The sequence below is a fragment of the Hypanus sabinus genome, chromosome 1 (genome assembly GCF_030144855.1).
Source record: "Hypanus sabinus isolate sHypSab1 chromosome 1, sHypSab1.hap1, whole genome shotgun sequence".
Classification (NCBI taxonomy): Eukaryota; Metazoa; Chordata; class Chondrichthyes; order Myliobatiformes; family Dasyatidae; genus Hypanus; species Hypanus sabinus.
The window spans coordinates 43,559,065-43,703,243 of record NC_082706.1 but is presented as its reverse complement, the minus strand read 5'-3'; the positions used below and the strand labels follow the sequence as shown (position 1 = coordinate 43,703,243).

General features: G+C 46.0%; 2 protein-coding genes and 1 pseudogene across 2 annotated transcripts in view; all 3 read left to right on the top strand.

Moving 5' to 3' along the window:
* The window catches only part of LOC132393564 (complement C1q tumor necrosis factor-related protein 3-like), an 11,716-nt gene extending 11,322 nt beyond the window's left edge, over positions 1 to 394 (top strand). Inside the window, exon 3 of the mRNA XM_059969026.1 lies at positions 1 to 394. This exon is cut by the window's left edge and continues 102 nt beyond it. Within this exon, the coding sequence (XP_059825009.1) occupies positions 1 to 296 (296 nt within the window). The 3' untranslated portion in view covers positions 297 to 394.
* Positions 395 to 8,639: 8,245 nt separating this feature from the next.
* On the top strand, positions 8,640 to 33,975 carry fbl (fibrillarin). The gene is made up of 9 exons (XM_059968478.1): positions 8,640 to 8,797; positions 16,019 to 16,225; positions 18,157 to 18,246; positions 20,996 to 21,090; positions 24,749 to 24,919; positions 26,262 to 26,394; positions 29,411 to 29,523; positions 30,027 to 30,172; positions 33,251 to 33,975. Exons 1-9 carry the CDS (start codon positions 8,788 to 8,790, stop codon positions 33,276 to 33,278), a joined length of 993 nt encoding a protein of 330 aa, XP_059824461.1. The 5' UTR covers positions 8,640 to 8,787; the 3' UTR covers positions 33,279 to 33,975.
* Positions 33,976 to 83,738: 49,763 nt separating this feature from the next.
* On the top strand, positions 83,739 to 143,302 carry LOC132393356 (dual specificity tyrosine-phosphorylation-regulated kinase 1B-like; annotated as a pseudogene).
* The last annotated feature ends 877 nt before the right edge of the window (positions 143,303 to 144,179 follow it).

Below are 144,179 nucleotides of genomic sequence, written 5' to 3'. Positions count from 1 at the left end.
GTTATGATCCCACCTTTGGCATCTTCACAGCCCCCGTGGCGGGGGTCTACTCCTTCACCTTCTCGCTGCTGGGGAGGCGGGTCACAGTGGAGTCGCTCGTACAGCTCATGAAGAACGGGGTGATCCAGAGATACATCCAGAGCCGGCTGGGGCGGTCACAGCAGCAGACCTCCTCGGGCAGCACCACAATGTGGCTTGGAGCAGGGGACACGGTGTGGGTGGAGCTCGCCCGGGGCATTGCCTGGAGTGAGCTGGACTCCCTCAGCTTCCAGGCATTCCTCCTGCAGAGGACCTGAGGCCCCCTTCCTCCTGGCTCAGGGTGGACATGGAGGAAAGTGTGTCAGGAATCATTGTGGAGTTGTGATATTATGGGTAGCATAACTGAGGATGAACTAAAAAGAGAACCAGTCTTCAGGAAACAAACCCTATATAAAATTAAACTTCCATCTGACACTTCACTGCTCGTAAGACTGATCACTGGGTGTGGGACGTTCTGTTCCATTGAAACTACACAATGCAAAAGACAATAAAGGTTCTGCAGATGTAGGAAAATTTGAGCAATGCATTCAAGATGCAGGAGGAACTCAGCAGGTTGGGCTGTTATCTGTGGAAGGGAATAAACAGTCGATGTTTCGCAATGAGACACTTCATCAGGACTGGAAAGGGAGGGGGAAGAAGCCAGAATAAAAAGGTGCGGAGGGTCCTTTACCTTTCCCACCTCTCTCCTCTCAACTGCTTACTTCATCCCCTCACCCCCACCCACCTTTCTCCTCACCTGGTCTCACCACTCACCTGCCAACTTGAACTCCTTCCCGTCCCCTTGCCTTCTTATTCTGGCTTTTACCCCCCCCTCCCACTTCCTTCCCAGTCCTGATGAAGCACCTTTGTCTGAAACACGCACTGTTTATTAACCCCCGTAGAAGATGTCTGAAAACAGATCAATGTTCCTGTTATTAGATTAAAGATCTATTCCTGCCAATTAATTCATAATTCCACATCAGTGGAGAGGAATAAATAGTCAACATCAGGACAGGAAATGTAGGGAGTGGAGACTCCCTCTCACTGTGATCTCCGACTTGCACTGCTCCACCTCATTCTGGCCTCTGCCCCCAACCCTTTCCAGTCCCAGAGAATCTCAGTCTATCATCTACCCACCGAGTGCCTCCAGCATCTTGTCTTTGCAGTGTCTGCAGGATCTCCCGTGAACGCACGGCCCAGGACAGATCTCTTTAGCCTCAGACAAGGGGAAAATCTGCAGATGCTGGAAATCCGAGCAACATACACAAAATGCCAGAGGAACTCAGCAGGCCAGGCGGCGTCTATGGGAAAGAGTACAGTCAATGTTTTGGGCTGATACATAGAACAAAACAGCACAGTACAGGCCCTTTGGCCCACAATGTTGTGACGACCCTTAAACCCTGCCTCCCATATAACCCCCCATCTTAAATTCCTCCATATACCAGTCTAGTAGTCTCTTAAACTTCACTAGTGTATCTGCCTCCACCATTGACTCAGGCAGTGCACTCCACGCACCAACCACTCTCTGAGTAAAAAACCTTCCTCTAATATCCCCCTTGAACTTCCCTCCCCTTACCTTAAAGCCATGTCCTCTTGTACTGAGCAGTGGTGCCCTGGGGAAGAGGCGCTGGCTGTCCACTCTATCTATTCCTCTTCATCAGTTCCTCCAGCGCTTTGTGCGTGTTGCTTGTCACTTAACCTTCTGGTTAGTTGTACACTCAAGGAACCACCCTCCAACACTGGAACAACAGGGCTGTGTTTTGGGCCTCTAGATTTTCTACCGAGCGACTTTCGGAACAGAACCAGTACTGAATATTATCAGAATCAGGTTTATTATCACCGGCACGTGTCGTGAAATTTCTTAACTCAGTAGCAGCAGCTCAATGCAATACATAATATAGAAAAAAAAACAAAATAATAAATAAATAAATAGATTGCTGTATGTGTATTTTGAATATATTAAAATCATGCAATAAGACAGAAATAATATATATTAGAAAAGTGAGGTAGTGTTCCCAGCTTCAATGTCCATTTAGGAGTTGGATGGCAGAGGGGAAGAAGCTGTTCCTGAATCGCTGAGTGTGTGCCTTCAGGCTTCTGTATCTCCTCCCTGATGGTAACAGTGAGAAAAGGGCATACCCTGGGTGTTGGAGATCCTTAATAATGGACGCTGCCTTTCTGAGACACTGCTCCCTGAAGATGTCCTGGATATGACTACATTTACAACCCTCTGCAGCTTCTTTCAGTCCTGAGTAGTAGCCCCTCCCCCCCCATACCAGACAGTGATGCAGCCTGTCAGAATGCTCTCCGTGGATTTTGAGTGTATTTGTTGATATACCAAATGTCTTCAAACTCCGAATGAAGTATAGCCGCTGTTTTGCCTTCTTTATAACTACATCGATATGTTGGGACCAGGTTAGATCCTCAGAGATCTTGATACCCAAGAACTTGAAGCTGCTCACTCTCTCCACTTCTGATCCCTCTGTAAGGATTGGTTTGTGTACCTTTGTCTTACCCTTCCTGAAGTCCACAATCAGCTCTTTCATCTTACTGACGTTGAGGGCCAGGTTGTTGCTGCGGCACCACTCCACTAGTTGGTATATCTCACTCCTGTACACCCATTCGTCACCACCTGAGATTCTACCAACAATGGTTGTATCGTCAGCAAATTCACAGATGGTATTTGAGCTATGGCTAGAAAGGAGTAGACTAGAAAGTGGCTAGAAAGTGGGTATAGAAAGGAGTAGAGCAGTGGCCTAAGCACACACCACTGAGGTTGCCGGTGTTGAGCGTCAGCGAGGAGGAAATATCATCGCCAACCCGCACAGACTGTGGTCTTCTGGTTAGGAAATCAAGGATCCAATGGCAGAGGGAGGTATAGAGGCCCAGGTTTTGTAACTTCTCAATCAGGATTGTGGGAACAATGGTATTAATGCTGAGCTATAGTCAATGAACCTAGGTGTTTGTGACGTCCAGGTGGTCTAAAGCCGTGTGGAGAGCCATTGAGATTGCATCTGCCATTGATCTATTGTGGCAACAGGCAGCTTACAATGGGTCCAGGTCCTTGCTGAGGCAGGAGTTCAATCTAATCATAACCAACCTCTCAAATCATTTCATCACTTAAAAGCATGCTCTCTAGTATTTGACATTTTTACCCTGTGGACTATTAAGATCAAGGAGTAACGTTATTCCCCATATACATTTACATGTACAGTATTAGGAAATTGCTGTGGTGTGTTGATGGGATATACATAAAAAACTAACAACGTTCAAGAATTATAACAAATGCAGAACTGTAAAATAAATTAGAGATTGAAGTATGGATATGGAATAAAATGTGCATAAATATAGAAATATCAGCATGCAGTTACAATGTAAAGTACGTTATAAAATTAGGTTTAAAGTGCAGTGACTGATGTTCTAGATGGACAGGGGTGGGGATGGGCAAATAGAATGATTGCTCAGATTAACTGCCTGGGGGGGGAAGAAATGTTTAACATGGTGTGAAGTATTTGTTTTAATAGCCCTATAGCACTTCCCAGAATGGAGCTTTTCAGGGTGGGTAGTGTCTGCAATTATTTTCCTGCCTGCTCCTTTGTCCCGCACACGTACGAGACCTGCAGTGATGGGAGACTGTAACCAATGACCTTTCCCACTGACCTGACAGTCACTGCGGTTTTCGTACACCGCAAGAGGATGCTGCACCAAACCAGACGGTGATGGCTGGTGTTTGTGCCTCACATGATATAAACTTCTATCAGATCTCCCCTCAGTCTCCACTGCTCCAGAGAAAGTTAGTCCAACCTCTCCCAATCCAGGCAGCATCCTAGAGAACCTCTTCTGCACCTTCTCCAAAGCCTCGCCACCTTTCCTGTAATGGGGGTGACCAGAACTGTGCACAATACTCCATCTATATTAGGTGTGGAGGTAGGTGGTGTGGTTAGTAAGGTTGTGATGGAGGGCGAGGAGGGTTTTCTAAGGTTACAGCAGGACCTGGATCCGCTGGGGAACTGGGCCGAGGAATGGCAGGTGGAGTTTAACTTGGATGAGTGTGAGTTGTACTTTTGGAGGTTAAACCAGGGCAGGACCTGTGTGGCCCTGGGAATGTTTGAGAACAGAGAGACCTTGTGATATAAGTACAGTTCCCTGAATGCGGTGACACTGGCAGACTGCGCGGGTGGGGGGTTGAAGAAGGCATTTGCCATGCCTGTTTTCATCGATCAGGGCACTTGTACGGAGTTGGCACGCTATGTTACAGCTGTACAAGACATTAGGGAGACCACACTTAGAGTATTGTATGTAGCTATAGGAAGGGTGTCATTAAGGTGAAGCGGGTGCAGAAAAGATTCATGGAGCCTAAAGGGTTTCAATTATAAGGAGAGGCTGGACAGGTGAGGACTGTTTTCCCTGGAGTGAAGGAAGCTGAGGGGTGACCTAATAAAGGTTTATGAAACCTGATGACCTTAAGGGTATGATAAAGTGGGTCCAATTATAACTTTTAGCAAACACTCGGACAGGCCTAACACAGGCAAATGGGACCAGCTTAGGTAGGAATCTAGGTTGGCATGGATGAGTTAGTCAGAAGGGCTGGTTTCTGTGCTGGGTGACACAGCAAATACCACTCTCCCTCCCCTCCTTCCCTGTTAAGTGCCCTCGCCTCTATACTTCTCACAACTTTGGTAAAAAGCAGCCAGCATTAACAAAGACCCAACCCACCCTCCCCCCACAGATGTTCTCCTTTCTCTCCTCACCCATCAGGCAGAAGCTACAAGAGCTGGATAGCACGTACTACCAGGCTCAAGGGCAGCTTCTACCTTGCAGTGAAAAGAATAGTGAATGGGCCCTTAGCGCGATAAGACAGAGTCTTGACTTCACAATTGACCTCATTATCAACCTACATTGTACTTTCTCTGCAACTCTAACCCTTTATTCTGCATTTCCCTTTGTTCTTCCTCATGGATGTGATGCAATGAGCTGTACAGGAGGTATGCAAAGCATCTGACAATAATAAACAACCTTAACAAGGTAGAGAATTCTGAAGACCTTTGAGCCTGAGGGAAAAGATTGCTCACGCCTGCTTTTTGAGTCTGGGCACCTGTTCTCAGCAAGTCAGTGAAAGTACAGCTGCTGGAATCTGGAATAGAGACAAAAAAAATTGCTGGGAGAGCTCAGCCAGTCAGGACTTGGATTTGGATGAGCAGTCGACATGGATATGTCTGTCCATGGCCGCCTCTACTGTCAAAATGAATCCAAACTCACGTTGGAGGAACAACATAAATACCGGCTGGGTATCCTACAACCTGATTGCATTAACATTGACTTCTCTAACTTCCGTTAATGCCCCTCCTCCCCTTCTTACCCCATCCCTGACATATTTAGTTGTTTGCCTGTTCTCCATCTCCCTCTGGTGCTTCCCCCCCCCCTTTCTTTCTCCCGAGGCCTCCCGTCCCATGATCCTTTCCCTTCTCCAGCTCTGTATCACTTTCGCCAATCACCTTTCCAGCTCTTAGCTTCATCCCACCCCCTCCAGTCTTCTCCTATCATTTCACATTTCCCCCTCCCTCACTTCTTTCAAATCTCTTACTATCTTTCCCTTCAGTTAGTCCTGACGAACGGTCTCGGGCCGAACGTCGACAGTGCTTCTCCATATCGATGCTGCCTGGCCTGCTGTGTTCCACCAGCATTTTGTGTGTGTTGTTAGTCGACTCCTCAGTTCTTTTTTCTCCAGCCCTGTCAAACAGTCTCAGCCCAAAACGCCAACGGTACTCTTCTCTGTAGGCGCTGCCTGGCCTGCTGAGTTTCTCCTGTGTGCTGCTTGGAACTGGGTTACTTTTGTCACATGCACCAAGATGCAGTGAAAATCTTGCATTTGCATGCTGTGCATTGAGGTAGAACCTTAACAGAATGCAGAATAAAGTGTAACAGCTACAGAGAAAGTGCAGAGCAGGAAGGTGAAGATGAGACGCCTGGATGGTGGACTTTAAGGGCGTTGCACCAGTGTCCTCACTTCCTCAGGAGGTTCGGCTTGTCACCAAACACTCTAGCAAGCTCCTGCAGATGTTCCTGTTGCAAGCGTCCAGCCTGGTTCCATCACGGCTGGATGTGGCAGTTGTAATGTGCAGGGAAGTAAGAAGCTGCGGGGCAAAGTGAGAAGTGGGCTCGGCCCAGCATCAGTAGTATCTACAGGAGGTGCTGCAGAGACCCCCACCATCTGGGCCTGGCCACCTTCTCACTGCTTCCAGCAGCCAGTGGGCACAGAAGCCTGAAGTCCCACACCACCAGTTTGGGAACAGCTATTTCCCTTCATCGTTTTGGTTCTTCAACCAACCGGCACACCCCTAATCACAAACAAGAGAAGAATCTGCAGATGCCGCAAGTCCGTCCAAAACACACAGAGAAGATGCTGGAGAAACTCAGCAGGCCAGGCAGCGTCTATGGAAAAGAGTACGGTGGATATTCCCGGCCGAGACCCTCCTGCAGGAAGGGTTCTGCTGAAGGAACTCAGCCCAAAATGTCAACCGTACTCTTTTCAATAGACGCTGCCTGGCCTGCTGAGTTTCTCCAGCATCTTCTCTGTGTGTTTCAATCCTAATCACAACAGTTTAGCAACAGCACGACCAGTTTGGGTCAGCACATGAATGCATTCGTCAGAACCTCACTATTTTGCTCTCTTTATGCATATTTATTTATACTACTCATTGTAATCTATAATAATATTATGTATATTATCCAGGGCGGTGTGCTCAGCCCACTGCTGTTCACTCTGCTGACCACGACTGTGCTGCAACACACAGCTCGAACCACATCATCAAGTTCGCCGATGACACGACCATCAGCAAGAACGATGAGTCAGCTTACAGAGAGGAGGTGCAGCGGCTAACGGACTGGTGCAGAGCCAACAACCCGTCTCTAAATGTGAACAAAACAAAAGAGATGGTTGTTGACTTCAGGAGAGCACGGAGCGACCACTCCCCACTGAACATCGACGGTTCCTCGGTAGAGATCGTTAAGAGCACCAAATTTCTTGGTGTTCACCTGGCGGAGAATCTCACCTGGTCCCTCAACACCAGCTCCATAGCAAGGAAAGCCCAGCAGCATCTCTACTTTCTGTGAAGACTGAGGAAAGTCCATCTCCCACCCTCCATCCTCATCACATTCTACAGGGGTTGTATTGAGAACATCCTGAGCAGCTGCATCACTGCCTGGTTCGGAAATTGCACCACCTTGGATCGCAAGACCCTGCAGCGGATAGTGAGGTCAGCTGAGAAGATCATCGGGGGTCTCTCTTTCCACCATTACAGACATTTACACTACATGCTGCATCCGCAAAGCAAACAGCATTGTGGAGGACCCCACGCACCCCTCATACAATCTCTTCTCCCTCCTGCCGTCTGGGAAAAGGCTCCGAAGCATTTGGGGTCTCACGACCAGACTATGTAACAGTCCAAGCCATCAGACTCCTCAATACCCAGAGTCTGGACTGACACCAACTTACTGCCCTCTACCGTGCCTATTGTCTTGTTTATTATTTATTGTAAAGCCTGCACTGTTTTGTGCACTTTATGCAGTCCTGGGTAGGCCTGTAGTCTAGTGTAGTTTTTTGTGTTGTTTTACGTAGTTCAGTGTAGTTTTTGTGTTGTTTCATGTAGCACCATGGTCCTGAAAAACGTGGTCTCGTTTTTACTGTGTTAAAAGCAGTTATGGTCAAAATGACAATAAAAAGTGACTTGACTTGAAAACACAATTTTACTGATTAATTCAAGGTGATACCATTGTATTTCTATGCTATATTGTCTGTCCTGTTGTACATACTATTTATTTCAAATGACTATAAATTACACATTGCACATTTAGAGGGAGACGTAAGGTAAAGATTTTTACTCCTCATGTATGTGAAGGATGTAAGAAATAAAGTCAATTCAATTCAAATTTCATGAAGCAATAATGAACCTGATTCTGATTTCTCCTACAACGGACCCTCTTCTTGATCAGTCCTGATGAAGGGTCTCGGCCCAAAACGCTGAATGCTGGTTTCCACAATGCTGCTTGGCCTGCTGAGTTCCTCCAGCTTGTTTGTACATGTTGCTTTTTTTTTGTTCTGTGCTTTTCCTTTTACCAAGTGTGTATGATTTCTGTTTAATTTATGTTTATCTTGTGAATATAGTGTCCTGAATCCATGTTCCTGTGATTTTCATAGCACAGCGCATACATGGACTTAGTGCGTCTGACTGTAAATTTGTAAATGGGTCTGTGATAGAATCTGCCAGAATGCTCTCCACCCTGTAACTCTCAGTGACACCTCAGTAACTCTCCTAACTGTTTGTACTGCCTGTAGATTTTGCAAAGTCATGCCTCGCAATACCTCATCGCACCTGTCCAGCGAGAAGGCGGAGGGCAGGTGCGTTTTGTGCCGCTGGTGCAATCCCTCCTCCTGTCCGAAAAGGAGGACGGTGGCGCTGTTCCGCTTCTCCCGTCCAATGAGGAGGATGGCGGCGCTGCGCCGAAGTCGTGCAGTACCTCCTCCAATCCAGTTGGGAGGATGGTAGCGCTGCTACTCGCCTCCCGGCCTGCAAGGGTGAGTCAACGGCAGGAGACCTCCAGTTACCCCTCCCGGCGGCGGGCGGCGCTGTGGCCGGAGGTCCCGGAATCCAGAGGCGCAAGTGGCCGGCCGCGTGTCGGGGTGCATTGGCGGCAGCGGGAGGTTCGGTTCGGAGGGGAAGTCAGACGTCTAACAGTGCGGACAGAGCAAGAGGCGGTATCGACAGTGCTATGAAGCCGGGTGAGGAACTTGAAGGGGGCGAGTGGGTGAAGAGGCTGCCTTCGCAACTCAATTCCCCAGGTTCAGGCTGGCTCTAGGCCGCTTGTCCCAGGAAGGTGCGGAGGGAGTTTGTCTGACCCCGAAAGTGTGTGGTGGGGTGGTGTAGACAGAGAGAGGTTCATTCCGTGCCTGACCCTCGGACTGTGTGATGGGACGGTGTGGAGGGAGATTCACTCTGTGTCTGACCCCGGGAGTGTGTGATGGGACAGTGTGGAGGGAGCTTCACTCTGTGTCTGACCCCGGGAGTGTGTGATGGGACCGTGTGGAGGGAAATTCACTCTGTGTCTGACCCCGGGAGTGTGTGATGGGAGGGTGTGGAGGGAGCTTCACTCTGTGTCTGACCCCGGGAGTGTGTGATGGGACAGTGTGGAGGGAACTTCACTCTGTGTCTGACCCCGGGAGTGTGTGATGGGACAGTGTGGAGGGAACTTCACTCTGTGTCTGACCCCGGGAGTGTGTGATGGGACAGTGTGGAGGGAGATTCACTCTGTGTCTGACCCCGGGAGTGTGTGATGGGACAGTGTGGAGGGAGCTTCACTCTCTGTCTGACCCCGGGAGTGTGTGATGGGACAGTGTGGAGGGAGCTTCGCTCTGTGTCTGACCCCAGGAGTGTGTGATGGGACGGTGTGGAGGGAGTTTCACTCTGTGTCTGACCCCGGGAGTGTGTGATGGGACGGTGAGGAGGGAGCTTCACTCTGTGTCTGACCCCGGGAGTGTGTGATGGGACGGTGTGGAGGGAGATTCACTCTGTGTCTGACCCCGGGAGTGTGTGATGGGACGGTGTGGAGGGAGATTCACTCTGTGTCTGACCCCGGGAGTGTGTGATGGGACAGTGTGGAGGGAGATTCACTCTGTGTCTGACCCCGGGAGTGTGTGATGGGACAGTGTGGAGTTAGCTTCACTCTGTGTCTGACCCCGGGAGTGTGTGAGGGGACGGTGTGGAGGAAGCTTCACTCTGTGTCTGACCCCGGGAGTGTGTGATGGGACAGTGTGGAGGGAGATTCACTCTGTGTCTGACCCCGGGAGTGTGTGATGGGACGGTGTGGAGGGAGATTCACTCTGTGTCTGACCCCGGGAGTGTGTGATGGGACAGTGTGGAGGGAGATTCACTCTGTGTCTGACCCCGGGAGTGTGTGATGGGACAGTGTGGAGTTAGCTTCACTCTGTGTCTGACCCCGGGAGTGTGTGAGGGGACGGTGTGGAGGAAGCTTCACTCTGTGTCTGACCCCGGGAGTGTGTGATGGGACAGTGTGGAGGGAGCTTCACTCTCTGTCTGACCCCGGGAGTGTGTGATGGGACAGTGTGGAGGGAGCTTCACTCTGTGTCTGACCCCAGGAGTGTGTGATGGGACAGTGTGGAGGGAGCTTCACTCTGTGTCTGACCCCGGGAGTGTGTGATGGGACGGTGTGGAGGGAGTTTCACTCTGTGTCTGACCCCGGGAGTGTGTGATGGGACGGTGTGGAGGGAGCTTCACTCTGTGTCTGACCCCGGGAGTGTGTGATGGGACGGTGAGGAGGGAGCTTCACTCTGTGTCTGACCCCGGGAGTGTGTGATGGGACAGTGTGGAGGGAGATTCACTGTGTCTGACCCCAGGAGTGTGTGATGGGATGGTGTGGAGGGAGCTTCTCTCTGTGTCTGACCCCGGGAGTGTGTGATGGGACAGTGTGGAGGGAGATTCACTCTGTGTCTGACCCCGGGAGTGTGTGATGGGACAGTGTGGAGTTAGCTTCACTCTGTGTCTGACCCCGGGAGTGTGTGAGGGGACGGTGTGGAGGAAGCTTCACTCTGTGTCTGACCCCGGGAGTGTGTGATGGGACAGTGTGGAGGGAGCTTCACTCTCTGTCTGACCCCGGGAGTGTGTGATGGGACAGTGTGGAGGGAGCTTCGCTCTGTGTCTGACCCCAGGAGTGTGTGATGGGACAGTGTGGAGGGAGCTTCACTCTGTGTCTGACCCTGGGAGTGTGTGATGGGACGGTGTGGAGGGAGTTTCACTCTGTGTCTGACCCCGGGAGTGTGTGATGGGACGGTGTGGAGGGAGCTTCACTCTGTGTCTGACCCCGGGAGTGTGTGATGGGACGGTGAGGAGGGAGCTTCACTCTGTGTCTGACCCCGGGAGTGTGTGATGGGACGGTGTGGAGGGAGATTCACTGTGTCTGACCCCAGGAGTGTGTGATGGGATGGTGTGGAGGGAGCTTCACTCTGTGTCTGACCCCGGGAGTGTGTGATGGGACAGTGTGGAGGGAGCTTCACTGTGTCTGACCCTGGGAGTGTGTGATGGGACGGTGTGGAGGGAGCTTCACTGTGTCTGACCCCGGGAGTGTGTGATGGGACAGTGTGGAGGGAGATTCACTCTGTGTCTGACCCCAGGAGTGTGTGATGGGATGGAGTGGAGGGAGCTTCACTCTGTGTCTGACCCCGGGAGTGTGTGATGGGACAGTGTGGAGGGAGCTTCACTGTGTCTGTCCCTGGGAGTGTGTGATGGGACGGTGTGGAGGGAGCTTCACTCTGTGTCTGACCCCGGGAGTGTGTGATGGGACAGTGTGGAGGGAGCTTCACTGTGTCTGTCCCTGGGAGTGTGTGATGGGACGGTGTGGAGGGAGCTTCTCTCTGTGTCTGACCCCGGGAGTGTGTGATGGGACAGTGTGGAGGGAGATTCACTCTGTGTCTGACCCCGGGAGTGTGTGATGGGACAGTGTGGAGGGAGATTCACTCTGTGTCTGACCCCAGGAGTGTGTGATGGGATGGTGTGGAGGGAGCTTCACTCTGTGTCTGACCCCGGGAGTGTGTGATGGGATGGTGTGGAGGGAGCTTCACTCTGTGTCTGACCCCGGGAGTGTGTGATGGGACAGTGTGGAGGGAGCTTCACTGTGTCTGACCCTGGGAGTGCAATTTAGTTCAGTGTCTGACCTGGGGGAATCCGTGATAGGAATGGTGTAGACTAGAGGAAGCTTCACTGTGTGGAGCCCCCTCCTGTTTGTGTCTGACTGTGTGATGGGATGGTGCAGAAGGGCTGTGGGTGGAATTAAGTCATTCCCTGCCCACTTTGGCAAGGGTTGGAGAGGTTTCCCAAGGGTCATAATAATTGAGAGAGATTACAGATGCTGAGACTTTGAACAAACAGCTGGGGAAACTCAGCAGGTTGAGCAACACCTGTGAGAGGGAAGGAATTGACGTTCTGGGTTGAGACCCCACTTCAAGATGGCTGCCGGTTTCTTGAGCCTGTCGTCCTGGTATTGTCCCCACCCCTCGTTCAGAGACCAGGACCCTCAGTTTCTCAGGCAGCTGAAGCATGCTCCCTAGAGGAGTGCGTGATGGCTCAGTTTCTGTATTCGCTGGAGCTTAGAAGAATGATGGAGGATTTTAACGAAGCCTGTAGAATATTGAGAGGCTGAGGTAGAGTGGATGTGGAGAAGATATTTCCCGTACTGTGGGAGTCTGGCACTAGAGGGCACAGCCTCAGTATAGAGGGAATAGATGAGGAAGAATTTCTTTAGCCAGAGGGTGGTGAATCTGTTGAATTCATTGCTTCAGATGACTGTGGAGGCCAAGTCTTTGGGTGTATTTAAAGTGGCGGTTAATTGGTTCTTGATTAGTCAGGGTGTCAAAGGTTATGGGGAGAAGGCAGGAGAATGGGGTTGAGAGGGGTAATAGATCAGCCATGATGGAATGGTGGAGCGGACTTGATGGGCTGAGTGGAGGTTCTGGTCTTATGGTATACATCGTGCTTTTGTTGTAGGATGCGACAGTAGAGGAACAAGCTGTTGTGCCTCTCATGTCTACACGTGCTCACGTTAATCCCACCTACATCCGTATGGGTCACACAAGTCCTCGCGGGAGACAAGTGCCTGACCTGTGGATGGTGCTGCACATGGGGAGGAGCATTGCATTGTGAAGAGAGCTTGTGGCACATTGGCCTTCATTGGGCACACCAGCAAGGCGGTTAATTTAATGCTTTACAGTGCCACCTGTAAGATCAAGGTTGAGTTCTCATAGCTACAGGAAAGATGTAAATAAGATTGAAAGATTGCAGAGAATTTAAAAGAATGTTGCCCAGCTGATTTGTAATGAAAAGGTTGAACAGGTTGGGACTTTTACTTCCTGGAGCATAGATGAATGAGTGGAGATCATACAGAGTTATAGAAAATTACGAGGGTTGTAGGTAGGAGAGGGTAAATACAAGCAGGCGTGAGGTTGGGTGAGAATAGAACTAGAAATCATGGGTTAAGGGTGCAAGGTAAAATACTTCAGGGGAGTCTGAGGGTGTTGTGAGGGTAGAACAGATTGCCAGTGGAAGTGGTGGATGAGAGTTCAATGGTACTGTTTAAGAGAAGTTTCTATGGGCACATGGGTGAGGGCTGTATCCTCGGTGCAAGTAGATAGAACTAAGTAGAAGACCAAGCTGGCACAGACTAGGTGGGCTGAAGGGCCTGTCTGCTGTAGTGCTCCTTGACTCCATTACCTGCAGGATGGGTTTACGGGCTGCAGATATCTTCTGCCAGCTGTGAGAGGGGCATTTTGCTGTCAGCATTGGGCAGAAGATATAAAAATGTGAAAGCAGGTACCACCAGGCTCAAGGACCGCTTCTGCCCCACTGTTACAGCACTCTTGAACGCTCCCTAATGCAATAAGATGGACTCTTAACCTCACAATCTACCTCACCGTGATCTTGTACCTCATGTTCTGTATTTTTCTCTGCAGGCGATACAAAATGCAGAATAAAGTGTTATTGTTTTACCTTTTATCATCTTTATTCACTAATGTCCCGCTGCCCTCAGTGACCACCCTGAGTTCCCAGTAACAGACCATTTCAACTCCCTTCCCCATGACCTAACCTGGAACAAGATGGACTTTCGACCTTGTTATGAACTCGTACCTTATTGTCTGCCTGAATTGCACATTCTCTAGCTGTTCCGCTTTATTCTGCATTCTGTTAATTTTTTTCCCTTGTTCTACCTCAATGTACTGTGTAATGATCTAATCCGTATGAACAGTGGGCAAGACAAGCTTTTCACTGTATCTTGATTAATAAACTAATCCAATTCCCCCTTGACTCATAGCGGTCGAAACCTGGCTGGAGATGAGGTGATGCTCACTCCTTCGCTCCCCCCATGCCCGCCAACTCTCCTCTCACCCTAGTTTCCTGTGACTCTTTCCCGCGTACAGTTCTCCATTCCTACCTTTGAGGCAGTTCAGGTGGGGAGCAGTTGTTCGGGGACGTGACCCTCAGGGGCTGCCTGTGTTTCGTAAGGCCCCCCTCTTGAGTCTTTCAAGAGGACATACCTGGCAGTTGTTAAACTGGAGCGTACCGCAGAGAAGCACAGTGCAGGGGGTACTCGGCAGGTCAGCAAGCATCTTGGGAGAAAGAGCAATGAAAAGGGCCCCTTGCCTCAAACACTTCATGAGACCTGGCTGGTCCCAATTTCCTGCATTCAGCCCATATCCCTTCAAACCCTCCCCTCCATGTACCTATTCTTAAATGATACTGTTGTACCTGCCTCAAACACGTCCTCGGACAGCTTGTTCCGTATACGGAGCACTCTCCGTGTAAAGAAGTTACTCCTCGGGTCTCTTTTAAATCTCACTCACCCTAAACCTGTTATCTGTTACAAGATTCCCCTATCCTGGGGGAAAGACTTTTACCATCCCGTTTATTTGCACCCCTCACTGTCTTATAAACCTCTATAAGGTCACCCCTCAGCCTCCTTCACTCCAGGGAAAACAGTCCCAACCTGTCCAGTCTCTCCTTGTAACTCAAGCCCTCCAGTGCTGGTGACATGCTCATGAACCTTTCCTGTTCCCTCTCCGGTTTAAGGACAACATTCCGATAGCTGGGCAGCCAGGACTGCACAAAAAGTACTCCCAGTGTGGTCTCACCAATGTCTTGAGTTGTATCAAAGGGTAGCACTTGACAAGGGGTGAGGGAGAGGAAGAGAGGGGGAAGTAAGGCAAGAGGAGGGAAGGAAAGGGAGAGGCTTACAGATGGGAGGGAGTGGAAAGTGACTGGGAGTGGGGGGAGGGAAGGCAATGGGAATGACCCCCAAACTTAGTTTTTGTCTCCCTACCCTGGGTAAAAGACTCTCTGTATGAGAATCACATTTATTGCCACTGACATCTGTCATGAAATTTGTTGTTTTGTGTCAGTAGTACAGTGCAGGACATAGGAGAGTCGACATAAGTGCAAAAAAAAAGCAGCACATTTACAAGGAGTGCTACCACAAGAAAGCAGCATCCACCATCCAGGCCACGTTCCCTTCTCACAGCTGGCATCGGGAAGAGGGTACAGGAGCCTTGGGTCCCATGCCAACAGGTCCAGGAACAGTTATTTGCCCTGAAACAGTGTGGATAACTTCACTCACCTCAATGCTGAACTGATTCCACTTCCTCTGGACTCACAGTCAAGGACCCAACAACTTGTGTTCTCAGCGTTATTTATTTATTTATTTATTGTTATTTGTGGTTTTTTTGTCGTTGCACAGTTTGTCTTTTATTGTTTGTCAGTCTTTGTGTTTAGTTTTTAATTGATGTCACTGTATTTATTTGTCCTGCCATGAATGCCTGCAAGAAAATGAATTTCAGGGTATGTTGACTTACACATAATTTGATAATAAATTTGAACTTTAAATACTTGTAGAAGGGTGATAGTAAGGTAGTGTTCGTGGACTGTTTAGAGGGGCAGAGGGGAAGGAGCTGTTTCAGAAGCATTGGATTTAATGGTCGATATCTCATAAGGCCCCACCCATCTTCTACATAAAGGAATAAAGACCAAGTTTGGCCGACCTCTCCCTATAAGGGAGTCCTGGCAATGTCCTTGTCAATCTCCGATGAGATCTTCCCAGTTGAACTAGCTGTCTGCTGTGAAGGGGGACAGCAGAACTGAGCACGGCTCTCCTGAGTGCCCCCTCGTCGACGGGTGAAGACCCCATCTCGTGTTAAACATCCATCAATGAAACCTGAAATGGTGTCTTTTGTTTTTCTCCCTGCCCAGCATTTCCCGCTCCCCTGCTCTGTGATTTTGCTGTTGCCCGGGCTGTTCCGTGCACGAAGCTTCCGCCCTGTTTCAGGCACTGCGACGTGAGAGAGTTTGGGATATCCCGTGCTGAGGAGCGTTAGCGGGATTTCCAGGAGCCTTTTTTTTTAAACTCACCCACTCTTTCCCCCACCTGTTGTGTTCTGTTCTTTCAGGATTTTCACCGCGGGGAGGAAGGGGCGGTTTTGGTGGCCGTGGCGGTTTCGGAGACCGCGGTGGCCGGGGCGGTTTCGGAGACCGTGGTGGCCGTGGCGGTTTTGGAGACCGCGGTGGCCGGGGCGGTTTCGGCGGGAGAGGTGGATTCGGTGACCGGGGAGGGAGAGGAGGAGGACGAGGTGGATTTGGAGACCGAGGAGGTCGAGGTAGGTGTCATCCGTAATCAAGTTTTCCTTCTGCCCTCTCACTTTACCCTTTCTCTCTGCTGTATTTCCAATGCTTGGTTGAATTCTTTGTGAGTGAGCTACTGCCCAACAGCCCCAGTACCTGCTGGTCTGTGCTGGGAGTGTGGGTGGTAGTGTCTCTGTGTCACAATATTCCAGTGAACCTGGTTCAATTCTGACCTCCAGCTTGTATGAAATTTACGTGTTCTCTCTCGGCTGCATGGGACCAATCTCCCCCACCCTTCCCTGTGCTCTTGTTTCCTCCCGCATCCCAAAAATAACCTTGCAGGGTTGGTGGGTTAATCATTCAGTATTCTGCAGCTTCTTGCGCTCCTGCGTATTTAAATTGCCCTACCAGACCGTGATGTAACCAGTCAGGAGATTTCAACAGGACATCTGTGCAAGCTTGTTACCGTGTTCGGTAACAAGCCGAACCTCTTTAACCTCCTGAGAGGGCAAAGATGCTTGCACACCTTCCTTGTGATTGCATCTCTCTACTGGTCCCAGGAAGGTCAACTGAGATGTTAACGCCTTAGAATTGAAAGCTACCAACTCTCACACCTTCCCCCATCGAACCTACATGGAGAAAATTGCCTCTTTCCCTCCAACCCATTTCCCATGGAGATGCCTTGGTTACAGTGGGTTTTACTTAAGAAATAGGAGCAGGATTAGGCCATCTGGCTCATCGAGCCTGCTCCACCATTCAATAAGCTCGTGGCTGATCTGGCCATGGACTCATCTCCACCTATCTGCCTTTTCCCCATAACCCTTCATTCCCCTACTCTGCAAAAATCTTGTCTTAAATATATTTACTGAGGTAGCCTCCACTGCTTCATTGGGCACTCTCTGGGAAAAGCAGTTCCGCCTCATCTCCGTCCTAAATCCACTCCCCCGAATCTCGAGGCTATGTCCCCTAGTTATAGTCTCACCTACCAGTGGAAACAACTTTCCTGCCTCGAACTTATCTATTCCTTTTAATATGTTTCTATAATATCCCTTCTCGTTCCTCTGAATTCCAGCAAGTACAGTCCCAGGTGACTCAGTCTCTCCTCTTACTCAGGAATCAACCTGGTGAACTTCCTCTGCACCATCTCCAAAGCCAGTATATCCTTCCTCAAGTAAGGTGACCAGAACTGCACACAGTACTCCAGGTGCGGCCTCACCAGTACCCTGTACAGTTACAGCATGACCTCCCTGCTCTTGAATTCAATCCCTCTAGCAATGAAGGCCAACATCCCATTTGCCTTCGTGATAGCCTGCTGCATCTACAAAACAACTTTTTGTGATTCATGCAACAGCACTCCCAAGTCCCTCTGCACAGCAGCCTGCTGCAATTTTTTACCATTTAAATAATCTGTTCTTTTATTTTTCCATCCAATGTGGATGACCTTGCATTTATCAACACTGTACTCCCATCTGCCAGACCCTTGCGCAGTCACTTAACCTATCTCTATCTCTCTGCAGATTTTCCATATCTTCTGCACAGTTTGCTTTTCCTCTCAATGCAGTATCATCAGCAAGCTTAGATACACTACACTCAGTTCCCTCTTCTTGGTCGTTAATGTATATCGTGAACAGTTGTGGGCCCAGCACCGACCCCTGTGGCACACCACTCACCACTGATTGCCAACCAGCTTAAACCCACGTCCCCAACTCTCTGCTTCCTCTTCTATCATGCCTATACATCACCCCCAGCTCTATGCATCCTTATCTTATGGATAAGTCTTTTATGCGGCACCTTATCAAACGCCTTCTGGATATCCAAGTAAATAATGTCTGCCTGTTCCCCTCTATCCACTCTGCTCGTTATATCCTCAAAAGGTGGGAGGAGTTGAGAAGGAAGAGTGTGGGGCAAGGAATGGCTGTTGTGTACTGAGCACCCACCCAGCCCCGTTGTTTCTCCCTCTCAACAGGTGGTCGGGGGCGTGGGGGAGGTCGTGGAGGTCGAAGGGGCGGATTCCGCGGCGGATCGAAAGTGACAGTCGAGCCGCACAGGCATGAAGGTGAGTCGCACTGATTGGTCTCTGGGTAGGTGGATTTTTTTAATTATCGTCACGTGTACTGAGATAGAGTCAAAAGCTTGTCATGCACGTTGTTCATCCAGATCAAATCATTACACAGTGCATTGAGGTAGAACAAGGGTCAGGTTTTGGCAAATATAATGACGTAAGGCTTAAGAAAACAGTAACAACGCATGTATTTCACTCCAAAATCTGAATACAAAGTTTGCTAAAAGCCCTTTACGGAATTCCTTCATCACGTCAGACCAGCCTCTTAAAGTGAACCCCAACCTAATGGTGGTTGTGAATTCTGAATGTTTCCAACAATTACACTACACAGCCCCCCCCCCTCCCAAATTCACCTACACCAGCATTGAGTCTGTCACGACCATTTTGGGAATGTCCTTCGAGCAACAGGCACCTGTTGGGAGCCCATAATTAAATCAGCTTTGGAAAAAAATTAACTTTCTGGCTAAACATGCCGAAAAGTCCTGGATGTGGGGGACTGGGTAACAATCACATAGTTGGCAGCCACCATTGGACCATATGGAGGGGCAAAGCCTGGGGGCTATTGGACTGGTGTACAATGCCATCTTTCCACATTGGTAAACTCGGCCTTCACGGTTGCCAGCTTTCCTGGGTTCAGTCTACGTATGCAGGCATGGATTGATGGGCTAGTTGTAGAAATGTGGTGCTTGACCCCCATGTTTTGTGACTATATTGGAGAATGTGGGCTTGATGAGGGTTGGGAATTTGTCCAGCAGTCGATCACGTGGTGAATGCGCTCGACAGTCCTTGTGGGGAACTTACTGGGGGAGTAGGGTAATAGTCCAAAGTCCTTGAAGTCCACAAGTTGGCAGTTCTTAGGGTCTGCTAACAGTCCTTGGGCACACAGGAAGTCTGTACTGACCAGAGGTATAGCCACTTTGGGCTGGACAAAGCCGCGTGTTACATTACCCACTGAAACAGGGCGTTAACTGTCGTGTTCCGTAGGTCTGGATCCTGCTGCCCTTGGCGGCCTCCAGCGAGGTTTCATCACTCTTTGCCTTCTCAGTAGGCAGTGCTGGGAGCACGCTCAGTTGAGCACCAGCGTCTCAGAGAAGTGTCACCCTGAAAGGGTTCTATAATGAGCAGTAAACGATTCTGGCAGCTTGAACCCACGGTGTTCACAGACCTCTGATGTCCCAATGCGCTGTCAGTGTTGAAGTTGCAAGGCAGTCGGCACTTCCTAGCATTTGTACCAAAGTGAGCGTGGTTAAAAACACAAGCTTGGAGTTGCCTGTTTCGCAGCCATGGGTATCCCTAAGTTGGGGGCCTTGTTGTCTGGACTTTTGAGGTCGAGAAAGAGGGAGGAATGATGCACAACTGCCAAGTTAGATGTGGACTATCAGGCATTTGCTGCATGAAGAGCTGTTTAAAAATAAAACAAGGATTGTGATTTTCCAGGACAGACAGCATGTGGTCCATTAGCTCTGACGGCCTAGCACAGAGAGCAACTGTTTGGCATGCTGAGACTCTGTAAAAGGTGAGTTTTCAGCAGCCAGTATATATGGAGTTCAAGCGGGTTTTCTAGTATACTCTCACAGAAGTGGAGTTTCCGAGTAATGCTACCGCATAGTAGAATTTGGTGTTTCCTGATGAAGGGTCTCGGCCCGAAACGTTGGCAACTCTTTTCTCAGCAGGTCAGGATGCTGCCTGACCTGCTGAATTCTTCCAGTGTTGTGTATGTATTCTAGAATTTGGTGTTATTGGTGGTGATTTCTCACAGCATGGATTGGGCATCAGCTCGTACAAACCAAGCCATGGCAATTTGCTCCCAGATCTCCAGCTATTTAAAAGCGACTGCGTTGGCCGACATGTTCAAGAACTCTAAAATCATCCTAGAACATGGGGTCACCAAGGCAGATTTTCATAAATGAAACAATGTGATTCACAAATAAAACAACACATTTATTCCACTCCTGAACACAAAGACTGCTGAAAGTCCTTTATGTAATTACATCATCATGTCAGACCAGCTTTGAAGTGAACCCAGTGTCGGTGGTTGTAAATTCTGTTTGTTTCCACCAATTACATTACCCACAAGGTAAATCAATAACAGAATGCTAAATGAAGTTAATAGAGAAAGGGCAGTGCTTGTTTACCTATTACATTTTATTTTTTATTCTCAATTTTGTGTGGAAAACGTCAAATTCAGATGCCTCATGGCTTCATATGCGCGTAATGGAAACCAGACTCCCTTCCATAAACCCCATCTAGACTTCTCGTTGCCTCAGTAAAGGATTCAGCATAATCAAAGATCCTGCCCACCTTGATATTCTCTCTTCTCCCCATGCTTTTGGGCAGAAGATACAAAAGCCTGGAAATACGTACTACCAGGCTCAAGGACAGCTTCTACTGTGCTGTTATCAGAGTCAGTATCATGTTTATTATCACTGACGTTTGTCGTGAAACTTGTTCTGTAACAACTGTATAATACAATGCATTGAGAATTATTGGTTACGATACCTCAGTGTCCTGTGTAATAATCTGATCTGTATGATCAGTATGCAAGACAGACTTTTCACGGTGTATTGGTACATGTGACAATAATAAACCAATTCTATATCCTTTATTCGATAAGGGGACCAAATCTGTTTCCAATACTTCAGGCTGCCTCATCAACACCTTGCCTGATTGTACCAAGATTTACTTTCTTTTCAAACCCAACTCTTTCCAGAAGGGCACTGACTAACTGGCCCTCTCCTCTTAGGTGTCTTCATTTGCCGAGGGAAAGAGGACGCCCTCGTGACGAGGAACATGGTTCCTGGGGAGTCGGTGTACGGGGAGAAACGGATTGGTGTGGAGGTGAGTTGCCCTTTCCCACCCTGGCCCAGAGTGAGTGTTTTGGGCATGAGGCAGCTGCCAGGAAAATGAGTGGTAAAGGAACATTGGAGATGGGGTATGGAGAGAGAGAGAGAGAAGTGGAAGTTAATACTCCTTGGTGATACTCCAATGGGCAGATGAAGTGAAGAAATTCCACCTGGAATGTTGTGTTGCTTATCCAATAAAGTCAAAGCAACATCATGTTCACCTTCCTCTGCACCCTCTCCAGGCCTAGCGTTAGAATCTAGCCCCAGAAAGAAGATGTTACATTGAGTATATAGATTAGTTACAGAGTCATTGAGTACTGCAGCACAGAAACTGGCCCATTTGATCCTGCCAGCTTCCATCTTCCGCCGCAGTAACATAATGCTAAGCGAGAGTATTACAGCTCGGGGCATCAGAGTTCAGTTCTGGAGTAAGAAGTTTGTACATTCTTTCTGTAAGCACATGGGCTTTCTCTGGGTGCGCTGGTTTCCTTTGACAGTCCAAAGACATACTGGTTGGAAGGTTGATTGGTCATTGTAAATTGTCCTGTAATTAGGCTAGCGTTAAATAGGTGGGTTGCTGGGGGGTGTGGCTTGTTGGGCTGGAAGGGCTAAGTAAATAAGTAAACTCCGTGTACCTATCTGGTCTTAGTTTCAGTATTACAATTGCACCCACCACGGACCAAGTTCCGTGCTCAGGTCTGTTGTCCAATTTACATGGGTATAAATGCCGTGAAAATGAGGTGCTTGCAGGAGCAGTCCATCGCAGATGTGACACGTAAATCAACAAAAACTTAAATTGACATAAGTTATACATAATTACATGGCAATAGATGTAACGACATCTATAGATGCAGTACAAGTTGAGAAATACAGAAAGAGGTTCAGACCCAGGTGGTTTTTCAGGTCAGTTCAAGAACCTGATGGCAGTAGGAAGGAAGCTGTTATTGAATGTTGAGGTGCGAGTCTTCAGTACCTCCTCCCTGATGGTACTAACAGGAAGAGCTCGTGTCCTGGATGGTGATGAATCCCCTTTTAAGACACAACCTCTTGAAGATGTCATTGATGATGGGGAGGGTTGTGTCTGTGATGGAGCTGGCTGAGTCTCTGACCATCTATAGCCCTTTTAATCCTGTGCACTGGGACTTCCATATCAGGTAGTGATACAACCAATCAGAATGCTCCCCACTGTATATCTGTAGCAATTTGTAAGTCTTTGATTCCAAATCTCATTAAGCTTCAAAGAAAGTAGAACCATTGGTGCACTTTCTTCATGGTTGCATCAGGCCCAGGATAGGTCCTCTGAGCTGTTGATGGCCAGAGGCTTGAAACTGCTCATCCTTCACAGTCCTGGTCCTCTACCAGCGCATGTTCTGGCTGTTAGTGAGATTTACCAAGATGCTGCCTGGATTAGAAAGCATGTTTTAAGAGGATAGGTTAATCAAGCTAGAGCTTTACTCTTTGGAGAGGAGGAGGACGAACAGTGACTTGATATTCAAGATGATAAGAGCCATAGATAGTGGATATCCAGCACCCTTTGCCCTGTACAGAAATGGCTAATATGAGAGGGTATAATTTTAAGGTGGTTGGGAGAAAGTATGGGGAGGGTGGCAGAGTTTTTCTTTACAGGGTGGTGAATGTGTGGAATGTGCTGCCAGGAGTAATGGTGGAGGCAGATATATTAGTAATATTTAAAAGAGTCTTAACAAAGGAACCAACCAATTCCTGTCCACCACCTCCCTTCTCCATCTGGCAGGCTGGTCCTCACCTTCAACAATTTTTCTTTCCACTCCTCGCATTTTCTCCAGACTCAAGGGGTAGCCCTGGGTCCCAGCTATGCCTGCCTCGTCGCTGGCTATGTAGAATAGTCCTTGTTCAAAGCCTTACCTGGTAATGTTTCCCAACTCTTCCGCCACTGCCCTGGTGCTTCTTCATGCACCCGTGCTGAGCTTGTCAATTTCATCGACTTTGCCTGTAACTTCCACCCTGTCCTTAAATTCACCTGGTCCATTTCTGATACCTCCCTCCTCTTTCTTGATCTCTCTGTCTCCATCTCTGGAGACAAACTGTCAATCGGCATCTTTTGTAAACCTACTGATTCCCACATTTATCTTAACTATACCTCTTCCCACCCTTTCCCTTAGAATAATGCTACTCCCTTTTCTCAGTTCCTTCATCTCAGAATCATCTGTTCCCAGGATGCGGCTTTCCGTTCCAGGACATCTCTTCTCCTCCTTCAAAGAATGGGGTTTTCCTCCTCTACTGTTGATGCTGCCCTCACCAGCATCTCCTCCATTTCCCGAAAATCTGCACTCAGCTCATCTTTCCGCCATCTTAACAGGGGTAGAGTCTCTTGTCCTTGCCTACCACCCCAGCCAACACATCATGCTCTGCAACTTCTGTCATTCTCAAAGGGATACTAAGCATCTTTACCTCTTCCACCCCCCCCCCCCAGGTTTTCGGTGATTTCCTCGTACATTCATTCCTCCCCACCTCCCCACTATTCTCCCTCCCAGCACTTATCTCTCAATAAGTGCTACACCTGCCCATTCACTTCCTCCCTTGCCTGCATTCAGGGCCTCGAACACATTCCAGGTGAGGCAACATTTCACCTGTGAATCTACTTGGGTCGTCTGTTGTGTCCAGAGCTCCTGATACAACCTCCTCTACATTGGTGAGACCATCATTAATGGGGGGGCCATTTCGTTGAGCACATTTGCTCCATTCGCAAAAGTGGAGCTTCCCAGTGACCAAACATTTTAATTGTGGTTCCCATTCTTGTTCCGAAATGTCCGTCCTTTGCCTCCTCTTGTGCCAAGATAAGGCCACCCTCGGAGGAGCAACGCGTTATATTCCTTCTGGATAGCCTCCATACTGATGTCACGGATATCAATTTTTTTTCGCTCTCCTCCCCCCCCCCCCCCCTTATCTTTTATTCCCCACCCTGGCCTTTCACTGCTTCTCATCTACTTCCCCCTTGGTCCCCTTTTCCAGCCCTTTACCTTCCCAACAAGGTGGCTTCACCTATCACCTTCTAGCTAGTGTCTTTCCTCTTCCCCATCCCACAGTTTTATTCTGGCGTCTTTCCCTTTTTCAGTCCTGAGGAAGGGCCTTGGCCCAGAATATGAACTGTTTATTTCCATGGATGCTGCGTGATCTGAATTCCTCCAGCATTTTATATGTTGATGTAGAAATGATATTTTTTTAAAGGTTAGTACTAAGTTTTGAACAGGTTTTCTAAACTATTTCAAACTGTCTCATTTATACTTTTAGTAATGGTATAACAATGACTACTTGTAAATAAGCAATGGAACTCATCTTTTTTCTTTAAAAAAAATGTCCATAATTACACATTGTAGCTCATTGATTATTTTCTCTGCTCGAAATTACCATGGCTCACAAGTGAATATTACAGAAGATTATTGCCAATTGGAGCACATTCTCTAAAAAGGTTTGTCACCCTGATTGCAAGTTTCCAGAATCCGCAGGACGTACCTGAGGCCGTGATCCATAGCTTTTTGGGTGCACCGAAAATTGGGGATAGTGGATGTGAGTGGTGTTCCGAGGGTGCATGGAGCCAAGACGGCAGGAGGCTGGTGTGACAATGAACTGACTGCTCTTGATGTTCTTTCTCCCCCCCACCACCACCACACCAGGAGGCTGAGCAAAAGATCGAGTACAGGGCCTGGAACCCCTTCCGGTCGAAGCTGGCAGCTGCCATCCTTGGAGGTATCGACCAGATCCACATTAAGCCCAATGCCAAGGTGCTGTACCTGGGGGCGGCTTCTGGCACCACCGTCTCCCATGTGTCGGACATCGTGGGGCCGGTGAGTTTCACTGATAGTTACGATCCATCAGTTCATGGGGGTGCTGTGGGAGGTGTTTATTGGAAGCTGTGGTTGGGGTCCGTTGGGTGGCACGGTGGTTCAGTGGGTAGGGTCATTACCTCTCAACTCCAGAGAACTGAGTTCGATCCTGATCACTGTTCTGTGTGTGTGCGTGCATGCATGGGGTGGGAGAACTTTCCCCAGTGAGGATCAGTATGCTTGTGTGTGTTGTGCAGAGTTTGGAGTTTGTATTTTACCCCTATGACCCCTTGGGTTTCCCATGGGTGCTCCAGTTTACTCCCACAGCCCAAAATAATACATACCGGGTCACGGGTATATTGGCCACTGTGAATTGTCCCCTGTGTGTGTGTGGAATTGATGAGATTAAGATGGGACCGGTTTAAATAGGTGTCTGATGGCTGGCATGGGCTCCCTTGAACTGAAGGGCCTTTTTCCAGCCAACCCCAGTCCTAGATCTGGTTACAGGTGTGGGTAGTCTGGCTTCAGTACAGAATTGTGAATCAGCTCCAGGAAAGGGAATGTTGTGAGTTTGGGGACTATTGAGGCCTGTTTTATGAAGGACAGCCACCTACCTGGTACAAGAAGGGGTAGAAATGGGGGGCTGATCTAGCTTACATAGGCCAAAAGTGCTCAGAAACCCTGACATTTAACCATTTTTATTTCAAGCTATTTAATGCTTTACATTTGAGATGCTCAGTGTAGATACAGAGGTGTTCCCCTTTGGAGGGGCAACTGGAACTAGTGGGGAGCACAGCCCAAGATTAAAGGAGTTGTCCATAACTGGCAGAGGTGAGGATCATCTGAGGGCAATGGACCTATGAAGTTCTACGCCACCTCATCCCTTCCTTCTCTTTCTCCCCTCCCCCACCCCAGAAATTTACATCGGTTTACTGTCATGGTGAGATCAGAACTAGAGGCCAAAGGTTTAGGGTGAAAGGTGAAATATTTAAGGGGAATCTCGAAGGAGCTTCTTCACTCTGAATAGTGGGAGTGTGGAATTAGCTGCCAGCAGAAGTGGTGAATGTGGGTTCAAATTTAACTTTGTAATGGGATCTGTATGGAAGGCTAGGCACAAGGCAAGTACGGCATGGATTAGATGGGCTGAAGAGCCCATTTCTGAGTAGAGTGGTCCATAAGCAGTACAGCTCCAGTCATTGGGTGTGTGCCTGGCAGAGTGTCTTGTCTGTGTGGGTAAAGGAATGGGGGTGTGGGAGGATCTTACTGAATGACGGGGCACAGTGGTGATGGTGGGGAGTGTGGGAGGTGCTTGTTTACCCCCACCCCTCAGGTTATCCCTTCTGACTCTCCCGTTGCCTTGCAGGATGGCCTGGTCTATGCCGTTGAGTTCTCCCACCGCTCAGGCCGGGATCTCATCAATGTGGCCAAAAAGAGGACAAACATCATCCCCATCATTGAGGATGCCCGACACCCCCACAAGTACCGCATGCTCCTGGGTAAGCCTGCTTGGCCTGATGTGAGGGGGATGCCAGGGAGGACTCTGGCCCATGATCAGATAGTGGTTGTTCAGAAGTCAAGAATGAGGCAAAAAAAAACTTGGTTATGGCTGTATTATTAAGCATTACCTGAACGAAGAAAAGTCAAAAGGAATTTGTGGTCATCTCTTACTCAGAATGGTTAGAACCAAGATGTAACCTATGAAGCAGCTAGGTTCAAGTGGCATACCTGTTGCAAAAAAAACTGAGAGCCTTCTAGACAATATTATACTATTATTAGTAAACTCACTGAATTATCACATGTATATAGATAATTATATAAAAATTATAAGTATAGTGAAGTTAAACTACAAGAAAAGTAACCATTTTACACTCTAGTCCAACAACGTCCAAGTGTACTTTGTGACAGTGGAACTGGGAACCATTGATATAAGGAGGAGAGTTGGAGTCCGGTTGCAACCAGGAGAATCCTCCTCTCCTCTCCCCCTACCACCATCCCCTCCCTCGAAGGTGTAGCAGAGAGGAATGTGGAGGGATGAGGGAGATGAAAGGGGCAGAGATGGTCTTCCTCGGCCTCATCATGGTCTTTACTCGTTTTTTGTCTGCTTGTACTGCATTTTGTTATTGCTTTTCCCTTGTACAACCTTAAAACACTGATCTGGTGAAACGACCTGTATGGATGGTATGCAGAATTGAGTAACCAGGGACTATACTTGCTGGAATTCAGAAAAATGAAAGAGAATCTTGTACAAACATACAAAATAATGAAAGGGATAAGATAGAGGCAGGAACATTGTTTCTACTGGCATCTGAGACTAGCACTACGGGACAGGGCCTCAAGATTTGGAGGAATAGATTTAGGATGGAGATTAGAAGGAAGTGTTTTTCTCAGAGAGTGGTTAAGCTATGGAATTCTCTGCCTGGGGAAGCAGGGTTGAGGCTGCCTCATTCAAAATGTTTAAGACACAAATAAATTTTTGTATGGTACGAGAATTAAGGGTTATGTAGAAAAGGCAGGAAAGTGGAGTTGGAGTTCACACCAGATCTGCTGTGATCTTACTGAATGGTGGAGCAGGCTCAACCGACTCCTGCTCCTATTTCTTGTGTTTTAATGGTACAATATTTCTCAATGTACCTTGGTGAATGTAAGTTGATAGCTATATTATAAAAATTCATCAATATGAAAGAGACCCAGGTGGAAACTCAGACAGACAGAGACCAGCCCTTCAACCCACTGAGTATGTGCTGACCATCCAGATCTGTTTGTGCAGATTCTGTTTCATTCTCCCCAATTTCACATCAACACCCCTCCCCTCCCTGGGAAGAAGTAGAGTAGCCAAGGGAAACTCAGGGAGAACCCACATACATACGTGTGTGTGTACACACACACATTCTGCTATATTCCTGCATTGATCTGTATGAATAGTATGTCAGTAAGTTTTTCACTGTCTCAGTACATTTGACAGTATAAAACCAATTAACCAATGGTTGAGAAAATCCTGCAATTTGCAGCCTCAGTTTGGCAGCCCCAAACCCCTCAACCATCAAAGGTGACTTCAATACCCTGTCTGACATGACCCTCTTACCTCCAGACTGATCACTGCATACTTGTTAGCTGTGTGGAGGAACAAAGAATCTTGGGGGTCCACATTTGTACATCCCTCAAAATTGCTACGCAAGTTGATAAGGAGTATGGTGTGTTGGCCTTCATAAGTTAGATAAGGGGAATTGAATTCAAGAACCGCAAGGTAATATTGTAGCTCTGTAATACTGTGGTATGACCACACTAGGAATATTGTGTTCAGTTCTGGTCACCTCATATAAAAAGGATGTGGTAGCTTTGGAGGGGGTTTGAGAGTAACAGGTTGAGTACCGCTTATCTGAAATTCCAAAATCTAAAAAACTTCAAAATCTGAAATTTTTTTTTGACAGCGGATATGTCACAAATAGAAAATTCCACAAGGTGCTGGGAAACTTCCCAGACAATGGGCGGGTCTGCGCAGCTCTCATCATATATGTAATGAACAGAAGTTAATTTAAAATAGATAAATGCTGCATAAAACGAGAAATGAAGCTCTCAGTTGTTTATTGAAAGAGCCAGTTTGTCAGCGTCAGAGTGAACATATGTCACTTAGCGGTGTGCTGGTCATGAAACAAGCAAACGTCTATCATGACGAACTGAAATTAAAGATAATTGTGAATATTCAGGCTGGTTGCAGAAATTTAAGAAAAGGTACTGTATTAAATTTTAAAAGATTTTTGATAGTGTCTGCTGATGATGAAGCGGCAGAGAAATTCATTGATGAATTTGCCAAGATTGTTGCTGATGAAATCACGCTGAATGACTGCATCAGTACATAATGTGTAAAAAAAAACAAGTGTAAGAAAAATACTGCTTACCAATAGCTCAAAACTGAGTCAGAAATGATGGTGATCCCAAGCTATCTCATTATATATTCTAAAAGCAAACATTTCAGGCATTTCAGATGAGGGCTACTCAACCTCTACCAGGATTAGAAAGCAGGTCTTACGAGGATGGGTAGAGTGAGCTGGGGCTTTTCTCTTTGGAGTGAAGGAGGATGAGGGATAGAGGCATGTAAAATGTTAAGAGGCTCAGAAGGGGCAGCCAGTGTCCAATACCTGAAGAAATGCTTGTCAGGTGATTAGAGGGAAGTGTATGAGAGATGTCAGAGGTTAGGAATACACTGCCTGGGATTGTGATAGAGGCACATTCAAATTACTCTTAGATAGGCACATGGATGAAGAAAAATGGAGGGTTATGTGGGAGGGGAGGGTTAGATTGATCTTTCAGTTGGTTAAAAGAACAGCACAACATCCAGGGATGAAGGGCGCCTACAGTGCTAGACTGTTCCACGTTCTGTCTTAACGTTAGCCCAGCCTGGTGAACCTACTCCCCACTTGCCTACCGGGACCCTGCTTGGGCTGTGTCCATCTCCACAGATTATCCCGGATATCTTCAGGGCTTTTCATTAAAGTCTTCCTCTCTGTCCCCCAGGGATGGTGGATGTCATCTTTGCTGATGTCGCGCAGCCAGACCAGTGCAGGATTGTGGCCATCAATGCCCACCATTTCCTCAAAGTCGGTGGCCACTTTGTCATATCTATTAAGGTGAGATGGCGGGTGTAACAGAGGCCATGTGAGTTTCTAATATTGTTATGTGTTGGCGAAGTGGGGATGGGTTTGTCTCCTTCTACCCCTCTAGTTCCATCTTCTGAAGCTCCTGTCAGGTGTGTTTGTTTCATAGGAATGCTGCGATTGGGAGGGAATCTCTGTGAGCTGTGGGAGGGGTTTCGGTGGGTGGTGAGGACGGCTTTCGAACAAGGCTGTCCGCTCGAAGTCTGTGCTTACTGGGTGTTCCCCTTGAACCTGTAGCAGTGTTGAGCCGCAATCTTTTGCAAGACCACACTCCTTTGCCTCCATTCCTCACTGCCTTTGGTTAGATAATTTGCTGCTCTTTATTCTGTGGCTTTATGAGAACGCTGATCTAGGAATGCGTTCCTTCAGCACCGCCACGTCCAGTTTGGACTGCCCTTGGTGCTGGAGGGTTGTGTGCAAACAAGTGGTTGGCCCTGTTTCACTGTTGACCTCACTTCCTGTCCCTCTCTATTCAGGCAAACTGCATCGACTCGACAGCAGCGCCCGAGGCCGTGTTTGCGGCAGAGGTGAAGAAGATGCAGCAGGAGAACATGAAGCCACAGGAGCAGCTGACTTTGGAGCCCTATGAGCGGGACCATGCTGTAGTGGTTGGAGTCTACAGGTGGGGCAGTGTCACTATGCAGCAGTTTGATCACTCTGGGCACTACCTCCTGCTCTCTGACGCACGCTTCCCTCTTCTTGAACTGTCTTTCTCTGCTGCTGGAAATGAAGGCATGGTGATGCCATATTGAAGTTGATTTTGGTCCAGAGGAGGTTCATGAAAGTGGTCCCAGAAACGGCTGAAGTATGAGGAGTGTTCAGTGGCTCCAGGCCTGGAGTTTAGAAGAACTGTGTGTGTGGGGGGGAGGGGGGGTCCTCATTGAAACCTATTGAATATTGAAAGGCTGAAAGGCCTAGGTGGCGTGAAGATGGAGGGTATGTTTGCTATAGTGGGTGAGTCTGGGACCAGAGAGCACAGCATCTGTATAAAAGGATGCCCATGTAGAACAGAGACGTTCCTCTCTCCTGGCACTTAGCCTTGTAAGCGGAACAAGTGCTACGCCTGCCCTTACACTTCCTCCCTCACCACCATTCAGGGCCCCGAGTGTAACGAAACCCAATTTCCCTCGGGGTCAATAAAGTATGTCTGTCTGTCCCAGACAATCCTTCCAGGTGAGGCAACACTTCACCTGTGAGTCGGCTGGTGTGGTATACTGCGTCCGGTGCTCCCGGTGTGGCCTTTTATATATTGGTGAGACCCGACGCAGACTGGGAGACCATTTCACTGAACACCTATGCTCTGTCTGCCAGAGAAAGCAGGATCTCCCGGTGACCACACATTTTAATTCCACGTCCCACTCCCATTCTGATATGTCTATCCATGGCTGCCTGTACTGTCAAGATGAAGCCACACTCAGGTTGGAGGAACAACACCTTATATACTGGCTGGGTAGCCTCCAACTTGATGGCATGAACATTGACTTCTCTAACTTCCGTTAATGCCCCTCTCTCATTCTTACCCCATCCCTGATATATTTAGTTTTTTCCCCCCTCCTTGTTTTTCTCTCTTTCTGCCCATCACTCATTGCCTGTTCTCCATCTCCCTCTGGTGCTCCCCTCCCCCTTTCTTTCTCCCCAGGCCTCCCATACCATGATCCCTTTTGCCAATCACCTGTCTGGCTCTCAGCTTCACCCCACCCCCTCCAGTCTTCTCCTATCATTTCGCATTTTCTCCTCCCCCTTCCTACTTTCAAATCTCTTACTATCTTTCCTGACAAAGGGTCTCGGCCCGAAATGTCGACAGTGCTTCTCCTTATAGGTGCTGCCTGGCCTGCTGTGTTCCACCAGCATTTTGTGTGTGTTGCTAGAACAGAGGTGTTCTTGGTTTAGCCAGAGAATGATGGAATTACTTGTAACAGTTAGCAGTTGAGGCCAAGTTTATTTAAAACAGCGGTTGATAGATTCTTGATTAGGAAGAATGTTAAAGGTTACAAGGAGAAGGTAGAAGAATGGGGTTGAGGGGGGAAATATATCAACCAGACCTGATGGGCCATATAGCCTAATTCTGCCGCTTGTCTTATGGACATTATGTTCCTGCTTATCTACTTCCAACAGAAGGTTGAGGGTGATTTCATTGAAATCTTCCAGATGTTGAAGGCCTAGAAAAAATAGTTGTAGAAAGGATATTTCCCATGGTGTGGGAGTCTAGAACAAGAGAGTACAGCCTCAGGATAGAGGGATGTCCATTTAAAACGGATGCAGAGGAATTTCAGAGGGTGGTGAGTTAGTAGTATTTCTTACCACAGGCAGCTGTGGAAGCCAGGTCATTGGGTGTATTTAAGGCATTGGTTCTTGACTGGACATGGCATCAATGGTTATGGGGATAGACCGTGGAGTGGGGCTGAGGAGGGGGAGGAAAGGATCGGCTGTGATTGAATGGGCGGTGTAGACTTGATGGGCCAAATGGTCTGATTTTGCTTCTATTGCTTTATCTCTGATGTCTGTTATCTACTGTTGTCTATAATTAACCCACTGCCTCTCACAGCTACCTGGACTGTATCTCTTCTCAACTCTATTACTTGTAAAATCACTATCCCATTCTCTCAATTCATCTGCTCTTGGGATGAGGCTTTTCATTCCAGAATGAAGCAAATGTTGTCGTCCTTCAAAGAAAGGGGCTTCCCTTCCTCCACCATCAATGCTGCCCTCAACTGGATCTCTTCCATTTCGTTCATGTCTGCCCTCACCCCATTCTCCCACCACTCCACCAGAAATAAGGTTCCTCTTGTCCTCCTCTACCACCCCACCAACCTCCATGTCTGTAACTTCTGCCCTCTCCACAGGATCCCACCACCAAGCACATCTTCCCCGTCCCCTACTTACTGCTTTCTTCAGGGATTGCTCCCTACACAACTGCCTTGTCCATTCATCCCTTCCCACTGATCTTCCTCCTGGCACTTACCCTTGTAAGTAGAACAAGTGCTATGCCTGCCCTTCCTCACTACCATTTGGGACTCTAAACAGTCTTTCCAGGTGAGGGAACACTTCACCTGAGTCTGTTGGGGTCATTCGGTGCTCCCGGTGTGGCCTCCTGTGTATCGGTGAGACATCGATTGGGAGAACGCTTTGCTGAGTTTTCGCTCCATCTGCCAGAAAATCCCAGTGGCTACCCTTTTTAATTACACTTCCCATTCTGATATGTCCATCCATGTCCTCTTCTACTGTTGTGATAAAACCACACACAGGTTGGAGGAGCAGCACCTTATATTCAGTCTGGGTAGCCTCCAACCTGACGGCATGAACATTGATTTCTCAAACTTCCTGTAACATCCCCCACCTTTCCCTTTTTTCTCTCTCTCACCTTGTCTGTTGTACCTGCCCATTGCCTCCCTCTTGTGCTCCTCCTTTTGTCTTCTACCCTCTCCTATCAGACTCTCCCTTCTTCAGACTTGTATCTCTTTCACCAATCAACTTCCCAGTTCTTTACCCTCTCTCCCCCCCCCCCCCCCCCCAACCTTCTGACTCCTTATCTGTCGACTATACTCTTTTTCAGAAGTGCTGCCTGGCCTAATGAGCTCCTCCAGCATTTTGTGTGTGTTGACCAGATAGATTTGTGAGGTCAATAAGGGGCCATTCAGTTGTCTTATAACGACGGGGTGGAAATCATCCTTGAACCTAACGGTATGTGTTTCTTTCTTAGGCCACCCTTGAAGCAGAAGAAGCTTTAACAAGATTAGAACCTACAGACAAGCTGGACAACCATCTGATGATGTGTTCTCAGTCTTGAACTTGACTGAACAAAGCGTTCTTGGCCTGACTTTTAAGAGTGAAGAATAACTTGCCTTTTGCTTTTGTAAAAGAACTCTATTTCCAAATAACACTGCTCAGTCTTGGGCAGTGTTGGGGTTTCTGACATTGTTTGGTAGTGGGGTGGGGGAAATGAGAAGATTCAGGAAAAGAAAATGTATATAGATTTGAATTTTAAAATATTCTTCGGGGATGTTAGTTTTTCTTTCCTATTTCTGGAAGGAACAAGATCGTAGCTGAGGTTGATGGCTGTTTACTCCTGGGATTAGATTATGGAGTATAAATCCGCTGTAATGACTGAGCTGTTCTGGAGAAAAAGTCCAAAGATATTCCCAACCCTCTCCTCAGCTTAGAAACGGGCTACTCTCCTTGTTCTGAGAACCATACACACTCTGCTTAACCGGGAGGTATTTTTATATACATTTCATTCAGTGAAGCTTGGCATCCAATATCCTGTTTTGGCAGGATGGGGTCCTCCTTCCGGTAGGGTCCCGGGGAAGCACTAGGGAGCCCCTGCAGATTCTTTTCAGCAGCAAACATTTTGCAGGAAACAGTGTTATGTACTTGTATGCTAATGGATTTGCAAAGTTTTTATATTAAAAAGAGAAAGCAAACAGATTTGGCAAGTGTCTCATTTTGGAACCGAGAGCTGGGTCAAAAAATGAGCTGCTGGAGGAGCGCAGTATCTGCAGTCTCTTAAGTTCCTGTGTAATAGTCATGGGTTCCTTTGCATTGATGTGACTTGAGCAGGTTTAGGCCACTTGGACCCTCAGACCTGCTTGCCATTCAGTCAGATCGGGCCTGATCATACCTTTAGCCTTAACCTTTCATCTATCTCTGGAAACTATTCAGCTTCTACTGCTTTCTAAAGTCAGAGATACTGTGCAGCAAGAAGAGGCTTTTCGGCCTATCGTATGCACAGACTCTCCAACATTAATCCCATTTTTTATTCTCCACCACCCAGGGTTTACCCCTCAAGTTATAACATTAAGCCCCCAATTTACAGTGGCCGATCAAACCACTGATCCCGCACGTTAACCATATATAACCATATAACAATCACAGCACGGAAACAGGCCATCTCGGCCCTCCTAGTCCGTGCCGAATGCTTGCTGGGGAAGCGAGGCGAGGAGCCGTGATGGAACTGGCTGACCCTGTTCATTGCTCCCCACACCAGACCAGACGGCGATGCAACCAGTTAGCAGTCCACGGTGCGTGTGTAGAAACTGGCCAGAGTATTTGGCGACATATAACCACATAACAATCACAGCACGGAAACAGGCCATCTCGGTCCTTCTAGTCCGTGCCGAATGCTTACTCTCACCTAGTCCCACCTACCTGCACTCAGCCCACAACCCTCCACTCCTTTCCTGTCCATATACCTATCCAATTTTACCTTAAATGACACAACTGAACTGGCCTCTACTACTTCTACAGGAAGCGCATTCCACACAGCTATCACTCTGAGTAAAGAAATACCCCCTCGAGTTTCCCTTAAACTTCTGCCCCCTAACTCTCAAATCATGTCCTCTCGTTTGAATCTCCCCTACTCTCAATGGAAACAGCCTATTCACGTCAACTCTATCCCTCTCAAAATTTTAAATACCTCGATCAAATCCCCCTTCAACCTTCTACGCTCCAATGAATAGAGACCTAACTTGTTCAACCTTTCTCTGTAACTTAAGTGCTGAAACCCAGGTAACATCCTAGTAAATCGTCTCTGCACTCTAATTTATTGATATCTTTCCTATAATTTGGTGACCAGAACTGTACACAATATTCCAAATTTGGCCTTACCAATGCCTTGTACAATTTTAACATTACATCCCAATTTCTGTACTCAATGCTCTGATTTATAAAGGCCAGCGTTCCAAAAGCCTTCTTCACCACCCTATCTACATGAGACTCCACCTTCAGGGAACTATGCACTGTTATTCCTAGATCTCTCTGTTCCACTGCATTCCTCAATGCCCTACCATTTACCCTGTATGTTCTATTTGGATTATTCCTGCCAAAATGTAGAACCTCACACTTCTCAGCATTAAACTCCATCTGCCAACGTTCAGCCCATTCTTCTAACTGGCATAAATCTCCCTGCAAGCTTTGAAAACCCACCTCATTATCCACAACACCTCCTACCTTAGTATCGTCGGCATACTTACTAATCCAATTTACCACCCTATCATCCAGATCATTTATGTATATTACAAACAACATTGGGCCCAAAACAGATCCCTGAGATACCCCACTAGTCACCGGCCTCCATCCCAATAAACAATTATCCACCACTACTCTCTGGCATCTCCCATCTAGCCACTGTTGAATCCAGTTTATTACTCATGTGGAACTTTGTCAAAGGCCTTGCTGAAGTCCATATAGACTACATCCACTGCCTTACCCTCGTCAACATTCCTTGTAACTTCTTCAAAAAATTCAATAAGGTTTGTCAAACATGACCTTCCACGCACAAATCCATGCTGGCTACTCCTAATCAGATCCTGTCTATCCAGATAATTATAAATACTATCTCTAAGAATACTTTCGGTTAATTTACCCACCACTGATGTCAAACTGACAGGTCTATAATTGCTAGGCTTCCTTCTAGAACCCTTTTTAAACAATGGAACCACATGAGCAATACGCCAATCCTTCAGCACAATCCCTGTTTCTAATGACATCTGAAAGATCTCCGTCAGAGCTCCTGCTATCTCTACACAAACTTCCCTCAAGGTCCTGGGGAATATCCTGTCAGGACCTGGAGATTTATCCACTTTTAAATTTCTTAAAAGCGCCAGTACTTCCACCTCTTTAATTGTCATAGGTTCCATAACTTCCTTACTTGTTTCCCACACCTTACACAATTCAATATCCTTCTCCTTAGTGAATACCGAAGAGAAGAAATTGTTCAAAATCTCTCCCATCTCCCTCGGCTCCACACATAGCTGACCACCCTGATTCTCTAAGGGACCAATTTTATCCCTCACTATCCTCTTGCTTTTAATATAACTGTAGAAACCTTTCAGATTTACTTTCACCTTATTTGCCAAACCAATCTCATGTCTTCTTTTAGCTTTTCTAATCTCTTTCTTAAGATTCCTTTTACATTCTTTATATTCTTTGAGCAATTCCTTTACTCCATGCTGCCTATATCTATTGTAGACATCCCTCTTTTTCCGAACCAAGTTTCTAATATCCCTTGAAAACCATGGTGCTTTCAAACCTTTAACCTTTCCTTTCAACCTAACAGGAACATAAAGATTCTGTACCCTCATAATTTCACCCTTAAATGACCTCCATTTCTCTATTACATCCTTCCCATAAAACAACTTGACCCAATCCACTCTCTCTAAATGCCTTTGCATCTCCTCAAAGTTAGCCTTTCTCCAATCAAAAATCTCAACTCTAGGTCCAGTCCTGTCCTCCATATTTGTATTGAAGCTAATGCTATTGTGATCACTGGACCCGAAGTGCTCCCCAACACATACATCTGTCAGCTGACCTATCTCATTCCCTAACAGGAGATCTAACACTGCCCCAACTCTAGTCCATCACATTCTGTGTGATGCTGGAGGAAATAGGAGAGTGGGAAATGATCCCATGCATTCATAGGGAAAACATGCAAACTATGTACACTCACTCACTGGGTGGCGCTAATGGGTACACTGCACATTGATACCAGTGAAGCTCCTTTCTGAGACCTTTCAAATCTCTGTGCCATATATTTGCATTGTGGGTGCTGTTAGGGTACGGTTATGATATATAGCAAATGTTAATTTCAACCGCATCCAGTCTTCAGATTTGAATGTGGATTGCAGATTGAATTTAAAATGCCACTCAGAACGATGGACTTCTTGGAGCTGCAGACTGGGGTCAATTGCATACCAGGAAATGCCCATTCATGTGAGATGTCTGCATATGCATGTATGAAAGAAAATGATGATTAACATTCAATCTACAGAATGTGGAGTGAAGATTTGAGTGTTTGAAAATTATATTGAATGCATCAGTTTAATATCAATGTATACAGTACACAACCTGAAATTCTCACACTTCACAGACATCCATGAAACAGAAAAAAAAAACCCAAAGCTTCCCCCCATCATGCAAGTAATAGCAAAGCTTCCAAAGAGACCATTATCTGAAGTCAGTTCATCCCAACAACTTGGTATCTCAAACAGGCTCTGGCTAGTGAGGGAGAGAGAGGTCACTCCTGCAACAACCAAAAGCAGGAGGCCAGAAGCTTGCCATTTTGGTGTTAGGATCTGCTGTATTGCTTCTCAGTCCCGACTTGAGGACTAATGGGCTCTAACTCATCTAAAAAGAGAGAGCGAATCACTTGAGTGCAGGGGCCCTCTGACAACAGCACACACTGCTTGCTGTCTCAGTGCTTCAGTCAGTGACATTGGTGAGGAACTGGGTCGTCCAAGGGACCACACCTGGAGATATTGAAATGCCAGGCTGCATGGTGGGTCTGAAGGAGAGCCTGTAAGGAACAATAGTTTAAGCTGCCACTGCAGATCACAGACTCCAACCACCTTGAAAAGAAGAGACTTAAGAAAAGAAGAATAAGCTGTTTCATGGCCAAATAAAGAAGTTGCCCAGGTCTGTAAAAACTGGCGCCATCTTTCCTATCTCTTCCCACCAAATTAATTGTAACTCACGTTGAACATTGTCAGCTTGAAGTAAGTTATGTCATTGTAACTATTGAAAATGTATTTAGTTAGCATTGATCTTAAGGTATAAAAATGTGATTTACTTTAAGTTTGAGAGACTCTTGTTCCAAGAGTTTTCAACATTGATGGCTGCTTACGTGCTGAATAAAGACTTCTATATCACAAATTCAGTGTCTCCTGGTTATTTCATTCACAGCCTCAACATTTAGGGGCTCGTCTGGGATACATTTTTAACTCATTGTGTGGCCAGTGATCTCAGCAGTCCAAATGGGAGAGTTGGATATCTGTTGGGTTGGTAAAGATGGGATCACGCCATCATAAACACTGTGGAAAGCTCAACTGGTAGATATAAAAGTAGTGTATGTAACAGTCTTAAATGCAAAGGAATACAAAAGGCATTGAGTTCACACATACACAAGTGGCAGAATAGAATACATACTTAGCAGTTTGTAGTTTGTGTAAGTATGTACTGTTTATTTTTTTCTGTAACTTATATTTTTTTTAGTGTGGAGAGATACTTGAGGAAGAGGTTGTATCCATATTTATCGGTTGGGACAGCACCTTCTGAGGTCAGGTCGAGAGCCGTAATGACCTGAGCCAGCCCTTGACCTTGATTACAACCATCTGTAAGTGCTTCACCACCCCCACCCTGGGAAGAAGCAGAGCATTTTGTCAGAACTGCTCTTACTTGATGGTTGCATGCTGGAATGCAGAATTCTGGCACAATCTCAAAGAAAATAATGAAATTCAGCAGATACACCCAAAAATGTACATGAGTTAATAAAAGTGAATTGACTGAGGAATATGTGGGATAGTCTGGCCTAGAGGGTGCAGGATAGAACCCCAGCCCTGAAGAGAGATATCACTTATTTAAAGGAGTGATGCAGTTACTTGGGAGGTGAGAGTAAATGGGAAATGAGAATGACAGTGGTTGAGAGAGTTGATAAGCCTGCCATGGATTATGTGAATGTAAACAGTGAATGGGGTGTATTCATGGTTGGAGCTCAGGCCACCAGGAAGTTTTAGATTTAGGGGTAGTGGGATCAACCTACTCCGTGATAGTTTCATGGCCCAGTGAGGGAGACCAGAGGTGGGGGAAGAGCATCCGTAAAATAGCTGCTGTGACGTCACAGAGGACTTGCTTTGTTTGCCAGCAACCAGAGCACTTGGCAAGGGGCTGCTGGAATAGATGTGTCTGGGTAAAGGAGATGATTTGTAACAGATGTGGCCTCTCAATGTCTTGAGGAGGATGTGAGAATCAATCAAAGCAGGCAAAATCCACAGCAGTGCCTCCTCTTTCTGATTTGACTGCTGACCGGATTAGAAAGCTGGTGAGGGCAGCCTCTATTGCTGGCAGTGGTCATTCACTGCTGTACACAAGAGGTTTATTGGGGGGGTATGGCCATATGAAATGTTAGTGGACGTCAATAACTGATCTATCCTTGCCCAGGACTGGAGAGGCGACTTACATTACCAGTGCAGGAGATGAAACGATGACAGAGAGAAGTTGGCCCCAGGTACTTGAGATTGGTGTGCAGCTTTCTGTAGATTTTTGGGTCTGCCAAAACAATGACTTTATTTCTTACATCCTTCAAATACATGAGTAAAAATCTGTCTAAATGTGCGATCATAGTAATTAATAATAAATAGAACAGTAAAAGTTACATAGAAATGCACTCAAATCTATGTGAATTAAGCAGTCAGAAGCTGTCCCAGAGCCTGTTGGTCCTGGCCTTTATGCTGTGGAACCGTTTCCCTGATGGTAGCAGCTGGATTAGATTGTGGTAGGAATGTCTTGGGTCCCCAGTGATCCTTCGGGCTGTTTCTCACACCTGCCTTTGTAAATGTCCAGAATCATGGAAAGTTCACAACTACAGATGCACTGGGCTGTCTGCACCACTCTCTGCAGAATCCTGCAATTAAGGAAGGTACAGTCTCCATACCAAGCAGGGATTGCAGCCAGTCAGGGTGCTCTCAATTGTGCCCCTGTAGAAAGTATTTAGGATTTGAGGGTCTATACCAAACTTCCTCAACCGTCTGAGGTGAAAGAGTCACTGATGTGCTTTTTTCACCGCACAGCTGGTGTGTACAGACCACAGGAGGTCCTCAGTGATGTAGATGACAAGGAATTTAAAGCTGTTTACCCTCTCAATCCCAGATACATTGATGTCAATAGGGGTTAGCCCTTCTCCATTTCTCCTGTAATCCAGAACTAGCTCCTTTGTTTTTGTGACATTGTGGGAGAGATTGTTTTCTTGTCACCACTGTGTCAGAGAGATGACTTGTTCCCTGTAGACCGTCTCATTATTATTTTAGATTAGGCCAATCAATGTAATACCAGCAGCAAAATTAATTATTGGATTGGAGCTGTGGCTGGCGACACAATCAGAGAGTAAAGGAGGGGCATCTGTGTTGAGGGTCGGGGGATGGTGGTGAGGGAGCCCACTCTTACCATCTGCCAGCAATCTGACAGGAAGTCCAGGATCCAGCTGCACAAGGCAGGGTCAAGGCCGAGGTCTCTGAGCTTCCTGTCCAGCCTGGATGGACTTATGGGGTTGAGTGCTGAACTGTAGTCCAAGAACAACATTTTCACATAAGCATCCTTCTCTAGGTGTACAAGGTGGTATGTAGAGCAGTGGCTAGTGCATGGTCTGTCGATCAGTTGTGTCGGTAGGTGAATTGTAGGGGGTCCAGTGTGGGTGGTAGCAAGCTGCAGATGTAATCCTTGACCAGCCTCTCAAAGCATTTGCTTGTTATTGAGGTGCGTGACAGTTCGCCAGTCGTTTGGTCTTTGGTCTTTTTTGGTACGGGGACAATGGTAGATGTTCTGAAGCAGGAGGGCACTCTACACTGGGAGAGGGAGAGATTAAAAATGTCTGCAAACACACTTGCCGGTTGTGCTGCGCACATCCTGAGTATTTGACCTGGAATGCCGTCCAGTCCCGCAGCCTCTCAACTGTCTACTCTTTGGAAACATCTGTGTACCTCAGCCTCAGAGATGACCACATCGCAGGTTGTAGTTGTGGCTTTCCTCGGAGCAACATCAACGGAGCATAAAAGCTATTGAGCTCATCAGGGAGAGAGGCCACGATGTTGGCAGCACAGTACGTCTGGCTTTGAGGTCTGCGATGGTATGCAACCCTTTCCACAAGTCACGTGTGCCATTTGTTGTGAATCTTGACTCAATTTTGCCCCTTTGTGTTGCTTTTCGTGAGCTCCTAGGGCAGCATAAGTTCTGTGTTGCGCAGCAAATGCTGCCGTATTGATCCAGGGTTTCTGGTTTGCGAAGACCCTGACCAACTTCTGGGGGACAACATCATCGCCGCACTGCCAGATGAAGCACATGACTCCGTCCTGATCATGCAAGACATTCCAGTCGACATAATCAAAGCAGTCCTGCAGCATGGAGACCGATTGGTCGGACCAACAGTGGACGGTTTTAACTATGGCAGAAGCAGGATCGAAGATATTATCCTGTGGATAGAGACACTGTGTAAGGCAGGTGCCATCCTAGATTCAGGAAAAGGAGAAGGAACATGGACAAGACGGGCGGTGAACATGTGTGACCCACAGAGAGACAGCAGCCCCAAGCAGAGAGGCGAGACGGCAACGTGCGGGAATCATGTCAGGAGGTCCCAAGGGTCGTGGCCAAGCACAGACAGGAGCTGTTAGAAGTAGTGCAGCTGCCTGAGAGGGAGCAGTGATTAAAGGCTCACTAGAAAGTAGACAGTAAAGAGCAGACAGGAAACGACTGGGCAGACATCAGTATGGGGACGGCAGCAGAACAAGGAACAACAGAAATCACAAGCGTACAGTAAAAAAACTACAAATGCTAAGTTAGTAAGATTATATGGAGATGTGAAGGACCACTGTAACCAGGGTAACACATTGAGGTATTGAGCAAAACGGCGGCAACATACTGCTGACTAGAGAGAGCAAAAGGGAGAGAAGGTGGTATCCTACAGCCAGCTGGCAAGGGAATTGGTTGGAAAGACAAGTTTTGTTCCCAGGTGGGGCTCTGGGCGAATGTCACCCATGTTGGTGTACAGTCCCGGTGTGGCAGCCAGCAGAAACATTAGGCTCAGGTTAAAATGCATGAATTCGCCTTCTTGTCACCCTCACAGACTGAGCAAGAGATCCAGTGTACCCCGAACAGTGTCATTACAGAGACCCCAAGTGGGCTACACCAGTTCTGACCAGACCTGACAGAAGCAGACTCACAACACAAATGCTGAAGACAGAGAGAGCATGACTGCAAGCTATTAACAGTGTGTTGAAGTATAATGGTAACTGTACTCTGTCATGAAGGCTGGTCCCTCAAGGTAGATGATTAGTTTTAGAGATCAGAATAGAAAGATATTGTGGAAAACTTATGGGAAGGAATCGGAGTTACAGCAGAGACATCAGGTTCCACAACTTCAATGGCATGGCAGACTGGGAAAGAGAAGAAATTACACACAGCGTCTGAATGCAGTCACCCCAGACTGAATGGGAGGTTAATACAAATGAGCTGGGCCCTTTCAGTAGTTGGTCCAGTGAGCAAATGGACCGTCCAGGAAGGGGTGCCAACAGGATGAGGTCATTGCACCCAACCCCCCTACAACGAATGGGTCAGGTCATTCTGACAAACGTTTGTCATGGTATGGAGTTGTCTCAGAGTCTGATACATTTACCTTGCTGGTGCTCCTGACCAGACAGTAACCGTTGACAACGACTGCAGAGTTTTACCTGTCAGAGAATAAAATGGTGAACATAGAAGAATGTGATTAAACCACAATCAGTCAGCAGGGAAGGAGGCAGCGGCCATATGAATTACAGAGTTGCATTTTAAAGGCTGTTGGTCAAATTTCTGGAACAATCTCTGCTTAAGAGCATTATAGGTAGCTATTAAGGATGATAGCATAGATGTAGATGCACATAGGGATATGACAAGTAATTGGGGAAGGGGGTCCATAGAGCAGGGCATTTTTGGCTGCCTTATTTGATTAGATCCTCAAAGTTTGACCTTTCCTGGAGCAAATTTATTTTTGTCCGGGAGGGCTAAGAGGAGGGACTGTGGTATATAGCAAATACTAATTTCAACAACAGTCTTCAGATTTGAATGTAGACCGAAGATTGAATTTAAAGTACCATTTAGAACAATTGTCTTGGAGCAGCAGGCTGGAGTCAATTGCAAATCCATGAATGCCCATTGATTTGAGATATCTGCATATGCATGAATGGGAGACTATGGATTAACATTTAATCTAGGGTGGCTGGAGTGTTGGGTTAAAGACTGAGATGTTTGAAAATTATATGCAACTTAAATGAAGGACTGTCAACCCAAAGTATTGAAGTAAATGATGTCAGTATCACTATTGAAACTGTATTGAGCTACCATTGATCTTAATGGTATAAAAATTTGATGTACTTTGAGTTTAGGAGACTTCTTGTTCTAAGAGTGTCTCGACAACGATGGCTGCTTGAGTGCTGAATAAAGACTTCTATATCACCAGCTTCAGTATCTCCCGGTGATTTCGTTCACAGTCACAATAGGCGCAGGGGTTAAGGAAGATGTTGATGATATCCTTTCCTTCAGAGAAACAAGTGATTACTAGTGTTAACGTGTCGGGAGGTGGGGTTGCTGTTGGATAATTTTAATCCAAGGTTCTTTCGGAAGTCAAGAAAACTTGTTGCTTTGCATCTGTTTTATTAAGCTCTAATAGAGAAAAAAAGAGAAATGAAGTCGACAGTAGCAGGTGTCTACTATCAAACAGGGCAATAATAAGACTAAAGATGGAGATCTTATCTATACAGCTCTTTATATCATAGATAAGAACTATTCCATTCAAGAGTTAACCAATCAGATAGCTCCTATTCAAACAATGTGATAACGAGAAGTGTCCAGAATTATGTAAACAACTCTAAACACTAGGGGGTGCACTGAACAGGTGCATATACATAATGTGACCATGAGGAAACATACTAAGCAGGTACATGTATACAGGTAATTATGTAAAATACAAGTCAGCAATTATTAGTTAAATTCAAATATAATAACAATAAATCAGTCTAATTCACCATTCCTATTTTGTCAAGGGAATTTAAGAACAAAAAAAGTCTTTCTGAAAAACAGATTGATGGGTTTATATAGCATGGAAATGGCCCTTCTGCCCAACTTTTTCATGTTGATGAAAATGTCTACAGGTCATCAATGGGTCACAAATGCCCTGCTTGTGGATGCCTATGCTTATGAACAAGCTTCCATAATATTAAATTCAACAGCCTGACTTCCATGCATAAGTTTGTTCATAGGACAGGCAGAACTAGCTGTCACTTGGGAATTTTTCTTACTTTTCACCTTCTTTGAGTCACTGTCTTTTGAAGATGGCCTCGGTGGGAGGGAAGCCAGTGCCCATCCTGGAGCAGGCTGTGTGCTGTTGCTCAAGTCCTGCTGCTGTTCAACCTGCTGGTTCCTCCAGCAGACTGTATGGCCATTCTTTGGTGAACACTCAAACTACCGGATTGATCAATTAATGCAAAATAGTCTGTTATCTTGGCTGGAAAGTGTTTTCCCTTCTGACTCCAAAGTGGACATGTAGCCAATGGTGATGAAAGCAGAAGTAAATTCAGTGGAGGATGTCTTTAAGAAGAGATGCCTCTAGAAGGCAGCATTCACCACTCCGGACTTCATCATCGAGGACATTCCCTCTCATTACAGGTGCCTGAAGACCCACACTCAATGATTCAGGGACAGCTTCTTCCCCTCCACCATAAGATTTCTGAACCCGTGTACAATATATTTTGTCATTTAGAGTAATTTATTTTTATCTTTGCACTGTTGCAAAAGAACAAATTCACATCATAAGACAGTGATCTGAATGTGATTTGGAATGACACACACACACACACAAAATGCTGGAGAAACTCAGCTGGTGAGGCAACATCATGGAGGAAAATGAACAGTTGATGTTTCTGTCCAGACATCATTCCAGTAAACCTCTTCTGCACCATCTCCAAAGCCTCTACGTTCTTCCTTATGGGGAGACCACAACTGAATGCAGTACTCCACATGCAACCTAACCAGAGTTTTATAAATCTGCAACATAACTTCCCCCAGTTCTTGAACTCAGTGCCTCAACTGATAAAAGTAAGCATGCAGTCTACCTTTAACACCCTATTGGCCCAAACCCAAAAGCCTGGTATTAATATCTCCCAACATAGACTGTTCGAAATGCTTCATCTGGACCTCCAGTGCCAAATTTTAAGCCTTTTTCCAGCAGCAAACCTCACACTCCACCTTCTCTACCTGGCTGTTCACCATTTTGTCCGGAGGGCACAGGAAAATCAAAAACACCAACGTGGGGGGGGGGCAGTCAGAAAAGCCCCTAAAAACCAAAAATGATCAACTAAAAATCCATGCAACACTCACAAAGGGGCTTCCCTTCCTCCACTAATCAACTCTGCTCTCAAATGCATCTCTCCCATTTCCACTACATCTGCCCTCACCCCATCCACCCACCACCCCACTCGGGACAGGGTTCCCCTTGTCCTCACCTACCACCCCACAAGCCTCTTGGTCCAACTTATAATTCTCCGTAACTTCCGCCACCTCCATTGGGATCTCACTACCTCCCCTCCTTCTGCTTTCTGTAGGGATCACTCCCTACGCGAATCCCTTGTCCATTCGTCCCCCCCAACCCTTCCCACGGCTCTCCCTCCTGGCACTTACCCTTGTATGCAGAACAAGTGCTACACCTGCCCTTACACTTCCTCCCTCACCACCATTCAGGGCCCCAGACTGTCCTTCCAGGTGAGGCGACACTTCACCTGTGAGTCGGCTGGTGTGGTGTGTCACCTGCGTCCGGTGCTCCCGGTGTGGCCTTTTATATATTGGTGAGACCCAACACAGACTGGGAGACTGTTTTGCTGAACACCTACGCTCTGTCTGCCAGAGAAAGCAGGATCTCTCAGTGGCCACGCATTTTAATTCCACGTCTCATTCCCATTCTGATATGTCTATCCATGGCCTCCTCTACTGTCAAGAAGAAGCCACACTCAGGTTAGAGGAACAACACCTTATATACCGTCTGGGTAGCCTCCAACCTGATGGCATGAACATTGATTTCTCTAACTTACATTAATGCCCCTCTTCCCCTTCTTACCCCATCCCTGATTTATTTATTCATTCACCCCTTTTTCTCTCTCTCTGCCCATTTTTCTGCCTTTTCTCCATCTCCCTCTGGAGCTCCCCTCCCCTTTTCTTTCTCCCTAGGCCCCCCCATCTCACGATCCTTTCCCTTCTCCAGCTCTGTATCCCTTTCGCCAATCACCTTTCCAGCTCTTGGCTTCATCCCACTCCCTCCAGACTCTCCTATCATTTCACATTTCCCCCTCCCCCTCTTACTATCTTTTATTTCAGTTAGTCCTTACGAAGAGTCTCAGCCCGAAATGTCGACAGTGCTTCTTCCTGCTGCGTTACACCAGCATTGTGTGTGTTGCTTGAATTTCCAGCATCTGCAGATTTCCTTGTGTTTGGTAACTCAAAATCCATTATGGCTAATGCATTGCATCAAAATATGAGGAAAGACGAGGTAAATGTACCGCCCCCCCCCCCCCCAACACACACACACACCAAAAGGCATTTTGTATTCACCGCCCTAACCTCACTTCAAAGTTGTTCTGGCCATTTGTCTGACGAGCATATGGGAAATTCAAAAATTCCAATAAGGGGGAAGACAAATTCCCAAAACCAAAAAAAAAACAAACAAAAACCCAATTTAGCTATTCAGCTGCTGCATTGCATTGCGACTTGAGGAAACAGGTGAGATGAATGGATTTTTTTCCCCTCTTCAAAGGCCTTTTCTTCCCCCCACAATTCTGAGGGTAGTAGTCATTTTGTTGGGGAGGCACAGTTAATTCAAAAGCTCCAACAGGGAAGAAATAAAAACCAAGAAGGTAAAACCAAAATGTCCATCCCAGCTGCTGCATCGTCTAGAAAGAAGCAAGATGAATACACTTTCTCCTTTCACCCTTCAAGGTGGCGGTCGCCATTTTGTTGTGTGGGTACAGAAAATTAAAATGTTTCCACAGTGCTGGTGGAGGGATTAGAGCTTCAAAAACTCAAAGGTTGAACCGAAAACCCAACACAGCTGCTGCAATGCACAGAAATCTGAGGAAAGAGAAGAGAGGTGAATAAGAATTTGTCCCTTTTGAGGCTTCTTCACCCCACCCAACACTAATCCCCTCCAAAGGGGCAGTGGTCATTTTGGTGGGCACAGGGGATTCTAAAGTTCCAGCAGGGATGAAATAACCCTAAAAAAAACAAAAAGAGAACTGCAAACCAATCCAGCTGTTGCATTGTAATGAAATCTGAGGAGAAAAGCGAGGTGATGGATTTCTTTTACCTTTCGAAAGGCCTTCCCCTGCCCCCTAAAGGGGCGGCAGCCATTTTATTCTGCACGCGTGAAAAATTCAAAAGCTCCCAAGCTGGCAGTGGGGGGGGAGAGAAAGAGAAAGACTTTCAAAATTTAAAACGGTCTAACTGAAAACCCAACCCGACTGCAGGATTGTATTGAAACTTGAAGGGAGAGACGAGGGAAACTGATGTTATCTCCCTCCATGAGGCCTTCGCCCGCACTATTCCTCCCCCTCCCCGAAGGGACGGCGGCCATTTTGTCGGACACGCGGGAAATTTTGAATTAAAAAACGGTCGGAGCGTCCAAATTAAACACAAGAATCGACGATTACATTTGAGAGGATATTCGCAAAAAGGCACTGAAAGAATTAAAAACTGGTCGAGGTGGGGGTGGGGACTTTGCGGCTCGAGGGCGGGTTGCCGACCGCCGTTTAGTGGGCGGTGCGCGGCGGGAAGTTTGAATCGGCCTCAGTTCGGGGTTTTAAAATCCGGCGTCTCCTCCGCCTTTCTTTCCTTCGTTTGCAACTGCGCCACCCCCATACACCTCTGCCCGAAAGGAGAGAGGAGGGAGGGAGGGAGGAGGAGGAGGGGGGTCCGGTCGCCGATGGAGGGCGGAGAGAATCGGCGCCGCTCGCTACTCGAGCCCGAGCCCGGGCCCGGCGATTAAAGGCCCGGCCCCCCCTCCTCCATCCTCTCCCCGCAGCCGGAGGAGAATTTCTTTTCTAATCGGCGGAGAGAGGGGAAAAAGCAGCCGAAGGATCCGCGGAGACTGATCAACGAAAAAAGAGAGCGGCAGGGAAGAGACGGTGGACTACCCAAGACCGGGGCTTCAGGCCTATTTTTCCGGTCCCGGGCCGTCAGCTGAGGTGAGTTCCACTTCTGCCACCCTACCCTCTCCCGGGCTCCTTAATTGGGCCCTAACCTCTCCTTTCCCCTCCCCTCCCCTTCAACGTCTTAATGTACTCGAATCTCCGGCAATAACAAGCAGCCGTAACACGCACTTAACTAGCGAGACTAGCTGGTCACTAACCCGGGGGCTTAGTGTTTCAATCCTAACCCAGGAGCTGGCTGTTAACTATTGGAGATGGAATTCCTAAGCAGGTCCAAAAAAATAATTGGAATTCGGTAACCAATGACTAGATATGACTGATTTCTGCAGAGGTCAGAGTTAATGTGTTGTCAGTAACCAATTGCCAAGAATTAACTAGATCTGAATGATCACTGATGTCATGTGTTGTCATTGTCGGTAATAAGATCTAGAGAATTGCTCAGAGTTAATTGTGGCTGATCAAATCTGTTTTGACGTGTTGTTGCTGCCCAGGTATAAATTAATCATATCTCAGTGATCACCTTAGAGGTTAGAGTTAATACGATTTCAGTAGCCCAGTGTCAAACATTATCTGGATCTGACAGCTCAAAGGTAGTTCTGTTTTTGTTATGTTGTTGGTAATATGACCCTAAGAAGTAGTTTGAGTTAACCAACCAATTGGAAGCAGGACTAAATTAACTACATCTGACTAATCTATGTAGAGACCAGAGTTAATGTGTTGTCACTAATTAAGTGTCAAGTATTAACTAGTTCTGGATGATCATGAATTGTCGTGGCTTTAATATGTTGTTAGTAAAGAAGTAGTCAGAGTTAGGTAATTGAATTTGTTTTTTGTGTGTTGTTGCTAACTGGGTCTAAGTTAACCATGTTATCATTAACAAGATCTAAGGAACTGGAGCTGTGATTACAAATAGGCTATTTTGTTGTGTTGTCAGTAGTGAAGTGTAAACAATTCATTGTCTCTGACCAATTGCCAAATTGGATCTCTAACATTATGATATGACTAACCAGACCTAAGCAGTCAGTCAGTTGAACCTACCTAAATGATTGATTGGTGACTGTGTCAGCTAAATATCAGATCACATGGTTTGATCAATGATTGAACTTGGTTTTTCTAATGTGCCTAATACCTAATCAATGTTGTGAGCTAATACATGGTTAATAACAGGATCCAGCTTCTAATAAAGTGACACAACACACACTCAGCAGGCCAGGCAGTATTTATGGAAAAGAGTAAATAGTTGAAGTTTCAGGCTGAGACCCTTCATCAGTCTTGGCCTGAAGTGTTGACTATTTACTCTATTCAACAGATGGTGCCTTGCCTGCTGAATTCTTCCAGCATTTTGTGTGTGTTGCTTTAAAAAAAGTGAAGGGGTGATGGGTTTATAGTTATAATAGCCAGACCATTACTGTATAACTGTATGATGCATTTTGGAACTACACTGTGGAAGTTATAAATACAATTAATCAATTACAGTACTGTGAATATTTTAAAAATATGATCAGTATGTGCCAACTTCTGTGTTCCTGATGATATTGTAATCACAGTTAAATACAGCCCAGTTCGGGTGCATGTTATTGCCATGGCCATTTGGGTTTCTTCCCAGTGCTTCAGTTTCTTTCCACATCCTAACACTGTGTGTGTGTGTGTGTGTGTTTGTGTGTGTGGGGTTTGGTAGGTTAACCAGGTTATGTATTTGCCCCCTGCTGTGTAGAGTCCAGGTCTGGGGTGGGGGGTGGGGTGCAGGGGAAGAGTTGCTGGGGCTGTGGGGAAAGTAAAATTGGTGCACGATGCTCAGCATGGACTTGGGGGACTGGAGGTCCTCTTTCTGTGCTACATGACTATAAGTTGAGAACTAGAGTGTTATGATTGAGTGTGGTGTGCGCCAGTAATTGATGCTGTGCTCTACTAGTACAAGTTCTCTCCAGATTACAAACTCCCGACCTGTGTACAGCCCATATAGATGGATAAATGTTTGGGATGGATTTCTTCTTTGTTGCCAGGCTTCACTGTTGTCATGTTGTCGGTAATAAGATCTAAAGAATTGCTCAGATTGCTAATCAGATCTGTCTTCAGGTGATGTTACTGCCCAGGTATAAATTAACCATATCACACTGATCACCGTAGAGGTCAGAGTTAATATGATTTCATTAACCAAGTGTCAAGAATTATCTGGATCTGGCCCACAGTCAGGCTTCCCACTTTCAAACAGTTGTACACTGGCCAATATCTGTACGGGAAATCGATAACTTCAAGTCAAAGTCGAGTTTATTGTCATATGCACACGTACATTGCAGGTGCAATGGAAAATCTTACTTGCAGCAACATCACCTGTAAGTAGCATTCACAAGGAAAACATAAATTATCAGCAATTCTTACAAGAAAGAACGTAATTAGAGTACAAAAAAAACCCAAGTCCACTTTAGTCCGAAGTGATTAGAGATGTGCCGGTTGGTTCAGGAACCAAATGGTTGAAAGGAAGTCGCTGTTCCTGAACCTGGTGATGTGGGGCTTCAGGCTTCTGTACCACCTGCCCGATGGGAGCTGTAAGAAAATGGCAAGGCCTGGATGATGGGGATCCTTAGCAGGCCAGGCGGCATCTATAGAAAAGAGAAACAGTCCTGAAGAAGGGTTTTGACCCGAGATGTCGACTGTTAACACTTTTCTATGGATGCTGCCTGGCCTGCCAAGGATCCCTACCATTTGTCTGACCTCTAGCAGTTTATGTGTGTGTGCGTTGCTTTGGATTTCCAGCATCTGCAGATTTTCTTTTGTTTGTGGTTGCGACCCTTGATAGGTATTGTTACCTTAAGCCATCACCTATAGATTCCACTGATTATGGGGAACTCTTCTTGATCTCTTCTGTACTCAGTATTTTAAAAACGCACGCACAAATCTATACACATTATTTTCCATTATTTTCCATTTGATCTGCTTTTATGAATGCCTAAGCTGCAGTAACACCCTGTACATTGAGGTGGTGCTGCTGTGTGACAATTTTACAAAGGTGATTCCCATTGTAAGTGTTGTCCTAAAATTAGCAGTAGTAAATCTGACAGGCTGTGAATGCAGGCAATCTGCTAGAGATCAGAGATTCTCAGACTCCTCATCTGAACCCCATTGCTGAGGAAAAATGTTTCCAGAAGAACTGTATGAAATTCAAACCAAACTTTAAACTTAGTTTATACATCACATTTTTTTAAAACTGCATTTAGCCATCAAGTATAAAGCAGTTCTCTGAGCACTGGAAGGTGCAGAAAACTGAGACTGGAGGGCCTGAGATATAAGGAGTGGCTGGTTTTCCTTTGAGTGAGGAGGCTGAGGGGTGACCTTTTAGGGGTTTATAAAATCATGAAGGGCAGAAATAAGGTGGATGGTTACTGTCTTTTTCTCCAGGGTAGAGGATTCTAAAATCCGAGGACATGGATATATTAAAAGTGGACCTGAGGGTCAGGTTTTTTACAGAGAGGGTGGTGAATGTATGTCAAGGGAGGGTGGTATGTGGTACAATTACAATGTTTAAAATGTATTTAGATAGGTGCATGGATAGAAAAGGTTTAGGGACGTGGGCAAAATGCAGGCAAATGAGACTAGCTCAGACAGACATTTTGATGAGTATGACTATCGGACAGGAAGTACAGAAGCCTGAAGACCCACACTACCAAGTTCAAGAACAGCTACTTCTCTTCAACCATTCTATTCCTGAACCAAACGGCACAACACTAATCACCACTACAGTTTAGCAACATGATAATCACTTTTCACTAAAACAGACGATTTTGTTCTAAATTTGTGTACAATTTATGTTTACCTTTCTCGTGACCATTGTTTGCATGATGTTTTGTTCCAGTGGTGCTAATGCATGAAAGCTTTGCGGTACAATCTGTATATGGCAATAAACTTGACTTTGACTTGTTTCTGTGTAGCATAACCCTGACTTTTTCCCTTCTACTTTCTCTGTGAATCATTCCCTCTCTTGTATCCAGCAGCTCACTTTTTACCACATACCCAACCGCTGTATGGGACAATTTGAAGACTGAAGACAAACTTGTTTTATCAATAAACATAATTAAAATAGATAGCATCTCCTCAGAAATGCTGCAATTCTGTTTCTCCCTGTAGGAACTTCAGATTTCAGTAAGACTAGAGTACATGGTGTTTAATTTGTGGAGTGAATTGTGTTTGCCTGCACAAATATCATTTGCTTGACCCAGTGTACACATTGCCCACATTCTATAGAAAGTTATTGTAGACAGCTGAGGGAAGGATTGTTATAAAAACATCATAGCCTCTGACTGTAAAAGCATATAATTAATAACTTGGCACATGTCTAGATAGATCATTGATTTCATATAAGCAGCATGCAGTCAGTAATTGGGCTGTAGCTTTATACATGTTTCAGGTAGATTAATAGCTGAATGCTCTCCCATTGATCTGTTGCGCTAAACCATTTACCAAATATCAATAGACTGTCCTTATCCAAGCTTTTGCATTATTCAGTATGGCAGAGATTTTGTATTTGCTGCAGATTGTTCATGTGTTGAAATTGTTCATTTTATATCCATGCATCTGTCATTGGAGTGTCTGGATTTGCACTGCAATTGATTTATAGCATGTATCTAATCAGTAACTGTAGAGTATTTGGTTGTAAAGTGGACCATATTGACTCTTCCCCACCTCAATCTCTCAATTTTGTCAAGTTCCTCTAGTATTCCTTGCATTTTTCTGCTGGCTAGGATGACAGATTTTGGGTGCAGAAACCTCTTCAATGTTTCCACTAACATCGCACTATGTCTGAGTTTGCAAGGAATTTGCCTGTGAAGCAATCAATTTAGTTTATGAGAGGGTGCTGAGAACATCCTTCATTTAAGACATGTATTGGAGTTCATTGCTCATTTTGAAACAATGTCTGTTTTGCTGTCTCTCCTGCTGAGTAGTTGTAAGTTATTTAAGGTTAATCCTGATGCTTCAGTTGGATGGATTTGTTCTGTGTGTGTGTTGTGGAGTTTGTGCATACTGCCTGTGACTGTGGCAAGTGTGGGGAACCCACAAAAGCATGCCAGTTGGTAGTAATTGGGCACTGAAAATTGCCCCTAGGATCTGGGTTGGCATGTGCTTAGTGGGCCGAAGGGCCCCTTTCTGTGTTGTTTAAAAGACATCTGGAAAGGTTCGGAGAGATATGGGTCAAATGCAGGCAAATAACACTAGCATACTTTGGCATCATGGAGAAAGTGGATGAGATGGGTTAAGCAGCTTGTTTCTGTGCTGTTAACCCTATGATTCTAGTCTTCTTGTGGAGTTTTAGAGCCTCATTTCTTGGCTGTGGGATAAAAATGCTACTGTATACAGGACCTATGGTGTATGAGGTGTCCAGGGAGGATTAACTCCTCTGGTAAAGGGGCTTGTTGAGTCCACCCTGGGGCCAGCTCACTCAACTTTGGTCCGCACCCGCCACTCAGCTCTCACCTGTGGGTCCAAGTAGCTGTTTGCAAGCAACAGAGGTTACACCCTGGTACACCACTTTGACAGGTGGGGGTAGCTGGTGGCCTCACACCCCTGTCCCAGCATGTGAACTTGGCTCCAGCGGACTGGGCCAGTGAGATCTAAGCTCCATGGAGAGTGAAGGGCATGGCAAGGCACAGAAAATGCCATGGTCATTCACCGCAACCAAGTACTCCCCGGTTTCTCATACGACTGGACACGGACTTCTGAGGTCAAGAGAGTGGAACTGCCCCAGTGCAACAGTTTTTCCACTTTAAAAACTTCCACACAGATTTCCTGTCATCGACGGACAACCACCATTGGTTCTCGTCGAATGTACTTTTGCAGAAAGTTAACTTTTGCAGAATTAGTGAGGTCATGGGCAGCAGGATAATCCACCCTGGCTTCGTGGTATTTTGTCTTTGCTTTAATGAAAGGAGTGTATGATCCACATCTCCAACCTCCAGTGAAAAGAGCCACCAGCAGCATAGTAAACGGCTGGCTTCCAGCTTCCTATCAGCAGTTCCTACCAGGGCACTGCCAGGCTTGCTGGCTTTTGCCAGTGGCCTTTTAGCATGGGATTACTGTGGCAGCAGCTGATTTAGTGGTCATGCATATGTGCAGTGGATAGCTCTGGGATCAGTGTTTCTAGTTACTGTTTATGCATATTTCTTCTCCGGGACCTGCCTTGCTGTCCAGGGCCACCGTAGTCAGAACTGCAGATCAATCAACAGAATAGTTTTCATCAATGGCTGCCATTACACTGTTGTTCCTATTTGAACAAACAGCAGAATCAGGTTTATTATTGCTGTCTCATATGATGTGAAACTTATTTTGTGGCAGCAGTATAGTGCAGAGACATAAAATGACTTTAAATTACAAATTAAAAACTGCAAGAAGAGGGAATGAAGAAATAGTGTCATGGGTTCATGGACAGTTCAGAAATATGATGGTGGAAGGGAAGAAGCTGTTCTTGAATCATCGAGTGTGGGTCTTCAGGCTCCTATGCCTCATTTCTGATGGTAGTAATAAGAAGGCAGGTCCCAGAAAGTGGTGGAACAGCTTGTTGCTATGGGAACTGGTATATTTCCTTTCCCCTCTTGTGCCTTTTGGATTCTGCAACTTGTCATCAGAATCACTGTAGGGACAAGAGACGTTAAGATCTGGATCAAGAAACAATCTGCTGAAAGAACTCAGCAGGTCGAACAACGTCTGAAAGAGGAAAAGAGTTGTTGGTGTTTCGGACTGAGAGTGGAGAGTCAAGGTGGCCAGTATAAAGAGGAGAAGGGGAGTGGTGAGAATGGATTCTGAGGCGATTGGTGGACTGAAGAGGGGCATAAGGTGGCAGGCAGGTAGTGCCAGGTAGGGGACTTCAGTGTAGTGTGTGGAATTGAAAGATATTGGCAGGTGAATGATAGGTGGAGGCAGACAGAGTTGGAAAAGGGTAAGGAAGCAAGGTGGGGACCAGGTGGGTGAGGGCTGGGGGACAGTTGCTGGATGGTGAAAAGCAAGAACACAGCATTACCAGTGCTGGATTATGGTAAGTAAAGGAGATGAGAATGGAAACCACTGGGAGGAGGCTGAATGGCAGTTGGAATGGTAGTTCCTGGGCTTCACTTAACCAGTTCATTGAAGTCAAATTGAGCTGATGAAGAATGTGACCTATCTGGCCTGAATTTTCCAGTGGTTCTGCTCCACATAAACCTTTCCTTTTCACCACACCCTAACAAAGTTAAGCTGTCTGAGGGTCTCTGGCCATTGCTGGCCACCCAATTCAACACTCTGAGTTTGCCTGATTCTGCAACACCTCCTATGATCTAATGAACCAAACCAGTTGCCTACTGATTAGATCAGAATAATGAATTGAAGTGTGCAGAGTAATGTGTACCGGAAAACCAATGGCAATTTCTATGGTAAAAAACTTCATTGATATTTAATTTACTGACGTAATTAAATGCATTATTATAATTAGAATCCTAAGGCAAAATACAAGGTCTGTCAATCATCAGTCATCCACTTGCACTAATCCTGTTTAATTATCCCCACACCCAGATTAGAGTCACAGGAAACTACAGCACAGAAATAGGCTCTTCGGGTCATCTGCTCTGTGCCAAACCATTGAAACTGCCTAGTCCCAATGGCCATAGCCCTCCACAACCTTCCCATCCATGTATCTATCCAAATGTCTTAAACGTTGAAATCAAATTTGCGTCCACCATTTGCACTGGCAGCTCGTTCCACACCCTTACCACCTACTGGAAAAGTTTCCCCTCATGTTCTTCACATTCTTGGGGCATTTTACATTGGGTATTTATCATCCATTGATATACTCGTCTTTGGGATGCAGGAGGAAACTGGAGTTTGCGATCACAGAAAGACACACAAACTCCACATATCAACAGCATCCAGAGGTCAGGATAGAAACTGGGTCTGTGAAGCATTTTCTATTTTCATTCCAGACAAGGGATTTCTACAGTTGCTGAAAATCTTGAGCTTCTGCCACATCTGTTCTAAGGATGAGACTTTACATTCCAGGACATCTGACACCCCATCTTACCGTGTACTCACCTAGAACCCCTCAAGCCCTTGCAGTCAACACACCAGTGTCTGCAACTTCTGCCCCCCCCCCCCCGATGAAGACTCTTGGTCTGAAACATCGACTATTTCCCTCCATGGATGCTGTCTGATCTCCTGAGTTTCTGTAGCATTTTGTGTGTGTTGCTCAGCCTCTGTTGTTCTTGACTGCTTTTCTTGAGACCATTTAGAAATGTGGAGCAAGCTGCACCTGTCCATCTCAGCTCAAGGTACCTCCCTAGCTCTGCACAATGTAGTTTTACCTGTGGTAGATCTTTCAGTGTTCACCTGGGCTCGGTGCTCATGAATAGCTTTGGACTTTATTCTCTGAACCGCAGGAGAATGAGGGAAGATCTTACAGAGGTATATAAAATTACGAGGGGTATACACAGGATGAACGCATGTAGGCTTTCTCCCCTCAGGTTGGGTGACACTAGCACTAGAGGTCCTAGGTTAAAGCTGAAATGTAAAATATTTAAGGGGTGCCTGAGGGGGAGATACTTCACTCAGAGGTTGATGTGAGTGGGGAGCAAGCTGCCAGTGGAAGTGGTAGATAAGTGTTCAATTGTAACATTTAAGAGATGTTTGGATAGGTGCATAGATGGAAGGAGTATGGAGGGATATTGTCTGGGTACAGGTAGGTAGGACTGGGCAGGAAAACAGGGTGGATGGGCCAAAGAGCCTGTTTCTGCACTGTAAAATGATTCTAATAGAGATATAGGAAACCTTGTCTGCTATATGCAGGCATACACTGGCTTTCCTGTTCAGCCAGACGGTCTTCAATGTACCACCAGAATTAAGCCCTTAAGCTCATCATACCCGTCAATTGTTGTGCCTGTCCATACACATGCCATTTGCCACCACCTTTCTTTAGTAGCAAGCTGCAGGTATCTCTAACTCCCCATTGGGAAACAGGTTCTACCTACCCTATATACTTCTGTCAAGTCACCCTTCAGCCACCTTCTCCATGCAAAATAAACCCATTTTGTCAATCTCTTTCTAACCAAATCCAGCCAACATGTTATTAAAATTGCCATCAGCTTCTTAGAAAACCCCAACACGGCCTTGGAAAATATTTAGTTTTTTTTCTGTTGTAGAGCTTGCACTAATGTTGTTATATTTATTTTGTCATGTAAGTTATGCATAATTTACATCAATAAGTATATTATACTTGTCAGGTCTGTGAAGTACTGTGCTGCTGCTGCAAAGAGCTAATTTTCATGGCGTTTATTACCCTGTCTGCCCATGACAATAAACCTGAACTTGGTCTGTGGTGGGAGAGGAGAAATGACCTGAGTACTCCTTGCAAAGCCTTCTTTCAGATCTGGAAAGGGGAAGAAGCTGTTGTTGAACCTTGAGGTGTGGGTTTTCAGACTCCTGTATCCCCTGCCTAAGTAATGGTAGTCAATTCCTGCATTATAGGATTGTAGTTGTTTTATTATTGTCACATGTACTGAGTTAGAATGAAGACTTGTCTTGCCTACTGTTTGCACAGAACAACATTGCAGAATAAGGTGTAAAGCTAGAGAGAAAGCGCAGCTCAGGTGCACGATAGAATACAAGATGAGGTAGGCTCCTCATGTAATACAGCTTCCTCAGATGTCCAAGTGAGGTGCTAGTCTAGAAATAGTATCTGTTCATGTTCATGCACTTATTGCAGAGAAATTCAGTGCTCACTCATATTTGTACTGAGTAACAAGGAGGGGGATGTGTTTGTGAATGAAATTCAGGAGAGGGTTTGGTGTGGTTAAGGTTTGAGATCTGGATAGACTGAAGGAGAGAGGAGCAGAGTCACAAGCCCAAACCTCAACCCACTGGCCCAGCTGATCAAGAGCCACTGGCTGATTTTCAGAGCTTAAAAAAAATCTTTGTTGGATGTGAATAAGTTTGGCAGTTCCAAAAGCAGGGAATAGTATAGAAATGTAAATCGTTCTTGTTTTAATATCAATCTGATGCTCAAATCTCACTAATGCCTCCTAGGTCCATTTATTCTGGCTCATTAATCTTAGCATCTCTATCCAGTGTGGGTCTGTGTGTCTGATACTAGTCAGAGATCTTGTAATCGACGTTTGGTTCACCTCTGCATATCCATTCAATGTGTTTGATTCTAGTCCAGAATCTTTATCCATTGTCAGTTTGTATGATGCATCTGTTAAATTGGAACTGATTTGACTGTCCTTTCCTCTCCCAGTACGAAGAGCAGGAATGTTTGTACTATGTTTCTTTGGTACTGCCCCAGGGTCATTGATTGAAAGTGATTATTTTCATCTTGCTGCCCATTTTTCATTCAATTTGGTTGCAAATGGGTCTGCTGGGTCTGCTGCCGGTGACAAAAATCTTTTGCCTTTAACTTAACACTTTTTATAGAAAACCAGATGGACATGGCATATCCCCATATTTTTCTATCTCCGTGCTTTCTGAATTTCCCAATGAAATGCTGTTTCTCCTCACAAAGGGTGGAGGATTTATGGTCACAAGCTTCTCACTACCTGTCCCCTCATATTGAGGATGTGATTTCTGCTCAATCCAGCCATTGTACTCGACTTGTAGGAAAGGAAGCTGATGTAACCGAGAACAAACAATGCTGTATTTATTTAGCAGGGTAACTGTCAGATCCATGATTTAACATTCAGTTCTTTGGCCTCATTTTCTGAAACTTGTGAACATGGATTCAGGTGTCCTGGTCAAAGTGGCTGAACAATGCCACTTGGAAGATAAGTTGGTTTATTATTGTCACATTCTTCTTTGTCTTAAGCCCATCAGCCCTGTGGCTTCTTCTTTCGTCGTATGGCTTCATAGGTCTTCTAGGTGAAAGTTCTTCCTTTCTGAGGGATGCTTTGGAGCTTCTGTTGATGTTTCGGTACCTCTCTTTTCACAGCTGGGCTTGAGACTGTCTATGGTGGAGTGGACTGTCTGTACTGGAGTGGAAAAACTGGGCTTGCAACGGTGCATTGAGGTAGTGTAAGGGAAAACAAGAACAGTACAGAATGAAGTGTCACAGAGAAAGTGCAATGCAGGCAAGGAATGAGGTGCAAGGTCAAAGCAAGGTAAATTGGTGAGGTGCCCATCTTTTCATTTAATAGTCTTATTGTGGTATAGATGCTGTCCTTAGGCACGTGGCCCAGTTCTCTCTGCTGAGTTATATACACCACAGGAACAGTCCCTTTACTGTCCATGCCAGTGAACATGTCCAGATAAGCTAACCCATGTTTCTCTAAACTTTTCCTAGCCATGTACCTCTCCAAATGTTTTTTTAAGTGTTGTTAATGCACCTGTATCTACTACTTCCTCTGGCAGTTCAATCCATCTGTATAAAGAAATTGCCTTTCAGGCCCTATTAAGTCACCTTAAACCAATGCCCTCTGATTTTTGAGTCCCTTTCCCTTCGAAAAAGATTCTGTGAATTCTCCCTATCAAATGCTCCTCATAATTTTATACACTTCTAAAGGCTGTCCCTCAATTTCAGACGTTCCAAGGAAATGAAGTTCTACCCTGCCCAATCCCTCCTTAGAAGTCATGCCCTCTTTTCGGCATCTTTATCAGTGTTCAAACCCAGCACTGTACTGAAATGAGGCTGCCCACTGAGCCCAGGGTGGTGATTGCGGACTTGATCAGTGTGATAGTATGTGCGCACCCCCACCAGCCCTGTGGCCACCTTTATGCATATGCAGCATCAGGGGACAGTATAGTGTTAATCCCACTGATCTATCTAGTGTGGGAAAAAGAAGCAGTTCAAATTCAATTTCTGTTTTGCAAAGCCAGAAACAATGAATTAATCTCATTAGCAAAATGTATATCATAATGTAAAAGTGTAAATATTAGCACTCTGTATATTCATGTTGCCTGCCCATCCAAGGATGGACAGTGGGGCTTGGGGTGGGGGTGGTGATGGAGACTGACTTTCATTGAAGTGAGATGTGTGCTCCTGCATTTATTTTGTTGCTGACACGTTGGCTGAGTTCCTGCAGTGCGGTCTGAATGATGGGATTGTATGTGGAGTGGGTACTTCCCTGTGCCCTGTCCCAGCTGGCTCAGCCATGGGCCAGTTAATTGATCAGTTCTACAACGCTGTCCCCTCAACACTGTGGCCTCTTTGTTTAAGTGGGTTGGGATCTTACACCCTGCCAGTTCCTGGGCCTGAGAAGCGCTGGTAATTGCTGAGTCCAGGGAGCACTTGGCAAAGACTGGCGCTTTTCTTGCCAATTCTGCAAGGGGATTAGTGCCACCCTGAGATAACTTTTTTTTCCTCTAGCAGTGAAATTTTGTTTCTCAGTGTGTTCCATGTTCCACGGTCACCTCCAACATGTTTGCAGGTTGCACAGCTCATGGTTTTCCTGTAAACCGATCGGCAGTGTTATTCTGTTTGTTGGAAAATTGGATGCGGTGAGATTGGTGGGTAGGACAGGCAGGGACATGCAGACACACACGATTGAGTCCAATTTGGAGTAGCATCAGCTCAGGTTCCCACAAGCAAAGGCCTAGAACTTCAACACAGTGGAGCGTGGGGAAAGAAACTGAGATGTCACTGCTGAAGTAATTTTGGTTTTGCAGTGCGATCAAAGTAGCAGTGATCCAAAGGTGGCACCTTGTCTGATCCAGCAGTCTTCCTTCAAATGCGGGCAAAATAAATGATGAGATAATCTGTTTAAAGAGTGGTTATGGAGACAGGGAAAGCCTTTTCTATTCCCAGGCTGTCTCAACAATAGGGCTGAGGAACCTCTTCTTAAGGTCTTGCTTGGGAAAGTTTGCTGCCCAGATTCTGTGCTCAAACCTCTGCAGTTTGGCTTGTAACTAGAGAGGTCAGAGAAGCTACCACTGAACCTAGGTCAATTTTTTCAGCAGGTCATAATGAGGATTGGGGTAGGCCAAAAATGTTTGGAGTTCTTGGAACCATTCCTTTCTAGAGATACCTGTTGCTCAGTCTCTTTCTCATTTCCCATTCGGATTCTGCTGTATCCATTAAATCCATTTCCTCTTTCAGCCTGAGTGCCCTCTTCCTCATGACAGCTCTTGGGGTTGGAGGCTTGAAATTGCATGGGGAATAACTGTGGTCACCTCTCATCTGAAACTAACCAGATTGATCTAGGTTTTGTTTCAAACCTTTTTGACCACATGTATCCACTTGAATTAGGATTGCCCATCTCTGACCTTGCTTCAGTTGGTCAGCTGTTGAAATCCTCTTCTATCCTTTGTACATCTCGACCTGACTATTCAGTGACTACTTTGCTCCATTTTTCCCAGTTAGCACTAGGTCCCACTCTGCAGTCACCATTATGCTTGCTTTTTAAAAAAACAGTCACCCTTATTTTAGAATCTCCTTATTTCCTTTTCTCTCCACTCCTCCTATCTCTGGACTCCTACACTTCTGGCTGTTGTCTCCTGATTTCTGTCTCCCCACTGCCAATAGCCTTGCCCTTGGTCCTTGGTCCTGAATTCCCTCCTGGACGTCACTGTGGCATAGCTGGGAGAACAGTTGCTTCAGTTCCGGTAACCTGGGTCCTAGCCTTCAGTTGTCTAGCTGTGATTTGCACATTCTTCCCTATTTTCACAGCACTCCGCCAAGTGCTCTGCTTTCCTTACATATCCCAAAAACACTCGGGTCAGTAGATTTATTTATTGTCTTCTATAATTGTTCCGAGTGACGGAGTAAGATGAGATTAGAGCAGACTGCTCCTTGATGCTCAGTACAGATTTGGTGGGCTGAAGGGCCTGTTTCCACTCTGTAAGCTATCGTCTCAACTCCCCTCTTTGACTTAGTTTTCATTCACCTGTCCTGACACCACCCCATGAGTCACAATGTTAGATCGTTGGTCCAGTGGTACCACTTGAAATGTTTGCCCAAGCCTGCTGCATTGCTGCTGCTGTCTTGAAGGTTGGGATAGGATGCTGCAAAAGACCAATAAACTTGAAAATTATACTAACAAAAAAACTCGTATTTGGCTCTTTAATGGGAGCATATCTGATCTACAGAATACTGAATCTACCAGCAAGCATTTGTTCTTTGCAAGCGTTTAGGCCGCCTTATTGTGGTTGTTGACAGCATGAGGCTGAGTAAGTGCCAGTGGCTTTATTAGTAGTTCTTTTGCTGGCTCCAACTGGACCACTGCTGACCAAACCTTAATATCTTTGATCCACCGATTGGCTGGGCCCCAGCTGAATACTTCAACCATGCTTGTCCTCAAGGTTTAAGCTGAATTGGTGGGAGGGAGAGTGACAGGAAGGTGAGGCAAGGGATGTTTCCTGCAAGGTGGCTTGCTATTTTAAAGCCAGCACAACAGGGACAGAGGGTAGTTGTGAATCCACATCAGTGATACAGTAGACTTGGAAGGTTCTGCAGAGGGCCACATCATTGCCGATTAGAATGCTACCAATCCACGTGTCTTGGCACAAGAAGTGGTTTTTTTAATTTGCTGGATTATGATAGGATTTCTGAGAAGTGTCCATAACCTGAGCTCTTAAACAGTTGTGAAGTGAGAGTCAGCAGGCACGGGAAGTGGCTGCCAGCCAGCTTTGCTGATTTGGTCAGCAGGTGAGTCTGCTTAGCACCCCAGCCCAACATGGCTCAACTCAGCCCCTCCTAATTGTTACGGCTCGGGGAGAGTAGGCCAGCGGAAATTCACCGTTCCCACCCGGTAGAGGATGCCTGCAGTCCCACTGTAGCTGGCAAATCCATCCCGCCAGTCTCTTAAATGCTCATGTATGCACAGGGTGTTAATAACCCAGGCAGGACCTGCGGAAGGAGATGAACCATATGAAGTCATACGCACTCTGTGCTGATCTACGTAAGGAGATCATTCTGTCCGTTGACCCTGAAGTTGTGACTGATCCTTCCTGCTCTTAATTCCAAATCCTCCACCTCTCTTTCTGACCAAAAGTGATTATAAAAAGTGATTCTGACCAAAAGGATTATACTCCAGTAGTAAGCATGTTCTATACTACCATTTTCAGCACTCCCTGCGTACTTTGCTTTCCCTTTTGTTTCAATACCCTCAAAACAGACTCCTTTTTGTAATGAGTGAAATCCTTCCTTGTATTCCCCTTAGATATCTGGCACTGTTTTACGCCCCCACATTACCGACTTTGTTTTTGAATCATTGCTTGACGTGTCTGTCACATGATCCTTTCCCTCCATTCTCTGTATGTTCATGTGTCTATGTGTTAGCCTCTTAAATGCCTCTATCGTTATGCTTCCACCACCACTCCAAACACCTACTATTCCCAGGGTTTTTAAAAGAAAATTTGCTGTGCACATCTTCTTCAAACTCTCCACCCCTCACTTTAAATCTAAATTACCTCTAGTATTTGAAATTCTGGGTAAAGGACAATTTACCCATTTCATGTTGAATAATTTTATAAAGTTCTATCAGGTTTCCCCTTCACCTCGGACACTCCAGAGAAAACAATCCTGAGTTTGTCCAACTTCTCCATTACAACTCATTACGACTTCTAGTCCATGCAGTGTCTTGGTAAACCTCTTCTGCACCCTGCGACTTCCTTTGTGTTTATGCTCTACAGCCATGCCCATCCATTTGAAATGTTCCTCCTGCTCCATTGGAATTTGCCACTCCAGCGATCTGCATCCAAATGTGGCAATACACTGCTGTGGTAGGTGTAGTGTTGAAGATTTGCACTGTAGTTGAGGCAGTGCTGGGAGTGCTGCTGTGCCAGAGGTGCTGCCTTTTGGGTGAGTTATTAAACTGATGACCCCTTCAATTGAATATATTAAAGAGTGTGGAAGATCATAGCTCCCACAATCACTCCCTCCCTCCCCCCAATACACTATAAATCATTTACACTGTGTGTCCCACTTATTGAGATCAGTATTCTTTTTAAAGAAAAGGAAAACCCAGGGTGAAATCAAACCTGAACAACCGTACAACATATCAGGAGTCTGACCGCCAATGACTAATCCAATATCTCATTGTGTCAAGTAATCTCTGAGATGTAGAAATAGTAAAGGGTGTAACGCTGAGGACTTACAAAGTTTTGTTAGATGGTATTTGGAGTACTGTGAGCATTTTTGTGCCCCATATCTTAAAAAGGATGTACTGGCATTGGAGAGGACCTGGAGGACATTTACGAGGATGATCATGAAAATGAAAGACTTAACATACAAGAAGCATTTGATGGCTCTGAATATGGATAGCCCTAGATAGAATGGACTTGGAAAGGATGTCTCCAGTGGTGGGAGAATCTAGGACCGGAAGGCATAGCCTCGGAATAGAAGGATGTACCTTTAGAACAGAGATGAGGAAAAATTTCTTTAGCTAGAGGGTGAGGACTCTGTGAAATTCATAGCCACAGAATGAATCTGTGGAACTCCTTGCCACAGATGGCTGTGGAGGCCAAGTCATTAGGTATATTTAAAGTGGAGGTCAGTAGGTTCTTAATTAGTAATAATGTTGAAGGTTATGTGAAGAAGGCAGGAGAATGGGGTTGAGAGGGAAATAAATCAGCCATGATTGGCAGAACAGACCTGATAGGCTGAATGGCTTAGTTCTACTCCTGTGTCTCATGGTCTACGGAAAGCTGCAAAATAGTTATTTAAAATCCTAAATGATTGCCAATCAGGGAAGGAAACTGCATTGAAACAGTCTAGCTATTGTTCCATGTTGAGTACCCTTGTTGCCTTCCTGACACTTAGAAGTGAGCAATGATTATTTCATTAGTTTTCCCAGGCAGCAGTATATAAAACTGTACAGTTGTGCAAAGCTTCTTATAACCCCTACGGGCGATAACTCCAGTTTTCTGATAATTAACCCCAACATTCTGAAGATATTCGAACATGGCATTGAAAATAATGATTGACGTCCCTCAATCACTCCCTCTGAATGTGCATCCAATTCATGTTTTGCTTTCACCCAACATTTTCTATTGTAACGCTCCAGGACTCACTGCTTCCCTTCTACTCCTTGTTCTTTGTGAACCACTGCCAATTACAGCTCTGTCCCTGATGGCATAACCAGTTTGATTAATGAGAAATGTTCTGCTGTTGCTCAGATTTGCTTTCATTCTGGGTTTTCCTTTTCTCTTTGTGGAAAAAAAACACTGGTCTCAAACTTACAGCCCAGCATTACAGACTCTTCTACTGGGCAAGGACCAATCACCACCCGATCAATGATTTACTTGGAAAAAGAATTAGCATATTGCTCTGACCAGGCAGGCTGTTATCAAGATTAACAGATGATTGTATTTGGAGGTAATTTTGAGGTTAGTAATGAAGTAAAATTCGATATGCTTTTATCAAAACACAGCTTGTGCATCAAAGAAACCAGTCTCCCCTCCATTGTCTCTTACTGCATTTCTCACTGCCTCTTGAAAGTAGCCAAATAATGTGGACTGCTCTCTTTCTGGACATTCTCTCTTTCCCACTTCTCCCATTGGGTGGAAGATACAGAAGTATGAAAGCATGCACCACCAGGCTCAAGGACTGCTTCTATCCCACTGTTGTTGGACTACTGAATGATTCTCTAGTATGATAAGATGGGACTTGACCTCTTGCTTAGGGACAGGGATGAGGGAGAGTTAGAAGCAAGAGGCAGTAAATGAAGAGTCAGGGCAGGAGCTGGTGTTCAGATTCCAGATTGGAGCGCTCTGTAGTTGAGTCAGTGGTGCTGGAGATAGGAAACCTGTGATTCCTAGGTCATCGAGTCCTGGAACAGAGATCTGCATGGGTGTGAGTCATGAGGGCCAGTGACCTCCACCCCCTCCCCAGGTCATGATGATCAGAAGTCTGTGTGCATCCTGAAGATCAAATGGTGACTGGCAAATCTAAGGTTTGAGGTCTGAAAGTCAAATCTGTGATTGGAGAGTCCTGGGGTCGATACCCAGAGGTCGGTGAAATCCGGAAGCAAAGTCAAAGGTCGAAGTCCAGGGCTTGCTGACTCTAGAGGTAGAAACCCAAAGGTTGAAGACTAAAGTTGGCGAGTACGGAAGTATAATCCGGAAGGCTGAAGCCCTCTGGGTCAGCTTGTTCAGAGGTCAGATGCAGATGTCTGCGAGTCTGAGGCCAAGGACTGGTGGCTCTGAGGCAACCTGCCCTAGTGTCGGAGGTGTGTCTGTGTGAGAGGTGGTGGGTGGATGGGAAAGGGGCATGTTTTGCTGTTGATGTTGCTTGTGGTGTTCTGCTGAACATTCTCGACATGCTACGTTCGCACTGGAATGTGTTGTGACACTAATGGGCTGCCACCAGCATATCCTTGGGTGTGTTGGTCATTAATAGAAATGATGCATTTCACTCTGTGTATCAATGTACATAAATAAATCTAAACCTGAAGCTAATGACTCTTAATTAGACTACGTAATCCCTTTTATCTGCACATGTTCCATTTCCTCCATTCTCTCCATATTCAAGTCGTTAAGAGCCTCCTACCCAGATCTCAAATATATAGTAGGTCTTGTAATATTAAACATATTGATCCTGAGGAAAAAGATACTGGCTGTCTATCTATGACTCTCATAACTTCTTCTATAATGTTCTGCTCAGAGAATACAACCCAAGTTTGCCCAACCTCTCGTTATAGCACATGTAAATGTATTTAAGATAAGGTTAGATAGATTGTTACTTAGTAGGAGAATGAAGGATTATAGGGAAAAGGCAGATAGGTGGAGATGAGTCTATAGCCAGGTCAGCCATGATCTTATTGAATGGCGGAGCAGGCTCCTCAACGGGTCAGATGGCCTACCCCTGCACCTATTTCTTATGTTCTTATGCCCTCTAATCCGGGTGAACCACTTCTGCACCCTCTCCAAAGCCTTCATATCTTTCTTGTGATTCTTCCTGAATTGAATGTGATACTCCAGATGAGGCTTGACCAGAGTCTTATAGGAATGCTGGGATGAGGCAGTTGATTCCTGTGACTGTGAAGTTCTGAAAAAGTCTGGTTCATTGAGCTTTGGAACTTTAGTAGACAAACCATCTACCACCAATACCTCTTCTTTCATGGGGCTTTATTGATTTATTGAGCAAGACAGAGACTGGATAGTTATCGCTGAGATACAAATACACTAGTGTTGAGGACTCTGCAATAGTCATACCACAGAAACAGGCCCTTTGGCCCACTGAGTCTATACTGACCACCTTGTTTCACCTATTATGACGCTAATCTTATTTTACGTCCCCACATTTTCTTCAGTGCTGGTGCCTCTCTCACCTTGACAAGCTCTGATTTGTTATTTTCTTTCAGTGGGGAGATGCCCTTGAGCGTTTGAGTGCAAAACAGTGGCAGAAAGACCCTTCCAATCGTTCATCACACCTCACCTATGGCAGAGTCTACAAGGCGAGAGCCATCCTTGATCCAGTGGGAGTGCACGATCCACGATCTTCTTGAATGGTGAAGTTGGCTGCTGGAAGCCATGTTCTTGTGTCACCGTTCCCAGACCTGCAAACTGTTGGGGGTGAGGGAATGGTTTGCAGGGAAGGTTGTGGAGCTGTATAACTTGGAAACAGGCTCATTGGCCCAACTTGTCCATGCCAACCAGCTGAGCTGGTTGCATTTGGCAGTGTTTGGCTGGTATCCTGATAAGTCAATCCTCCATCTTGTGACAAGAAAGACTGCAGATGCTGGAAAATTGGAATTGGTTTATTGTCACGTGGACCGAGATACCGTGAAGTTTGTTTTGTGTACTGTTTATACAGATCTGATCATTACACAGTGCATTGAGATAGAACAAGGTAAAACAGTAGGAGAATGCAGAATAAAGTGTTGCAGTTACAGAGAAAGTACAGTGCAGGTAGACAATGTGTAAGATCTTTACCAGGTAGATTGTGTGGTCAAGAGTCATTTTATCTCTGTGCAATGGTCTTGTAACACACAAAATGCTGGATGGAACTTGGCAGGTCAGGCAGCACCTGAGGCAGGACGAAGCCCTGATGAAGGGTCTCAACCCAAAACGTTGACCCCTCTGGTGGTTCTGCCTGCCCACTTGAGCTCCTGCAACTTTTTGTGTGTTGTGTCTTAAATGCTGTAATTGTACCCGCCTCAACTGCTTCCTGCAGCTTCTGGTTCCACACCCCTCTGCGATGAGGGGCCCCTTTATATCTTGCCCTTCAAACCTGTGACTTCTGGTTTTAGACTCCCCTACCCTGGGGTAATAGACTGGCCATTCATCTTGTCTGTGTTCCCTGGTAATTAAAGAGCTTGCATTAGAAATATAAATGTGTGTGTTCCATCCCTCTGTGAGGGTAGAGTATGTGCCTTGTCTCTCAGTGAAGGTCTGTGTTGTGTGTCCTTGTAACTAAAGCCTTGGGAGTCTAGGTATCCTTCCTGCTTGCAAGGTTAACCTGCCCTTGCTGGGGCAGTACCCACACCTGATCTTAAGTTCAAGGGAGTGCGCTACTGCGGGTGCGTTCTATTTCTGAGAGTCTATTTCTGGGACCCGGCGGCCGTCAGATTTTCTCCCTGTTGCCGGGCAGAGCCGTGCGAAGCTCCGCCCACCCAGCCGCCGGCGCCGCATGGCAACAGGCGTCACCGCCGCTCGCCATTGGGCCGAGCGGCCGTCCAATGCGCGAGGCCGGCCGGACTCTGACGCTGCGTGTTGCTAGGCGAGGGGCTGTAGCAGTTCCGACGGGGGAAAAAATGAATGAGACGCCGTGCCACCAAGCGCGCCCACCAGCATCAGAGGGGGTGGGGACACTGATATATCTGGTGTGTTAAAAGAAATCTTTCTTTAGCATTTGTTGCTGCCCTATATCATGCCAGCATTTGCTGGTTTTGCTCGCTGTCTATGGGATTTTCCGCCTGTAATTCGCAGGGTCAGAAATTCCCACCCGGGTGTGGAAGTGCGTTCAGCTTTGGTCTTGTTCTACAAACCTATACATAGCACAAACAAAGGAAACTGATTAATTCGTCCACCAGCTTCCTTCTCTCTCCCTTTTCTCTCCCTTTTCACATGTTTCCAGTCCGGGTTTCTGAGTAGAATTTCTCCCTTCCTTGCTCCCCCAACCCCCCTCGTTTGGTCCGCTTTATTTTTAGATTCCTCTTCCTGTCCCAAGTTCAGTTCTTGAGATAACTGGGGCTGGTATTCCTGCATTACCTCACCAGACGGAGGAAGGATGAGTGGTGGAGTTGGGTGTGGGGTGGGGAGCGAGCAATCTTAGGTAACTTTTTTTAAAAATATAGTTGTGATTAATGGTGATCGTGTGTCAGCCGCCCCCCCCCCCCCAAAGCATTCTGCCAGGAAAAGAACGCCCACAGTGCAGTGCAATGATATCACGACTTCTGAACTTAATTTTTCTAAGACGATTTGTCACAAAGGTGGGGGTGGGGAAAGAAAAGGACTTTATTTGTATTTCATGTGTCTACAGACACCCGAACTGACTTCGTCCATATTCTTCTATCTGTAGTCCACAGCTCCACAGATTTCTGTAGAATAAACTGTTTTTTTTAAGTCTAGGAGGACAGCAAAACCTGCCTCCAGGTGTGTGATGGTGCCGATGCTTAAATTAATAACTGATATCAGTATCTCTTAGGACATGACCCGACCTAACAAGACCTTATAATGCAAAACGTGCATGCACAGAACGTTTGTCAGCCATGTGTCAGCAGCCCAATATAACCCTGCCCTGTGGCCCAGTGATTTTGGCACACTTTTGTATAGGCACTGAGTCACTGGCTAGTTGGACTTTCTGTTTGCCCACTCTAATCACTTGAAAATTCCTTGGGCTTGAGATTTAAAAAAAACTAGGTTCTTGGGCCATTCGGCCTATCATCCATGGCGACCACAGTACTCACCAAGCTAGTCCCATTTGCTCGTGTTTAACCCGTATTCTTAAAGTTGTTATAGTTGGGGGTGGTAGTGGGATAAGCTCCCACTGTCTATTGTGCTTCCAATGGTGTGCATCTCAAATATCTTTTGACAACCAAGTCCAGCTCCTGGTCTTCACATCTGGCTTAGCTACTAAGCCCAGCAGAACTATTTCTACTGACAGGAGAAGGGGCAAATGCAGGTTACTAATGCCCTAAAACCAGTTGCATCAGGCAGATGAAGCTCATCAGCTATGGTTGGCAGCTCATCTGGGAGAAAGAAAACTGATCTCAAACCTCCTCTGCCTTGTGGCTATGACCACTCGTGGGGGAGGCTTTGGAAGTGAACCTTGAGGAGTCCCTACTTTGAGTTCAATGTTGACTGGCAACTTCTGCAACACCACTGGTGCCAAACCGTATCAGTCTCTGCTGTTCCTCTGGATTCATCAGCTGCATGGGCACCAGTTTGCTCTCCATATCGTACTACCCCGGCTTGTGTATTACAGGCGGCAGGGACACAACATCCATGGTTGACCCCGACCAAAGTGGGTGGGGGTGGTCCCTGCCCTGCCCTAATCCCTCTAAAGCCCACCAATCTTATTCATATGTCAGTATTTTACCTGCCTCCACCACTACCTTTGGCAGGTCATTCCATATATCTACCGTTTTCTGTGTGAAGAACACACAAAAAATGCTGGAAAAACTCAGCAGATTAGGTAGCATCACTGGAGGGAAATGAACGATTGTTCATTTCGGGCCAAGTTCATCAGGACTGGAAAAAGAGGGGCAAAGTGCAGAGTGGGGGGGGGAGGGGAAGGAATACAAGCTGGCAGGTGAGATGATGAAGGGGAAGGAGGATAAAGTGAGAAGCTGGGAGGGGATAGGTGGAAGGGGGAAAGGGCTGAAGAAACTGTTAGGAGAGGACAGTAGACCATAGGAGATTGAAGGAAGAGGGGAACCAGAGTCAGAGGGAAGCTTGGGCAGGTAAATAAAAGAAAAGGAGTGATGGTAATCAAAATAGGGAATGGAAAATGAAGGGGGAGGGAAGAAATTATTGGAAGTTCGAGAAGAAATTATGTGAAGTTGCTATTTGGGTCCCTTTTAAATCTTTTACCTCTCACCTTTAATTCCTGTAGTGTCCTCTATTACTTTGTTCCCTTCCCTGGAGGAAGGATGTGTGTGTTCACCCCTTCTACTGTATATCCCTCATGATTTTATACACCTCCGGAAGGTTGCCTGTCAGCTTCCTGGTAACAAAGTATTACTCTCCTCACCCCTCCTTACAGCTTAGGGTGATCACTGACTAATGGCCATTCCTTAATTTACTCATTTTGGAGTGGAGGGAGGGGAGAATGTAGGAATGAGTTTGGAGAATTCAGGTGGTCAGACTAAGACAAGATTGGAGTCATTCAGACTCAAGAGAGTGCAGATGCTGGGAATTCAGCAGGTCAGGCAGCATCTGCCTAGAGAAATGTGCAGTTGACATTTTGCACCGAGACGTCATCTGGACTGAAAGTTAGAGGGGAGATGGCCAGTATAAAGAGATTAGAGTTATGTAACACAGAAATAGGCCTTTGGCCCATCAACTAATCATCCCCACTAACCCCATTTACCAGCCTTGGCAATCCAAGTGTTCACCCAAGTGTCTGCCTCTTTCACCTTGGGTATGGTGTTGCAAATGGCAACCAACTTCTGAGTGAAAGATTTCTTCCTGAGATTCCTTCTGGCTCCTCACCTGACATATATGCCTTTGGGAGTTATAGCAGCATCCCAAGATTTCAGATAGTCTTGAAGAGAAATCTCTTCATTTAGTCATTTGTGCATCTTTCTCTACCTCTCTACCCTTGCATTGTACATGCTCTCCCTTAAAGTAGCAACACAAATGGTTCGGGTAGTAAAGAAGACACACTTGTCCTTTTTAAGCATTTTTTTTTATGATCGCAAGACTCTGCTGGACATAAAGAACTTAAAACTATTGTAGCTTCTAGCCCGCTGTTGTAAGACTTAGATAGTTCCTTTTTATTATAAGTTGGACTTTTGACCTCATGATTTTAACCTGTTAGATCTTTCACCTTATTGCTTATCCGCACTGCACTTCCTCTATAGCCGTTACACTTCACATAGCAGTTAGCATGACGCTATTACGGTTTGGGGCCTTGGAGTTTGGATTTCAATTCAGATGCTGTCTATAAGTTTGTACATCCTTTCTGTGAATGTGTGTGTTTCCTCCCACAATTCAAAGATGTACTAGTTAGTAGGGTAATGGGTCATTGTAATTTGGCCCATGATTTGGTGAGGGTTAAATTGGTGGGTTGCTGGGCAATGCGGTTCGTTAGGCCAAAATGGCCTGTTCCGCAGTGTACTTTTAAATAAATAACAATAAGATTTATTCTTAATTGTTTGGCCTTGTTCTACTTCAATGTACTGTGTAATGATCTGATCTGTATTGACAACATGTAAGACAAACTTTTCACTGTGTCTTGGTATGTGTGTCAATACCATTCCGATTCCAATTGTATAGGCAGATGGGATTAGTTTGGACTGGCATCAAAGTGGGCCAACACAATGAGCTGAAGAGCCTGTTGCTTGCTGACATGTTCTACGTTCACTGGTATTTCTTTTAGTTGAATAGTGGCTGTGCTGCTGTTTCTCTGTAGCTTTTACACTTTATTCTGAATTGTTCCTATTTTACCTTGCTGTACCTTAATGGACTGTTTAATGATTCAATTTGTATGAACTGTATGCAAAACAAGCTTTTCACTGTATCTCATGTGGCAATAATTAACCAATTCCAATACATTCTCACCGTGAGGGGTTGGCTGACGAGGACTGATCTGAGGAGAAATTTCCTCACGGGGAATTGAATCATTTATTTGCTATCCTGAAGGGTGTAAAGACCAAGTTAATGAGAGATCAATAGATTCCTGCATATCAAAAGGAATTGATAATATGAGGAAGTGGAGTTTATATGGATCAGCTATGGTCTCAATGGTAGAAGTGGGGCTACACTGCCTACTCCTGTTCCCAGTTCTTTTTGTTCTTATGACTGCTGGAAATAATTTCAGTGCCTCCATTGGGAGCATATTCTCTGAAGAGCACATTTTGAACATAAGGTTGCAGTTTCTATTTTGGACCCTATTCGATGCTGCACAAGAGCTCTTTCTAGCCTAGGTCATTTTCTCATCTAGACCCCCTTGCTGCATCTGACCTTTTGGACAGTTTGATGTTCTGGGACATGCTGCCTACAAGGGTCACAAAAGGATATTCAACCACAACTTTCTAAAAGGGGAATATTGTCTGAAGTGTGCTGGGGAAGAGCAAAATGTGCTGGATCATCCTACAAATGCTACTCTTGAGTATAAAAGTTGAGATGTCATCTTGTAAAAAGTGTTGGTGAGACTTGACTTGAGAGTACAATGTGCAGTTCTGGTGTCCCAGCTAAAGGAAGGATGTCATTAAGCTTGGAAAGGGTGCAGGAAAGATTCACGAGGATGTTACCTGGACTGAGTTATAAGGAGAGGCCGGATAGGCTTGGACAGTTTTCGCTGGAATAAAGGATACTGAGGGGCGACCTTAAAGCGATAAATTGGTTTATTATTGTCACATGTACTGAGGTACAGTGAAGAACTTGTTTTACATGCCATCTAGTCAGGTCATTTCATTACAACAGTGCATTGAGACAATACAAGGGAAAACAGTAACAAAATGCAGAATATAGTATAAATAATATTTATAGAGAAAGTGCAGTGTGGTGCAAGGGCAGTGATGGGGGTATATTGAGATCAAGAGTCCATCTTACAGTACTGGGGGACCATTCAATAGTCTTTTAAAGGCGAGATATAAACTGTCCTTGAGCCTGTTGGTACATGTTTTCAGGCTTTTTTTTTATCAATGAGAAGGGGAGGAGAGAACATACCTGGGGCGGGAGAGATTCTCCATCATACTGACTGCTTTATTGAAGCATCAAGAGTGTGAATGGAGTCCATAGATAGAAGCTAGTTTCTATGGTGTGTTGAGCTGTGTCCACAACTTTCTCCAGTTTCTTGTAGTTGTGGGCAGAGCAGTTACTATACCAAATTATAACTGTTTCTAAAGTAATGAAGGGTACAGATGGTCACAATCTATTTCCTCAGGATTTGGCAGTCTAAAACTTGATGTCGGGGTCTAAGGTGAGGGGTCAGATTTAAGAGGGGCAACTTTTTCCAATCAGATAGTGGTCCATATATGGAACGAGTGGTCAGAGGAAGTAGTTGAGACAGGTACATTGTGGGCAAATGGGAGTAGAACATTGGTTGGCACGGGTGAGTGTGGATGAGTTCAGGCAAGGGTCTCAACCTGAAACATTGACTGTTACCCTCCACCGCTGCTGCTTGACATATTAAGTTCCGTCTAGCCTTTTGAGTTTTCCCCCAGATTCCATCATCTGCATTTGCAAATCATCTGAGTTTGATTAATTCAATATCAAGTCCTGAAGGTTGCAGAAGGCAGGACAAAAGAACAAGCTTGTGTTGGATGGCCACTAACTTTTCTGTTGCCAGCTCCCACGAAGTGTCCAGCGTCTCTCAGTCTCACTGGTCTTTGGATAGCTGCTTCTCCTCTTGAGAAGTGGCTTGGCCTAAGAAATGGCAGATGCTGGTTTCTAGAGCCTGGAGCAAGAAATAAAATGCTGGAGGAACCCCTTAGATGGCAGGGTTGTAACCCAAAATACCAACTGTCCCTTTTCCTTCTATGGGTGCTGTCTGACCTGCTGAATTCCTCTAGAACTTTTTATGTTGTCTGGTAAATAGTCATCCTTTAAAAGACAGTAGAAATGCAGTGACGTAATGAAATGATTCGTACTGATGGCATGACAAAAACTCGGCGAGGAACTCGGCGAGTCAGGGAGCATCCATAGAGGGAAAGAGTTGACTTTTCAGATTGAAACCCTTCATCAGGGCTGCATGGATGGCATGTGATGGATTACTACTGTACATGTAATAATAATATGACCTGGGCAGCAATTGTCAATATCAGAATTCATCCATTTAAGGTGAGTGTAGGAAAGTTTTAGGGAGATGTCAGAGGAAGGTTCTTTATATGGAGATGTGGGTCCTCAGAACACATTGCTGGGGTGGTGCCAGAGGCCAATGCAGTCAGGATATTTTAAAGACTTTGAGGTAGGCACATTGATATAAGAAATGTGGAGTATTAAGAGCAGTGTAGGAAGGATTAGATGATTGTAGCACAACATTATGTGTTAAGGGTCCATCCTATGCAGTACTGTTGAATCTTCCAGAGCTGCCCCTAATAGTGCAAGTTCCCATTGCAGTGCAGGGCTCCCTCAGGAATATGAATCAGACAAGGTAAGATACGGAGCCATGTTAGGGGAGATTAGGAGGTGGATAATTTAATGAGTCTCTTGAAGAGATATGTGTGTGTTGAGTGGTGGTTGTGGAACTCCTGAATTTGTAGACCATCCTTCTGCTGAGGTTTATGTCTATAAATACCACTGTAGTGTTTGGATTTGTATGGGTGCACAATGACAGAGCTGCTCATGGTTCTATCCTTGCTGTATTTTTGGACTGCTACATTGATTTCCATGTGTGTGTGCGTCTCCTGGCCGCAAATTGCCGGAGCTTTGAGTATGCCCACTTCTCTCAACCAGTCAGCCTCTCTTCCCTAGCCAGGCCTGTCTGATTGGTGCTCTCTGTTGCCCAATTAGAGGCGGAGCCAGCAGCCACCTTCCAATCCCTGGGCAGCGCACTGGGCTGGGTGTGTGCCGGAGAGTGGCAGCGCGTCTGGGAGAAGCTGCTTGGTTCGAAGCTTGTGGACTTGGGAGTTCCTACACACCAGTGATCCAGGTTACATTGCACCAGATTCACTAACCTTGGGTTACACAAACCTCACCCTCCTTCAGATCGTACACTCATGCTTTTTTACCATGCTTTATGGCACACAGATCTTCAGCATCGTCATTCAACTTGCCAAAGTGCTTTAGACTCAGTAACTTGTGAAGTGTCCTTAAATTGGTCAGTTCAGTTTGTTATTGTCACATGTATGGAGCTATAGTGAAAAACTTGCCTTGCATACAAATCAATTCATTACTTACTGTTGTGATGCAAGGCGGTGACTAGGTTACACACAGCAAGTTTCAGTAATATATATGCAATTTAGTTCATGGACACTAAGGTGCGATTAAATTGCACGCTCACCTGTAGCTCTAAATGATAAACAAGGTAATAATAAACTTCAAAGTAAATCTATTATCAAATAACACATATACAACCATATACATAACCATATACAACCCTGAGATTCTTTTTTTTTGTGCACAAAATCAATAAATCTATAGAATACTAACCATAATAGAATCAATGAAAGATTGTGTTCAACCAGAGTACAGAAGACAACAAATTGTGCAAACACAAAAAGAAGAGCTAATAATAAACAATAAATGAGATGAAGAGTCCTTGAAAGTGAGTCCATTGGTTGTGGGAACATTTCAATGATGGGGCAAGATAAGTTGAGTGAAGTTATCTCCTTTGGTTCAAGAGGATTGAAGGGTAATAACTGGTTGCTGAACCTGGTGGTGCAAGTCCAGAGACTCTTGCTCTCTTGTCGCTGCTGCCATCAAGAAGAAGCTTCTTGTGCAGGGTGATGGAGGTGCCTAATGCTGGATCAGTGTTTCATGTAATGTGCTCAATGGTTGGGAGGGCTTTAACCATGAAGGACTGGGCCATAAACACAACTTTTCATAGGATTTTCTGTTCAAAGGTATCGGTGTTTCCGTACCAGGCAGTCAGTCAATGTACTCTCCACTGCATAGCTATAGAAATTTATCGAAGTTTTAAATGTCATGTTGAATCTCCACAAACTGCTGAGGAAATAGAGACACTGACGTGCTTTCTTTGTAATTGCACTTATGTGTTGGACCCAGGACAGGTCCTCCAAAACTGAGAAATTTAAAGTTGCTGACCTTCTGCACCTCTTATCCGCCAATGAGGACTGGTTTATGGACCTCTGGTGTCCTTCTTCTGAAGTCTATATTTCGTCTTGCTGACCTTGAGTAAGAGGTTATTGTTGTGACACTACTCAGCCAGATTTTCAATATCTCTCCGATATGCTGAAACAGCAGAAGGGTGCAAAGGGTACAATCCAATGTAGTGCAAGCGGAGATGTTAAAATGACAATGACCAAATACCAAGAGAGGTGCAGTTAAGTCCAAGAATGTGGCATAACTATCAGGAAGAAAATATGAAAGGGGTGATTGTTTAGAAGTCTGATGGTAGGGAAGTAGTGCAAGGCTTTTAAGATCCTAAATCTTATTCCAGAAGGTAAACCAGTGAAAAGGAAACACTGTGACAGGGATCCTTGGAGTCAGATCCTCCCAAAGTTAGCACAAGATTCTGTTCCTGAGAGCTGCTCGAAACCTGAACAGTTCACAAATGTAAATGGAGCTGCCACACCATATATTTAAACAGGACAATGTTATTAGACTTTAGTTTAACTCAGCTGAGTTTCCACGTGATTGAAGATACCTGCAGCCCCACATCAGCCAGCCTCCCAAATGCTTGTTTGTGAGAATGGGCTGCATGTAAACTGGCTTCATAGACCCAGTAGCACCCGTACACAACCAGTAAAAATCCAAAGAACTGCAGAAGCTGGAAATAGGAAACAAAAAAGCAGAAAATTCTGGAGGGTCATTTGCGTTCAGTTCTGAGCACTTTTGGGTTCTGAAAAGCTCAAACAAATAAATAGAGGGGTAGCTCAAGCAGAGCGGCCAGTGAAGGAGTGGAGCTTTGAGGCTTTGACTCGAGAGGCTTCGACGAGAAGAGGTGAAGGATGAGCTTGCTCCCAGTTACACTTTACAATGCCTCCTGAGATGGTGATGTGCCTCTCATGTGAGATGTGGCAGTCTTGGGGGAACTCCCCTCTCCCACAGAGACACATCTGCCAGAAGTGCATGCGACTGGGTGATATGGAAGACCATGTAAGGAATTTGGAGCAGCAGCTGGATGACCTTCAACTCATGAGGGAGAGTGAGGCAATCATAGATGAGAGCTACAGGGAGGTAGTCACACCTAAGCTGCCAGAAGCAGGTCGTTGGGTGACATTCCGAGAGGGGAAATCGAAGGAGAGTAGACAGGTAGTGCAGAGCACCACTGTGGCCATTCCCCTGAATAATAAGTTTACCGTCCTTGATACTTTTGGTGGGGGCAACCGACCAGGGGTGAGCCACGGTGTCAGGGCCTCTGGCACTGAGTCTAGCCCTGTGGTGCAGAAGGGTGGGACGGAGAAGAGGAGAGTTGTCGTTTTGGGGACTCTATAGTCAGGGGAGCAGACAGGAGATTTTGTGGAGGTGAGAAAGGCACTTGCATGATCTGTTGCCTCCCAGGTGCCAGGGTCCAGGATGTCTCTGACTGGGTGCATGACATCCTGGTACGAGAGGGAAAGCAACCAGAGGTTGTGATACATGTTGGTACAAATGACATAGGCAGGAAGAGGGACGAGGTCCTGAAGTTTGAGTTTTGGGAACTAGGCAGAAGGCTGAAGAACAGGACCGCAGGGGTGGCGTTCTCAGGATTGCTGCCAGTACTACGTGATAGTGATGGTAAGAATTGGAGGAGATGGCAGTTGAATGAATGGCTGAGGAGTTGGTGCAGGGGGCAGGGTTTTAGATTTTTGGATCATTGGGATCTCTTCTGGGGAAGCTAGGACCTGTACAGATTGGATGGGTTGCACCTGAACTCAAGGGGGAGCAATATCCTTGCAGGTAGTTTTGCTAGCGTGGTTCTGGAGGGTTTAAACTAATTTGCAAGGGGGACGGGACCCGGAGCGATAGAGTAGTGGAAGAAGTGCATGGAGTAAAGTCAGATCTAACATATTGAGAGGCTTTGAAGAAAGAGCAGCAGAATAAAGGGTGTAAAAGTAGTAAGGTAGAATGGCTAAAGTGTGTGTACTTCAATGTAAGAAGCATCAGGAACAGAGGTGATGAACTGAGAGCTTGGATACCTACATGGAATGATGATGTAGTGGCCATTACAGAGACTTGGCTGGCACCAGGGCAGGAATGGATTCTCAATATTCCTGGATTTCAGTGCTTTAAAAGGATAGAGAGGGGGGAAAGGGGAGGAGGGGTGGCATTACTGGTCAGGGATACTATTACAGCTACAGAAAGGGTGGGTAATGTAGCAGGATCCTCTTTTGAGTCAGTATGGGTGGAAGTCAGGAACAGGAAGGGAGCAGTTACCGTACTGGGAGTATTCTATAGGCCCCCGGTAGCAGCAGAGATACCGAGGAGCAGATTGGGAGGCAGATTTTGGAAAGGTGCAAAAATAACAGGGTTGTTATCATGGGTGACTTTAACTACCCTAATATTCATTGACACCTGATTAGTTCCAATGGTTTATACAGGGCAGAGTTTGTTAAGTGTGTCCAGGATGGATTCCTGTCACAGTATGTTGACAGGCTGACTAGGGGGAATGCCATGCTAGATCTAGTATTAGGTAACAAACCAGGTCAGGTCACAGAGCTGTCAGCGGTTGAGCATCTGGGGGACAATGACCAGTGCTCCCTGGCCTTTAGCATTATCATGGAAAAGGATAGAATCGGAGAGGACAGTAAAATTTTTAATTGGGGAAGGGCAAATTATGAGGCTATAAGACTAGAACTTTCAGGTGTGAATTGGGATGATGTTTTTGCAGGGAAATGTACAACGGTCATGTGGTCGATGTTTAGGGATCTCTTGCAGGATGTTGTCCTGGTGAGGAAGATAAAGAATGGTAGGGTGAAGGAACCATGGGTGATAAGTGAGGTGGAAAATGTAGTCAGGTGGAAGAAGGCAGCCTACATGAGGTTCAGGAAGCAAGTATCAGATGGGTCTATTGAGGAATATAGGGTAGCAAGAAAGGAGCTGAAGAAGGGGCTGAGAAGAGCAAGAAGGGGGCATGAGAAGGACTTGTTGAGTAGGGTAAAGGAAAACATCAAGGCATTCTTCAATTATGTGAGGAACAAAAGGATGACAGGAGTGAAGGTAGGACCTCAATGAGTGAGGTCCTCAATGAATACTTCTCTTTGGTATTCAGTAATGAGAGGGAACTTGATGACGGTGAAAACAATATGAGTGGGGTTGATGTTCTGGAGCACGTTGATATTAAGGGAGAGGAGGTGATGGAGTTGTTAAAATACATTAGGATGGATAAGTCTCTGGGGCCTGATGGAATTTTCGCCAGGCTGCTCCACGAGGCGAGGGAAGAGATTGCTGAGCCTCTGGCTAGGATCTTCATGTCCTCGTTGTCCACGGGAATGGTACTGGAGGACTGAAGGGAGGTGAATGTTGTCCCCTTGTTCAAAAAAGGTAGTTGGGATAGTCCAGGTAATTATAGGCCAGTGAGCCGTATGTCTGTGGTGGGAAAACTGTTGGAAAAGATTCTTAGAGATAGGATCTGTGGGCATTTAGAGAATCATGGTCTGATCAGGGATAGTCAGCATGGCTTTGTGAAGGGCAGATCGTGTCTAACAAGCCTGATAGAGTTTTTTGAGGAGATGACCAGGCATATAGATGAGGGTAGTGCAGTGGATGTGATCTACATGGACTTTAGTAAGGCATTTGACAAGGTTCCACACGGTAGGCTTATTCAGAAAGTCAAAAGACATGGGATCCAGGGATGTTTGGCCAGGTGGATTCAGAACTGGCTTGCCTGCAGAAGGCAGAGGGTCGTGATGGAGGGAGTACTTTCAGATTGGAGGGTTGTGACTAGTGGTGTCTCAAAAAGATCTATTCTGGGACCTCTACTTTTCATGATTTTCATTAACGATCTGGATGTCGGGGTAGAGAGGTGGGTTGGCAAGTTTGCAGACGACACAAAGTTTGGTGGTGGTGTAGATAGTGTAGAGGATTGACAAAGATTGCAGAGAGACATTGATAGGATGCAGGAATGGTCTGAGAAGTGACAGATGGAGTTCAACCCGGAGAAGTGTGAGGTGGTACACTTTGGAAGGACAAACTCCCAGGCAGAGTACAAAGTAAATGGCGGGATACAAGGTAGTGTGGAGGAGCAGAAGGATCTGGAGGTACATGTTCCCAGATCCCTGAAAGTAGATAGGGTAGTTAAGAAAGCTTATGGGGTGTTAACTTTCATAAGTCAAAGGATAGAGTTTAAAAGTTGCGAGGTAATGATGCAGCTCTATAGAACTCTGGTTAGGCCACACTTGGAGTACTGTGTCCAGTTCTGGTCGCCTCACTATAGGAAGGATGTGGAAGCATTGGAAAGGGTACAGAGGAGATTTACCAAGATGCTAAACACAAAGTACACTGCAGATGCTGTGGTCAAATCAAGACGTAAAAAAGGCTGGATGAACTCGGCAGGTCGGGCAGCATCCGTTGAAAGGATGAAGGGTCCTGACAAAGGGTCTCGGCCCGAAACGTTGACTTCTCCTTTCAATGGATGTTTACCAGGATGCAGCCTGGTTTAGAGAGTATGCATTATGATCAGAGATTAGGGGAGCTAGGGCTTTACTCTTTGGAGAGAAGGAGGATGAGAGGAGACATGATAGAGGTGTACAAGATATTAAGAGGAATAGATAGAGTGGACAGCCAGCGCCTCTTCCCCAGGGCACCACTGCTCAATACAAGAGGACATGGCTTTAAGGTAAGGGGAGGAAAGTTCAAGGGGGATATTAGAGGAAGGTTTTTTACTCAGAGAGTGGTTGGTACATGGAGTGCACTGCCTGAGTCGGTGGTGGAGGCAGATGCACTAGTGAAATTTAAGAGACTACTAGACAGGTATATGGAGGAATTTAAGGTGGGAGGGTTATATGGGAGGCAGGGTTTAAGGGTTGGCACAACATTGTGGGCCGAAGGGTCTGTACTGTGCTGTACTATTCTATGTTTGTTAACATCCAGTCCAAAAAGCAACCCTTCCCTTGGGATGCGTGGGTTGTCTCATCGACTGGATGGTTAGGGACCATATTGATGTTCAGGTCGACCTTATTCAGATGTATAACATGGTTGGGTGGGGGGACCAGACAAGGTGGGAGAATTGGGAACAAGGGGACAGAGCTACAAAATGCGGGTGCCACGGTAGCGTAGTGAACTTGGAGCGTTTCGGAGTTCAATTCCCGTGCCCCTCTATAAGGAGTCTCAGTAGTTCCCCCCTCCCACCCCGTGGAATGCATGGGTTTTCTCCCACAGTCCAAGGGTGTACGGGGTAGGTTAACTGTTCATTGTAAATCATCTCTCGATGAGGTTAAGGTTAATCGCGATTCTGGGGTTACTGGGGCGGCGCGGCTACAAGGGCAGAAGTGCCAACTCCGCGTTGTATCGCTAAATAAATACAAATAAAGTAAGGGGCAGCCATTTTAAATTGAGGTGGAGAAATTCCTTCTCTCTCGGAGTGAAACTCAGAGGGTGGTGGGGGCCAGATGATCAGAGGTGGAGAGTGATTAAAGTTGTGAAGGATTGAAGAACTGAAGAAGATGAAGAACTGCCACAGAGGAGGAGTTGGCATAGTCCGGACACAATCGTGTTGATTGGAGGGACATGCTAAAAGTAGTCTTCCCCTGCTCCTATGTTCTTCTGTTTTGATGCGGGGGTGGGGTACACAGAGAATTTCAAAGATTCATCCCCCTCCCATTCCACTTTCATGGGGGATGGTGAGGTGTGGCGGGTGGACTGTGAGCTGGAAGAACTCGGTGGCCCATTCAGCATCTACTAGGGGAATGGACAGTCGACGTTTCGGGTCGCGATCCATCATCGAGCAACTGGTCATTTCGGCACAGCTCGCTGGGTTGCGGATTTGGGCGAACTTACGACCTCGAACTAGGCTATGATCCGTCGTTGGTCCTTCATTTAGCAGAAAGCGTGCGTGGGCGTAGACAGATCTGTGTGAATTTGTAGTATTTCTGATCTATTTTTTTTATCGTAACCCCCCTCCCCCCGTTAACTTGTTGTATATATTTCGGATTGGTGTTGTAGTGACAAAACAATCGAGTTGATGTTGTCGGGGAGCGGAGATGGAGGTGGGTGGTGCTGACCCGCCACCCCAAGCGTAGATTAAATGACTCCGGCTGGGAGAGTGGATGAGGCTCTCGACTTGATTCCCTCGCACTGGGCTCGCTACCGTAACCAGCGGCCGGCTGGAAGCGTGTTCAGTTTGCAAGGGATTCCCGTGGACCTGCCTGTGCTGAGGGACGGAGGTTGGGGAGGAGGAGGCTGTGGGGTGCGTCCTGCTACTAAATTTACCGCCTGCTCCTGACTATAAATGGAGGTGGATCGGGCGGATCCGCCCATCCCGGGACCAAGGGGAAGAGGGTGGAGGGGAGGGGAGGAATGAAACCTCTTACACCCCCCCCAACTCCCTCCACCTCCCACCTCGCGGGAGCCGCACAAATACGACCGCTTGCATTGCTGCCGTTGCGGAAGGCGAAGGGGCAGGGGCTGGGGCTGCTTTAGTGCCTCCCCCTCGCGCAAAACTCAGCTCTTGGGGTGCAGTCTCCCTCGGCGCTGCAGATTCAGTGTTTCTCTATATCCATGCAGGGTGTGGATTTTTTTCACCCACCCACTCCCTCCCTCCCTCCTCTTCTCCATCCGCCCAGCCAGCTGCTGATGTCTATTTGCATCTCCTCCTCCGATGAGTGGATTGCACCAACCCACCCCTCCCCTTCCCCCTCCTCGCTCTCCCGGCCAGAGGGGGAGAGAGAGAGAGAGAGAGAGAGAGAGTGAGACACACACGCGCACACACACTCTCTCTCTCTCTCACACACAACCGCTGAATGAACGCACCCACTCGCCCAGGAGCGGCTTCTCCAACGCCGAGGCGATGTGTCAGCCGGTCACGGAGCAGGCAGACGGCAACAGGAGCAGGGGCCGCAGACACCACGGAGCTGTGAGCTGGGCAAACTTTGCGCCCGCCTCATCCTAAACCTGTGAAGGGCTCTTTTTATTGTCTCTTTTGCTTTATATCCTCTGAAACCGCGTCTTGAAGGAGATCAACTTTTACCTGCGCCTTGGGCGCTTTGAAGGAAAACCGACCTCTTGGGTCCCGCGGACTGGAGACGATTGCCAAACTAACTGGGAATTAAAAGAACACAAAAGAAACGTCTCCACATCTGTCTCTTTTTCTGTGTGCCGGGAAGTGATTCACACCAGGGCCTGCCTCTAAGTGCAGTTGCAAGAATCATTCGTGTTCCGTCCACCCCGCCGGCTGTGTGTGTCTAAAGGGGGAAAACACCGCTGTGTCAAAATATTTCGCCCGGTCCTTGTGCCAAAGGAGTCATCAAGCGGGGAGCAAGACTTGTGTGCGTCTTCAGTTCAAGTTGGGGGGCGTCTTTCATCCCGAAGGAAAGGGAAGTTCTTCCTCCTTTTCGACAGTCAGCAGAAGGCGGCGAGCTGGCACCTGTCACGTGAATGTGGCGTCTGTGGGATGTATTTATAAACTAAAGGAAAGGCATTTAAACACGTGCAGTGTGTCCAATTAAAACAAAAAAAAATATTTATACATACACACACCCAGTACCAATCGATAGGCGGGTCTGAACACGAAGCAGCAGCCTGCTTGGTTGTTGATACTGTCTTCTCTTTCATTTCAGTTTTAGAAGCAGAAACCCCTCTTTATTGTGTGTGAGTGAGGGATCTACTGTGTATATAAATAGTCAACTTGTCCCCTCACTAACTCTGCTTCCTGTGACCTGGAACAAGAGGACTCAGCTACAGAAACCTGAAGCTTCCAAAGTGGATCTTTTTAACTTGGCTTTTTCCCTATGTGAGAGAAGCGGCTGGGTGGGGAAGCAAAGGATCTGTACAGTTTTACTCCAGCTACTTTTCAGGAACCACCTGAGGGATACCTGTTTGTGCCATCTGATTGTTAACTTGCCATATCCCTGTTCTCTAATCTGACATCAGTGGAGCATCTTCTGAGAACCAACGCCTCAGTCACTGGCCGTTGTAGTGTGTCAAGGGGCGCAGGTCAACTCTGGGTTATTCTGGGCTTTGCATTGTTGAACCTCTCGATTTTCCCCCCCCTCTCCTTGTTGCTGCGAGGTGCCCTCAGGATCCTAGGCTGGGTAGAGTGGGGGAACATTATTCCACAGGAACCCTTTTTGCTCCATCTTTCTTGAGCTTGGCGTACTCCTGGCAGGAGCCCGCCACAGGAACCCGCTCCAATGGTGATCACCTCAACCAGCGAGGTCGAACAATCCCCCTCCAGCATGCTGGCTGCCCTCCGCTCGGAATGGATTAAACAGGATCCGATCTGTTGCCTGCCTGCCACCTCTCAATGCAGCAAGAAGCCAACACGAAGTTAGTATGATTGGGGCTGGTGGTTGGGTGGCGGGAGGTAAGGTGGGGGTGAAACATCTTGCATTTGAGGTGATTGTTCACACTTCATGAGTCTGCAACTTTTCAAACCCCATCTGTGTCGTAAGAGACTGTCATGCATTGTAACATTGGTGGGGCAACTTTGGTAAAATATTGAAGGAGGGGTGAAATTGAAATGCTGCATAGAAGTATAGAGGTAATTTTTCTTTCCCATCCCCTCATAGTTTATTGGTGCTGGTTTGGTTAACTTTCTAAGAGGAATAGTAATTGCATTATTGTACTGCTCTCGTTTCTCTCAGGGCACCCAAAATGTTTTTCAGCACTTAATAATGTAAGAAATGTGCCTACAGCAAGCTCCCACACACTGGCACCTTTGGAAATGAGATTAACGTTCTCTAATTTCTGTCCAAGGCAATATTCAAAAATAAAAATGCAGAGGAGGTCAAATGATAATTTGTTAAATATTGACCCTGGGACTCCAGGAAGGTCATTGCTGACTTCCTCAAAAGAGCTTATTCGATTAGTTTGGCACTACTTAAGACCATTTCTGCCCCCCTCCTCCACCATCACCAGCATGCAAGAGTGAAAAGCAGAAAGTTCTGTGTGAGAGCTTCCTGGGAATATCAGCCTATTTTCTTATGCTTCAGTTCCTGGTAAAGAATTTGAACTTAGACTCCTGACTCATGGGTGAGGGTGACTCAGATCTCAGCTCTGACACAAATGTGTTTGCTTATTACAGGTATATCTGTCCTGAATTTAGATTTGGAGATGAAATTGTTATTGAGTGTTCCCTCTTTGATTTGATTCCCCTTACCAGTATGAGCTGTGTCCGTTCGAGAAATGGATGGCCACAGATGTGTTTAGAAATATAAAAGATTATTTTTATACATGGTTTCAAATTTTTAGAGTGCTTTGAAGAGGAGTTGCAGGTGATTGCTAGTTGTAACTTGGGAGTTTACATTGGCATTTTGAGATTACAGGGGCATTTGGACTCTTAGAGTTTTACATTGGGATTGGCAAAGGCTCTTCCTGCAACAATCTGCCTGGCGTATCATTGTTTGATGATCTGAAATGTTATGATGCTGAACTGGCAGGAGTTCTTCTAGGGAAGAGAAAGCCAGCTAATACCCCGACAGAGGTTTTCAGGATCATTGGAAAGGTCCTGTAGGGTAGATGTGTGAGCAGTTCTGATTGCCCAGCCACAGGAAGATGTCATTAAGCTGGAGCAGGAGAAAGATTCACAAACATGTTACCAGGACTGGAGGGCTCAAGTTAAAAGGAAAGATTAGATAAGACTGTGGCTTTTTTTCCCTGAAGTTTGAGGAATGACCTTAAGGAGTTTATAAACATCATGGGGGTGTAGATAGCGTGGATGGTCACAGTCTTTTCCCCAGGGTAGGGGAATCTAAAACTAAAAAAGGAAGAATATATAGGGGAAAGTTTTTCCATTGGAGGGTGGTGGTTATGTAGAATGAGTTGTCAGAGGAGGTCGTAGAAACCTCTGAAATTATAGTGTATTGAAAACATTGATACAGTACATGGATAGGAAAGGTTCAAAGCGATATTGGCGAAATGCGACCTAGATAAGCATTTTGGTTGGCACAGGGCCTGTTCCTGCATGACTCTTGATATTGACAATTGATAGAGAGAGAGAAGTTTACCAATAGAGTAGCAACTCGGGAGAATCTAGTTTATTCAGAGAGCTGTGAAAATGGGAGTTTTCTCCCAGAGTAAACCAGTTTAAGAAATTACTCGATGAGCGCATAAGCCAGAAGGGGATAGCGGGGTAGGGTGCTTGAGTGAAAGGAGGCTTGTGTGGAATATATGACGGATTGGGATAAGGCAACTATGTGGCCTGTTTCTGATTGTAAATGTCTGAATAGTGAGATGCATGACTCATGAGGTCAGGTTTAAGTGTTATAAATCCCAGTAGCCTTTCATTGTGTCACAGTGGGTGGTGGTTGAAGCTGTATATGTGGACAGTGTTGTTTCCTTCTCTCCTGAAATAGCTGCTTCTCGCTGTCCAGGGTGGATGTCAGTTTCATTCAGCAGCTCTCTCCAATTCACTAGATGGGTAATTATGGGCAGTACCATCTAGTGGTGAACGTTGAAAGGGTCTGTGTATGTGTATGTATGTGTGTGTGTGTGTGTATACACACACACACACACACACCTTGCACATGGAACCTTTTCCCAGTGAAGCTCTGTGCTTGTGAGTGCATACACTGATATACATTGTGTTGCTGGACTAGGGACCCTGGCCGGCTCTCACCCTCCCCATTCTGGCTTCTGTCACTGAGACAAATCCGGCTTGACCGAGATCAGTGAATCCTGCACCTGTCAGGGTTTGGAACCTGAAACCCGCAGCCTTCCCCATCTGCACGGCCCTGTATAAATGCAGGGGCGGAGACTTCCTTCACTGTGTTGTGAGCCAACCTCACCAGAGTGATTGATTACAAGTTAATCACCATCAGTTGTTCTTCAAATGAGGTCTGATAACAGTTTGAAAGTCCATTTCTGCTGGAGCAAATAAAGAGGAACTGTCTCCCAGTGCAAGAAAGAGCACAGATTTAAAACAATCAGTGCACAAGATAGGGGACCAGGGAAGCATAACTGAAATCTTTCTAGAACATAAAACAGTACAGAACAAGAAAAGGCTCTTCGGCCCACGATGACTATGCCAAACATAGGGCAAATTAAACCAAATCCCCTCTTCGTGCATGTGACTCACCTCCCTCCATTCCCTGTACATTCGAAACAGCCTCTCAGATGCAAGTGGTATACCTGCTTCCACCACCATCCCTGGCAGCGCATTCCAGCCACACAGTAAAAAAACTTTCCAGCCGCAGTTCCTTTAAAATTTCCCCGTAACTTAAACACACGTCCCCTAGTTGAGATTTCTAACCTGAGAAAAGATTACTCTATTTGTGCTTCTCATAATTTTATAGAGTTCTCTCAGCTCTCCCCTTGGCCTCTGATGCTCCAGGATAAACAACCGATATCTGTTTCCATCACTTCCCCTAGCAGCCTATTCCAGGCACCCATGTAAAAATTAAACTTATCTTGCACATCTTTCTTCGACTTTTTTCCATTTCACCTTAAATGTGTCCTCTCATACTTGATTCTGATTGTCTACCCTACCTTTTATGGGGAGGGGACTCCTTTGGACTTTCCTCTCACTTTAAGTTCATATCCTCTAAGACTAGATATTTCAACCCTGGTACTTCTATCAGGTCTCCACTCATTCTCCAGTGCTCTATATCCCTCTCCTTATAGCCCATAACCTCTAATCCAGGCAGCACCCAGATGAGTGTTTTCTACACCCTCTCCAAACTCTCTACATCCTTCTTGTAACTAGGCTACCAGAATGACATACAATACTCCCAAGTGTGGCCTGACCAGAGTTTCATACAGCTGCAAATACTGCCTTCCTCTTCTTGAGCAGATGTGTGGCCCATGGAGTAACTGGGAGAGAAGGGTGACATTCTTACAAGAGACTGGGTGAGAGGGGGTGTGTTCTCAGTGACTGGATTTGTAGTAAATGTCACTTGTCTCCTGAAGACCAAGGTAGAAGTAGTGTAGGTGATAAAACTGATGTGATCTGCATGGGTGCAGAGAGCACCAGTACAGTTGTCAATGTAGAAAAGGGTGTAACACACTGAAGAACTCAGCAGGTCAGGCAACATCTGTGGAGAGTAACGAACAGTTGACAAAAGAGCACAGAATATTTCAAGTGTGGCCTGACCAAAAGTTTTATACAGCTGCACCGTGACTTCCTTACCCAGTGCCCCATCTAATGAAGGCAAGCATGCCAAACACCTTCAATGCAGCAAGTTCCTGAAAAGGTGATTGCCATAATTACAACATCTACAAGGGAAAAAGTTTGCTGGACAGTGGTGTGGTCAAAGATGGGAAGTGGGAAATTAATCGGACAGTTGCGCACATTGTGATTGACCTTGTGATCCTCTGTGCTATATCATTCGATCTTTTCAGCACAATTTGTCAGCTGACAAGTTTGCCACGCGGAAGTGCAAACTTCCTTCAAACCAAAGGTGTAGCCATGGGCACCCCGCATGGGCCCCAGTTATGCCTGCCTTTTAGTTGGCTTTGTGGAACAGTCCATGTTCCAAGTCTATACGGGTAGCCGTCCCCCTCTTTTTCTTCGCTACATCGACGACTGCATTGGCGCTGCCTCCTGCATGCATGCTGAGCTCTTTGACTTCATTAACTTTGCCTCCAACTTTCACCCTGCCCTCAAATTTACCTGGTCCATTTCCAACACCTCCCTCCCCTTTCTTGACCTTTCTGTCTCCATCCCTGGAGACAGCTTATCTACTGATATCTACTATAAGCCTACGGACTCTCACAGCTACCTGGACTATTCCTCTTCCCACCCTGTCTCTTGCTAAAATGCCATCCCCTTCTCTCAATTCCTCCATCTTCGCCGCATCTGCTCTCAGGATGAGGCTTTTCATTCCAGGACGAAGGAGATGTCTTCCTTTTTTAAGCAAGGGGGCTTCCCTTCTTCCACCATCAACTCTGCTCTCAAATGCATCTCTCTGATTTCCCGCACATCTGCCCTCACCCCATCTGCCCGCCACCCCACTCAGGATAGGCTTCCCCTTGTCCTCACCTACCACCCCACCAGCCTCCAGGTCCAACATATATTTCTCCGTAACTTCTGCCACCTCCAACGGGATCCCACTACCAAGCATATCTTTCCCTCCTCCTCTTTCTGCTTTCCGCAGGGATCGCTCCCTACGCGACTTCCGTGTCCACTTGTCTCTCTCCCCCCCCCCCCCCATCCCTTCCCACCAATCTCCCTCCTGGCACTTATCCTTGTAAGCAGAACAAGTGCTACATCTGCCTTTACACTTCCTCCCTCACCACCATTCAGGGCCCCAGACAGTCCTTCCAGGTGAGGCTACACTTCACCTGTGAGTTGGCTGGTGTGGTATACTGCGTCCGGTGCTCCTGGTGTGGCCTTTTATATATTGGTGAGACCTGATGCAGACTGGGAGACCGTTTCGCTGAACACCTACGCTCTGTCTGTCAGAGAAAGCAGGATCTCCCAGTGACCACACATTTTAATTCCACGTCCCATTCCCATTCTGATATGTCTGTCCATGGCCTCCTCCACTGTCAAAATAAATCCAATCTCAGGTTAAAGGAACCAACACCTTATATACTGTCTGGGTAGCCTCCAACCTGATGGCATGAACATTGACTTCTCTAACTTCCGTTAATGCCCATCCTCCCCTTCTTACGCCATCCCTGACATATTTAGTTGTTTGTTTTTTTTGTTCTCTCTCTCTCTGCCCATCACTCCACCTGTTCTCCATTTCCCTCTGGTGCTCCCCCCCCCCACCTTCTCCCGAAGCCTCCCGTCCCATGATCCTTTCCCTTCTCCAGCTCTGTATCACTTTTGCCAATGTCCTTTCCAGCTCTTAGCTTCATCCCACCCCCTCCGGTCTTCTATCATTTTGCATTTCCCCCTCCCCCTCATACTTTAAATCTCTTAATATCTTTCCTTTCAGTTGGTCCTGACGAAGGGTCTCAGCCCAAAACGTCGACAGTGCTTCTCCCAATGGATGCTGCCTGGCCTGCTGTGTTCCACCAGCATTTTGTGTGCATAAAATACTTCCCTGGATCCTATTTCATCATCTGCATGCTAGCTGACAACAACATCCCTAGATGACATGCACTCAGTTTCCACTTTATTTTCAAGTCTTCTCCTTTCTGATAACCCCTATACCAAATAAAGTGGCTACTGAGTGTATGCATGGTCGTCTGCTGCCTTAGCCCATCCTCTTCTGCACACCACTGTTGTAACGTGTGGCTATTTGAGTTACTGCTGCCTTCCTGTCACTTAGACCAGTCTGACCTATCTCCTCCAATTTCCCTCATTAACAAGGCCTTTTCACCCACAGAGCTGCCGCTCACTGATTTTTTTCCCCGCACCATTCTCTGTAAACTCTGGAGACTTGTGTGTGAAAATCCCAGGAGATCAGGAATTTCTGAGATACTCAAACCGTCCTGTCTGGCACCAACAATAAGTAACTTAAATCACATTTTTTCCCCTTATGATGTTTGGTGAACAATAACTGAACCTCTTGACCATATCTGCGTGTTTTTCTATATTAAGCTACTGCCACATGATTAGCTGATTAGCCATTTGCATTACCAAGCAGGTGTATCTAATAAAGTGGCCACTGAGTGCATTTGTTCCATCAAGTTTATGCCCGATTTGTGGACAATCAATGTAGTTTCCCCACCCTGCGCCAGGAGTCGATTTTAATAGTCCAGTAACATAATAGCATTTTGTTGGGATGTAGGAGGAAAACGGAGTATTTGGGGGAAGCTCATGTAGCCACAGACAAGAAAGTACCTCCCAAGGTTGAATCCATGGTAGAGAGTGGTGGGTGTCTGGAATGTGCTGCTAGGGTTGGTGATAAACACAGATATGATAGAAGCTTTATTTTTATTTTATATTTATTGACGGAGCATAGAACAGGCCCTTCGATCCATAAGGCCCAGCAACCCCTGGCAACCCCATTTTAACTCTAGCCTAATCACGGGACAATTTACAATGACCAATTAGTGTACTCGATACATCTTTGAACTGTTGGAGGAAACCAGAGCACCTGGAGAAAACTTACGCATTCTACAGGGAGAACATACAGAGGCTGCTTACAGAGGATATCAGGATTCAACTCTGAATTCTGCTTCAGGCTGTACTAGTGTTGCTCTAACTTCCGCACTACTGTGGCATTCCCGACAGTGTTTAACAGGCACTTGGATAGACTCATGAATGTGTAGAGAATGGAGAAATATGGGCACTGTGTAGGTAGGAAGAACTAGTTTCGTGGGCTAGTACATTAATTACCAGTTTAATTAGTGTGGCACAATACAGTAGGCCACAAAGCCTGTTTGTGTGCTGCACTGTTCTATGTTCTATGTTGAACTCAAGTATGTTGCTAGAGCAAGCAGTTTAAGGCAGTAGTGAGTTAGATCTTCATTGCAGAATGTTTTAAGTTTAGGAGGAAGGATGCTTGCCTTGCTACAGTGTCCTTTGTGAGGAGTACACCCTAGAGTACTCCATACAGTTTTGACTTTAACTAGAAGATTAAAACATTTAAAAGGCACTTATGTGAGTACATGGATAGGAAAGGTTTAGAAGGATGCAGGCCAAACACCAGCAATGCACAATGGAGTGGTGGGGCTCAGCAGGTCAGATAGCATTTGTGGAGGGAAATTAACAGAAGGCATTTCAGGTCGGGATCCTTCATTAAGACTTCATTCTCATTAGGAGAAGAGATAGCCGGTATAAAATGGCGAGGGATAGGTCTGGAAGAAATCAAGATGAGGTGAGTGATAGGCAGGTGAGGGAATGATGCATGAATCTGGGAGTTACGTCATGGGGAGTGTTATGGAACACGGGCGGAGGAGTGCAAGTGCATAGTTCACTGAAAGCGGTGTCAGGTAGACAGGCTGGTTAAGAAGCTGGCTGGCCTGCAGGCTTTTGTTATTCATGGCATTCAGTACAGTTGGGAAGTTATATTGCAGTTGTACATGACATTAGTGAAGCTACGGTGTACAGTTTTGGTCACTCTGTTGCAGGAAAGATAACTAGAAAGAATAAAACTAGAAAGAGTGCAGAAAAGATTTACCAAGATTTTGCCTGAACTTGGGATGCCTGAGTTACAAGAAGTTGTGTAGACTAGGAATTTATTCTCAGGAATATAGGAAATTGAGGGGTGACCTGATAGAGCTACCCAAGTTCATGGAGACATAGACAGGATTGAGACCATGTCATCTTTTCCCCTAGGAGGGGTGGTAAAAACCAGAGGGCATCAGTTCAAGATAAGAGAGATTTAAAAGGGATTTTGGGCAGAAACTTTTTCATGCAGAGGGTGCTCTGTATTTGGAAAATGTGGTTGATATGGACACATTTAGCAACATTTTAAAGCCATAAGATAGAAGTTTAGAATGCTATGGATCAAACTAAGGCAGGAGGGACAAACTCGCTGTGTAACATCTCAGAGGACCGTGTCACCTCACTGTGCATCATAGAGTTTCATAACATGAAAAGAGGCCTTTTGGCCCAACTTGACTGTTGCCAACCAAGTTTCCTACCTGAGCGAGTCCCATTTGTCAGCATTTGGCTCATGTCTCTCTAAACCTTTATGATCTCTGATCTTATAAAGGTGTGTCAAATTACAAGGGGTATAGATAAAATGAATGGTCTCAGTCTCTTTTCCCACAGTAGCGGAGTCTAAAACTAGAGCTTTATGCTGAGAGGGAGAGGTTTAAAAGGGAACTGAGGGGCAACATTTTCACACGGACAGTCATTGATATATATAGAGTGGGCTATAGGAAGTGTTGGAGACGGGCATAATTACAAGATTTAATACAAAATTGGACGTGGTTGTATAAATGGATAGAAAATGCTTAGAGCAGGGGTTCCCAGTGCGGGGTCCATGGACCCCTTGCTTGTTTTATGGCATGAAAAAGGTTGGGAACCCCTAATTTAGAGGGATATGGGCCAAACAAAAGGGACTGGCTCAGGGGAGCAACTTGTTTGGCATGGATGAGTCAGGCTGAAGGCCCTGTTTCTGTGTTGTCTGACTCTATGACGTTTTTCTGGATGTCCTTGGTTCCTCTGTCATCAGGTGACAGGGCCGTTTGCCATCCACACCTGATAGTGTGAAATTACATCTGTCCAATACTAGGAAATCCCATCCATCTCTTTCAAAATAAAACACACAAAAACATTGACACAGATAGTTTCAGATAGGTGGTGGTGTTGTGGTGGGGGCGGGGGGTGGTGCTTGAACTAATATAGGACACTTGCATCAGAGTACTTGTTTGGGAACAAAGTCTCTGGGTTACAAACACAAGAGATTCTGCAGATAGATGCTGGAAGCCTTGAGAAATGCTGGAGGAACTCAGCAAGTCAGCCGGCATCTATAGAGGAGTGAAGGGAAAAGGGGCAGAACCCAGAATAAGGTGGAGGTGGAAAGGAACAAGCTGGCAGATATTAGGTGAGGGGGAAGGCAGGCGAGCTGGGGGGGGGGGGTGGAATGTAGTAGGAAGCTGGGAATGATAGCTGGAAGAGGTAAAGGGTTTCAAAGGAAGGAAACTCGTGGGAGAGAACAGTGGGCCAGGGAAGGTGGAAGGGCTCCAGAGGGAAGCTTTGGGCAGTTGAGGAGAAGAGAAGGGGTGAGACTGTAACCAGAATGTGGAATGGAGAAAGCGAAATGGGGAGAAGTTACTCAAAGGTAAAGAATCGATGCACTGTCATCGTTAGAGGCTACCCTGATGAAATATGAGGTGTTGCTCCTCTTACCTGAGTTTGGCATCATTGTGGCTGTAGAGGTGGCCATGGACCACCATGACAGAATGGGAATGGGAAGTCAAATTAAAATGAGTGAACGCCAGGAATCCTGCCTTTTGCAACGGACAGAGTGAACAGGGCTATACTCTTAGTCTTTGAAGATTAAGGGGTGATTACATTGATGTTTTTGTCAGCTGGGGAGATAGTATTGTAGTGGAATCTTGATTAAAGTACCCAGCCTGAAACATTGAGTGGTTGTTTCCCTCCGTAGATGCAGCGACTTGCTGAGTTCCTCCGGCATTTTGTCTGCGTTGCTCCAGATTTCCAGCATCAGCAGAATCTCTTGTATCTTTGTAGCTAGATTCTGCATTAGATTTATTAGGTATCTCCTGCAACATACTAAGGGTGTGTTTGTGGTCCTTCTACTTCAAGGTTCAGTGTGCTGTGTGTTCAGAGATGTTCTTCTGCCTGCCACTGTTGAGACGTGTGGTTATTTGAGTTACGGTCACCTTCTTGTCAGCTTGAGCCAGTCTGGCCATTCTTCTGACCTCTTTTATTGACAGGGCATTTTTGCCCACAGAACTGCTAATCACTGGATTTTTTTTCACACCATTCTCTGTAAACTCTAGAGACTGTTGTGCATGAAAATCCCAGGAGGTCAGCAGTCCCTGAGATACCCAAACCACTCTGTCTGGCACTAGCAATCATTCCACGTTCAAAGTCACTTGGATCATATTTCTTCTGCATTCTGATATTTGGTCTGAACAACTGAACCTTTTGACCATGTCTGCATTCTTTTATGTATTGAGTTGCTGCCACATGATTGGCTGAATATATATTTGCATTAACGGGCAGGTGTACGGATGCACCTAATAAAGTGGGAAACTCAAACCAGGGGACAGGGTGTGAAAATTGGAGTCATTCCTTTTGGAAGTGAGGTAAAGAGACCACAAGAAGTAAGAGCAAGAGTTTGCTCATTCTCTCATTGTACCACAGTTGACCTGACTTTTTTCCAGTCCACTTTCTAGCCATTTCCCGATGGCCCTCCATTCCCTTATTCATTAGAAATTGATCTGTTGCAGCTTACACAAGGATTTTGTGGCACAGATGCATAGCCTCCTGAAAGTTCTTTGAAATTTTTTCTCATTTCTGTCTTAAGCAGGCATCCCCTTCTTCTGAGACTGTACCTTCTGGTTCAAGACCCTGACAAAAGAAACATCATCCTCTCAACAGTTACCCTGTCTTGCTGCCACAAATCCTCTATGTTTCAGTAAGATGTCCCCTCATTTTCCAATGAGTAGAGCAACATGGGACTTCAAAAGGTGTAGCAGAGGAATGAACATTTTTGGCCCACAGTGCTTGCTGAACACAATGCTGAATTAGACTAATTCTCTTCTACCTGTACGTGGTCCATATCCTTCCATTCCATGTAGATTCATATAGCAGCCTCTTAAGCATTGCTATCCTATGTACTTTCCACCTGTTCCAGGCAGCTACCATTCCCTGTCAACCATTTGGTTCTTTGGAATTGGTTTATTATTGTCACATCTACCAAGATACAGTTAAAAGAATATCTTGTATACTGTTCATACTGATCAAGTAATTACATTAATTACATACTGCATTGAAATAGAGCAAGGTAAACAATAATAATTACAATGCAGAATTAAGTGTAACATCTACAAAGAAAGTGCAGGGAAATGATAAAGTATAAGATCATAGTGAAATAGAATGCAAAGTCAGAAGTCCTTCTTATCGTACAAAAGGTCCCTTTAAAAGTCTGATAACAGAGGGAAAGAAGCTGTCCTTGAGCCAGGTGTACATTAAGGCTTTTGTATTTTCTGTCTGATGGCAGAATGAAAAGAGGGGGTATCTGGAATGGATGATTATGCTGGCTGTGAGAGAAGTGTAGTCCTCCTCTGATCTGCTGAACTGTGTCTGCAACTCTGTGCAGTTTCTTGCAGTCACATGCAGAGCAGTCGCCGTACCAAGCTGTGATACATTCAGATAGAATACTTTCTATGGTGTGTCAAATTTGGGCTTGCCAAACTTCTTTAGTCTTCTGAGGAAGTAGAAACGTTGGTGAGCTTTCTTGCCCATGACATCACCGACTTAACCCTAATAATTTAAAGTATGACAACACTACGACCACCATGGTGACCATGCACTAAGTGTTACAATAGTGTTCTTTCTTTTAAAAATTGTGTATAACTTATGATTTTCTTGTGAATGCTGCTATATGATGCAGCTGCAAGTCTTTCAATATACCTGTGCATATATGTGCTTGAGTAGATGACAATAAATTTGACTCTAAGTTAGAGTAGACTGTAAACTGTTCAACATTCCCTTGTAGGGCATTTCCTCCATACCAGGGATCATCCCAGTGAATCTTCACTGAAGCAACTCCCATAAAATTGGAATTGGTATATTACGTGTACCAAGATACAGTTCAAGATGCACTTTCACCATCGTGCCATTCTATATATAAGTATATTAAGATGCAGCACAGATCAACAAATAAAGAGCAAGAGCCACAGTGACAGATTGAGAGAAGTGTAAGAGGCCTTTTTGAGAGTCTGGTAATGGTGGGATCAAAATTGTATTTGTGCTTGGTGTTTTGTTCTTTCAGGCTTTTGTATCTTCTTTCTAACAGGAGAGGGTAGGAGAGAGAATCTCCAGGGTGGTGGGGTCTTCGATTATGTTGGCTCCTTTACTGAGAAGTGCAAAGAGTCCATGGAGAAGAGGCTAGTTTCCTTGATGTGCTCTGCTATATCCACGACTCTGCAGTTTTGTGGTCTTGGAGAAGCAGTTACTGTACCAAGCTGTGACTCATTGGATAAGTTGCTTTCTGTGGTGCATCTGGAAATAAAATAAATAGGGGACCAATTTTGTTCACAATAATCTAGATATGGTTTCACTCATGCACTAAACAATTGTTGTTAAGAATTTCCTACTATTATACCCTACCTTGAAATAAGACCCAGCATTCTATTAGTCAATCCTATTAGTTGCTACTAGTGTTTAGTGCCCAGGGAATCCTCTGGTCTCCCAGTGATTCAACTTTCTGCAGCCTTTTCCTTTTTAATTAATGTTCTGTTCCTTCATCCTACATTTCTCTACCCTTCTGAATAGAAATAATGGGTTTGTTAATTTTCAGTCTAAGATTGAACAGAGTTTTTCCTTGTTAACCCGAAGTATTAAGCGATGTATTGAACCCAATTACATTGCAGCCATAGTCTCTGCAGAGACTGGAAGGGGTTTGATGGACAGAGTGCTTCCTTCTCCTTTTGCCTGGCTTCTTTCAGAAGCTTCTCCTCTCTGCTAGACTGATGTGGTTGGCAACTCTGCCATCAATTTGAATAATCTATGAACAGTGCAGTTCCTGGATAGAGAAAGTTGGGAGGCAGATTTATCTTCAGTCCAAAATAACTTATGAGGGATCTCAATGGGTCAGGCAGCATCTGTGGTGAGGGAGTGTGGATGGACAATTGGTGTTTTGGGTTGAGACTGTTTATCTGGACTGGAAAAGTAAGAAGGGAGGTGAGAATAGAAAGGGTGGAGTGATTGGTGGTGAATTGATTTACTATTTTCACATGTACTGAAGTACCGTGGAAACCTTTATTCTACAATGTTATTGTTTTCCATGTACACTAATGATCTGTATGGATAGTATGCCAAAATGAAGTGTTACAGATAAAGAGCAGTGCAGGAAGACGATAAGGTGCAACGTCACGATGAGATAGATTGTGAGGTGTAGAATCCATCTTATTGTACTAGGGCACCATTCAGTAGTCTTGCGATCGCAGGGTAGAAGGTGTCTTTGGGCCTGGTGGTACATGCTTTCAGGGTTTTGTATCTTCTGCCCCATGGGAGAGGGGAAAAGACAGAAGGCCCAGGGTGGGTGAAGTCTTTGGTTATGTTGGCTGTTTTACTGAGGCAGTGAGAAGAGTATGGAGGGTGGAATCTGACAGAAAGGTGGAGCATGGAACCAAATAATGGGGGTGGGGTGGGCAAATTCCACCCTCCATACTCTTCTCACTGCCTCAGAACCATGGGGAAAGGAGGTGTGAGACTCAACTTTTCTTCAAAGGCTGACTCAGATCTTTAAAGGAAAGGAAGCTGTTTTTTATTTTGAATGGCAGTTGTTCAGATAATAGAGTGCTGTCTGACAGCCCCGCGGACCTGTGTTTAATCCTGACATCCATGTGGAGTTTCCACTTCCTTCCCATGGTCACTCAGACTTCAGGTGCTCCAGATTCCTCCCACATTCCAAAGACATGCGGGTTGCTAGCTAAGGGAGCTGTAGTAATATTGATGCTGGAGTACAGGTACATGTACTATGTAGAAACCATGGTAAAAACCATGTAGAAGGTTGGGAAGAACATTACTCTGGATTAAGGTGCATTATACTCACACACAACAAATAAAAGTAATATTACCACAAATAAATTATAACAAATAATAAAATAATACTCTGGAGTGAGTGCAGGAAAGATTCATGAGGATGTTACCAGGACTGGAGAGCATTAGTTATGAGGTGAGGCTGGCTAGTCTGAGACACTTTACCCTGAAGCAAAGGAGACTTAGGGGTGACCTTATAGAGGTTTATAAAACCATGAGGGGTGTAGATAAGGTCAAAACCTTTATCCCAGGGTTCATTTGTTATGTGCCATGTTGTATGACCTGGGTGATCATGGTCTTTCCATGACCATGATTGTTCTTGGCAAATTTTCGTACAGAAGTGGCTTACCATTGCATCTTCTAGGCAGTGACTTTACAAGATGGGTGACCCCAGCCATTATCAATACTCATTAGAGATTGCCTGTCTGGTCGCATAACCAGACTTGTGATGTGCACCAGCTGCTCGTATGATCATCCACATCCTGCTTCTATGGCTTCACATGACCCTAACCAGGGGGCTACACAGGTGCTACCCCTTGCCCAAGGGAAACCTGCAGGTTAGCGGAGGGAAGGTGTGCTTTGCACTTCCTTTGGTAGAGACAGGTTGTATTTCCACCCTGCCACTCAATTATCCCTAGGTAGGAGAGTCTACATCTAGAGGGCACAGTTTTAAAGTGAGAGGGGAAAGATTTAAAGGTGACCTGAGAGAAAGGTTTTTCACATTGAGGGTATATGGAACAAACTCTCCGAGGAAGAGGTTGAGGCAGGTACAATTAAAGCATTTAAAAGGCTGTTGTACAGGTACATAATAGGAAAGGTTAAAGGATTTGGGCCAGATATAGGCGAATAGGACTAGCTCAGGTAACTTAATCAGCACAGATTAGTTGGACTGAAGTGTTTGTCTCTGTCCAGTATATCTCTATTTTAAACTCTGAAGCCTTTTGCTCTTTTCTCCTTCCCTTCCCCTTGTCATGCATCCTGGTCATCTATTCAGCATGTATCTTTGGAACAGGAACAGCTTTAAACATCAGCAGGAGACAGTTGTGAAAATATGCTGCAATTGTCCCCAGTTGTTAACCTTTTAAAAAGTTATTTTTTCCTAAACGATGAGAGAATATAGTGCTGCAGAGAGATCTAGGTGTACTAGTGCAGGATATGCAAAAACTGTTCTGCAGGTACAGCCTGTGAACTTGAAAGCTATTGATGTCTATTATGCAGGGAACATTAACTAGGGTCATAGAGTAATACAGCACATTTACAGGCTCTTCAACCCAACCAGTCCATGCTGACCACAGTGCCCATCCATATAACAGTTACAGCACGGAAACAGGCCATCTCGGTCCTTCTAGTCCGTGCCGAATGCTTACTCTCACCTAGTCCCACTGACCGGCACTCAGCCCATAACCCTCCATTCCTTTCCTGTCCACATACCTATCCAATTTTGCTTTAAATGACAATAGCGAACCTGCCTCTACCACTTCTACTGGAAACTCGTTCCACACAGCTACCACTCTCTGAGTAAAGAAATTCCCACTCATGTTACCCTTAACTTTTGCTCCCTAACTCTTAACTCATATCCTCTTGTTTGAATCTCCCCTACGCTCAATGGAAAAAGCCTATCCACGTCAACCCTATCTATTCCCCTCATAATTTTAAATACCTCTATCGAGTCGCCCCTCAACCTTCTACGCTCCAAAGAATAAAGACCTAACTTGTTCAATCTTTCCTTGTAACTTAGGTGCTGAAACCCAGGTAACATTCTAGTAAATCTTCTCTGTACTTTCTCTATTTTGTTGACATCTTTCCTATAATTTGGTGACCATAACCGTACACAATACTCCAAATTTGGCCTTACCAATGCCTGTAAAAATTTTAATATTACATCCCAACTCCTATACTCAATGCTCTGATTTATAAAGGCCAACATACCAAAAGCTTTCTTCACCACCCTATCCACATGAGATTCCACCTTCAGGGAACTATGCACCATTATTCCTAGATCGCTCTGTTCTACTGCATTCTTCAGTGCCCTACCATTCACCATGTATGTCCTATTTGGATTATTCCTACCAAAATGTAGCACCTCACACACCTCCAGTAAGACCTACTTTCCTGTGTTCAGTTCATATTTCTCTAAGCTCCTATATGTACCTATCCAAGTGCTTCTTAAATAATATTCTTGTACCCCCTCTACCATTTCCTCTCATAGCACATTCATCACTGTCTGCATGAAAATCTGGCTCCTCACGACCCTTTTACATCTTGTCCCTCTCATCCTAAACCCCCATGCCAACTAGTTTTGGACTCCCCTAACCTTATGATTTTTAACATTTCTATGAGGTTGCCCCTCATTTTCCTGTGTTCTAAGGAATAAAGGTATAAATGCAATCAGACAATGAACAGACTCTCTTCCCCCATGAACAAAAAGGAACCCAGGTCAAATGGGCATTTAATTCAATGAAGGGCCTTGACCTGAAATGTCAATAATACATCTCTCTCCACTGACATTCCCTGACCTGCTGAGTTCCACTAGGAGCGTTTTTATTCATTCTGGATTCAAGCATCTGGAGTCTCTTGCATCTCTTAACTACATAATTAAAACTAATGACAACTGAAACTATTGGACATTGCAGAAGCTACTTGGTTGACGTAGTTTGTGGGATTGGTGGGGGGGAGGGGTTAGAATTTGTCCTTTTGTTCCCTAGTTGGCTTTACATGTTCCTCCAGAGCTCTAGGTTTATAGATAGACCTTAATTGTATTTTGATACTACTTGGCTTAAAAACCAGTATTATAATTGCAAATGAAAATAATTGAAATTGGTTTATTATTACCATATTTACTGTGATATATTGATAAAGCTTGTCTTGCAAACTGTTTCTACAGATCAGATCATCACAAAGTGCATTGATATAATCCAGGTAAAACAGTAATAGAATGTAAAAGTGTGAAGCATGTAAACAATGAGGTGCAAGGTCATAATGTGGTAGACTGTGAGGTCAAGAGTCCAACTTATTTTACCAGGGAATTATTTATTAATAGCCTTAACAATGGGGTAGAAGCCATCCTTGAGCCTGAGGTATGTGCTTTCAGTATGTTATATCTTCTGCCCAATGGGTGAGGGGATAAGAGAGATTGTCAAGGGTGGGTGGGGTCTGTAATTATGCTAGCTGCTTTACTGAGGCAGTGAGAAGTATAGATAGAGTTCATGGAGAGCAGACTCATTTCTGTGACGGGCTGAACTGTGTCCACAACTCTACAGTTTCTTGTGGTCAGTTGCCACAGCAAGCTGATAAAAAAACGGTAAGAGTCAATGGGAAAACGCCAAATTTCTTTAGTCTGCTGACAAAATTAGAGAGGCTAGTGAGCTTTCTGTGCTGTGATGTCTATGTAGTGGACCAGGATTGGCTATTGGTGATGTTCATCTAAAAGTCTATGAATGTTCACGTTAAGCATTGGTGAAATGCCAGAACTGGCTTTCGCTTGCTTACCCAGGAGGGTTATCCTACCTGTGTTCAGCCCCTCAAGTTTGTTATCACAGTCAGGAGATGGTCATTTGTGCCACTTGAGACAACCTTGAAAGCTTCACATAGACAGGCAATAGAGTATATTGCCAAATGTATATGCATAGTGAGGTATAGTGCTATGAAAATGTTTCAGCAGCATCACCACCAGGTTCAGGAACAGCTACATCCCTTCAAACATCTGGTTCTTGAACCAAATGGCATAACCCTAATCAGGTCCTCAGTATAGCAACAGCAGGGCCACTTTGAATCATAGATTTATTATCACTGTCTTCTACTATGTGAAACTTGTCATTTTGGTTTGTTCTCATTGTGTTCTTTCTTGCATAATTTGCTATAATTGATGTTTTCCTTGTGCATGTTGTGACCCTGATGCTCTGTACCCAAGATGCTGCTGCAGGTAAGTTTTTAATTATACCTGTGCACACATGCAAATGATATTAAACTCAGTCTTGACTTTGACCACATGGGCTTTCTCCCACATCCCAAGGAGGTACGGGGTCGGCGGATTAATTGGTTGCTGTAGGCAAGTGATAGAATATGGGGAAGCTGATGAGAATGTGGGTAGAGCATGAAGAAATGAAATTAATGTTGGATGGGTGTAAGTGGGTGGTTGATGGTTGGCTCAGGCAACGGGCCTGCATCTCTGTCTCCTGACTTGGAAACCATGCAGACCTCTCTGCCTCATCATTGTTTAACATCAAAAAAATTGTCTCCTTTTAGCAGCACTGGTACTTTTAACCACCAGGATCCTCTTCCACAAGTTTTTCCCTCCCTCCTCTATAAAGCATCTTACCCTTGACACACTAGTGCTAGTGAGCTCACCATTTAAGCTGCCCATAGGTATAGGGCCTCACTTCCCACTCCCCTTCATTTTTCAATTCACTGAGAAGCATTAACAGCACCTTGACTGGAGTACAGCAGAAATGTTTCCTGGATATCACTCTTTCCTCCTCCTCATCCTCCTCCCTGTCGTGCACCTGTATTGAAGCGGCCAAATATCTTATATGCCTACAGAGGAATACTTCTTATCAAAACACAGAAGAGGGACTGGCAGGGTGGTTCAGAGGATGCCACCCCTTGGTAGGGGGATGGCCCTTCCTCAGTGGATGGAGAACTGTTTCTTCAATCAGATGGTTGCGAATCTTTGGAATTCTTCCCCTCAATGGATGTTCAGTTAATGGCAAAGTCAAGAGTTTATTGTTAGATGCACAAGCCCGTGTATGCTCAGGTGCAATGAAAAACTTACTTGAAGCAGCATCACAGGCACATGACATGTAAGCAATATTCACACAATAAACAAATTAAACATAAATTATACTCCAAACCCGAGGAAATCTGCAGATGCTGGAAATTCAAACAACAACACACACAAAATGCTGGTGGAACACAGCAGGCCAGGCAGCATCTATAGGGAGAAGCGCTGACGACGTTTCGGGCCGAAACCCTGACGAAGGGTCTCGGCCCGAAACGTCGACGGCGCTTCTCCCTATAGATGCGTTCCACCAGCATTTTGTATAAATTATACTCTCTGTTTTTAAAAGGAAGAAGACAATTAGAATAAAAATAAAGTCCATTTTAGAGCAAAGTGATCACAGTATTGCTAAGTTGTAGTGAGTAAGGTTGTGTCAGTTGTAGGGAAGTAACTGTTCCTGAACTTGGTGGTGTGGGACTTCAGGCATCTGTACCAATCAGACGAACACTGCATCATGTTAGCAGCATTCACAAGAAAAACATAAATTATACTCCATTTTTTTTTTACAGGAGAGCACAACTGAAACAAAAACTATTTGAATACAACCCAGGGGACTCTGCAGGTCCTGTATACTGGAGGAATGCAGCACGTTAGGCTATGGAGCGGAATAAACAGTTGAAGTTTTGGGCCTAGACCCTTCATCAGGACTGGAATGGAAGGAGACAGAAGCCTGAATAAAAAGGTGGTGGGAGGGAAGGAGTACAAGTTGGCAGGTGATAGGCGAGACCGGGGGAGGTGGGTGGGTGAAGAGGGGTGTGAATTAAGCTGGGTAGGTGGAAGAGGTTAAAGGCTGAAGAAGAAGAAACCTAATAGGAGAGGACAGTGGACATGGAAGGAAGGGAAAGAGGAAAGGTACCAGAGGGAAGTGATGGACAGGTTAGGAGAAGAGAAGGAAACCAGAATGAGGAATGACAAGAGAAAGGGGAGGGGGAGAAATTGATGTTCATGCCATCAAGTTGGTAATCAAAGTGGTCACGGTGTGCTAAAAACCTAACTAAACAATGAAAACACAATTTTTTTTCAAGAACACAATTAGAACAAAATAAAACAAATCCATTTTATTGCAAAGGGATTGATGGGTATTGTAGTACTGAAGCTGATATAGATATTGCTTGGGACAAGGTACTGTGAATGCTGGAATCTGGAGAAACTGACAACCTGTCAGAACTCAGCGAGTCGAACAGCCTCTTTCAAAAATTGAAAGATCTGGATAAAGTGGATGTTTTCAACAGAGGATGATTCTAAGATCAGAGGGTGCAGCCTCAGGATAGATGTTCCTTGAGATTAGAGATGAGGAGGAAGTTCTATATAGTCGGGAGGTTCGGCAAATCTGTGGGATTCATTGCTACAGGTGGCAGTGGAGATCAAGATATTGGGTGTATTTAAAGTGGAAGTTGATAGGTTCATTAGTAGTAGTGTTGAAGGTTCTGGGGAGAAGGCAGGAGATGGAGGTTGAGAGCAGTTTAAGATGGCTCTGGTGAAGCACAGCAAAAACTTGTTAGTAGCAAACAAAACTAAATTACTGTATTAGACCCCCTTTTTCTCAGATAAATTTCACTGTAGTCAATAGCCTGGAGCTTTCCTCTTGGAGCTAAGCTCTTGAACCATCTGTACAATCTGGCATTTTGTGGTGTGAGCTGATGTCTAGAAAGGTGCAGGATGGCTGCAGCTTGGTGGAAACAGGTGAAGTTGAAGTGGCGGGGCCAGGGTCTGCGAGCAGGGAATGTTTGGTAATTTCTGGGGAGCGGACTTGGAGGTGCTTTGATGCAGCAGGATCTAGGTGATGTGAGACAGAGTCAAGGCTGTGGGGTCCAGGCCCAGATCCGTGCAAGGAGCGACCTGAGGTTTGCCATATTGCTGGGCCAGATTTGTAAAAATCAGGGTTTTGGGGCATGAGGTGAGGGATGGGCCGGTGTTCAGCTTGCTACTCCACAAGGTTTACTAATCTCTATGCAGAACTCAGGCTGTGGCCCACAACTAACGGGCTCCTGGATCAGCTGCAGTGACTGGCTTTGTGGCTATGGACCTGCTTTTGTAAACTTCAGATATTTTTTCTGCACAGTTTGTGTTTGACAGTCTATTTTTTAAAATAGGTTCTGTTGGGTTTCTTTGTTTTGCGGTTAACTATAAGGTTGCGTATAGTATATTTACATACTTTGATAATAAATATACTTTGAACTTGGAAATCAACCTTATTGGAGCGGTGGAGCAGACTTAATCGGCTGAATTGCCTAATTCTGTTCCTATGTTTTATGGTCTGTGTTCTTAAAACCTGAGTGCACAAATTAAATCTCAAGTACACACATTAGGCACTAATGAGTGAGATAAAGAAAATCAAACAGGATTCATTCAGGGACCATGCAGTCTGCTGGTAATACTATACAACAGTACCAATGAGATGAACCTTGTGTTATATGGTGTCAGAATAACAACCCAGCCTTTAACATCAACAGACATATGATTTGCTTGTCAGCTTAAGGAAACAGATGGGTGAACACACCCTGTCGTTGTCAGCTGAGCTGCTGGAGAGATGGTCAACCTCTTCAAGTTGTTCGGCACCCAAATCGCCAGCAGTCTTCCTGATGCGGTGATCAAGAAGACATGTCACCGGATGCACTTTCTTGGTTGTCTTTGAAGATTTTGCTTGTTCAAGAGGTTTTTCTGAAATTTCTACAGATGCAACATAGAGAAGATTCTGACACAGTCAAAGTTTGAAATCATGCTTGAGTTTGCTGTCAGATGCACAATTTCCTTTATGTCCAGGTTGCAGCATCTTCACGGGCACAAAGATTCAGATACAAAATTCAGAAGAAAAATTAGCACAATTTTAACAAGAAAGAACACAATTAGAACAAAAATCACTTATAGCACAAAGTGGTCACAGTGTTGCTATACTGAGGTAATGATTAGGGTTATCAGGTTAGTTCAAGAACCGGATGGTTGAAGGGAAGTAGCTGTTGCAGAACAAGTTGTGTCGCAGCCTGATGTGGCAACTGCTCTGTTGTTGACTGACAACCTGCATAGACTGGTAAGACTGCCTAGTCCATCCTGGAACATCACTTTCTTCCATCACTCCCATCTTCAGGAAGGCCAACAGTATAGTCAAGGATGCCTGCCATCCGGTCACTCCTTTTTCCTTCTTCTTCCTCTGAGAAAATACAGGAGCTCAAAACTCGACATCTTGGTGAAGGGTTTCAACCCGAAACATTAACTGTTTATTACCCTCCATCGATGCTGCCATTGGACATCTGAATCATTCACCCCTTTCCTGATGGAGCTGCCATGTTCTTGGAGATGACTCCACCTCTCTTGGTTATTCCATTGTTTTCACTTTAGCATTTCTTTTTTGTTTTACAGTCTTTACACCCTTCTGCCGGTCTGCACTCATTGCTGTATTTATTGTTAGCATTATCATCTGTGAGCTTCATATGAAAAATAAATCCCACATTCTCCTTGGTGTAAATAACAACAAACTAATCTAATTGCCTCTGGGCTGGGATACAAGGCTGGCCCTTGTGGAGATCTTGCCCCGAGGATATCCAGCTGCAGACTGACAGAGAAACATTGGGGCTGACTATGTCTGGAGGGGTGGATTCTTGTGTAGTTGTATCTGAGCTAACCAGCACCTCCCCTGGTTTTGCTCCTACCTGCTTGATTTTGATTGTGTCTAGGATACTGTGGTAAGAGATGATTCAGAGTTAGGTTTATTATCACTGGCATGAAATTTGTGGCAGCAATACAATGAAAGACATAAATTACGATGTTACAGTAAATAAATAGTGTGGAAGTAGCAAGGTAGTATTCATAAGTTCATAGACCATTCAGAAATCTGATGGTTGCAGAGAGGAAACTGTTCCTAAAATATTGAGTGTGGGCTTTTGGGCTCCCGTTTCCCCTTGCCATTTAAGAGAGCATGTTCCAGGTGGTGGGGGTCCTCAGTGGTGGTGAGTGTCATCAGTGGGGAGGCTTGTGTCCGTGATGGATCCGGCTGAGTCCACAATCCTCTGCAGTCTCTTTTGATCCTGTGCATTAGAGTCTTCATACCAGCCTGCTACTTGCAACCTGTCAGAATGCTCTCCACAGTACATTTGTAAAAACTTGGTAGAGTCCTTGGTGTCATTCTGGAACTCCTCAAACTCCTAATGAATGAGACCCGCTTGCATGCCTTTCTTATTGCATCAATGTGTTGGGCCCAGGATAGATTGTCTGAGATGTTGATGCCAAGGAACTTGAAGTGCTTCACCCTTACCACTGCTAACCCCTCAATGAGGACTGGTGTGTGTATTTCTAACTTCCCTTTCCAAAAGTCTATATTAATTTCCTTGATCTTGTTGACGTTGAGTATGCAGTCATTATTGTGACACCATTCAACCAGCTGATCTCTCTTGCTCCTGTTTGCCTTCTTGTCATCATCTAAGATTGTCAACAACATTGGAGTCATCAGTGAATTTATAGATTATTTGCCTTCCTTGCTGTGGGCAGTTCTAGTCTTCCCAAAGAAATTCAGCATGATCCTCATTGATTCTTACCAGCTTTTATTGCACTAGAAAGCATTCTGTATGGATGCATTACACTACTTTGCACATGACTGCAAGAAGTCAACATGATCAAGGGGCAGTAAAGTACAAACACTTTACTGACAGTGGTGGGAATTGAACCCAGATTGGTTATTGCTGGTGCTGTAAAGTGTTAAAACCATTAGATATAGAAGAATAAAGCTATTTGGCACATCTAGTCTGTTCCACCATTTCATCATGGCTGAACCATTTCCCTCTCTGCCTCAATCTCCCGTCTCTCTCTGTAAACTCTCAGGCCCTGCTTAATCAGGAATCTATCAAAGTTCAAAAGTAAATTATCAAAGTACATATATGTCACCGTATTCAACCCTGAGATTCATTTTCTTGTGGGCATACTCAATAAATCTATATAATAATAATTATAACAAAATCTGAAAGGCAGCCCAAATTGGGCATTTAGCCAGAAGTCAACAAACTCAGCAAGTACAAAAAGAAATAAATAATAATAAATAAGCAATAAATATTGAGAAATGAGATGAAGAGACCTTGAAAATGGGTCCATTGGTTGTGGTAACATTTTAATGACGGAGCGAGTAAAGTTGATTGAAGTTAAGGCTCTGCTTTAAAGATACCCAATGACTTGGCTTCCACGGCCATCTGGGGCAACGAATTCCACAAATTCACCACCCTCTGGCTAAAGAAATTCCTCCTCAACACTGTTCTAAATGGCATCTCTTTATTCTGAGGCTGTGCCTTCTGGTCCTAGACTCCCCCACCATAAGAAACATCCTCACCATATCTATTGAGGCCTTTCAACATTCAATAGGTTTCAATAAGATTCCCCCCCCCCCCCCCCTTATTCTTCTTAATTCCAATGAGTACAGGCCCAGAGCTATCAATTGGTCCTCAGATAGTAACCCTTTTATTCCCAGAATCATTCTCATGGTCCTCCTCCGAGCCCTCTCCAATGTCAGCACATCCTTTCTTGGGTAAGCAGCCCAAAACTGTTCACAGTACTCCCAAGTGAGGTCTTACTACTTCTTTGTAAAACCGGCAACTTTACGTCCTTGCTTTTATATTCTAGACCTCTTGAAATGAATGCTAACATTGCATTTGTCTTCCACACCACTGACTAAACTTGCAAATTAACCTTTCAGGAATCCTGCATGAGGACTCCCTAGACCCTTTGCATCTTAGAGTTTTGAATGTTTTCTCCATTTAGAAAATAGTCTATACTTTTATTTCTTCCATCAAAGTGTATGACCATATACTCCCCAACACTCCATTTCATCTGCCACTTAGTTGATCATTCTCCTGATCTGTCCAAGTCCTTCTGCAGAGTCTCTGCTTCTTTCTGTCTTACCATCCGCAAACTTGGCCACAAAACCATCAATTCTGTCATCCAAATCCTGACATATAATGTAAAAAGAAGCAGTCCAAATACACCACTAGTCACCAGCAGCCAACCAGAAAAGACTCCCTGTAGTCCCACTCTTTGTCTCCTGTCAATCAGCCAATGCTCTATCTAAGCTAGTATCTTTGCTGTAATACCATTCCTGTAATTTCATGTAATAACTTATTAAGTAGCCTTATATATGGTGCCTTGTTAAAGGCCTTCTGAAAATACAAGTACATAACTTTGTCTATCCTGCTTGTTATTTCTTCAAAGAATTCAAACAGATTTGTCAGGCAAGATTTTCCCTTAAGGAAACCATGCTGACTTTGGCCTATTTTACCATGTGCCTCCAAGTACCCCAAACCACATCCTTAACAATCGACTACAAAGTCTTCCCAGCCACTGAGATCAAACAAACTGGCCTATAATTTCCTTTCTTCTGCTTCTCTCTCTTCTTGAGTGGAGTGATATTTGCAATTTTCCAGTCCTCTGGAACAGTGCCATGATCTATTGATTCTTGAAAGATCATGACTAATGCCTCCACAATCTCATCAGCCACCTCTTTAGAACCTGGGTTGTGGATTATGTAGTCCAAGTGATTTGTCTACCTTTGGACTATTCAGTTTCCCAAGCACCTTTTCCCTAGTAATGACAACTTCACTCATTTCTGCCCCTGACACACTCGAACTTCTGGCAGACTGCTAGTGTCTTCTACAGTGAAGGGCGATGCAAAATATTTGTTCAGTTTGTCAGCCATTTCCTTGTCCCCCATTACTACCTCTTCAGCAACATTTCCCAGCAATGCAATATCAACTCTTGCCTTTCTTTTACTCTTTATATATCTTAAGTAACTTTTGATACCCTTTAATATTATTGACTAGCTTATCTTTGTATTCTTTTTCCGTCTTTACCTTCTGTTGGTTTTAAAAAGCTTCACAGTCCTCTAACTTCCTACTAATTTCTGCTCTGATGTATGCCCTCTCTTTAGCTTTTATGTTTTTGCCTTTCTTTGTCAGCTCTGGTTTCATCATCCTGCTTTTAGAATACTTCTTTGGGATGTATCTATGTTGTGTCTTACAAAGTTCTCCCAGAATATTTTCCATTGTTGCTGTGCCATCATCCCCTTCCGATCAATTCTGACCAGCTCTTCTCTAATATCTCTAATTCCCTCTACTGCACTGTATTACTGAGGCATCTAACTTTAGCTTCACTGCTTCAAAGTGTAGGGTGAATTCTATCATATGTTTGACCCCTAAGGGTTCCTTTACCTTAAGACCTAATTAATTACAGTTCATTCCACAACACCCAATTCAGAATAGCTGATCCCCTAGTGGGCTCAATTATGAGCTGCTCTTATAAAAAAAAAACATCTTGTAGGCATTCTACAAATTCCCCCGTTGCAATCCAACAGCAATCTGATTTTCCCAATCTACCTGCATATTGAAATCCCCCATGACTATTGTAGCGTTGTCCTTTTAACATAAACTTTTCTTCCTCCTGTTGTAATTTGTAGCCCACTACTTTGCTACTGTTTAGAGGCCTTTATATAACTCTCATCAGGGTATTTTTACTCCTGCAGTTTCTTAGCTCTCCCCACAAGGATTCTACACATTCTGATCCTATGTAACCTTTCTCTAAGGATTTGAATTCAGTTTTTTACCTACAGAGACATCCCACCACCTTTGCCTACCTGCCTGTCCTTTTGATACAATGTGGATCCTTGGATGTTATCCCCCAGCTTTAATCTTCGTTCTGCCATAAATCAGTGATGCCACAACATCATACCTGCCAATATCTAATGGTGCTACAACTTAATCTATCTTATTCCATATACTGTGTGCATTAAAAAATAACATATTCAGTCCTGTATTCATCACCCTTTTTGATTTTGTCCCCCTGTTACATTGCAACTCATCCAGTTGACTGCAGCTTTGTGCTCTCATCAGCCTGCTATTGCTAGCAGTATAACTATACACTGCCTCTGTTTGTAAACCAATCAGCCCTGACATTCCGGTTCCAACCCCTTGCCAAATTAATTTCAACCCTTCTGAACAGTTCTAGCAAACCTGCCCGCAATGATATTGGTTCCCTTGAGTTCAGGTGTACTCATCTCTTTTGTACAAGTCATACCTTTCCCAGAAGAGATCCCAATGACCCATAAATCTAAACCCCTGGCCCCTGCACCAATTACTGAGTCACATATTTATCTGCCAAATGCTCCTATTCTTACCCTCATTGGTGGGTGGCACAGGTGGCAATATGGAGATTACTTCCCTAGTGGTTCTGCTTTTCAGCTTTGTACCTAGCTCCCTAATAATCTCTCTTTCGAACCTTCTCACGTTTCCTGCTTATGTCACTTGTGCAAGTATGCACCAAGATTTCTGGCTTTTCACCCATCCTGTTTAGAATACCATGGACCTGATCTGAGACATACCTGACTTTGACATCTGGGAGGCAACTTATCATCCAGGTATCACTATTGAGTCCACCGAATCTTATCTCTATTCCTCTAACTATGGAATCTTCTATCACTACTGCACTCCTCTTCATCTCTCTTCTCTTTGGAACCTGATTGCTCCGGCTGCCCCGGTAGGTCGTCCCCCTCAACAGTATCCAAAATGGTATACTTATTACTGAGGGCAATGGCCATAAGGGTTCTCAGTACTGGGTGCCCATTTCCCTTCCTTCTCCTGACAGTCCCCCAGTTACCTGCCTCCTGCAACCTACGGCTGACTATCTGCCTGTAACTCCTATCTTACATTTCCCCAGTCTCCTGTATGAGCTGAATGTTATCGAGCTACAGCTCCAGTACTTTAACATGTTATCCAAGGAGCTGCAGCTTGGTGCAGATGTGGTTATCTTAGAGGCTGTAGGTTTCCCAGAATTCCCACATCTTACACAAAGAACATAACACTGTCCCTGGAGTCATTCCCACTGCTCTGACTATGCCTCAATAAAAAAGGAATGAAGAATAAAGAAGAAGAAACTTACCAGATACTTGCTTCATCCAAGTCAATTAAGCCAAAGCCTCTCCACTCGGACACTGACCCACTCCAACAATCACTGCTCCACTTGCCCTGACTTATTTTTATTTGTTTTTGCTAACAAATCCCATTCACTGATTGCTGCAATTCAAACTCTGAAAACTGCCATGAAGTACAGGATAGGCATGGTAAGTCATACAGCTCTGACTCAGTTCCTTCAGCCTGCTGAGTCTGCACTAGTCAGGAGCAGTGGGGGTTGCAGTACACACATTCCTGTCATGGTCTGGATCGGTTCCCCTTCAAATTTAGTTAGGTTGCATTATGATCCGGACTGTTGACTTTTTGTTCCTTTCTAATTCTGTTTCACGTGTCCCTTGAGCTTGGCAATTAAGATGATCTACTCTAGACCCGAACCGGCAGCTTATAAGCCCCTGGTTTTAGCCGTTTGGGGCGAGAGTGTTAAAGAAGCCTTAGCAAGTCGCCGCCTCCACGACAAGCCAGAGTGATCCAGCCCACATCGGAGTGCCAGCAATTCGCCTTCCGTCGCCAGAGTGGGTCCAGGCAAGGTCAATCTGCCAGGGGTGAGTTGAAGGCGGAGTCCTGGCTCAAAGTTCGTGCCCGTTGTCCGTGTCTATCCCTCTAAGAAGAGTCCCGGCTCGGTGCCTGAGTGGAAGTCGGAGTCCTGGCTCGACGTTCAAGCCCATTGTCCGTGTCTATCCCCCGAAGAAGAGTCCCGGCTCAATGCCTGATCTGAAGGAGGAGTCCTGGCTCAAGGTTCCTTGTCCTGAGTTCGGTGTCCATGTTTCTGGCTGCGGCGAATCAAGGTCTTAGTCTCCTAGTCCAAGGGCCACAGCGGTCCTAGTCCCCAGTGACCCAGTCATGGCTGCGGCTGCCCATGTTCCCACTGTCCAAGATCCGCGGCTGCCCATGTTCCCACTGTCCAAGATCCGCGGCTGTCCATGTTCCCACTGACCGAGGTCCGTGGCTGTCCATGTTCCCACTGTCCAAGTCCAAGATCCGCGGCTGTCCATGTTCCCACTGACCGAGGTCCGTGGCTGTCCATGTTCCCACTGTCCAAGTCCAAGGTCCGCGGCTGTCCATGTTCCCACTGACCGAGGTCCGTGGCTGCCCATGTTCCCACTGTCCAAGTCCAAGATCCGCGGCTGTCCATGTTCCCACTGACCGAGGTCCGTGGCTGTCCATGTTCCCACTGTTTAAGTCCAAGGTCCGTGGCTGTCCATGTTCCCACTGTCCAAGTCCAAGATCCGCGGCTGTCCATGTTCCCACTGACCGAGGTCCGTGGCTGTCCATGTTCCCACTGTCCAAGTCCAAGATCCGCGGCTGTCCATGTTCCCACTGACCGAGGTCCGTGGCTGTCCATGTTCCCACTGTTTAAGTCCAAGGTCCGCGGCTGCCCATGTTCCCACTGTCCAAGTCCAAGGTCCACGGCTGTCCACGTTCCCACTGTCCAAGTCCGAGGTCCGTGGCTGTCCATGTTCCCACTGTCCGAGTACAAGGGCCGTGGCTGTCCATGTTCCCACTGTCCAAGTCCAAGGTCCACGGCTGTCCATGTTCCCCCTGTCCAAGTCCAAGGTCCGTGGCTGCCCATGTTCCCACTGTCCAAGTCCAAGGTCCGTGGCTGTCCATGTTCCCACTGTTTAAGTCCAAGGTCCGTGGCTGTCCATGTTCCCACTGTCCAAGTCCAAGGTCCGTGGCTGCCCATGTTCCCACTGTCCAAGTCCAAGGTCCGTGGCTGCCCATGTTCCCACTGTCCAAGTCCAAGGTCCGTGGCTGCCCATGTTCCCACTGTCCAAGTCCAAGGTCCGCGGCTGTCCATGTTCCCACTGACCGAGGTCCGTGGCTGTCCATGTTCCCACTGTCCAAGTCCAAGGTCCGTGGCTGCCCATGTTCCCACTGTCCAAGTCCAAGGTCCGTGGCTGTCCATGTTCCCACTGTTTAAGTCCAAGGTCCGTGGCTGTCCATGTTCCCACTGTCCAAGTCCAAGGTCCGTGGCTGCCCATGTTCCCACTGTCCAAGTCCAAGGTCCACGGCTGTCCATGTTCCCACTGTCCAAGTCCAAGGTCCGCGGCTGTCCATGTTCCCACTGTCCAAGTTGTGGCCACGGCGATCCCAATTCCCAGTTTCCAAGTCCCAGGTCCGCGGAGATCCAAGTCCCTAGTCCCCTAGTCCGAGGTTCGTGTTCCACTTTGTCCTCCTTGATTTCCTGATTTTCTGTGTAGCGAGTAATAAACGCTATTTTATTGTACCTAAGAAAGATGTGTTTGTGTCCTGTGTGTGGGTCCTCTCCCAGCACCCTTGTCCCCACCTCATGACAGTTCCTGAACTGAGCTTAAGAGGGTTGAGAACTTCAGGGTCCTAGGAGTGAACATGACCAATAGCCTCAATACACGGTTGTAATGAATTGATCTGTATGCAAGACAGGATTTCCATTTTACATGTAACGATAATTTACCAATTGACCACTAATCCTATTTTTTTATATTTCCCACATTCCCATCTAATTTCCACCCCCCATCACACCCGAGATTGTAACCCTCATCTACACAACAAGGGAGCAATTCACAACTGTTGGTTAACCCACCCACTTCACACATCAGTTTTTGGGATGTGGGAGGTAAACAGTGCTCCCCATGGGGGCGGGGTGGGGAGAACCTTGCTGTCAAGGAGAGAAAGCTCAGTTTCCACACTTGGGCAGTACCAGTGGTTGGGATCGATCCTCGGTATCTGGAGATGCAGTGGCTCTGCAGCTTACAGGTGGCTCCGGTCCACACTTTGCTCTCTTTGTGTCCCTGAAAACTGGGATCAGGCTAGCCTGCTTCCTGTTCTAGCCGTTGGCATGGTGGTCACGACACCAAAACTAATCTGAGCTATTGAACAACATTAAGGTGCCAATTCCTGTGGGTATTGTCACCGAGCATAATTTCTACCACAGGAAACATATCACCCAGTGTGACTTGCATGTACGAACATTTCGCGACTGCAGGGGTATGTGGAAATGCTTGTGTGAATTGAGTTTTTATTCAGAGGTACAGACTTGACCCTTCCATCCCTTTTAAGCTACACTGCCCAGCAATCCACCAATTTAACTCTCGCCTAATCATGGAACAATTTACAATGACTAATTAACCTACCAATTGTGGGAAGAAACCAAAGCACCCGGAGCACACAGTTGCTTACAGAGGGTGCCAGGACTGAACTCCAAACTCTGATGCCCTGAGCTGTAATAGTGTCGCGGTAACTGCTACATGATGGCTTCTACTACTACTTCTGTGGCTTAAGTTAAGAACTGGGCAATACAGTGCTGGAGTTCAAAGTAAATTTATTATAAAAATACGTATGAAATTCACTTTCTTGCAGGCATACTCAGTAAATCGAAGAAACATAGTAGAATCTATAGAAGACTGCACAAAATAGGCCAAACAACCAATGTAAAAGATAACAAACTGTAAATATAAAATTTTAAAAAAACAATATTTTTAAATAAACAACAAATATTGAGAACATGAGATGAAGAGTCCTTGAAAGTGAGTCCATAGTTTGTGGGAACAGTTCAATGATAGGATGAGTGAAGTTACCTCCACTGGTTCAAGAGCCTTAATAACCTAGTGGTGTGAGTCCTGAGGTTCTTGTACCACCTTCCTGATGGCAGCAGCAAGAAGAGAGCATGGCCTGGGTGTGGGTGTACTTGATGATGGATGCTGCTTTCCTGCGATAGCGCTGTTTAGGTGTGCTCAATAGTGGAGAGGGCTTTACCTACGAAGGACTGGGCCATATCCACTACTGTTTGTTGGACTTTCTATTTAAGGGTATTGGTGTGTCCATACCAGGCTGTAATGCAACCAGTCAATATATATTATCCACCACACGTCTACAGAAGTTTGTTAAAGTTTGTGATGTCATGCTGTATCTTCGCAAACTTCTGAGGAAGTAGAGATGCTCCCATGTTTTCTTCTTAAGTGCTGGGCTCACACAGATCCTCTGAAATGATAACGCAGAGGAATTTAAATAGACAATAGACAATAGGTGCAGAAGTAGACCATTTGGCCCTTTGAGCCTGCACCACCATTCTGAGGCCATGGCTGATCATCTACAATCAATACCCGGTTCCTGCCTTGTCCCCATATCCCTTGATTCCCCTATCCATAATATACCTACCTAGCTCCTTCTTGAAAGCATCCAGAGAATTGGCCTCCACTGCCTTCCGAGGCAGTGCATTCCAGACCCCCACAACCCTCTGGGAGAAGAAGTTTTTCCTTAACTCTGTCCTAAATGACTACCCCTTATTCTCAAACCATGCCCTCTGGTACTGGACTCTCCCAGCATCTGGAACATATTTCCTGCCTCTATCTTGCCCAATCCCTTAATAATCTTATATGTTGCAATCAGATCCCCTCTCAATCTCCTTAATTCCAGCGTGTACAAGCCCAGTCTCTCTAACCTCTCTGCATAAGACAGTCCGGACATCCCAGGAATCAACCTTGTGAATCTACGCCACACTTCCTCTATAGCCAGGATGTCCTTCCTTAACCCTGGAGACCAAAACTGTACACAATACTCCAGGTGTGGTCTCACCTGTACAAATGCAAAAGAACTTCCTTGCTCTTATACTCAATTCCCTTTGTAATAAAGGCCAACATTCCATTAGCCTTCTTCACTTCTTCTAAAGTAGCTGATCCTCTCATTGAGGACTGGTTTCCTCCTCGTGAAGTCAATAATCAGCTCCTTGGTCTTGTTGATAATTGAGCGAGAGGTTGTGGAATCATTTAACCAGATTATCAATATCCCTCCTATTGCTGATTTGTCACCACCTTTGATTCAGCTTATAACAGTGATGTCACCAGCAAACTTGAAAATGGCATTGGAGCTGTGCTTAGCCATACAGTCATGGGTGTAAAGCAAGTAGAGCAGGGGGCTAAGCACACAGCCTTGTGCACCTGTGCTGATGGAGATTGTGTTGGAAATGTCGTTGCCAGTCTGAACTGACTGGGGTCTACAAGTGAGAAAATAGAGGATGCAATTGCACAAAGCAGTATTGAGACCAAGGTCTTGAAGCTTATTGATTACTTTTAAGGGGATGATAGTTTTGAATGTTGAGCTTTAGTTGATAAAGAGCATCCTGATATATTCATCTTTACTGTCCAGATGTTCCAGGTTGAGTGAAGAACCATTGAAATAGAATCTACTGTGGACCCATTGTGCCAGTAGGCAAATTGGAGCAATCCAAGTCGTTTCTCAGGCAGAAGTTGATATGTTTCGTCAGCAACCTCTCAAAGCTCTTCATCAAAGTGGACGATAGTCATTGAGGCAGGTTACCACATTCTTCTTAGGCACGTATAATTGAATCCTGCTTGAAGCTCAGGAGGAAGAACTCAGCAGGTCAGGTGGCACTTGTGGAGCAAAACAGACAGCCGATGTTTCGGGTCTGACCCTCTATCAGGACTAGAAAGAAAAGGGAGAGAGCCAATATATAAAGTGGTGGAGCAAGAGCTGGCTGGCGATAGGTGGATCTAGCTGAAGGGCTGGGGTGATAAACACACAAATGGAGGAACTCAGCAGGTCAGGCTGCATCAATGGAAGGGAATAAGACAGTCAATATTTTGCGATAAAGTGTGTGTGTGTCTGTCTGTCTCCTGGTGATAGGTGGAAGTGAAGGGGGCTGAAGATAGAATCTGATTGGGCAGGATGGGCGTGTAACGGGAGGAGTATGTGGGTGATTCCAGATTTCAGGACCAGTTTGTAAATGCTTTATTACTTTTGCATGTACAAGATACTGTGCAGTGAAAAGCTTTTGAGACAGATCTTTCCATGCACAAGTACATTAAGGTAGTACAGAAGAAAAAAATGCAGATGATAGTGTTACAGTAAGGTGCAGTGTAGGTAGACAAATAACATGTAAGAACTAGGACTGGGTAGATTGAACGATCAAGAGTTCAACTTTATCGTAAGAGGTCCATTCAGTAATCTTATAACAGTGGGATAGAAGTTGTCCTTGAGCCTGGTGATACGTGCCCTTAATCTTTTGTATCTTAATATATTTTGAGCTCCTGGCTGATGCACCAGAGTACTTTAAGCTAAAGGAGTACCTGGTTACATTAATACAGTGGGTTGCAGTCTGTTCCCTCGGGCCACAGGAGAGTCCTGGTAATCCCTCCGGGGCCTGTTTCAGTGGCTGAAGGAAGGGGGGGGGAAGAGGTGGTGCTGCGTTCTCTGAGGATGGTGGTTTGGTGTTTCTGGGGTTTTAATGTTCTGGTGAACCTTTGCTGTAACAAGACTGACACAAACAGCCTGTGTAATTAGAGATAGTGAAAGGTTGCACAGAGCGGATATGGAGAGGACATTTCCATCAGTGGGAGAGTTTAGGATCTGAGGGCACAGCTTCAGAATAAAGTGTTGTCCCTTTAGAACTGAGATGTGGAATTTCTTTGGCCTGGATAGGAGAATGGTATTGATTTAAAATAAACAGCCATGATTGATGAAGCAGACTCAATGGGGTGAATTGCCTAATTCTGCTGTTGTATATTGGGGTCTCAAAGTATTCTCAGGGAAGTGGGACTGAGGATATGCTGCACCTTGGGAGGTGCTGGGGAATATCTGCCACTCTGGGCTTGTAGATTTATGCAGCCCTATCGCCATTATTATGGCACTGTAGAACATGGAACGGGACAACGCTGGGTAGCCATTCAGCCCACAATGTTGTGCCAAGCTCTATACTGTCTGGGGGTGTTGGATACTGGTTACTGATTCCGCTGAACTGTGAGTTTGTATGGGACGTCTTAAGATGTTTCCGAGATAGGGATGAAGGAGGGCTGGGAAGAACATGTTGCCCTGCTGCTGACTTGGTGTATTTTTCTTCCTTTACACGTGTGTGTCCACAGGTGGGACCAGCTCAGGATGCAAGCTACCCTCCTCTCACTGCCTGGCTGCCTCACTTGGCTTCACCCCCACTGAGTCCAGCATGTCGAGTCAGCACAGCCACCTGCCACTCAGCAGCCTGCAGCCCACGAATGAGACCCCGCAAGCCCGGCACGGGCCGCACTGGGGCCCAACCAGCGCTCGTACCCGAGGCCAAGCCGCCGACCACCAGAGAGGCACTGGCACTGATAAGGTACGTATGGCAGCCAAGTCGGCTTCACTGTGTTGTGCACTGTATGGCAAGGAATGCATATGATCGCAAGCTCATTCAGAATCTGCTTTGTTATCACTTATGTTGTGAAACTTGTTGCTTTTGTGACAGCAGTACGGTGCAGGGCATAAAATGACAAAGTTTCAATAAAAAATATTGCAGAAGAGGGATAGAGAGGTTTTGTTCATAGGATCACGAGCCGTTCAGAAATCAGAATCAGGTTTATTATCACTGACATGTCGTGAAATTTGTTTGCAGCGGTAGTACAGTGCAATAAAAATTATGAAGTTGTATTAAGAATTATAAAAATAAATAGTACAACAAGGGAGGAAAATGGTGAAGTAGCATTAATGTGTTCATGGACCATTTAGAAATCTATCTGATGGCAGAGGCAAGAAAGAGGCTGTTGTTGAATCATTTGAGTGTGCATTTTCAGTCTACTCCCCTCAGTAATGCCACGTGACTCCCTGTCTCAGGGAGTGAGGGACGCTGCCTTCTTGAAGGCACCGACACTTGAAGATGTCCTCACTGTTGGGGAGGGATGTGTCCATGATGCAACTGGCTGAGTCCACCAGCTTCTGCAGCCTCTTTCGATCCTGTGCTGAACGCACCATCCATAGCAGGCAGTAGGACAACCTGTCAGAAAGCTTTCCAAGGCAGAGTCACAGAGTCATACAGCATGACAAAAGCCCTTCAGCTCTTTCCACGCTGACCACAGCATCCTCCCTGCTATTCCCAGGTCAATGTCTTCTGCTCATAGCCCTCCAAATCTTCTCCTTCCATGTAACCATCCAAATGTCTCTTAAATATTGCAATTTTTCCTATTTTGACCACTTCCTCAGGCAGCTCTTTCCAAGTACATCCTCTGTGTAAAGTACTTATGTCTTTTTCAAACTCTCCCCTCTTACTTTTCTGTGCCCTGCAGTTTTCAATTCCTGACCCTGGGGGAGAACTTATGTATATCCATCCTTTTGAGGCATCTCTCATTCTTCCGCACTTCAGGGAATAAAGATCCAGTGTGGCTATCTCTCTCTATAACTCAGGCCTTCTAGTCCAGGCAGCATCCTCTTAAATCTGTACTGCACCTTTTCCAGCTGACCGAAACACTACACGATACTCCAAGAGCAGTCTTACCGGTGGCTCACTGCATTTAACTGTAACTACTCCAGAACTTGATTTTAATTGCATCATTAAGGTGGAACAGTACACTTGTATCTGCATTTATAGAAATTTGATAGTCTTTTTTATACATACCAAGCACCAGCATCACAGGCATGGAGGTAGAGGCAACAACAGAATATATATTATACCATACAGTGAAAAAGTTAAGGAAGACCTTAATGTGAAACAAAAACAAAGACACATTCAAAGACAGAATCAAGGTAAGGCCAGCAATGGTGTGTAGTGACTCGTTGCTGTGGTAGAGTTAGGATTGTGCCAGTTGGTTCAAGAACCAAATAGTTGAAGGAAAGTGTCTGCTTCTGAATCTGGTGGTGTGGGAAATCAGGCTACCGTACCCCTTTTCTAGCAGTAAAACCCAGGAAGACTGGAACTTATTTCCAAAGATTGGTGGTTATTGGGATTTTATTCCTTTTTGAAGTCCTCTCCCTATTTTTTATGTATATCTACCAAACTCTCTGCCTCTCCCTCGCCCGTTGCCCCCCTTTCTGCCTTTCCCTCGCCCGTTGTCCCTCCTTCCCCCTCCCTCGCCCGATATCCCCCCCCCCCCCGTCTTCCCCACCTCCCTCGGCTGTCATCCCCTCTCCACTCCTCCCTCGGCCGTTCCCTCCCTCTCCCCCCTCCCTCGGCCTTCATCCCCCCACTCTTGCCCCCCGGCTGTCATCCCCCTCTCCCTTGGTGATGTGGCGTATCTATTAACCTGCACATACTATCAGTATGTGAGTATCCCTCACCAGGGTCAAGTTAAAACCTGCCCATTCCTGCAGTGTCTATTAATTCACACGTACAGGTTTCCCCCGCTATTTGAAGGTAGAGCGTTCCTATGAAATGGTTCATAAGCTAGAATGTCATAAAGTGAAGAAGCAATTACCATTTATTTATATGGGAAAAATTTTTGAGCGTTGGCAGACCCAAAAAATAACCTACCAAATCATGCCAAATAACACATAAAACTTAAAATAACAGTAACATATAGTAAAAGCAGAAATGATCTGATAAATACACAGCCTATATAATGTAGGAATACTTTTCTGCAATTATTGCAGCACTGACCACCGCAGCAAAAATCTCACTCAAGCGCTCTTGGCAGCACTCTCGGCAAAAACACACGGCTCAAGTGCTCCCGACAGAAGCACTCTTTCCAGTAACCTTTAAGCTACGAAGCTACCAAGTAACACTTAAAAATACACAGCCTATATAAAGTAGAAAGAATGTACGTCCAGTGTGGTTTCACTTACCGGAATCGGGAAGACAGCGAGCACACTGATGATGGTGTGTTAGGCTGAGTCGTCGGAGGTTGGGGTGGTGGGAGGTAGAGGAGACTGGGGTGTCATCTCGTCATCTGTTTCCATCAGGCAGGCAGGTCACCTTCTTCTATGTCTGCCTGCCTCATGTTGAAGGTCAAGTTTTGTTGTCTGCTGTGGCTGATGCGAAAGGCTTGAAAAACGACAGTATGCTTGATTGCTTACCCTAGCACATTTTTCTATCGTACAGTTCTTTGTAAGCCCTCAAACCATCCTGAACCTAAACCTACATACCCTTTCAAAATTAAAGTCATACTTTTCTTCAATCATTGCAGCGCTGTCAATCGCAGGGAAAATCTTACGCAATTGCTTCATGTTCAGTTCCTGGACGACTTCACTTTTGGGCCGTTCGCTACTGTGTTCGGCTTCAATTGTTATCCTTTCCTCTTCATCAGCTCTTCATCTCTCAGTTCTTGGACATGGGATGCCAAAACCTCTTCAACATCATCTTCGTCAACTTCCACAAACCCTTAGCCAAACTTCACTATGTCCTTACTTTGTTCACCACGATTGAAACGCTTAATTATGTCTAGTTTTATGCTAAGTGTAACACCCTTACGAGCTCTTTTAGGCTTTTCCGATACTGTACCTTAGAACTCATCTTGCTAACGGATGCACAAAATAAATCAACATGAAGCACAGATGCTCACAGGCACGTGTTTAAGCAATGCCGGCTAGAATGCAGTTCCGGGGGAGGGGCTTGGCTGCGCGGCATGCGCTGCCTTTTTTCGTAACTGTGAAAACGCCTTCTGTTAGCGAAAACAGGTAACTAATGTGGGTCTTTCATAACAGCGAGGTGACGTAGAGCAAACATTGGGAAAACGGGGGACACCTGTATATCAGTGCCCCACTTCCCTCACTAGGATCAGGTTAAAACCAGCCCATTCCCAATGTACCCTCGCTATATCTATTAATCCAGACATACTAACAGTGCTGTACTTCCTTCTGTAGGGTCTGGTTAAAACCTGCCAATTCCTGCTATGTACCTGCAGTGTCTTAATTTACAGATACCAACAGTGCCCCACTTCCCTCACCAGGGTGCGTTTGAAATCTGCTGATTCCTGCTGTATCTATTAATCCACACATACTAGCAATGCCCCACTTCCCCCTCCAGGTTCTGGTTAAAATTGCCCATTCCGGCTGTATCTATTAATCTTCACATGCAACCAGTGTTGCACTTCCCTCTTGGAGCACCTGCTCATTCACACAAATTTCTTATACTGGAGGTCAAACATCAGTCTTGGCTAGCCATAAGTGTTCATCCTTGGGTCAGGGGCTAAGGATCCTGCAGAGAGTGACTCACCTCGTGAAATCCCAAGGCTTTTTCCTGATCGACAAGTTACAATCAATGATGGAACACTCTTCACTTGCTTGGATGCGTACAGCTTCAACTCTTGAGAAGTTTTGTCTCTCTCTAGGACAAAGCCTATTCAATTGGCAGCCCTCCCACCTCCCTCCACCACTGGCACACTGTGGCCGCAGACAGAGTGCATGATCTGCAAAACTCACTGTTGTCCACAGGCTACTCCAAAAGCACCTCCCACGTCCACCACTTCTACTGCCCACAAGAACAGGGGCGCAGGAGAACACCATCATCCACAGTTTCTCCAGATTGCAAAGCAATCAACATTCCTTTACCATCCCTAACTGGTCTGGAAACACCAATGCCCAAGAACAGAAAGTGGTGGGTACAAACCAGGCCATCATAGGCAAAGCTCTCCACCATTGAGCAGATCTACATGGAGCGCAACTACAAGAAAGTAGCATCATTCATCATTAAGGACCCCTGCCTTCTAGGTCATTCTCTCTTCTCGCTACTATTTCTGGTAGGAAGTACAGGAGCTTTGAGTCCCATGCCACCAGATTCAGGAACAGTTATGACCCTACAATCATCAAGATGCTGAACTGGTGTAGATAACTTCAACCACTACTCTGAACTGATTCTACGTCTACAGACTCACTTTCAATGACTCTTTACAATTCATATTCTCAGTATTTGCACTTTGGTTGTTTGTCACTCCTTGTCTGTTTATGTATAGTTTATTGTGAACTCTGTTGAATTGATTTTTAACTGTAAAATGGCTGCAAGAAATTGATTATGTAGCATGTGATCATATATATGTATGTACTTTGTTAATAAATTTACTTTGGACTTTGCACTACCTCTAATTCCCTCCAGCTTCTACACCCCTCCCTATCTCTGTAACCCTCTCTAGACTCCACACCCCCGCCCACCTCTGTGATCCCCTCTGACTTCGACACCTCTCAAAGTTTCTATAATCCTTTCTGTCACTGTGATCTCCTCTGACCCTGTCTCTGTGAACTCCTCCAACCCTTATGCCCCTCCCTGTCTATGTAACCACCTCTGGATCCTATACTCATCCCCATCTCTAAACCTCTTTGGCCCCTATACCCCTCCCTGTCTCTGTAACCCCTCCGACTTCTATAACCCTCTCTGTCACTCTGACCCCTCCCTGTCTTTGTAACTCCCTCTAGGCTCTACACCCCTCCCTGTCTCTGTGATTTCCAGCCTCTAGCCTCCTCCCCATCTGTTTGAAGACCCCCTCCCCCCAGTGGTTGCTAGAAGGACCTAGAATCCTTTCCTGCTTCTACGCATAATTCTCTTTGCCTCCACATGCTCTCCCTATCACATCTCTGTGTTGTGTATGTAATGTCCTTTGGTGGTGAGGGGGTGATTGGCTTAATGATCACCAAGTGTCTATTCCTGCAGATCAGCGACGTTCCCCAGTGTCACGATGCCCAGCATTCTCCTGTGGAATTGGGGGTGTCCCACAAATGCTTTTGTTCTCTGCAGCCAGGGCTGGCGCCAAGACCCCTAGTACTTCCCTGGCCTGCCTCTCGACGTGTGTTGGTGGGGAGGGTCATCCCTGCCACCACAACATGGAATTCTATCATTCTGGTCTTTCTCTTTCCAGGCACTCTCGGACATGACGATCCTGCAACGGAGGATTCCACTCTGCTTCCGTGAGTCTGGGATGACTCCCCTCAGGAAATTGTCAGTGGATTTGATCAAGACATACAAGCACATAAATGAGGTGAGCAGATGGCTGTGGTGACCTAACTCCTGTCACACTGGACCTCCCTATCCTTGGGCTGGGGTTAGTGAGGGTCCCCATTTTTTCCTCTTAGTTCAGCTACAGCTGAGAAGCAGGCTCTGTAGCCCACAATGTTAATGTCAGCAGAATGCCAAATTAAACTAAATCCCTTGTGGTCCATATCCCTCCATTACCACTACCTGGCAGCATATTCCAGGCCCTCACCACACTCAGAATCAGAATCAGGTTGATTATCACCGGCACATGGCGTGAAATTTGTTAACTTAGCAGCAGCAGTTCAATGCAATACATAATCTAGTAGAGAGAGACAGAGAAAAAATAAAACAAAATAAATAAACAAGTAAATCAATTACTTATATTGAATAGATTTTTTAAAATGTGCAAAAACAGAAATACTGTATATTTTTTAAAAAAGTGAGGTAGTGTCCAAAGCTTCAATGTCCATTTAGGAATCTGATGGCAGAGGTGAAGAAGCTGCTCCTGAATCGCTGAGTGTGTGTCTTCAGGCTTCTGTATCTGTGAGGAAAGGGCATGTCCTGGGTGCTAGAGGTCTTTAATAATGGACACTGCCTTTCTCAGACACCGTTCCCTAAAGATGTCCTGGGTACTTTGTTGGCTAGTGCCCAAGATAGAGTTGACTAGATTTACAACCTTCTGCAGCTTCTTTCGGTCCTGTGCACTAGCCCCTCCGTACCGGACAGTGGTGCAGCCTGTCAGAATGCTCTCCGTGTTACAACTGTAGAAGTTTTTGAATGTTTACATGCTAAATCTCTTGAAACTCCTAATAAACTGTAGCCGCTGTCTTGCCTTCTTTATAACTACGTTGATAAGTTGAGACCAGGTTAGATCCTCAGACATCTTGACACCTGGGAACTTGAAGCTGCTCACTCTCTCTACTTCTGATCCCTCTATGAGGATTGGTATGTGCTCCTTCGTCTTACCCTTCCTGAAGTCCACAATGAGCTCTTTGTCTTACTGACACTGAGTGCCAAGTTGTTGCTACGGCACCATTCCACTAGCTGGCATATCTCACTCCCGTATGCCCTCTTGTCACCACCTGAGATTCTACCATCAATGGTTGTATCGTCAGCAAATTTGTATATGCCTAGCCACACAGTCATGTGTATACTGAGAGAAGAGCAGTGGGCTAAGCACACACCCCTGAGGTGCACCAGTGTTGATCGTCAGCGAAGAGGATATTTTATCACCAATCCGTACAGATTGTGATCTTCCGGTTAGGAAGAAAAGGATCCACTTGCAGACGGAGGTCCAGAGATCCAGGTTCTACAACCTCTCAGTCAGGATTGTGGGAATGACGGTATTAAATGCTGAGTTATAGTCAATGAACAGCATCCTGATGTAGGGTGTTTGTGTTGTTTAGGTGGTCTAAAGCCAAGTGGAGAGTCATTGAAATCCTGTCTGCCGTTGAACTATTGTGGTGATAGGCAAATTGCAATGGGTCCAGGTCCTTGCTGAGGCAGGAGTTCAGTCTAGTCATAACCAACCTCTCAAAGCATTTCATCACTGTCGATGTGAGTGCTACTGGGCGATAATCATTGAGGCAGCCCAAATTATTCATCTTAGGCACTGGTATGATTGTTGTTTTTTTGAAGCAAGTGGGAACCTTTGCCTGTAGCAGTGAGAGGTTGAAAATGTCATTGAATACTCCCACTAGTTGGTCGGCACAGGTTTTCAGAGCCTTACCATGTACTTCATCAGGACTTTCTGCCTTGTGGGGTTTCCCTCTCTTTAAAGACAGTCTAACATCAGCCTCTGAGACAGAGATCACAGGGTCATCAGATGCAGCAGGGATCTTCACAGCTGTAGTTGTGTTCTCTCTTTCAAAGCGTGCATATAAGACGTTGGTTCATCTGGTGTGTAAAATCAACTTGTTCCAACATCTCCCTTCAACTTTTCCTTTTTCACTATGAGTGTATCCTCTAGTACTTGACGTTTATACCTTGGGATGAAGATTCTGACTGTCTAACCAACCTTTACCTCGTAATTTTATAAATTTCTATTAGCTCCTATAACACCTATAACACCATAAGACATAGAAGAATTAGGCCAATCAGGCCATTGAATCTGCTCTGCCATTTGATCACAGTTGATTTATTATCCATCTGTGGCAATTCCATAGATTCAACACCCTCTGGCGAAAGAAATTCTTCTTCTCTCTGTTTTAAAGGGATGTCCTTGAATTCTGAGGCTGTGCCATCCAGTCCTAGACTCCCCCACTACAGGAAACATGCTCTCCTTATACACCCTATCTCGGCCTTTCAATATTCAATAGGTTCAATAGGTACATTTAATGTCAGAGAAACATACATTATATACATCCTGAAATTCTTTTTCTTTGCAAACATCCATGAAAATAGAGGAGTGCCCCAAAAATGACAGTTATATGTTAGAACCCCAAAAGCCTCCCCACCCTGAACTTCCACCCCTCCCATAATTAGTAGCAGCAAAGCAACAACCCCTCCCGCCCATTAGCAAAAAAGCATCAGCACTCCCCACCAAAGTGTGTGACAAAGCATCAATAAAGACACAGACTTGCAGTACCCCAAAGAATATTCGTTCTCCTGGTAATCCAACATACCACAGGCGCTCTCTCCCTCTCCCTCTCCCTCTCCCTCTCCCTCTCCCTCTCCCTCTCCCTCTCCCTCTCCCTCTCCCTCTCCCTCTCCCTCTCCCTCTCCCTCTCCCTCTCCCCCTCTCCCTCTCCCCCTCTCCCTCTCCTCCTCTCCCTCTCCCCCTCTCCCTCTCCCCCTCTCCCTCTCCCTCTCCCTCCCTCCCTGATAAGGTAAAAAGAGATGTCCCCGTTTCACAGCGAGAGGGGAGACGTAACAAAGCAACTCACTGATTTATGGTGTTAAAAGTCTGTTGCGCCATTTTTTCCGAGCTCTGTGCCCAAAGAACTGGGATCATTCTCATGAATCTCCTCTGGATGCTCTCCAATGTCAATACATCCTTTCCTAGATAAGGGACCCAAAATTGCTCACAGTACTGCCAAGTTCAGTCTGACCAGCTTTATAATGCCTCAGCATTACATCCTTGACATTGTATTTGGCTTCCTTACTCTTGACTCAACCTGCAAGTTAAACTTTAGGGAATCCTGCAGAGGACTCCAAGTTCTTTTGCACCACTGATTTTTGATTTTTGAATTAGAAAATATTCTATGCCTTTATACTTTCTACCAAAGTGTATGACCAGACACTTTCCTACACTATATTCCATATGCTACTTCTTTGCCCATTCTCCGAATCTGTTCCTTCCGCAGATTCCCTGCTTTCTCTATGCTACCTACCCCTACTTGTCTCCCCTCAGCCTCCGCTGTTCTCAGAGAAAACAACCCAAGCTTGTCCAACCTCTCCTTGTAGCTCATACCCTGTAATCCAGGCAGCATCCTGTTAAATGTCCTCTGTACTCTCTCCATAACCTGCACAGCTTTCCTGTAATAGGGTGGCCAGAGTTGTACACAATTCTCAACGTGTGGCCCAACTAATGTTTTTTTTATGGAGTTGAAACGTGACTTCCTGAGTCTTGTACTCAATACCCCGATCGATGAACACAAGCATACCATGTGCCTTTATACCTTATCTAGTTGCAGGGTCTCTTTCAGAGAGCTGTGGACTTGGATCCCCAAATCCCTCTGTACTCTTTCCAGCTTATTGGAACAGTTTAGTGAGTTATGGACCTAATGCAGCCAAATCAGGCTAGCTCAGATTGATATTTTGACTTGGTCTCTGTGACTCTCTCTACTCATCAGATCCACTTATTGTTTTGACTGTTCCCAAAATGTATACCTTCCCTCTAAACCCTGCCATCACAGATGCCGCCTGACCCACTGAGTTCCTCCAGTAGCTTGTCCTTTGTTCGGGATCTCAGTGTCTGCAGTCTCTTATGTAATAATTAACCAGTGCCGAATTGTCTGGGGGTGACTGACATTCCATAGGGTTTTCCAAATGGACTGAGCTTTATGGAAAGTTGAGAGGTTGACATGGGAATTGGGTGCATTTGGTTAGTTGGCTTAACGCAAACTATAGGAATAGCACCTTGTATTCCACCTGGGTAGTCCACAACCTGGTGGCATGTACACTGAATTAGAATCCGGTCTATTATCACTGGCTCATATCATGTGAAATTTTGTTGATTTGTGGCTGCAGTACAGTACAGAAACATAAAATCACTATAAATTACAAAATAAATAGGAGCAAAAAAGGGAATAGCAAAATAGTGCTCATGGGTTCCCGGACCATTCTGAAAAATGATGATGGCGGGGAAGTAGCTGTTCCTGAATCATTCAGACTCCTGTATCTCCTCCATAATGGTAGTAATGATAAGAGGACATGTCCCAGATGGTGATGGTTACCTGCATTAGAGATGATGGAAGCACTGGAGATGTGCTTAATGGTGGACAGGTTTGTACTCATGAGGGAGCTGGCAGAGCCATCAACCCTCTGCAATCTCTGGCGATCCTGTGTGTGGGATCCTCTGTACCAGGCAGTGATGCAATCTGTCAGAGTGCTCTCTATCTTTATAACTTTGCAAGATTCTTTGGTAGCATATCAAATCTCCTCAAACTTGAGAATTCAATGTTTGAATTAGAATTAAAGCAATGAATTCTGATATTCCTTCCTCTCTTTGTTTCTAGTCTCTTCCCTCCTGATCTCCCTAACTCCCATCATCCTATCTCTCAATTTACACATCTCATAGTCCTCCCAGTGGTTCCTCTCTCTTATTACTCCCACCTGCTTACCCATGTCCCTCCCTTTTCCCTTTCTTTTCCATTCTTCACCTACCTTTCCTATCAGATTGAATCATCTGGATCAACACATATAAATGCTGGAGAAACTCAGTGGGATCTGGCAGCAACTATGATGGAAAATGAACAGTCAATGTTTCAACGTCTCAGCCTGAAACATCGACTGTTCGTTTCCCTCCATAGATGCTACCTGACCTGCTGAGTTCCTTCAGCATTTTATGTACGTTGATCCAGATTTCCAGCATCTGCAGCCTCTCTTGTGTCTCAACCATCTGCACTGTTGTTGCCTCTACCCATCCTAGCTTCTGACCTTGTTCCCATCTTCCTTTCCTCCCTTTGTCTATGACCCTCTCCTCACCTGTATCTAGCTCTCCCTTTTTCTCAGTTTCTCTATCTTCACTGCATTGTTCTCAGGCTGAGGCTTTTCATTCTAGAGTGTCTGAGATGTCCACCTTCTTCAAAGAATAGGGTTTCTCTTTCACTACTCTCATCTGCATCTCCTCCATTTCCTGCATATCTGCCCTCATCCCATCCTCCTACCCCACAAATCTCTGTATCCAGCACATCATTTTAACTTCGGCCATCTGCAGGTAAGGCAATGCCTTACCTACGAGTCTTTCAAAGTCATCCACTGTATTCAGCTCTCCAGCTGTGGTCTCCTAGATGTTGGTGAAACAAGACAAAGATTAGTGGACCGCTTCATCGAGCACCTTTGCTCCACCAGCCACAAAAGACACGATTCCCAGTGGCTTTCATTTTAATTCAACTTCCAATTCCCATTCTGTCATTTCTGTCTATGGCCTCCTCAACTGCCATGATGAGGCCACTCTCAGGTTGAAGGAGCAACACCTTGTATCCCATCTGTGTCCCCTTAAACCTGATGGCATGAACATCGATTTCCCTGATCTGGTAATTTCTTTCTTTCTACCACCCCTGCCAACCATTCCCCCTTTTATCCACTCCCCATTTTGGTACTTGTCCTCCTTCCCTTTCTTCCATGGTTCAGTCTCCTATCAGATTCCTCCTTCAGGTCTTTACCTCTTCCACCTAACACCTCCCAGATTCCTACATCATCCCCTTCCTCCACCACCCACCCTCCATCCCCTCACCTGGCCTCACCTATCAACTTTCAGCTTGCACTCCTTCCCCTGCTCCCCATCTTTCTAATGTGCTACTGCCCCTTTCCTTTCCAGTTCTGATGAAGGGTCTCAGTGTGAAACATCGTCTGTTTATTCCCCTCCTTTGATGTGGCCTCCAACAATCTGTGTTTGTTGTCCACTATCAACTGCCAGCTCTTGCTCTGTCATTCCTCTTCCACCTCTCTCCTTCTCAGTCTTCCCATCCAGATGAAGGGTTTGGATCCCCAAACATTGCCTGTGTCTTGCCCCACCCACAGATGCTGCCTGACCTGCTAGGTTCCTCTAGCAGCTTGTCTTTTGTTCCACATCCAAGCACCTACTGTCTCTTTCACCTTCACTGGCATTACGGGAGTAGAGAGCGGGATCGTGCCTGGCTCCTGATCTGATTGAAATCCCTGTTGTCTGGGCTGCTTGCAGGTGTACTATGCCAAGAAGAAGCGGCGGGCCCAACATGTCCCTCCGGATGACTCCAGCAACAAGAAAGAACGGAAGGTGTACAATGAAGGCTATGATGATGATAACTATGACTATATTGTGAAGAATGGGGAGAAGTGGATGGACCGATACGAGATCGACTCCCTCATCGGGAAGGGCTCCTTTGGACAGGTAATCTGTGGGCAGGCTGCAAAGCATAGAACAAATTAGGCCATTCAGTCCATCAAGTCTGCTCTGCCATTTGATAATCATGCCCTTACTAATCAAGAAACTATCAATGTTTGCTTTATATATGCACAATGACTTGGTCTCCATAGCTGTCTCTGGCAATGAATTCCATAGACTAACCACATTCTGACTAAAGGAATTCCTCCTCATCTCAGTTATAAAAAAAATGTCCTTTTATTCTTAAAGGAATTCCTCCTATCTCAGTTATAAAAAAATGTCCTTTTATTCTGAGGCAGTGCCTTCTGGACCTAGACACTCTCATGCTGGAAAAGTCCTTCATGTCCACTCTTTCTACTGGCTTTTCAGTATTGAGTTGGTTTTAACGAGATGTCCCCTCATTGATCAGACCACACTTGGAGTATTGTGAGCAGTCTTGGGCCCTTATCTAAGACGAGATGAACTGGCATTGGAGAGGTCCGGAGGAGGTTCACAAGATAATCCCAGGAATGAAAGGGTTAATGTATAAAGAGCATTTGATGGTCCTGGGCCTTTACTTGCTGGAGTTTAGAAGAATTAGAGATGATCTTATTGAAACCTATGGAATATTGAAACAGTCCTGGACAGAGTGGATTGTGGAGAGGATGTTTCTGTTGTGATGAGTCTCTGACCTTGACAGCAGCCATCAGTATGAGAGGAGTTTCATTACGCCAGAGAGTGCTGAATCTATGGAATTCATTGCCATGGGCTCTGTGGCATTGAGTATATTTAAAGCTGAAGTTGATAGGTCTTGATTAGAAGGGTGTCAAAGGTTACATGGAGAAAGCAGGACAATGGTTTGAGAGGGATAATAAATCATGCCATGATGGGAAAGGCAGAGCAGACTTGATGGGCCTCTACAGTATCTATGGTTTAAGGTCATTCTTCTGAATTCTGGTGAGTCAGCTCAGCCCTCAAACACTATCTCCTGTTAAACTTTCTTAGTAGTACTATCCTCGTCAAACCTCTTCTGAACCTCACTCAACACTGTAACCTTTGATGCTCTTATTAATCAAGGAACTACCAACTTTTGCTTTAAATGTACCCATGACTTAGCCTATACAGCCATCTTTGGCAATGAATTCCACATATTCCTTACACTCTGGATAAGAATTTCTCTTCTCATCTCTGTTCTAAATGAATGTTCTATTTTGAAATTGTTCCATCTGATCCTAGACTCCCCCACTGGAACCATCTTCTCCACGTCCACTCTATCTAGGCCTTTCAATATTTCATAGGTTTCAATGCAGTCCTTCCTCTCATTCTTCTAAACCATAATGAATATAGCCTCAGAGCATCAACAACCTTGTGTCCTTGTCTGCCTTGAGCGTTTGAAGGTGGCGTCGACGCTACTTTGCTCACACTCTCTCTCTCTGTTTCCCCTCACCGCTCTTCACTAACCACCCCCACCCACCCCTCCCCCCAAGCAGGTAGTGAAGGCGTATGACCACCAAGAGCAGGAGTGGGTGGCGGTGAAGATCATCAGAACAAGAAGGCCTTCCTGAACCAAGCCCAGATTGTAGCTGCGCCTCCTGGAGCTCATGAACAAACACGATACCGAGATGAAGTACTACATAGGTAGGGCTGCCTGCCTGCGCAGGCGTGGGGCGCCGCATGTCTTTGTACCCAGCTGCTTCTTGCAGGATAGGTAGCTGAGCTGCATTCAGCTGTGGGAAACACATGCTGTGCTAGTCAGTCAAGCTGTGAGGCTCGCGGTAGAGCAAGCTCGCCTTAGACCAGTTGGGCAGCACAGTGGCTTCTTCCTCTCCACTCCTAGTCCTTGATTCAACCTCCGCTCTGTCTTTGTGTGAAGTCTGCATGTCAACGTAGAATAATGCAGCACCGTCCACAGAGCTGTTCTGGATAAATTAAACTAGTACCTAATCGGTCCATTCTGCTCACAGAATGTCCATTCCCTCCTGCTTGCATATTTATGTGCACATGTAAATGCCTCTTGAACACCTCTGTCATATTTGCCTCACCACCACCTCTAGCAATGTTCAGGTATCCACCATTGTTTGTGGTAATGGGGGGCAGGTACTTGATCCCACACAATTTAAACTTCCTCTCTCACTTTAAAAGTCTGTCTTAACATTTAATAGAGATTTAACTTGGGAAGATGGACACCAGCTGTCTACTCTATCTGTGCCTCTCAATCTGTAAGCCTCGATCAGGTCTCCCTCAGCCTCGGCTGCTACAGAGAGAACCAACACAAGTTTGCCCAGCTAATAAAAGCAACATGCCATATGTCTTCTTCGCCCCCTATCAGCCTGTGCAGGCATTTACAGGGAGCTGTGGACTTAGATACCAGATCCATCTCTGCTTCGCCTCTGTTAAGGGCTCTCCATGAATTGTGTCTATTCATTTACATTGAAATGTTTGAAGGTTAGTTGAGGGGTGGGGTACTGAGGGTGATGGGAAGTGGCACAAAGAAGAAAGTTCCCTGTGACCCCCATGGGTGTTACACATGCAAAATGAAAGATGTGTGGCATTTGTGGGTTAATTGCTGTGAATTCGCCCCCCCCCCCAGTGTATGGGTGAGGGATAGACTCTGGGGTGGAGAGTTGAGGGGAATAACAAGAGGGGGTGTCAGTGCCATGTCAGGTGAAGTTACCACCTCTCCGCTCCAGCTATCCTGCACAGAGTTTGCATTTTCTCCTGTGACTGGTGTGGGCTCCTCGAGGGTTGCTAGGTTAATCAGCCACTAAACTATCCAAGGGAGCATCAGTGGGAGGGAATCAGTGATGCTGTAAAAGAAATAAAGCAGGATTTGGGTAGAGTTTGTGTCAATGGGTGGGTGATGCCCGTCATGGAACTGGTGGTCCGAAGGACAGTATGTGCACCATGACACCCAGCAGCTCCTTTCCTACTGCCCGCCAGCTTCACCTGAAGCGACACTTCATGTTCCGCAACACCTGTGCTGGTGTTTGAGCTGCTCTCCTACAACTGTACGACCTGCTGCGCACACCAACTTCCGCGGCGTCTCCTCACCTCACCGCAAGTTTGCTCAGCAGATGTGCACGGCCCTGCTCTTCCTGGCTACCCCGAGCTCAGCATCATCCACACTGCGACCTCAAGCCCGAGAACATCCTGCTGGTCAACCCCAAGCGCAGCGCCATCAAAATCGTTGACTTCGGTAGCTCCTGCCAGCTAGGGCAGCAGGTGAGAGGACTGGGGCTGGGTGGGGGGGGGGGGGGGCGGGTGTGGGTGTGTGTGTGTGTGTGTGTGTGAGTGTGTGTGTATGTGTGTGTGTGTGTGTGAAATGATCCCCCTCGGGAGATGTGTGCGTAAAATGTATCCCAGTGAGGGTCACTGTGTTTGGTGTGCCTGTAAGTCATGAGCGTGTGTGTATATAGTCGGGCTTCCTTATTCGCAGATTCCTCATGCGCGGATTCAACCAGCCGCGGATCGGGAAAACCTGGAAGTTCTCTCTCCAGCACTCGTTGTTTGAGCATGTACAGACTATTGTTTCTTGTCATTATTCCCTAAACAATACAGTATAAGAGCTATTTACATAGCATTTACATTGTATTAGGTATTATAAGTAATCTAGAAATGACTTAAAAGTACAGGCAGTCCCCGGGTTATGAATGAGTTCCATTCCTGAGTCCGTCTTTAAGTCAGATTTGAAGTCAGAACAGGTACATCCGGTATTATTTAGCATCAGTTAGTCAAACGTTTTTCTTAGTACATAGTACATATTTTACCTTTTTATGCATATAAAACACTTAAGAAACATACGTATTTAATAATTAAACCACTGCGTTGCTTAGTAATAATTGTACCTTTCATCGGGGCAGGGCCTTTCACATGCTCCGTTAAATTTGTTCTGATTGTTGACCGACTGTAGCCTAATGCTTTTCCAATGACCGATGGCGTTTCACCTCTTTTCGATCGCATTAGTACTTCCACCTTATTTTCAATCGTGATCGTGATCGTGATTATTTTCGTGAACAGAAACACTGCGGATTCAGAGCTGCGCCACTGGGTCCTAATGTCCACCGCACTGAAACATGTTAAATAAAGTCCGGGGTTTCTCTGGGTCCTAAAGACCACCACACTGAGACAGTTTAAATAAGGGACTTGAGAATTCGTGTTTTTTGGTATCCACAGGAGGGGGGCTTTCGGAACTAATCCCTGCGGATAAGGAGGGCCAACTGTATATGCAGACTTCAGTTAGCTTGGGCAACAGGTGGTAAGTGTGTGTGTGTTGATTGAAATTGGTTTATTGATGGATGAGGGGTAAATGTATTTTCCCTGTGCCCACAGATCTATCAGTACATCCAGAGCCGTTTTTACCGCTCGCCTGAGGTGCTTCTTGGGATGCCCTATGATCTCTCCATTGACATGTGGTCATTGGGCTGCATTCTGGTGGAGATGCACACAGGAGAGCCTCTCTTCAGTGGGTGCAATGAGGTAAGATTCGATGTTTGTACCATCAAATACATCTGGGTGGGGACGTGTTAGACACAGTGAGGTTCCCTCTGCCCCATCCCATCACACACTCCTGGAGTCAGACACAGAGTGAGGTTCACTCCGCCCCATCCCATCACACACTCCTGGAGTCAGACACAGAGTGAGGTTCCCTCTGCCCCATCCCATCACACACTCCTGGAGTCAGACACAGAGTGAGGTTCACTCCGCCCCATCCCATCACACACTCCCGGGGTCAGACACAGAGTGAGGTTCACTCCGCCCCATCCCATCACACACTCCTGGAGTCAGACGCCGAGTGAGGTTCCCTCTGCCTCATCCCATCACACACTCCCGGGGTCAGACACAGAGTGAGTTTCCCTCCACCCCATCCCATCACACACTCCTGGACCAGAGATGGGGTGATGCTGCCTCCACGCCATCCTGACATTCATTCGCTCGTTGAGTTGACGGGGTGGAAATAAACCTCCCAAGTGTTCTACTGGGAATCTGCATGACCATACTGCCCCCACTCCTCTTTCTACATCTCATCCTGTTGAATGTAACATGTGGCTCCTGTTCTGTCATTAAGGTGGATCAGATGAATAAGATAGTGGAGGTTGTTGGCATACCTCCCACTCACATGCTGGAGCAAGCCCCGAAAGCACGCAAGTACTTTGAAAAGCTGTCAGATGGGCTGTGGGCCATCAAGAAGGTCAAGGACGTGAAGAAGGTATGTCTGATTGATGCTTGTAGATGTAGTCAGCAACATTTCTTGCACAGTATGTTTGCTCAACATGTGCTCTTAGCTAGTTTAGGGCAGAGAAATGGTGTGCGTGAGTGAAAGTAAGGACTGATTTGTAAAATGATGAGGGGTGCAGAGGGAAGGAGCATCTTCAAGCAGCGTCACCGTGGTGCAACGGGTAGAGCTGCTGCTTCTCAGCTCTACCCAGCCGGATTTGATTCCGACCTCCAGCGCTGCCTTTGTGGAATTTGCACATTCTCCCAGTAACCACGCGGGTTTTCCCCCAGCCTGTCCGGTTCCCTCCGATATCCCAATGATGCTGGTGGTTTGGTTAATTGGCTGCTGTAAATTGCCTTCTGAAGTGTGCAGGTGTGTATTGAAATTGTGGGGCTAATAAGACAGTGATTAATGTAGGTTGGATGTTGCTGGTCAGCACATACTCAATGGGCTGAAGGGCCTATTTCTGTGCTGTACCTCTGTATGCCCATCACGTCCCTGGAGTGGAGGAGGCTGAGGAGTGGCCTTTTAGAGTTTTATAAAATCATGGGGGTGTAGATCAGGTCACTGTATCTAAAAGAAGAGGACATAGATTTAAGGTGAGAGGTGAACAATTTAAAGTGGAGACCTGAGGAACCAGTTTTTCACCCAGAGGTTGTTGGTAATATGGAACAAGCTGCCAGTGGAGGTAATAGAGGTGGATACAGTGAGAACATTGAAAAGGATAGGAAAGGTGTAGAGGGAGAAGTTAAGTTGTAGCTTTGTAACTCAGGTTAGGTAGTAATCTGGAGCATTGTATTGAGTTTGCCTCATTACAGGAAGGAGAGGGTGCAGAAAGGTTTCACTGGGGTTAGGGGGCATATGCTATGGGGAGAGGTTGGACAAACTTGGGATGTTTTTCTAGAGTGGCTGAGGCTGTGGAGGAGACCTGATGGAAGTTTACAAAGTTATGGGAGGCGTAGATAGATGGCCAGTATTACTTTTTCCAAACTGGAGCAGTCTAATACTCAAGCGCATGCATTTAAGTTGCGAGGGGTAAGTTGAAAGGAGATTTACACGGAAGGTGGTGGGTTCCTAGAGTGTGCTGCCAGAGGTGGTGGTGGAGATTGATATGATAGGCACATAGATGTGCAGGGAATGGAAGGATGTAGACTTTTTGCATAGGTAGAAGGGATTGGTTGAGTTTGGAGTTAATGATTTAGTATAGCATTGTGTAGATCTTACATCTAATAAATGAGCCTCCTCAACTCTTCAGAGATTCACCACCTTCCATGAAAAGAAGTTTGCTTTTTAGCGTACGCACATATTGTATGAGTGGCCACTGCATGCTGTCAGCTCTGCGATTTGGCTGGGCAAGTGGCAGGAGTGGAGAGCTGGGGGCTCCTCTGATAAATCATGGGGTAGGGGATGCAGGGGAGGGAAGTGTGCATTGTAATCCCTGTCTTTCCACCCCCCCCCCCCCCCCACCTAGGAGTACCGGGCGGCTGCCTCCCGCAAGCTACACAACATTATTGGCGTGGAGACCGGGGGTCCGAGTGGGCGGAGGGTTGGCGAGCCTGGTCACACGCCAGCAGAGTACTTGAAGTTCAAGGACCTGATCCTCAGGATGCTGGACTATGACCCCAAGACGCGCATCACCCCTTTCTATGCACTGCAGCACAACTTCTTCAAGAAGACACTGGATGAAGGCACAAATACCTGCAGCAGTATCTCCACCAGCCCCTCCGTGGAGCACAGCCAATCTACCAGCAATGCCAGCTCCCTGTCCAGCTCAGGTAAACCCCCTACCTTGCTGCCTACTTCTCCCCACTTTCAGAACTGGGGTTTGGGCAGAGGCTTGTCTGGGTTGCTACCTTCCTCCTCACCTCCAGAGTTGGAGTTCTGACAGTGGTTCATGTGGGCTGCTACCTCCTTCCCATCTCTGTCTCATCAGGGAATCTTGGGCAGGTGGGGAGGCATGGGAGTCTGTAGTCAAATACACTTTAGTGAGCCCTTTGTTGGAGATAGAGGATGGGCAAGATTCCTACCCCTCACTGCCCAGTGATCCTGGATTAGAGAGAGAGAGAGATGTGGTGGGGGAAATCAACCGGGGGTTCTGCTCCCCCTCACTGCCCAGTGATCCTGGATTAGAGAGAGAGAGAGAGAGATGTGGTGGGGGAAATCAACCGGGGGTTCGGCTCCCCCTCACTGCCCAGTGATCCTGGATTAGAGAGAGAGAGAGAGATGTGGTGGGGGAAATCAACCGGGGGTTCTGCTCCCCCTCACTGCCCAGTGATCCTGGATTAGAGAGAGAGAGAGATGTGGTGGGGGAAATCAACCGGGGGTTCTGCTCCCCCTCACTGCCCAGTGATCCTGGATTAGAGAGAGAGAGAGATGTGGTGGGGGAAATCAACCGGGGGTTCTGCTTCCCCTCACTGCCCAGTGATCCTGGATTAGAGAGAGAGAGAGATGTGGTGGGGGAAATCAACCGGGGGTTCTGCTCCCCATCACTGCCCGGTTACTCCTGGGTTAGAGATGGGGGGGGTAATCATATAGGGTTCCTGTTACCCGTAATTGCCCAGTTATTCCAGGAGAGAAAGAGAGTGAGAATGTAAATATCACCATCAGCCAGAGTTCCTGCTACCCATCACTATCCAGCCTCTCTGACTGAGAATATGAGGAGATCAACTGGGGTACAGTAATGGTGGAGACAGGTCTGTCGCTGTATAACACCAGGGTACAATACCAGCGGAAACATGTTTGTCTCTATTTAACACTGGGGTACAGTACTAGTGGGGACAGGTCTATCATTATATAACACCGGGGTACAGTGGGGGTGGGTCTTCCACTGTATAACACCAGGAAGGACAGTTCTGTCACTGTAAAACACTGAGGTGCAGTTTGTAATGGTTTGAAGATTTATATTGTTACATCACGTTCTTTCATGGTTATTGAATGCCATTTATTTTTACAAACGGCTTGCACCAGATGGTGGGTCCAAGGTGGATTGCTGGTCACCCGCTGATTACCATCAGAATCGTGTTCTTTTGCTGCTGGATCCCTTGTGTATGTGGAGTCCGTGTTGTGTAGTGTTTATGTACCTGTGTCTGCTCTCTCAATGTTTTATTGCTTCCTGCTTTTCTCTCTTCTCCACCTCTTTCTGTGTGACCCACTCCCTCCCTCCACCGCTAACCCCTTGAACCATTCCTGCTCTCAGGTGCTTCCAGTGGCTCATCCAGTGACAACCGGAACCAGCGGTACCCCAACCGATACTTCAACCATGCCGAGGCCCCCACCGACTGTGAAATGCACAGTCCGCAGGTACGAAAGTCTCCAGGAGCACCTCGTCTCTCACCGGGAGGCAGCCTTCTGTCCACGCGCGGCCGGGTGGGGATGGCTGGACGTCGAGAAACATCCTCTCTCTTTAGGTGGGGTGGTGGGGAGGAGGGTGGAGGAAGAACAACCTTCTTTACTTGAGAACCAGCGTGGAGAGGGAAGTTCAGCTCCAACACAGACCTAAGACGCAGTGTCTGGTTCAGAAGATCCAGCTCTCTTCCACACTCAGAAGCAACTGCTGCATGTGTGCTCTTCTCCCTCTTTCGCGTTTCACTCGAGGTTTCTGCCTTGGAGCCCGTGAAATGGGCACCTCTTCAATGGAGGAGGGGGAAGGACTGGGTTTATTCTTGTGTCTGTCAATTTGTTTTCTTTCTGCCTTTCTCTGTCTTAACACTGTGATGTCCTCTCGTGAGTGCTCACGTGTGTGTGTGTGTGTGTGTAATCATGTGCACAGATGCCTGCCACCATTCTTTCTTTCATTCAGTCCAAAGGCAGGGAAGTGGGGTGCAGGATGGTGTGCGGTTTTGAGTGGCTTTGATTGCTGCCCCCTAGCCAGCCCCTTGTGCCCTTGGGAGCTGCTTCACTCTTCTCAGGTGACCCGTGGGCGAGGGGCTTGTCCAGATCAACCTGCCTCCCCTTTGGGGTTCTCTCTCCGTTACTCATGGACTCTCCAGCGCTATATAAGGAGCCGCCCATGGGAATCACCACTCCATTTTCTGCATTTTTATTCCCTTGTCACCATGCATCTTTCCTCTTGCACCCCATCACTTTAAAAACCAGATTCTCACAGGAAAGTATGACTGGCCTCTTTGTCACCCAGTTTGCCCCCCCCCCCCCCCCCCCCCCCCCCCCCCGGAGGCTGGATCCAAGATGTGGAGGGTTGGTGGTTGGGTGGGGGAATGTCTCACTGCTGCTCCTCCAGAACTGTCCTGGAGGAGAAGAGTGCAGGGGAGGGAGCTTAGGTGCCGAACATTGAGTTGGCCATTTTCTCTCCCTTGTGGGGGTGGTGTTCCAGCTTGGGCAGCACTTCTGAGGGAGGGAAATATTAGGGAGCAGGAAGAGGCACGGGCCAGTCATGATAGTGTGCAAAACTATCAAAAGTGTGTCCGTCTTCTTCCAGCACCCCATCAGCGTGTAATAGGCTGGAGAGTGGTGCACCAGCCCATTTTTCCCCCACATGCCTCACCCTCGAAGAGGGATTGGGAAGCTAGTTTCTTCTCCTGCTGCTTGTCAGAGGTTCCACACTTGATGGGGAAATGAGGGTGGGTAGTCTGTCTCTCTGGTTTGGGAGAGATGAGTCAGCCCAGAAAGAGGCACTTCAGCCAAACCAGTCCATACTGAATATCCAAGCTCACCCCATTTGCCTGTGTTTTGTCCACATCCTTATGAAAGTAATTGAATCCTCAGCTGTACAATTCTGCCATGATCTCATGATCTAACTCTTGCACTCAGTGCCCTGATTGATGAAGGCCAGTGGGCCAACCACCACCTCCACCATCCTGTCCACTATGACGCTACTCTTAGGGAGCTGAGTGCGCCCTCCCCCCACCTCCCCATCATCTTACCAGCACAAGGAGGAGGAATATCATTAGGCCATTTACCCATTAGGTCTGTTCTGCCATTCAATCATGGCTGATTCAACCCCATTCTCCCTCACATCTTAATGCTTTCAGTTTTGGGGTCATGCTTGTTAACTTCTTCTGGAACCTCTCCAATACCTTTCATCCTTTCTTAGATAAGGGCCCCAAGCTGCTCTCAGTCTTCCAGTGCACTCTTCATCTTTGCTCTTACTTTCCAGTCCCCTCGAATGAATGCTAACATTGCCCCTTCTGTACTCGACCCTGCCCAAGGAGCTTCCAGGGTGCTGGAGGAGACTGCAGTGACTTCAGGGGGGCGGGGGAAAGAGGTGGAAGGGAAACCGTTTCCTCTGGGGAGGAGAAGGAAAGGAGACTCACTACTCCTTCTCCCCTAATGAGGAAAGCTGTAAGTCTGGAGTGGGTGCTCTAAGATTAGTTGGATATTCTGAGTCATATGGATTTGGGGTTATTTTTGACTGCGGAAGTAAAATTGGTCGAGATAGGTGGGCAGGGATTACATTAGAAGGGGTGGGAGGGGTTGGTGTGTGTGGTGGGGTGGTGTTTGGGTGTGAGGACATGCCTTCCCATGCTCCTCACTGACACTGACACTCTCCTGTCTTGTTTTCCCCAGGCTCCTGCTCCGGCAACCCAGCAGCAACATCTGCCCTCGCTACGCCTGTGGAACATCGGAGACGGCCCTGAGCCTACCGGTGGCCTGTACCCTCCACCCCCTCCTCCTCCTCCTCCTCCTCCTCCTCTCCCTCTCCCTCTGGCTCACCCTCCTCCCCTCCATCCTGCTGGCCATCGGCAGCCTCCTCCTCTCCAGCAACACCACCACCATCTGCAGCTCTACCGGCACCTCCGGCCTCAGCACCAGCGTCCCTTGCTGACCCTGCCCTCTTCACCACCCTCTGAACCACTGTCTCCCTCCTCCTCCTCCCATGGCTTCATTCACCTCTCTGCTCAGGGTCCTGAGATGTCTCGCCTGGATCCCTCTTGGCCCCGGGCCTCTCACCCTGCCTTCTACTCCTCTTCCTCCTCCTCTCTCGCCACCTCACCTGGGAGCATCAGGCCGCCCCGAGACGGACCCCAGCCACAGGCCACGCCCCTGGTGGGCTTCCGTGCCCCCCGCGGTTCAGCGGCAACCTCCTGATGCTGACTCCTGGTGGGAGGGTGCAATTGGGTGTGTGAGAGTGAGGGGGGCTGTATGTCAAAATGAGAAAAAGCCATAACACTGAACAAGAGCTATGGGGTGGGTGGGTGGGGCCAGGATCAGTGTGAGAGGGGAAAGGGGTGGGGAATCTCACGGCAACTTCAAACCCGAGCTGGACTGCCAATGTATATTTTCCCCTCAACCCCTTATTTATTTAAAAATTTGTACTGGAGCTCAAAAGGGTTTTGTTTATTGCTGAGCAAATGGAAAAAGGAGCTTCTCCTGCCTGCCTCCCCAAGATGGGCTTCCCTCCTCTTCTTTCCCCCCCACCCCACTCCCTACAATCTTGCTAATTCCACAACTTCAATTTGAAGGCACTGGGACACTAAACATCAATTTCTGGAAACCCCCTCCCTGCACCCCAGCTCCTCCCCGGTTCCTGCTTCATCTTTGCCCCCTCCTGCACTGGTTGACAAGAGGGATTTCAGCTGGGTCATTCAGAGCACTCGCTCTGTATCACTCACATTTCTCTCTCCCTATCTCTATCTCTATCTCACATTCTTTACTTCAGCCCCTCTCCACCCGGTATCTTCCCTCCTTCAATCATCCCAACCCAGTCCCAGCACCGCACTGACTTCATTCTGAATGGAAATGCCAGGCTCTTAATCTGAGCCCAACTGAAACTCACCCCCCTACCATCCTCCCCTCTGTAGGTGGGTCACGTGTTACCTGCCCAGAGAGGTGGTGGAGGGTGGGATTGCTGGAGAAATCATGAAAGTATTGAACCCCACACATCCCCTGCTCCTGCTCTTTGCTTATGACAGATGTATCTCCTGGGAATCTGCAGGAATCGGTGCAGGAGGGTGAAGAAGCAGTGATCAGGAGCATGAGGACAACCAGCCGTTGTGGTCTCTCTTTTTCTTTTATTTATTGTACCAAAGACGGCCGAGAGGTATAACGGGGGGGGG

Excerpts from the sequence above, each read along its gene's own strand:
- fbl (XM_059968478.1), top strand. Across the intron at positions 24,920-26,261 it reads TGTCGGACATCGTGGGGCCG|GATGGCCTGGTCTATGCCGT; the intron begins GTGAGTTTCACT and ends GTTGCCTTGCAG. Across the intron at positions 26,395-29,410 it reads CAAGTACCGCATGCTCCTGG|GGATGGTGGATGTCATCTTT; the intron begins GTAAGCCTGCTT and ends TCTGTCCCCCAG.